Source organism: Rhinatrema bivittatum, chromosome 8, assembly GCF_901001135.1.
Source record: "Rhinatrema bivittatum chromosome 8, aRhiBiv1.1, whole genome shotgun sequence".
NCBI classification, from domain to species: domain Eukaryota; kingdom Metazoa; phylum Chordata; class Amphibia; order Gymnophiona; family Rhinatrematidae; genus Rhinatrema; species Rhinatrema bivittatum.
The window spans coordinates 64,187,782-64,331,960 of record NC_042622.1 but is presented as its reverse complement, the minus strand read 5'-3'; the positions used below and the strand labels follow the sequence as shown (position 1 = coordinate 64,331,960).

The window sequence follows — 144,179 nt, the reverse complement described above, 5'->3', positions numbered from 1 at the left end:
ACAACTGACACAACCCTGGGGCTGGCCAATGGTCCACTTCGCTGGCAGTGAGCTCATCTGGGCACAGGCTAGGGTAAATGGGAAACAGGAACTGTCAGCCATCAATGCAATGCTGGTCTTTGGGGCAGCCCTCCGGCCACTCTGAAAGCCCTTTCAGACTGCAGCTTGAAAGCATTTCATGCATCAGGACAGTTGAAGGCTGAGGACTCAAGATGACTATGGGAACAAAAATATAATGCTGAAGATATGAACATGACCAAGACTCAGGACTTGGAACGTGACAAATACTCAGGACTTGGAACACAGCGAAGACTAAGGACTTGGAACTAGACTTTACAGAGGTCGAGGCTTGACAAGGAATCTAACATAGACTGAAGACAGGAATTCAGGTGAGGGCTGAAGACAAGATTCAAGCAGGAATTAGGAACAAGGAGGACTGCTGGCTGGACAAGCTCCCTGAGATTGGAACAAGGATTCAAGAACTCAGAATTTGGAACTCAGAAATTGGAACAAGACTTTAAAATCAAGGAAGGACTCAGAAGAGTTGAACCAGTGAAGATGGGCTTGACGACAAGACTCATGTCGTGGGCACCCTGCACAAACCATGGGCTGGCCTTGGACTATACTGCCAGTAGGCTTGGGGAACTTGGAACTGGACTCGGCTGAAGACTCAGGACACTGGATTGAAGATGAGGAATAGGAGACCTAGAACCCTTAAACTCAGAGTGAAGATTTGAACTTGAACTTAGAAGATGAAGACCTGAACTGAACTCTGAAGATGAAGATTTGAACTGGACCTCTGGAGATGAAGACTTAAACATGACTTGGAAGACACAGGAACCAGGAGCACGATGAGAAACCAGGAACAAAGATGTGGATTTCAGAACAAGATGAGGACTTGGACACCAGGAACAAGAGGATGAGACCACAGGAACTAGGAGAACAGGAACAAGGAACAGGAAATATAGAGGTGCTAGCAGACCTGAACACTTTGCAAAGGTAATAGGAAACAGTCAGAAAAGTTCTTTTATAGGGCTGGCTGGAGATGACATCTTCGAAAGGTGCCACAGGATGTCCTGTCATGGGCCCTTTAAATTATAAACAGAGCGGGGGCACACACCTAAGGAGGCATCACATAGGAAAGAGTATGTTGGAGCAGAAAGGAAGATAGTAGCCCATAGGCCTCGAAGATCATGGCAGCATTGGCAGCATTCCTGAGCTGTGAAGATGGTAGCAGTGGCAGCTCACAGCCGCAATATAAGTGGAAGGCAGGCAGGGTCCAGGGACAGTGGCACCCAGGAAGGTGAGCAGAGCCACTAGTGGGCCTGTTCTGTGAGTGAGTGCAACAGTGCCCCCTCCTCAAGCCTCCTTCGGCTTTGGAGGAGATGACGGTATACCCATACCAACAGGGTGGTTGAGGATCCATACAGAGGATCCGGAGATATTTGATTATGATACTGAATCGAAGAACCATTCAGGATATACTGAACAAAGATATGGCTGTGGGCTTGAATAATTCTTCATGTTCTCACTTGATTGTTATGGGAATGAGGATCAATTTAGGATTATTGTCCTCAACCTCTCTGGAAAAGGCAATGATTGATTTAGGAGAGAATCATTATTGCATTTTTTCTACAAGCAACTACAAGCAAGTTGGCTCCTAGATGACTGAAGACACTGGAGAGCTTAAGTGCACAGCTATAAACCTTGATACTTCCTGAAGTAGAATACCTCCAAGAGCTGCTGAAATCCAGTTGACTGTAACCCAATTCACAATGTATTAGACATTAGTAAATGGTGCAAGATAATATAACTTGGGACTTGTGATGGAACAGATGAAATCACAAAGTTCTTCTGCTAATAAGATGAGAAGCCAGCCGCAAGGCATTAACCAGGATCAGGAGGCATCAGGATCGGCTGGGTGTATTGTGGCTTAGAAAGAGGATTTACTCTTAGGTTCTGAGGTCCATAAGTTGAAGATGTTTCAGGAGCACTAGAGAACGGTCCCAATTCCGGGGAGATTTATTGTGCCCTTAGGCCATGGCATGACCCCAGAGAACTCAGAAGAAGCACCGAGGCTTGGAAAAACGTGTCCAAGAACAGGCGGACATGCTGAAGACCAGGAACTCTGACCTCTGCCGAACCTGAATGCACCAGAAGAGACCCAGCAACGCAATGCTGGTCCTCTGAGGTAGCCCTCTGGCCACTCGATAGCCCTTTTGGACCTGCTGCTTGGGAATGGCAGATGCAACGGGACAGTCAAAGGTTGAAGACAGGCGATGGTACTGGAACAGGAAGAAGACGTAGGTACTTGGAGACTTGGACGAGACGAGGATACATAGAACTCAGACAAGGATTCAGAATGTTCAGATGTGGATGAAGATTCAGGATGCTCAGAAGTGGATTGAGATACAGGATGCTCAGATGTGGATTGAGATACAGGATGCTCAGACGAGGACTCAGGATACTCGGATGAGGACAAAGGCTCAGGAAACTCAGACGAAGACAAAGGCTCAGGATCTAGGGCAAGGACAGAAGCAGGCACTAGGTACTCCGAAGACTGGGAAGAGGATACAAGACTCAGGATTCAAAACTCGGAACTTGGAACTCGGAACATTAAAAGCAAGGATCTTCCAGAGGCTTGCTCTGCCGACGAGGAGGACATCAGGATCAGAACTTGGAACTCGGATACATCAGGGTCAGGACTGGAACATAGGACATCAGGAACATCAGGACACCGGTACTTCTGGACACCAGGGCATCTGGACATTAGGACATCTAGGACATCAGGGACCTCAGGAGACGAGGACATCAGGGATGTCTGGAACACTAAGCATGGAACATCAGGTACTTCTGGACCGGGGACATCAGGACTAAGAACATCCGAAGACTGGAGCGTCTGAAGAAGGAACATCTTGAAGACAGGATAGACAAGGCCACAGGAACCTATGAGAGACCAGGACATGGAACGAAGATGAAGACGAAGGATCAGGAACCACAGATGAAGACAAGGGAATTCCCATAAAGAACAGAGTGCCTAGAAGAAGCAGAGATGGACTACGGAGCCTCCAGGAATGAAGAGCTGGAACAGCAGAGATTCCAGGAATAGGCTAGCTCCTTGCAAAGGCAACTATAGACTGAAGAGAATCCCTTCTTATAGGGCTGAAGAGGAGATGCCTTGAAGCCATTGTCAGGAGGAGCCACAGGACCCTGCCCACCACGGGCCCTTTAAATGCAGAGGAGAGGTGCAGCCGCGCACTTAGGAAGAGGCAGGAACATGGAAAGTGACGACATCCATGCCATGAAGCAGGTCCCGATGTCGGTGGCTCCCTGCCACGAGAAGTGAGAAGATGATGGTGGCTCCCTGCCGCAAGAAGAGGAGCTCCAGAGTGGCCTCTGGGTCGCAGAAGAGGATCTGGTTGGCAGCAGCCTCCAGGCTGCAGAAGATGAGCAGCAGCGGTGGCCTCCGGGCCATGGAGATAGCAGCAATGACAGCGGTCTCTAGGCCATGTTGGAAGACAGATGGCGGCAGCTCCACCGCCGCATGGATGGTGGCGATGTCGGTGGCGATGTCGGTGGCCTCCAGGCTGCAGGGAGAAGCAGTGGCAGTGGCCTAGCAGCAAAGAGCCCAATGGGGCAGTGCCAGGCCGTGAGGACCTGGTCAGCAGATGCTTCCAGCTGTGGACAGTGGTGGCAGCAGCAGTGCCGGTGGTAAGATGATGCTTGTGGGCCTATCCCACAAGCAGCATTGCAACAGTACTCCCTTCTCAAAGATCCCCTGCACAGGCCTCCTCTTGCCAGTGGAAGTGGTCGAAGAACTGAAGCTGGAATTTCTTGGTGGAGGACTGAGGCGATGAAGTACTTGAAGCTGAAGACATGACGTAAAAGGTCGAAGATTCAGAGAAGACGTAGACAAACACTGAAGACGCAGATCAAGCAAGATCAGAGAATTACAGGACAGCAAGGCTGCACCTCAGGTTCTTGACATCAAGTTGTAAAAGACTGAAGACAGGGAGTCCAGGTTGAACAGGAAGCACAGATGAGTGGTCACATCTTGGAGTATCGTCCGAAACTAGGTTCTTAATAGTCAAGACGGAAGTGGGAAGCCACAAGCATCATCTTCCTGCTGAAGGCAATGATGAAGGCAGATTGGACATCAAGCAGGATTTCAGATGTGAGGGTGGTGCAACTGGAGCGTGAGTAGGTGAACGTGCAGGTCACCACATGCTCTTGGGTTGCATTGATACAAGGAACGCCCGGTGGAACAAGGAAATCCAATAAACATTGCGCCAAAGATGGAAAGCTGATCGTGGAGGCATGGATATTCCTTTCGATGATGGTTGGCACATAACTGAGATAGGCAAGAGGAAGGAAGCTCAGGGTTACTGCTTCCAGGCTTTGCAAAGCCAGATGATAAGAGAAGTTCCTTTAACTCGGTCAAGAAGAAGATTATTTCTAAGGAAAATCTGTATGTTAACTCAGGCTTCCAATGGTGGTGAAGCTATTCCCAAGAGGAGCTTGGTAGTCAATAGACAACACAGTGATACTTTATGCAAGGTATGAATTTGTTGTAAGGGATTTCCCAGATAGATGTATAGATGTAGTTTCACTCAGGTTTGAATCAGCTGAGCTGCTTAAGGTAGATGGTAAGACTCAAGGATAGCAGAGGAGACAAGGCTTGAGGATAGCAGAGGATTCCAATAGGTACATAAAAACATATCTTCACTGATAGGCGGTTGGAATTATAGCTGATGACGAACATCCCAGCAGAGGCAGCTTGCTGGTGTATGACACTGAGAAGCTGGCAAGTACTTTTAGTTATCTTGTAGAGCCATTAAAAAAAAGCTCACTGAAGTGATGGACAACATGGCCCCAATGCTTATTTTGTCATAATTTTAACTTTAAAAAGAGCTCTGGGACCCCCCCCCCCCCCCCAAATTGATTTTGGCAAAATTCATAAATCCAAGGTGGGAGGTCAAACAGGCTTTCCCCACCTAGATTCTGTATTTTGTTTTTAATTTTTTCGTTGCTCAGATCCAGTTTTATAAACTTTTAAAAGTTCTTCTGATCTCTGTAAAACCAGGAAGTACTTCCTCCAGGTCACTTCCCAGTTGATGACTCACATGTCAATTCTCCTGCAACTTTATTACACACACACTGCCTGCTGCTCTGCTCCCAATACAGGATCAATTAGCTGATGGCTATCCCTGAGCTACAGCTATTGGGTAAACACCTCTTGTAGCTACTTATCTTTATTGTCTATCTCTCAGTCTCTCTCATTTATTACAGCACCATGAAAAAAAACCAAAAAACTACTGTTTTGTTACTGCACTGGCCTCAACAATCTCAGTGTCAGCATTTTCTCCAGTATTTTCAGTAAATGTTCCAAGGACAATGACAGCCTCAATGAATATGCAGAATTCATAGCATTTAGATAGAACTATAACAGCTCTCTTTGACAGATTTCTAGCAGCTCTTTCTCCTTGTAGGAACTCAGGATACAGTCATGAGAGCCATAAAAACACTCCCAGTCATCAGATTCTCAGCAGCACAGGAGGAGAGCAGGAGCTCTTACAGCTGCCTGCATAACCTCCCTATTTAGTAACATACCCAGTGAGAGAACTGGAAACAAAAACATGCCACATGTCAGCAATGCTTTCTTAGAGCCCAGGTTTCAGGTCAGTAAGAAAAAATTCTTTACCCCATTATTTCTATATTTTAACTTCTGGTTACAATTATAGGCAGGAATTGGTCATCAAGGGCAATCATTTCCCCAGTGCACCTCATTATTACTTTTGATGTTGCCTCTTGCCCCGGGACAGTGATACAGAACACCATCCCATTTCCTCTATGATGGGCTGCTACTGTAGACAGGAAGCTGCTGGCTTATTACCTGACTGATAGACGAGACCGTGGGATCAACCTGAGATTTTCAGGCTAGTACACTGTTCTGTAGGTACTGAGAAATACTAACAAACATGCTGTACTTTATTTGTTTGATTGATTTATGCTGCTAAGAAACTCTCCCGTCTCCCAGGTGTGATTCTCTTTCCCTACACATTCTGCCGACCTGCTGCTGGCCCACCTGAAATCTCAAACCCCACCCCCCACCCCATGTTGTCACCCAATGTTGCCATGGAGTTGGATATAAGGGGAGGCCCATATGCACTTTGTGGGACCATGAGTGGAGCCACTGCTGGTTTGAAGGTTTTTTGGGCAGTTTGTTTTATATTTTAAGTGTTTGTTTAGTTTTTAGAATTCCTGCAGTTACTTCACAGTGTATTTCTTTTATTTTGGGCCAGGGCAGTATGTAAGCTTTTGTTCTGTTAAGAAAAAGGAGAAAGAGATTACAAATTTATTGCTGCAGTTTGATATCAATGTATTGTTTATTACTGATTCATGCTTATCAGAAATAGATATTGTTTATATTAATTTCTTATGCCTTTTAGGTTACTCTTATGTGGGGGCAGGCTGAACTGAAAGAAAGGGAGGGGAGTATTAGTGGTTTTTAAGAAAGGGATAGAAGTTTATTTTATTTATTTATTTATTTAGGGTTTTTCTATACCGGCATTCGTGGTTAGAAACCACATCATGCCGGTTTACATATAACATAGGGGGTGTGAACGAAATAACAGAACATAAACAAGTGCAGAGATAACTTGAAGTTACAATATAACAGGGCTCCTGCAGTCGATCTCCTGCCGGCGCCATTTTCCGTACGGAAAACGATTCGCGGCAGGAAATCGCTCCCAGACCCCCGCTGGACCCCCAGGAACTTTTGGCCAGCTTGGGGGGACCTCCTGACCCCCACAAGACTTGCCAACAGTCCAGTGGGGGTCTGGAACGACCTCCTGCAGTCGAATCGTGTTGGTCTATGGCCGCCGCCATTTTGCGGCGGCCATTTTGCAAAATGGCGCCGGCTGAAGACAACACGATTCAATAGCAGGAGGCCGTTTCGGACCGCCGCTCTACCCAGGGTAATTTAAGGCATTGGGGGGGGGGGGTTTGGGAGGGTGGGGGATTTAATTTAAAGGGTCGGGGGTGGGTTTTAGGGGGTTTTAGTGTGCCGGTTTTCCTGCCCTCCCCCTTCCCCCGATTTAGCTACGGACCGCCGCTGGACCCCAGGGTAATTTAAGGCATTTGGGGGGGGGGTTCGGGAGGGTGGGGGATTTAATTAAAAGGTCGGGGGTGGGTTTTAGGGGGTTTTAGTGTGCCGGTTTTCCTGCCCTCCCCCTTCCCCCGATTTACGATTTTTTGACAATAAATCGGGGGAATTGGTATTGTATCGTGGCCCTAACAGTTTTTGACGATTTAAAATATATCGGACGATATTTTAAATCGTCAAAAAACGATTCACATCCCTAGTATCTGTTATTTAGGATTCATTCAGATATGTGTCTAAGAAGAGTCTTCTGAATACTATGGCCAAGCTTAAGAACAGTCATTGTAGTTTAGATCCTTGTTCATTTGGCCTTATTTGGGAGACCATAGAAAGTTTTGCTGAACAAATAATTCAGATTATTATGTCTTTAGATCATGGAGTCGTGCCTACTTCTCTGAAATGTGCAGTGGTAAGGCCTATATAAAAAGACCTTGCTATCTTGTCAGCTTTGCTAATTACCATCCCACTTCTAACCTTCTGGAGAAGAGGATACTTGTGCAATTGGATGTTTCTAGATGATAATATTTTAGTCAAGCATCAATATAATTTTTGGAAACAACATGGTATTAAGACTTTTTTAGTGTTGTTGTGGGCAAGGACAGACATGAGTGTGAACCCCTGCGATGCGACTGACACAACCCGGGGCTGGCTGTGGTCCATGCCACTAGCGGGCGAGCGCATCCGTGCATGGGATGGCTGAAACAGGGCCACTTGAGAACTTGGAGCAGGAACACTTGGACATCCAACATGCATCAGGAACTGAGAACCAGCAGTCTATGCTGGTCTCTGGGTGAGCCCTCTGGCCACTCTGTAAGCCCTTTCGGACTGCTGCTTAATAGCAGTTTGAGCATGAGGACAGATGGAGGCAGAGGACTTGAAGGTGACTCTGGAGATGTGGACAAGACACTGGATACTTGGATGTAACACTGAAGACTTGGACTTGACAAAAGCTGAAGACTCGGACATGATGTAGGCAAAGCATAGCTTGAAACCTGAAGCGTGGCATGAAGACTGAAGCATGGCTTGAAACAGGAATATGGCATGAAGATGGACACAAGGCTTGGGACAGGAACAAGGCTAGACAGAGATCCAGGCTTGGCAAGGAATCATACACAGACCTGAGACAGGGATCCATGTGAGGACAAAGAATAGGTAGAAGACTGGAACAAGAACTCCGGAGACCAGGGAAAAGACTCAGGAACTTGGACTCATGAACTTGGAACTCAGACTCAGACTCAGGAACTTGTACTCAGGAATTTGGAACTTGGACTCAGGACTTGAAACTCAGACTCAGGAACTCAGAAATCTAAAACCAAAGATGAGGACTCTGAAGACTTGAACCAACTGAGCAAGGCAAAGATAGGACCACAAAAGAGGAACCGAAACTGAAGACTCTGAAGACTCTAGAGACTGGAACAGGACTCAGGAACTGGAACTGGAGCAACATGATGAAACCAACAGGAAACAGGAGACCCTGAAGACCTGGAGACCCCTTGTGAAGGCCTGGAGCAAAGGGAGAAGTGGACTTTTAAAAGCCCGAGGCAATGACATCATCAGAAGTAGCTGCGGGACTTTTCCTGCCACGGTCCCTTTAAATCACAGGCAGGGGTTTGCATGCGTGCCTAGGAAGACAGCGGAGCAGATTGCTATTCGGTGTCAAGCTGGAGTAGCAGTGCTTCAGAGCCGTTAACACCATGGAGGCGGCATCCAGCTGAAGGGAAGACCGGCGGCATCTCTTCCGCCATGGGTAATGGGAACCTGGCTCAGGCATTGTCGTGGATTGTCAGTATTTCAGGGCTGCTCAGGAACCAGAAGTAGCATTGGGGTGAGTGAGGCCGCTCGCGGGCCCTTCCGCAAGCGGCATCGCAACAGTGTCTCTCTTAGATGATTTATATATTGAAATCGTGATCATTGTAAGATGGTAATACTGGTGCAAACTGATATATTGTCTGCTTTTGATACAATTTCACATCATTTGTTAGTTAATAAGCTGCGAGCTTTGGGTATAGCTGGGACAGTGCTGAACTGGTTTGAGTCATTTCTTCACGACAGGTAGCATGAGGTAAGTTGGAATGGGATGACATCTGATTGGGTTCCAAATGATTGTGGAGTCTCACAGGCCTGTGCATTGTTAGCAACCCTCTTTAATATTTATCTCCAGCCCTGGGTCTTTTGTTTGAATCTATGAATTTCATATTCAAAATGTACATAGTTTCATATCCCTTTCGGTAGTGAAGGAGAATTTTTCTATAATGCATTTATTCAATACTTTGAAGTTGTTTAGGAGTGGCTAGTCTGGTACTGAACCCTGAAAAACTTCTATTCTTTTGTTGGGTCATAGTGCTTTTTCTCAGAACACTAGTTCATGTTTGGATGGAAACTTGATTTCTAATATTACCGATGAGGCTCGCAATCTTGGTGTCATTTTTTACTCCATGTGGTCTCTGAAAACTTAGGTTAAATAAGTAGTGAAGATAGCCTTTTATAAACTGAAGTTGGTTCATCTCCTTAGGACAATTGTATCACCATTAGATTTTATGTTGGTGATACAAGCCATGGTACTTAGCACCATTGACTACTGTAACTCCCTTTGCATCAGATTACCTAGTATTTGATTAGGGTTTTACAGTTAGTGCAGACCACTTCTGTGAAGGTTATTTATGGGTTTTATTGGAGGGACATTGTTACATGAAAGAGTTGCACAGGTTACTTATGGTCCCTGCGTTCATTATTTAAGTATTTTTCTTTATTACTTAAGACAGATATCAAGATTCATTTTTTCTTAGTGACAAACTCATCCATTATGAGCCACAAAATGTATTGCTGTCCTCTTCTCAAGAATTGTTATGTGTTCCTAGAACTGCGGCATGTAAGCTATAAGCAAATTAGTTTAAGGAATTTTCTATTGTAGGTCGTATACGATGAAATGAGCTGTCCTATGAGTTAAAGAGTGAGAAAAACTATTTGAAATTTTAGAAAATAGTTAAGGCCTTTTTGTTTTGGATGCTTATTCTGAACATGGACATGGCAATAATATAATTGGTTGATTGTATGTGTAAGTATGACATTTTATTTTCCTTTTTATTTTAATTTACTTGATGTGGTTTTTAATTGTTTTTACTATTGATTGTACTCTATGTTGGATAAGGAGGAAGCAGGACCTGCCCTACAGTTGCACATGCTGCACTGCACCCTACACCATAGCCAGCAGAAACTTTGCCTAACTGTCTATCCCTGCCCTGCCCTGAGAACCTTTATTGCCCACTAGGGCTAGTCCTGAGGCCCCATTTTGGGAGGGGTTCATCTACAGCTGAATTGAATAAGTCCACATAAGAGTGAGTCAGTGTCTGCTCCACTCTCAGACCCAACCTCCCATATGGAAGCCGAGAGGGAACAGGGCTATGAAGGGGCTTGAGAATGAAGTAGACGCAGAGTCTCACCACTAGCTCATTAATATTCAGCTTGACCTTGAGAGTAGTCCAACTGGAAAATAAGGTCCATGGGCAGTGGTATTGACTGTTGTAGTGATGCTGATTGGAAGGAGGGAGGGAGGGAGAGAAAGGAAGTGATTTATTACCTTTTGTTTTTTAAAGATGAGCTGGTGTTTGACTGGTAAGGAAAGGAAAAAGAAAGGGCTGTTTTTATTTTTATTTTTTAATGACCAACTGGTAGCTAACAAGATGAGGGAGAGAAAGAGAGATGGAGGGATTTTTCCCCCTAGAAATCAGCCTGATGGCTTTCCAGGAGGAGGAGATATTGTTTTTCTTATCTGAGGATAATCCTGTCAGCTGGCTGGGAGAGGGAAGGGGGAGTTAGAGGGGGCTTTTTTTTTTTCTTTTTAATAAGAGCCACTTGTTTTTAGAAAACTATTTTCTTAAACTGGCTAGATATCTTCTTAAATTGGCTTGATACCTTCTTAAATCAACAGCTATAGGGCTTACCCATGCCCTCCCCCATTATTTAATTCCTGGGACATCTTCCACACCTTGCAGCACTACTAGTCCACGTAGTTTAAGGAAGGTAATTAGCCAAGCCCTAGCATACAGAAGGTTGAGATACATTGTGCTAAATCACAGACTATCTATGTATTTATTTATTTATGACTAGACAGTTCTTGTGAGGTGAATAAATCAGCATCATGGTGAGCCTCTCTGAGCTTCTCTATGATGTCTGAATGGTTTTTGTGGTCATTAGTCAGACTCCAGTGCAATGACAGAAATTTTCATCGTTGTATGCCAGCTAAAACCCATCATGCAACCAGCAGCAGACCCCCAACTCCTATTAATGGAGACAGCCCATTAACAGATAAGGGTCAGCTGGTTGATGTAAGCTATTTAGATTTTAAGAAGGCAATTGACAAGGTCCCCCCTGAGAGATTCCTCAGGAAATTAAAAAGTCATGGGATAGGAAGCAATGTCCTGTTGTGGACTGGTAATTGGCTAAAAGACAGGAAACAAGGTAGGACTAAATGGTCTGCTTTCTTAATGGAGAAGGCCATTCGTGGCATTCTGTAGGGATCCATACTGGGACCAGTACTGTTTAATATATTCATAAATGATCTAGAAAAAGGAACAATGAGTAAGTTGATCAAATTTGCAGATGGCAGGAAATTATTCAAAGATGATAAAACCAGTAGATTATGAATAAACTACAGAAGGAACTTACTAGACTTGGAGACAAGGCATCTGAATGGCAGATTATATTTAATGTGGAAAAGTGCAAAGTGATGCATGAGGGGAAAAATAATACCAACTATATGTACAAAATACTGAATTGCATATTAGGACTCACCACTCAAGAGAAGGACCTTGTAGTCCTTGTGAACATGAACAATACACTGAAATCCTCATCTTAGTGGGTGTCGGTGGTGAAAAAAGCAAATAGAATGTTAGGATTGATCCAAAAAGAAATAGAAAATAAAATGGAAAATATCATATTGCCTCTATATTGATCCATGGTGCAACCACACCTTGAGTACTGTGTGCAGTTCTAGTTGCCTCAGCTCAAAGAAGATAGAGTGGAACTAGAAAAGGTGCAGGGGAGGGCAATAAAAAAGATAAAGGTGATAGAACAGTTCTCCTATGAAAAGTGGCTTCACAGGTTAGGGTTCTTCAGTTTGGAAAAGAACTGAGAAGCAACATGACTGAGATTTATAAAATCATAAGTGTGTAAAACAAGTAAATAAACAGGTAGATTACCCTTTCAAATAATATTCTTACAATGGGACACTCCATGAAACTAACAACCAGCAGACTTAAAACAAATTGTAGAAAATACTTTCTACTCAAAGCACAATCAAGCTGGGGATCTGTTGTCATAAGCAACTAGCACAACAGAGTTTAAAAGAGATTTGGACAATTTTCTGGAGCAGACGTCCACAAAATATTATTAGCCAGGTAGACTAGGAAAAGCCACTGCTATTTCTGGGAATGAGCAACAAGAAAGTGATCTACATTTTGGGATCTACCAGGTACTTGTGACCCGAACTGGCCACTGTTATAGATAGGATGCTGGCTGGGCTTGATGGACTTAGATCTGACCCAAAATGGCATACCTTATGTTCTTATGGCAGTTCTGGCACCATCCTGACAACTATCCCTGCATGACGCAAAAACAGAAATTGTAATCTTGATCAGCTGGAGTCCACGCATTTTGTTATTGCTTTAAGAAGCAAAACCACATCATGTATATTTTTGTACAATTAAGAAGCCTTGCTACCTACCAGCCCACCATGTGTCACACTGTCAGAAGACACTTGCAGAACGGCATGGGCCTGCGTTGAGTTATTATTAATGTCCATACAATGAGTCTGTTTGGCTTAAACATTACTTTTTGTACTGAATGAAGATCAGGATTGGGGTTAATCAGATTACCAAAGTGCTTGCAGTGCACAGTCCATTTACAGTGGCTGTTTAAAAGCAGCACAGTACTAAAAATTACATTTCCAAGGATAATATTAATGAGTTGCAGATCTCATTTCTCATATGCAAATATACTGCATTTTTACTTTCATACTGTAAAAAGTAATTATGCAACCATAATGAATTACAAGTAATATGGTACATTGCACTATAGCCGCCTGTAGTCTCCATAGCTACAGGCTGAGCATAGCTAATGCAGCCAATATTTCCTCCTAACTTGTATCTGGCACGCAATCGTACCCACTGAGAAGAAGCAGTCAATGGGGTCTATTTACTACACTGCTTTAAAGCCTGTGGATTTTAATTCTGTTTAGTTTACTCAATATTCATTAAACTGTGGTAATGAGTCCTGCAGATTAGGGAATGCCAAGGTAATGTTCCCACAGCCATAACATCTGTGTGCTCCTGGCCAAGGAAAGACTATCATATGTTTCCAAGCCCCCCTCAAAGGGGCCTAAAGCCCTGAAATGCCCTTCTCTCCCACAGCAGCAAAATGTCTTTCCAGCAATGAAATCCTTCCCCATTATAACGATGCAGTTTGACAAAAAGGGGCAGATTTTCAAAGACGTATGCGCGCCAGGCCTATTTTCAAAAGGCCTGGCGGCACGCGTAAAGCCCCAGGATGCGCATATGTCCCGGGGCTTTTCTGAATGGGGGGGCAAGGAGCGGGGCAGATGGTCCGGGGGCGTGGCTGGGTGGTCCGGGGGCGGTCCGGGAGGTATGGCCGAGGACTCCGGCAAAGGGAGGGGAAGGGAACAGGGAAAGTCAGCGGGGCTCTCCGAGGGCTCAGCGTGCGCAATTTGCACTAGTGTGCACTCCTTGCATGTGCCGACCCCTGATTTTATAACAAATGTACGCCTGCGTGTATGTTTTAAAATCTGCCCCAAAATGTCTCCCTTCTGCAGGGACCCTCCACCCACCCCTCTAGAAATTACATAATTGAAGCCTTACCCTCTATGAAGGTAATCCAGGCCTTTGGCCAAAGTGATACTCTTTAAGCCATCTGCTCCTCCACCATTAGAAAATCTCAAAAGCTCTTCCTCCCAGTGGTGCCCTCAATTCTCAAATCCCTTGAAATCTCTTTTACACCTAGAAATTCTTAGGAGTCTCTAGGTGTAAAAGGGGCAGTTGCTCCTGTTACTGTCCTTCAAAATGGGCAAAGAGGAACTTTGGCTCAGCCGGCACTATTTTGAAAAATGTTGCTGGAGGGGCACGAATGACTGAGGATTGCTCCAGCTTCTTTTACATCCAGAATTTCTGAAGGGTAAGGGAGTTACAGGAGCCACTAAGGGATGAGTATATTTGGAATTTTTTGGTGAGAAGGGAGCAAGGTTTTAAAGTCTTGTATGTTTATAAAATGGGCAAAGTATGCATTTTTGTGCATTGGAAGTATTCACACATATTAAAATATACACGCATACTTTTGAAGCAGACATATATGGTATTTTATGCGAAGGGACCCTCAAATTGGGTTATGTCTGGAGGTTTGGTAATTGAAGAGACTTTGGATGAGTGAGCCCTATGGGGTCTCTGTTGACAGATTTGGAAGAAGAAAATAGTATTGGGCTGCAGTACCAGTGAACCGCCATTAGCATAAGAAACAATGTTGACCTATGTTATATATTGGTTAATGAGAATTTTCTCGATACAACTGTTAAGGATTTCTAGTATAGGTTTCTCTTTAAGAGAGCCAGAAAGATGAGAGGGGAGAGGCCAAGGCCTGAGATGGAAGTGGTGTATCCCCCTCCCCCCGCCCTCACCAAGAGGAAATGGCTGGGGACCAGGAGTGGAGAGAGTAGAAGAGAAGAAGGAGGTTTTAGAAGCAGGAGGAATGCTTCAAAGGAGTACCAGAGTGTAGAGGATGCTGGAGAAGTCCTAAAACATTGCTGGATTCAAGGACATGGAATATGGAGGGAAACAGTACCGGGTGGTGTATGGTATATGAGTATCTTGGTTAGAGGGACTCAGAAGAGATTTTGAGAAGATAAAGATGTGAGAGTAATTCAGGAATGAGAGTCACACATTTCTATTGGAAGTGGTTGAAGGAGTAAATGGGAAGTAACTAGAAAATTGGGAAGATAGTAGGAGATGGTATTCTAATTTACTGAACACTGTTTATTTGAGTTGTTGATTGTATCTTAGTTGAGAATCCTGTTGAACCCTGAATTATTTAGCAGTCTTGTTTTGCCCTATATTCTATTGTTTATAGTTGTTGGCTGGAAACCCCAGAAAACAGAAGTTATCTATTTGAATTATATCTTGATGTGGATTGGGATTTGGGGGTCACCATGTCTACCCATAATCCAGGCAGAGATATTGAAGGACAGGGTTCATAGAACGATCTCCCTATCCAGATCAAGAAGAGCAACCTACGCCTCTGCCTCTAGCCCAGGTCCACTTCAACAGCTACATGCCCCAAATTACTAAATCCTGAAAACCTGACAGCCTGACACTTAGCAGTCTTAACAGTGTCAGAGCCTCTCAAAATGTTATATGCCCCATCAGAGAAGGGCGACCAAAATGATAAGGGGCATGGAATGGCTCCCCTATGAGGAAAGGCTAAAGAGGTTAGGGCTGCTCAGCTTGGAGAAGAGATGGCTGAGGGGGGATATGATAGAGGTCTACAAAATCATGAAAGGACTTGAACAGGTTAATGTAAATTGGAGTAGGACTAGGGGGCACTCCATAAAGTTAGTAAGTAGTAGGGATGTGAATCGTTTTAGGACGATTAAAATTATTGTCCGATAATTTTAATATCGTCTTAAACCGTTATGGAACACAATACAATAGAGATTCTAACGATTTATCGTTATAAATCGTTAGAATCGTGAGCCGGCACACTAAAACCCCCTAAAACCCACCCCCGACCCTTTAAATTAAATCCCCCACCCTCCCGAACCCCCCCCCCCCAATGACTTAAATAACCTGCGGGTCCAGCAGCGGTCCGGAACGGGCTCCTGCTACTGAATCTTGTTGTCTTCAGCCGGCGCCATTTTCCAAAATGGCGCCGAAAAATGGCGGCGGCCATAGACGAACACGATTGGACGGCAGGAGGTCCTTCCGGACCCCCGCTGGACTTTTGGCAAGTCTTGTGGGGGTCAGGAGGCCCCCCCCAAGCTGGCCAAAAGTTCCTGGAGGTCCAGCGGGGGTCAGGGAGCGATTTCCCGCCGCGAATCGTTTTCGTACGGAAAATGGCGCCGGCAGGAGATCGACTGCAGGAGGTCGTTCAGCGAGGGTTCCGGTGCCTCGCTGAACGACCTCCTGCAGTCGATCTCCTGCCGGCGCCATTTTCCGTACGAAAACAATTCGCGGCGGGAAATCGCTCCCTGACCCCCGCTGGACCTCCAGGAACTTTTGGCCAGCTTGGGGGGGGCCTCCTGACCCCCACAAGACTTGCCAAAAGTCCAGCGGGGGTCCGGAAGGACCTCCTGCCGTCCAATCGTGTTCGTCTATGGCTGCCGCCATTTTTCGGCGCCATTTTGGAAAATGGCGCCGGCTGAAGACAACAAGATTCAGTAGCAGGAGCCCGTTCCGGACCGCTGCCGTTCCGGACCGCCGCTGGACCCGCAGGTTATTTAAGTCATTTGGGGGGGGTTCGGGAGGGTGGGGGATTTAATTTAAAGGGTCGGGGGTGGGTTTTAGGGGGTTTTAATGTGCCGGTTTTGCGATTTTACGTTTTTTTGATTTTTCACGATTTTTCACAATATTTTACCCCCCCAAACGGCAACAATACGATTCCCTCCCCCTCCCAGCCGAAATCGATCGTTAAGACGATCGAGGACACGATTCACATCCCTAGTAAGTAGCTAATTTAAAACAAATGCATAATTAAGCACTGGAATTCATTGCCAGATGACGTGGTTATGGCAGTTAGGGTAACTGGGTTTAAAAAAAAAGGTTTGGATAAGTTCCTAGAGGAGAAGTCCATAAACTGCTATTAATCAATAAATAGTAGCTTGGGATCTGTTTAATATTTGGGTACTTGCCAGGTACTTGTGACTTGGATTGGCCAATCTTGGACACAGGATGCTGGACTTGATGGACCCTTGGTCTGATCCAGTATGGCATATCTTCTGTTCTTATGAGTTACTTTTATAAACTGTACATCTACCTACTCCTTGATACTCTGTCCTCACTTGGATTTTGGGACTCTGCCCTGTCCTGGATCTCTTCTTACCTTTTTCATTGTACTTTTAGTGTTTCCTCTGGCAGATTCTCCTCTTCTGCCATCTCATTATTAATTGGAGTGCCTCAGAGTTCTATCCTGGGCTCTCTCCTCTTCTCCCTATATACTAATTCCCTTGGTACTCTGATGATTCCCAGATTTACCTCTCCACAGCTGAAGTGTAATCAGAAATCTAGCCCCAGATCTCAGCTTGTATATCTGACATTGCTGTCTGGACGTCCCAACCGCCACCTTAAACTCAACATGGCCACTCATTATCTTTCTCCCGAAGCCCACTTCCCCTCTTCCTCCATTTTCTATTTCTGTAGATAACACAGTCATACTTTTAGTCCCCTCAGCCCATAACCTAGGAATTATCTTTGACTCCTCTCTCGCCTTCTCTATACATATCCAAAACTATATTAAAACTTGCCATTTCTTTCTCTATAACATTGTCAAAATATGTCCCTTCCTTTCTAAACACACTATCAGAACTCTTATACACTCTCTCACCTCCTCCTGTTTAGACTATTGCAACCTGTTCCTCATTGGTTTCCCAGCGAGCCTTCTCTTTCTATTGCAATCTATGCAGGGCAGGTGCAAGATTTTTTGCTGCCCTGTGCGAAAAATTACTGTGCTGATCCCCCCCCCCCCCCCCCCCCCCCCCCCCCCCCCCCCCCCGGATTCATTCAGTGCCTGTCCCGGGCCTATCAAATAAAGCCCAGCTCTGTCCTGAAATCGATATTTTTAAAAACTGACAAGCCCCCCCCCCACCCAGAACCCATGGATAAAGAAGTGTATTAGGTACCCTAGGCAAACCTTAAAGCCTTGCACACACACCACCCCATCCTCCCACACACACACTCCCACACTCTTTACAGACACACACAATTAAATTATGCATTTATAACAAATTTTACATGAAAAAGAACATTCAGGAGTATAGTCTTCTGAGGCAAAAATATCACTTATAACATGCATATTATATTTACATGCACTCCTGTGGTGTCAACCAGAAAACTCTGCAAAAAAAGACACTTGGAGCGCCTATGGAATTAGACTTTTTGTAATGTGTATTGGATGTGAGCTTGGATCTCAGAAAGCCATGAACGAACAGAATTACCATTACAACATAGTAAACCTCCTCCCACACCACAAAAACTCTAACAGCCTTATCTATGAAAAGGCAACACTGCACATATTACACCAGGCCTTAGAGCACCAATTAAACCTCTTATTAGGAAATCAGGCTGCTATAGATTCCTGCTCAGAAATTACATGCTAGCAAAATACCTCACCTCGGTCACATATGCAGAACACAGTGAGACCCTGACCAAATACAGAATAAAGAGATCAGAAAGTATAAATAGAAACGTACTGAGAAGAACTGAACTGGAACCCACAGCAAGCTAGTCTCTATATGTGCAGAGCAACAATGGAAAAATAGAAACATAACCATTCTTCATAAAACATTAAATAAAAACAAGAAATGTAAAACAATCATAATAGTAAAATCATATTCATAAAAAGAATATTTCAAACCAGTTAATGAATAGAATATCGAAAATTTCCCAAACACCAAAAAAAATTTAAAAAATTTGATGAATAAAAAAATCCAATTAAAAATGTTCTATTCCCCCCATCAAAAAAATAAATATTTCAAAAGAGCAGAATCATCAAATCACACCCATTAATTAAAACTAATAAGGATTTAAAAATCTGCTTTCCATACCTGGGATCTGATTTCCAGTCACCTTAAGATTGTCAAGGATTGAGGGAGGTAGGGCCGCACAAATTTTATCTTTTTTCTCACACACATGCACAATAACACTTTCATTCTCTCACACACACTCTCTCTCTCTAACATACACAGGCTGCCTCTCCCTCACCCTCACATACATTATGTGTGTATGTGTGTGTGTGACACATAGGCTCTCACAGGCACACAAATATACACAAGCACACAAGCTCTCACACAGACACTTTCACAGGCACACAGAAGTTCTCACACAGACTCTCACATAGACACACACAGGCTCTCACATAGACACACACACACTGACACACACATAGGATCTCACACATGCACACACACACATGCACACACAAACAGGATCTCAGACACACACAGGCGGTCACTCATTCACACAGACATACAAGCTCACTCACACGCATGGTCTCCTGTTATCATTGGGCCATGGTAGGATGAGCTCCACCATGGTCCTGTGGGCCTCCTGTGCTGTCTTCGAGCTGTGGCGGGATGAGCTCCACCATGGCACCACAGGCCTCCTGCTATTTTTGGACCATATGGCTCACCGATCTTCCTGCTTGGGGGGATTGCGAAGGGAGTAGAAGCTGTGCGCTGGTGTGCATGTGCATACCCAGAAGTTGGGCCTCTCCTTCTGTCACCGTCGCTCTCTTCAGCCGCCGGCTGGTAGGCTCCACTGGTAGACCGCAGCCTCTCCTCCTGTTGCTGGCCTGCCACCTCCCTGGATGTGCCACTGCGTGCAAATAGAAGGTATGCATACCTGGTCGTGCCGGGCCTGAATCTATGCTAAAATCAGCTGTGTGACTTATCTTTCGCTAAAGTCACTACACCCATATAACCCCTCTTCTGAAGACACTGCATTGACAGCCTATCTGTTCCCATATATAGTTCAAGGTCTTCTTAGTCACTTTCAAGTGCCTTTTCTCTACAGCTTCTCACTACCTCTCCTCTCTTATCGCTCTCTACACCCCGTCTCATGCACTCCGCTCATCAGACAAGTCACTTCTATCTATGCCCTTCTCTACCACCAATTCCCGACTCCATGCTTTCCACTTGGCTCCATATGCTTGGAATAGACTTCCTGAACCGTACATCATGCTTCCTCTCTCCCCTTGTTTAAATCCCATCTAACCTACTTTTTTGAGGCTGCTTTTAAATCTTATGCCTAATTGCTTTAAGCCTTATTAATAACTAATTTTTTTTTAATTCTTTATTTATTCAATTTTATCTTTTACAAATTAAGAAAACATGATTTAACAATATAAGAATTTTAAGCAATTGCACTGTAGAAATTTTAACATAAATCATTTAAAATGAAGCCATACCATCAAATTATCATTATTCAATTTGCATTTGAACAAGAGCCATTTTATAAAGAAACTTGAGAACCTAGAGGCAAGTGAAATTCTTTAAGGAGATTTACCGAACACCCCCCCCCCCCCCCGAAATTTACTATCAAAAGGGCTGTAACATAGATTAACGCCAGCTTTCTTAATTTTTAAACCCTCTCCCCATTAGGAGTAATTGGGGAAGAAGTAGTGGGCTGACGGGACTCCACAAATTTTCGAAATTGCTCAAACTGAAAAAATATAAATACCTCTGCGCCTCTTTTTATAATACATTTACACGGGTAACGTAATGCAAAAGAAAAACCTAAGGCAAAGCCTTATTAATAACTAATTTTAACCATTGTCTTATTATATGAAACTCCCCAAGTCTTTTTTGCCCTGTATATCTATCTTGATTAGATTGTAAGCTCTATTGAGCAGGTACTGTCTTATTTGTTGTTTGTATGTATAGCATTGCATACATCGAATAACACCATAGAAAGGTTAAGTAGTAGTAGCAGCTCTTGCCACATAGTTTATAAAATACTAGCATTAATCTCTGCAAGTCCACCTATGTCTTGGATTAACTTTGGAAAGATGCTAAAGAAAGTTGCTAAAATAAAATAAATAAACGCTGAACCACAGATAGGTTTAAAAGTTAGGCTTATACGTTCATATATATTCATATTTGTGCTTATATTTGTAATGCAGGAAAATTTATAAAGGTATGTGCACATATTTTACAGAAATATTTTACAGAAATTCAGGCCGATTTAATAAAAGTGCTGAGCTGCTCCCACTTTCCTAACGCGTGCCCAGCCCCTCTCCTGGGCGTGCGATCGAATATTGAAATGATGGGTTGCGCTGCCAAGGAGGCACTAGGGTCAAATGTGCACCCCTAGCGCCTCCTCGACAGTGGGCACCCAGGAGAGGTCAGCCGTCAGCGGGCTTTTGTTCCTCCAACTTAATATCGCCACAAAATTAAGTCAGAGGAAGTACAGAAAAGTGGTATTTTCTGTTTTTCTGTACAATTTTTTGGGCAGGCGTTAATTTCTGAGGGTAAAAATGTGAAGATCGGGCACACATTATTTTTTTGGATTGAGGGAGAATAGCTAATAGTCTCATCAACATGCATTTGCATGTGATGAGCGCTATTAGTTTCGTGGGGGGTTGGACGCGTGTTTTGGAAGCGCTAATCCCCTTAAGGAATAAGGGGTTGTGGACACGTGTCCAAAATCCACATCCAACCGTGGGTTAAACAGTGCACTTGGCTGAGCGCACTGTATTGGATCAGCCTGATTATAATCAAAACATGCATGTAATAACCCAGAATTATATGCAGAGGCATGCATTTTATCAAGAATGCACTGCTTATGAAAATATTTGTGCACGTACTTGCAAACACCAGTTTGCTGCCACCTTCACCAGTTCACTGAGACCCTCTACCCAGTCCTTTCAGCGCTTTACCCCTACCAATCAAAAGTTATGGACAAAAGACAAGTGAAATTTCACTTCAGTGACTTAGGGGGTCATTTTTTAAAGCTAGCGCATGCGAAAAGGGACGTTTCGCAAGCGAAAAGTCCCTTTTCGCGTGCGTTAGCTAAAAAGGGGCAGAGTCGGGGGCGGTGTCTGCCTCGGAAGAGGAGGAGTTGGGGCGGATGCTGCGAAGACAGTGTGGACGGCGAAAAGGTAAGGAGCCTTTTTGCTGCCCATTTCGCGCCCAGTAGCACCACCTTTTATGATGGCGCTATTGGGTGCGAAAGCCGGCAGCGATCGCCCCGCAGAGGTGCGATCGCTGCCGCTTCACCACCCCCCCTTCCCGCCCCCTGCAACGCGCGATTCACGCCGCCGCGGTGTTTTAGAAAATATAGGCCTTAATTAGCAGGTGTAGATGGGTACCCAGAAATTGGGTAATGTATGTATGAATACCGCTTGTGCACGCACTTCCAAATCCTGCCTCAAAATGCCCTTAAGCCACCTCTTTTTCCCATAACTTTTATGCACATGCATGCCAGGTTTCCAAAATTGCATAATATGCATGTACATGCTACTTATAGTACTTACATGTGTATATGCCGATTTTCTGTGTGGAAATCTTTTGAAAATTAACTCCTAAGTGATTTTAATAGCCCTGTAGAATAAAGCTCAGTTTTTCATCGTGAAACCGAAGGCTCTGCTAAGGTTATTTTAGTCACTTAAAAAATGTCAATACTGCTGAACAGAAGAAAATTAAAGCATTAATTCTGAAACTGGAGCTTCAGCACAAGCATGATTGCTCTAAAAAAAAATGTAAGAAGTATTTGCAGGCTAGAGATAAATTGAAAGTAGCGCAGGAATAGGCTTATTTATCTATTTTATCAAATGTCTTTATTGCCTTTTATGTTTGTGTATCTTTTATTTAGCAAAAGGTAACCCAAGGCGATTTACAAAGAATATAGGACTTATGAGACGATGCCACTAAGAGCATAGCAACAAGATAGGATCCTTGCTAAACAGAGCAGTGTGGAAAAAGGCTACAAATGCTCGAATAGACTAAATGTAAAATAAGAGAGGTACCCACAGAAAGAAAATAAATGGGGGGGGGGGGGGACGGGGGACCTGGGAGGGAACCTTCCTATGCCTAACCCTACCCTTTCTACCTCTTCCCCTCTCCTCTCCTCTCCTCTCCTCTCCTCCACGACCCCTAACCCTTACCTAACTCTTACATTTTTTTATTTTTTACCTCTGGAGCAGCAGTAGATTCCACGCGCTGGCCGGCTGCCGGCGCGCACTTCCCCAGGACAGCATCGAATGTTGCTGTCCTGGCCCATTCCCCGCCCAGGCCCCACCCCCTGCCCATCCCTTCTGAGAGGCCCGGCACTCGTGTGTGTGTATCGGTGGTTACGTGTGCGGCCAGGCCCTTTATAAAATGCACGCAGGGCTCGGCCACGTGCGGAACTGCCGGTATTTGCGCACGTGGCCCTTTGAAAATCAACCTGTTATCCAGGCAGTGGACAAGTTATCCGGCTAATACCAGATAACTTGTCCTGTGTATTCAGCTGGATAAACGTCCTGCCGAATATACTTGCTTAAAGTCACACGTTGCCGGATAACTTAAAAAAAAAAACTAACCGGCTAATCTTCAAAAGATATCAGGTTAAATAAGTAACGCTTTGAAATTTTAAACAAAGAAGAACTAAAAGGGCCCTATGGCCTGATTTCCTTCTTACCTCCCACCCCCCGCTAAATTGTACAGATGCCATCTCAGGCCTTGTACCCTCCAGCCCACATCCACTTCTAAATATAAAAGATGTCCTACAGTCTGCAGCTGGGCCTCCTCCCCTCACAAGCCCCTTCCTTGGATTATAATGTATTGCTGCCACCAGGCCCTCCTAACCCCATCCTCCCACAATCTAAATCTGCTCCCTCTGCATCTTTTTGAGCCCTAAAACTGTGGACAACTTACGCTTCCAGCACAGCTTACGACAGAGGCTGCACTGCACCTCGCCGGGAGTGAGTAAGTTCAAACCCTGCCCCTAGTGGGGATTTTTAACTTTTGGGGAATGGGAGAAGGGTCCGGGGGGGGGGGGGGGGGGATGAGGGGGTGCTGGAGAGCAAATTTAGATTGTGGGGGGAAGAGTTGGTGCTCATTCTTCACCACCAGCCTGGGCATGTCCCTGGTGGTATAATTTAAGTTGTCTTGCTGGTGGAGGCAGGGGGGGGGAGGGATCTTGGAATGAGCCCGCCCCACCAAAACCAGAAGTACACATGTGAAAAAGTACAGGTGTACTAAATTTTCTGAGTACTTCCAAAATTGCGCATGAACTGAAAAGTATGCCATACTTTGGTGGGGGTGTGGATATGCGTATTTTAGAATCTGTGCATATGGATCTGCATATATGAAATAAAATTTGTGCGGATCCATATACTGTATATGTGTATATGGGCCTATGCAGAGTTGTTTGAAAGTTATCCTTCCTGGTTAAGGAAGCCAAGCCTGAAGACAAGCATGTATTATCATAAATTTAATTTGAGAATAATACATAGATTATTCCTGCAACTTTATTTGTTAGTTTTAGCTTGGACCCTGATAGGCATTGGGTTTTGAGATTTTCCTTTAAAGATAAGGTGTGTTGTCAGAAAATATGAAAATGTGTGTTTTTCCAAGAAAATATGGAAGTGTGTGTTTTTTCAGATTGACTCTTTTTCTTCTGTGTACAGAAGAAAAACTAATAGGATTCCTGTCCTCCCTTGGAAATCCATACTGCCAGACAAGATTGTGTACTCCCTTATGTCTGTGCCATGTTTACTATGAGTCTATTCACAGGTCTTCCATATTCTTCTCTTGCCATCCACTGGACCTGTTCTTGCTCTTCTGGGTGCAGTTTTACCATCTGTTCTAGTGGAGCAGTTCCTGGTTTCTTTGGCCCATTGCCTGGGCTCCCTGTAGTGTCTTCCTTAGGCCACTCTCTGGGATAATCCTGGTTGGCCTTGGTCATTACAGGCTCCACTGGTGCTTTGCCAGGCTTCCTTGTAATGCTGTCTTCAGGCCATTCTTTGGAATAATCCTGGTCAGCCTTGGCCAAGCTGACCATCTCTTCTTTTTTTATGTCCCAGTCCTTGTGCTACAGGAAGGTAAAACCCAATCAAATGTCTCACAGGGTTGCTGTGCTTCCTCCGCTTCCAGGCATCCCAAGCCCTTCTCTGGTAGTGGCTCTAGCATAACGAAGGTTTTTCTGGTGCACTCTGTCACATCATCAAACTGGTGACAGATTGACGTCACATAGCACTGATCTGAAGGCCAGCCGGCATTATTGCTAAAAGGATTAGTAGTGGGCCTGGAGTGAATGGACATTGCTCCTACTCCTTATTTCATCATATACCCTACAGAAGTGGTAAGTGGGTGCTGGGGAGATCCCAAGTCCCAGCACATTTCTCTGAGGTAGAAGGAAGGGTCAGAGGGATCCAAAATTAGGGATGTGAATCGTTTTTCAACGATTAAAATTATCGTCCGATAATGTTTATATCGTCTTAAATCGTTATAGAACACGATACAATAGAAATTCTAACGATTTATCGTTAAAAATCGTTAAATCGTGTTAGTGCGCACTAACTCGAGTTAGTGCGCACTAACTCCCCGTTAGTGCGCACTAACTCGATTTAGTGCGCACTAACTGAAAATGATACAAATAAACACTTTCCAGGTCACTGAAGGTCAGTTAGGAATGAATATGTGTTCCTATTGGCTGGCTGCCCTCTTATCTATTGATGTTACCAAGGTTACCACTGAGGTGATGGTTGGGGGGATGGGAAATGGAACTGGAAACTAACGAACACCAACAGAAAATGAAACAAAGTGTTCACACTTCCCAGGTCAGTAAAGGTCACTTAGGAATGAATATGTATGTATGTATTCCTATTGGCTGGCTGTGCTCTTATCTATTGATGTTACCAATATGGTTGGGGGGATGTGAAATGGAAACAGTTGGAAGCTTGACAAAAAAAGTAATGTAATGATCAGCACTCACGTGACTAGAACTTGTTTGTTTATTATTTTTGTTAGCAGGCACCTGAAATGCTAGTGCATGTTGAATTTGCCAATCACTGTGCATTTTAGAAAGGTGGTCCTGGCTGGAACTGTACACAGTTCAAATATATGTAATTGATTGTTGGTAAGTGTATTTTTTAAGTAGCCACACTGGCACCAGTATGTTTACTTTTCCTCCTACTTAACTCACTAGCTCAGCTTTGTAAGAAGGGCTTCTCTGCTTGTGTGTTGTTTTTGTTTGGTGTGAGGAGAGCAGAAACATCAGATCTTTATTCAATCTACTACAGTCATCTCTTACAGTGCCCTATCCCTATTAATACCAGGAGTGTTGTGCTCTTCCTGCACACAGTGCCCTAACCCTGATACCAGTCTGAGACAGCTCCCTCCCTGCATTACTAGTGAGAGGCTGGCTTCACAGACAGGGGGGAGCTGCCTGACCCTCACTCCTGACTTCCCCCATGTCCCAGCTAGTGAATGGTGTGTGGGTGGGGGGGGGGGGAGGATGGTGAAGTCTGAGACAGCTCCCTCCCTGCATTACTAGTGAGAGGCTGGCTTCACAGACAGGGGGGAGCTGCCTGACCCTCACTCCTGACTTCCCCCATGTCCCAGCTAGTGAATGGGGTGTGGGTGAGGGGGGGGGGGTGGATGGTGAAGTCTGAGACAGCTCCCTCCCTGCATTACTAGTGAGAGGCTGGCTTCACAGACAGGGGGGAGCTGCCTGATCCTCACTCCTGACTTCCCCCATGTCCCAGCTAGTGAATGGTGTGTGGGTGAGGGGGGGGGGGAGGATGGTGAAGTCTGAGACAGCTCCCTCCCTGCATTACTAGTGAGAGGCTGGCTTCACAGACAGGGGGGAGCTGCCTGACCCTCACTCCTGACTTCCCCCATGTCCCAGCTAGTGAATGGTGTGTGGGTGAGGGGGGGGGTGGATGGTGAAGTCTGAGACAGCTCCCTCCCTGCATTACTAGTGAGAGGCTGGCTTCACAGACAGGGGGGAGCTGCCTGACCCTCACTCCTGACTTCCCCCATGTCCCAGCTAGTGAATGGTGTGTGGGTGAGGGGGGGGGGGGAGGATGGTGAAGTCTGAGACAGCTCCCTCCCTGCATTACTAGTGAGAGGCTGGCTTCACAGACAGGGGGGAGCTGCCTGACCCTCACTCCTGACTTCCCCCATGTCCCAGCTAGTGAATGGTGTGTGGGTGAGGGGGGGGGGGGAGGATGGTGAAGTCTGAGACAGCTCCCTCCCTGCATTACTAGTGAGAGGCTGGCTTCACAGACAGGGGGGAGCTGCCTGACCCTCACTCCTGACTTCCCCCATGTCCCAGCTAGTGAATGGTGTGTGGGTGAGGGGGGGGGGAGGATGGTGAAGTCTGAGACAGCTCCCTCCCTGCATTACTAGTGAGAGGCTGGCTTCACAGACAGGGGGGAGCTGCCTGTCCCTCACTCCTGACTTCCCCCATGTCCCAGCTAGTGAATGGTGTGTGGGTGAGGGGGGGGGGGTGGATGGTGAAGTCTGAGACAGCTCCCTCCCTGCATTACTAGTGAGAGGCTGGCTTCACAGACAGGGGGAAGCTGCCTGACCCTCACTCCTGACTTCCCCCATGTCCCAGCTAGTGAATGGTGTGTGGGTAAGGGGGGGGGGGAGGATGGTGAAGTCTGAGACAGCTCCCTCCCTGCATTACTAGTGAGAGGCTGGCTTCACAGACAGGGGGGAGCTGCCTGACCCTCCCTCCTCCGGGGTATTGTGATCTTCCTGCACACAGTGCCCTATCCCTGATACCAGGGGTGTTGTGATCTTCCTGCATGCAGTGCCCTATCCCTATTAATACCAGGAGTGTTGTGATCTTCCTGCATGCAGTGCCCTATCCCTATTAATACCAGGAGTGTTGTGATCTTCCTGCATGCAGTGCCCTATCCCTGATATCGGGATGTGTGCAAGAAGATCACAACACCCCCGGTATCAGGAATAGGGCACTGTGTGCAGGAAGATCACAACACCCCTGGTATTAGGGATAGGGCACTGTGTGCAGGAAGATCACAACACTCCTGGTATTAATAGGGATAGGGCACTGTGTGCAGGAAGATCACAATACCCCTGGTATCAGGGTTAGGGCACAAGTTCTAGTCACATTGACTGATCACATTACTTGTTTTGTCAAGCTACCAACTGTTTCCATTTCCCATCCCCCATATACTGTCAGTAGGAAACTTGGTAACATGAATAAATAAGAGGGCAGCCAATAGGAATACATATTCATTCCTAAACTGACCTTAACTGACCTGAAAAGTGTCAAATTGTATCATTTTCAGTTAGTGCGCACTAACTCCCAGTTAGTGCGCACTAACTCCCGTTAGTGCGCACTAACTCGAGTTAGTGCGCACTAATCGGAAAAAAACGATTTTTAACGATTTTTTAACTAAAAAATCGTGCCTAAGACGATTTTCTTGCCCTGCCACACGATTTCTATCGTTAAGACGATATGGAAAACGATTCACATCCCTATCCAAAATGGCCCAAGCTGGTCTTGGCTTAGACCATTTGGGTAGGTTCATACCCTGTGGCTTTCTTTGGATGGTAGGAGGGGGTTCAGCGTGGTCTGGTAAGCCTCAGAAAGCAGTGGGTGTGTGTGTGTGGGGGGGGGGGGGAGGAGCTCAGGGAAGCCAATTTTTATTTAACAAACCAAAAATACTCAAAAAGTCTTGAGTATTTCTGAGCAAGGCTATTTTTGGTTTTGATGTACTATTTGTTTAAAACATAAGAGCATAAGATTTTCCATACTGGGTTTTAAGATTTATTATAGGTCCATCTTGTTTCCAACAGTGGCAAATCCAGGTCACAAGTAGTTGGCAGGGTAGACAGATTCCATGCTGCTTATTCTAGAGATAAGCAGTAGACTTCTGCATCTCCACCTTAATAATGGTTTAATTTATTTATTTAACAGCTTTTCTATACCGATATTAGTGGGCACATCATATCGGTTTACATCAAACAATAGGTGGAAAGTACAATGAACAGGGAGCGGAGCGTGGGACAACAAAAGTCCATAATGGTTTATGGACTTTTCCTCCAGCAACTTGTCCAAACATTTAAAACACAGCTACACCAACAGCTTTCACCACATTTTCTGGCCACAAATTCCAGAGCTTAATTATATGTTGAGTAAAAAAATATTTTCTCTTAGTTTTAAAGGTATAACTTAGTAACTTCATTGTGTGACCCCTGTCTTTGTACTTCTTGAAAGAGTAAACAACCAATTCATGTTTACTCATTCCACTCCACTCATTATTTTATAGATCTCTATCACACTTCACTCAGCTATCTCTTCTCCAAGCTTTAGCCTTTCCTCATAGGGGAATTGTTCCATCCCCGTTATCATTTTCTTTGCCCTTAAACATAGAAACATATAGAAACATAGAAATGACGGCAGAAGAAGACCAAACGGTCCATCCAGTCTGCCCAGCAAGCTTTCACTCCCCCCCCCCCCCCATACTTATCTGTTACTCTTGTCCCTTGTAAGTGACTTTTTTTTGTTCTCTTTCCCTTCAACCCCCGCCATCAATGTAGTTAGCAGTGCTGGAGCTGCATCTAAGTGAAGTATCTAGCTAATTGTTTAGGGTTAGTGACCACTGTCATAGCAAGCTACTCCCACGCATGTTTATCCAGCCTGTGCAACTCAGTCCTTGTTGGTTGTTGTCTGAATATAAATCATCTTTTCATCATTCCCCCTGCTGTTGAGGCAGAGAACTATGCTGGATATCTCTGTACCTTTTCTAATTTTGCTATACTTTTTTGAGATGCAGTGACCAAGATGAGGTCACACCATGGAGTGACACAGAGGCATTATGATATTATCTGTTTATTCTCCATTCCTTTCCTAATAATACCTAGCATACTATTCGCTTTTGTGGCTGCTTCTGCACACTGAGCAAGAGATCTCAACATATTAACAAGGATGTCACCTAGATCCTTTTCCTGAATGGTGACTCCTAATGTGGAACTTTGCATTGTGTAACTATAATTTGGATTACTCTTTCTAAGTCCACATTAAATTTCTTTTGCTATTTGCATGCCCAATATCCCAGTATTTAAAAGTCCTCTTGCAATTTCTCACAATCCTCTTGTGATTTCAACTTTGAATAATTTTGTGTCATCAACATATTTGATCAACTCACTTATTGTTCCCATTTCCAGATGGTGAGCTGGTAGACCCTTGGATTGAGGGAGAGTTGATGCTACCTTTGGGGAGAAGCCCCACAGGTCCCCACCGTTGGTAGGTGAGGCTAGTGGAAAGTAGAGACCCAGTGGGAGCTTTACTACTAGCAGCCCATGCTCCCCTTAGGTTGAGCCCTCAGGTGCTGGGGACGGCTGGACTTAGATGGGGCCTCTGCAGCGATGGAAGTCCGGGTGAAGAAATGAAGCCAGTGCACAGGTCAGAGGCAGGAGCAGGCAGTAGCTCAGGGTCATAGGTCAGTCAACGGTCAAGGCAGGTGGCGTAGCTCTTGGTCAAGATCCAGGCAAGGTTCATGGCAGGTGATATGGCTCGTGGTCAAGGTCCAGTCTGAAGTCAAATCCAAAATCAGTCCGTGGAATGAAGAAGGAGGATAATGAACACAGGAGGCAGGAAGGCAGGAATATTGGATGCAGGAACTCAGGCATGAAAGAATTCAGGAATATAGGAATACAAGAATGCAGGAATGGCAATCCACTACTCTGAGCGATGAGACCTATTGCCAAGGCACTGGAGGGTTGCCTAGGAAGACCTTGTATACTGCAAGGCTGATGATGTCATTGAGGAGGGCTACGGAGCATTTTCCACCGTGAGCCCTTTAAATCTGGAAGAGAGGTGCGTGCGCACGCCTAGAGAGTCTAATGCAGGAGCTGACTGACTCTTGATCACAAGCTTGTTAACCCTTTCAAAATATCTTATATGTCTGTGATGCAAACTTCCTTTTGCTAAATCCATATTGGTTCTGTGACTATCCAGATCATCAGTAATTTTGTTCTTCAGAATAGCTTCCACCATTTTTCCCAGCACTAAATATGGGCATTATATTGGCCACTCTCCCGTCCTGAGGTATTCTGCTTACAAGTACACTCCGCCTCTCCATTCAGCACAATAGCCCACTAATTATCAGTTTTAGATGTGTTATAGAGCAGGGGTCCCAAAACCTCAGCCCACAGGTCAGATTCATCCCGCGATGCTCATTTGGCAGCCCTTTCATGCTTTTTCTTTGTGTTGCCAGATTTGGCTCATGAAGGAATTTTTTTTACCTATCCTGGCAGCAGAAAGGTTGGTGGGGAAAAGATGCACCAAAATTTGCCACAGTGAAGGACGCCACTGCATGTGCATACTTTTGCATAGAAAGACTGGCAAATTTTAAAATGAGCATTTATGAGCATAATGTTGGATTCGTGGACCCTTGAGCCGGCTGGGACAGAAGAAGACTCACCATGGGAAGGCCCACGGTGGATGTCGAAGCTGGGAGGTGGCACTGAGCAGGAGACCAGAGGGATCTTCACTACTGGAAGCGCAAGGTCCCCCCAGGAGGAGCCCATGAGGACCTGAGCCGCTTGGACTTACATGCGGTCTCCTGTGGGCCGATATCTGAAGAGGAGTTCCAGACGATCGAGAAGAGTAGAGCTGAAGCCAGGAGGCCAACTGGAACTTCACCACTGGAAGTCTGTGGTCCCCCCGAGAGGAGCTCGTGAAGACCCGAGCCGCTTGGACTTAGGAGAGGCCTCCTGGAAGAAAGCCAGAGTCAGGAGCCAGTAGTCGGAAGCCAAAGTCGGAAGCCGGCATTAGAAGCCAGTAGCCAGAGAGTGAACCTCGTTGCAAGGCAAAGTATAGGCCTAGCTACAGGGTTTAAATACCCCGGCAGTGTCTGACGTCATCTGAGGGCTGTCCTGGTTCTTCCCGCGCTGGCCCCTTTAAATCTTGAGCCCTCGCACATGCCTGTGCCTATGGGGTGGAGCCAGGCACATCGGATCGGTGGCAGAGGCCAGGATCGGGCCTTGTCGAGCGGAGAGGCGCTTCAGTGGCCCGGGCCGGCCCAAGGTGAGTTGAGGGACCGGGGCATGGCCCAGGACCGTAACACATAACAGTGTTGTGTGTATATAAACGCTCTTGAAAATTATCTCTAGGGAGCCTATCTTTCAAACCTATACATAGTACTGCATTTTCGTGTGTAAGTGGACATGCACTGTTTATAAAATACCAAGTTGTTCTCTGAAAGTAGGCAAATATTTCCAATGCAAGAAAGTGCTTACTTTACTTATTTTATGAACATATACATGCATATAATTTAGGCACAAAATAAAATAGCATGTACGCATAATAACCATGATTTATACGCAGATGCATGTATTTTATAAAGTATATTTGTATACTGTTTTGAAAATATATACTCGAATGCGTACTTGAAATCACCAGTTCACCGCTACCTCTATCAGTTCATTCAGTCCATCTCCAGTTCAACTACGCCTTCTAGCACTTCCAACCTAAAAATTGTAAACAGCAGACAAATCTGATTTTATTTGTGCTAGTCAATTAGCAGGTGTAAAATTATATAAATAAACTGAATTATTTATAAACAAATATCTATTATAAGATAGCAACTACTGGATGTATTTCTTGACTCCCAGACCACCCCAGACCACCCCAGAATGCCCCAGACCACCCCTTTTTTGTAGCAGTGAAATGTGCAAACAAAACCCAAATCATGAGCTTACTTTCTATGTTTATAGAATAGCAAGTATGTGAATACATGCTGCTTATGTGCATATATACTATCTTTCCACGTGGAACCCCTTTGAAAATTTACTCTTAAGGGTTTAACAAGTGGATTATTTTCAGTTGGGCATCAGAGGGAGGACTTCCCTTCAAGGTAAAAACCTACAGAGTTCCTATTAAAAACAACTATCAACAGAGACTCATCTGAAGTTTCTCAGGGAGAATTTAAATTTTCCTACTGAATGAGATCCGTGCCATAGGTGCCAATAAGGGGGAAAAAAACAGGCAGGGCCCATCTCCAAAGAATACCTCTGGTGGGTGGGTTGGTAGAAGAAACCCTAAGGGGCGGATTTTAAAAGGCCCGCGCACATAAATCCTTCCGGATTTATGCGCGCAGGGCCCTCGCGCGCCTATTTTGCATAGGCTGCCGGCGCGCATAAAGCCCCAGGACGCGCGTAAGTCCCGGGGCTTTCGAAAAGGGGCGGGAGGGGCGTGTCCGGGGGCGTTCCCGAAATGACGCAGTGTTTCGGGGGCATGCCCCGGCGTTTTGGGGGCGGACCAGCCCCCGGGACCGGAGGACGGAGCGGGGCTGCCGGCGACGCGCACAAAGTTACGCCTGCTGAAAGCAGGCGTAACTTTGCCGACAAAGGTAAGGGGGGGGGGTTAGATAGGGCCGGGGGGGTGGGTTAGGTAGGGGAAGGGAGGGGAAGGTGGGGGGAGGGTGAAGAAAAACGAAATCGGAGCGGCCTTGGAGGGAACAGGCAGGCTGCGCTGGGCTCGGCGCGTGCAGGTTGCACAAATGTGCACCCCCTTGCGTGCGCTGACCCTGGATTTTATAAGATACGCGTGGCTACGTGCGCATCTTATAAAATCCAGCGTACTTTTGTTCGCGTATTTTTAAAAAATCTGCCCCTAAGTGTTTGCAGTATTTGCATTTAACTGCAAGATTTAGACTGTATCCAATTTTTGTTTTCTGCATGGCTTGCACCCAAATTAAATGCACAGTACACCAAATAATTTACTTGCATCTAAAATTGCCCAATAAAAATAATTTATTTTTCAAAAACCCCAAACTGATGTATTGTGAGATTTTTTTTTTATATTGGGACTTTGTAAAAAGACCTCCTAAGCCTAAGGACATTGAAAGACTTTTGTTCCCTCCCCCCATTGGAAAGAACCCAAAGGAGCATAGGTCACAATTTGGTCCTAGCGGTCCCAAGTGAGCCCCTGTGTGACACTGGTTGGCAAAACAGGGGCTGCACACAAGGTGTATAATAAGGATGAATCTGTCAACATAGGTCTAAAATAGAGCTAATTTGGCTAAGAATAAGAAAAAGCAAGGCTACAAACCCTTGCATGCAGTGGGATAAAACCAGAACTAGATAAGTCCAAGCTGAAAAATTGATCCAATTGGTAACACTAAAGAAACAATGCTGTTATTAATTATTATCCAATTACAGCTGCAAGGACAAAGAAACATGAAGATAAATAGACTTGCCTATGATATTGTAGAAGGAAAAGATAGAACAGTATTTAAGCTTATGACACCCACGATTTCTCTTGGCACTAACCCCCTAAACATATGCACAAAAAGGCCAGCAACTAAATGATAAACTATTATCATAATGTATATGCCTGGAATGATTTGCCTTTCAAATTAAAAAAGGTTTGTGTGCAGTACTGAAGCTCCTAGAACCACTATCAAGCTGAAATCAATAAGCACTTCAAAAGTGATTAGTTAACTGAAACAAAGCAGGCATGACTAGTGTTCAATATCTTTATAAGTAGGAAGAGATACAGGATAATAAAATAATAACCAAAGTCAGATAACACAATGATACTGTCACACTGTGTAGGAGCAGGGAATAGTCAATGTGTTATATGTTATCCCTTACATTTTGTCCTCCTAATGTGTTTGTGATGAGTTCAATATTCATACCACATGGTGAGCAGAAAATGTATCTAGGGAAAGTTACATATGTAACTTGGTCTGGATATTTAGCAGGATGTGCATGCACAAGCCTACTGAATATCCATTGCTAAAGTTACACACTTTATCTGGACAGCGCTGAGCATGCGTGCTCACTGGGTAAAGTTAAGCCCTGTCCCCAGAATGCCTCATTTGTCTCCAGAATGCCTCCATTGATGCCCCTTTTTATGCAGATAAAAAACTGTGCACCAAAAATGTATGTGTTTAGCAGATGAAAATATCCAAAGCTTGGTTTTTGAGTGTGTAAATCAAAATAGTGCTTGCACAGAGGCTTTTAATATTAACTTTGATGTCTTTTAAGAATAAATTATTGCTAAGGTTGAATAAGCAAATTAAAGTTAAATCCAAGAACCCCTTCCAGGCTCTCCCAGCAGCAGCAGAGACACACGTACATGGGGGATAGATAACAGAAACACCATTTATTCCAGAATTGGGGCCTTTGGATTTTGTTTGAACCCCAGTTACTTAAACCATCATGTCATTCTTCATAGCAGAATATACATTTTCATCATGTGGCCTTTTGATTACTGCACTGGGCACTCAGAAACCGCTTTCTGTCCTGCTTACTGCCAGGATGTGAGGGAGGGCACATGGTGGTAGCAGGAGCCTTGATTAACAGTTGGCCAAGTATTTGAAATCCCTACCACCTGTCTTTAGAAAAGAAACATCACAGTGGCAGTCTTCCGGCAGAAGGACACAGACCAGGACGTCTTTCAAACCTCTGTACAACTATATTCTTTGACTAGCTACCAAGAGTTAATTTTTTTTATCACATGTATGACTTGGTGGAATTTAATTTGTAAACCTTGTTGAATGAATTGGATTGCGCGAAATAAAAGATGAAATAAATGAATTAAGAGTCATTGGCATTTGTTGGCATTTAAGAGGCTGTGAATATTTCTTCTAAAGAGGTAACTAGCCCAGACAACCCATGGAGCAGATACTGAATCAAAGTCGCCTTTTCTCTCCAGGACTGCAGAGAGCAATAATAGTACTCCCACAAAATTAAACTGGTGATAAAGCAAAAACATTTCCTTTCACTTCCAAATAAGGGTCTTGGGGGTAATTTTCAAACACGTTTCCATATGTAAAACACTGTTTACGCACAAAATGGAATTTTATAAAATTGCCTACCTAATACGTGAGTAAGCGTACATGCATATATCCTGTTCGCATGTAAGTTTACCCAAACTGTGTGGGGGCATTCCTTGGGCAGAGCGGGGCGGAGGCAGCATTTTCAGTATACATTTTGATTTTAGAAAGAATGCACAGGGAATGTGCTGAGGGTATGGCAGAATTATAAAATTAAATGTTTCGTTTCTGTACCATTTGGTGTATGTAAGGGACAAATGTTCACCAATGGAATATTTGACAATTTTATTATGATTTGTTAATAAAAAGTTTAAAATATAAAAAGTGTGCACAAAAATATACATAGGAAATGTACACACTCCAGAGAACAGATATGACATTTGGTGGGATCATTTTCAAAATGAATGCACGTGACTACGTTCCATCTGAAAACTGGTATAACTTACGCACATATTTGCTGCATAACTTGCCCACGATGTTACAAAATTACCCTCCCTTAGATTAAATGAGATTCAATTCAAATCTGGGCTTTGATCCACTGGCAAAAAAAGACAAAATAGCAGTCTTAATTAATATATACTAGGTCTGTGTGCCATAGAAAATCACAAGGTCATTCCTGCATAAGAAACCATAACCATAAAGAGAAGAATGACCTTATTCACTTAACCACCTGATTTCACCCAAATACACATATTGAATTATGTAAATGGTATAAAATCAAAGTAGATTATAAAAAAATATAATAATGTATTACATTTTGGAATGAAAAAGGCTTAATTATTTAAAAAGTGTGTTCCAGCTGCAAGTAAAAGCATTTCACATTGTAATCATATTGAGCCAGAAAAAAAACACTCCACAATAAATTTAAACAAAATTGCTGTAGAAAACCTCAAACCTGTATGAAATGCCATGTTCAGATTTACATTGCTTTCTAAGCTTCAGCATTTATTATTTTATTAATCTTCCAGATAGATAAATGTAGACAATTTTTTGTCTACATGCTATACTCATCCCATATCTTATTGATATATCCAACATTTCAGAGTGTTTACTATTTCCATCTCCTAAAATGAAGGGGTTATTACCCCAAAGAAGGGACCTTTGATTCACCACACTATGGCTTTCTCAAGGAGATTATTCACATCTTTCTTTATCGTGCCCCAGCAGAGCATTCAATCATTCAACAGTGGGCAAGTATTCAAATTTCTTAATGAAAATGCTTAATATTTATCTGGCAAAGATTTCATCCATTTATATATGATGTCTCATTTCAGCTGCAGATGGCCTTTTGTTAACAGACATTCATATAGGCAACTTCACAAAAAACTTTATTCCTCTTGTGTGCTGCTCACGCCACTGCTTTAAACAAGGCACTCATTCATTTGGATTCAACGAGCCATGTCAGTGTTGGGTGAAGACATTCGGTTACAAATCAGATTTTCTTTGGGTTAAGCTTACCTCTAAAGTTGGTGATGTGTCAGGTGGAAGTGAAAGACAATATTTTTACTTTAATGTCAATTTAATTTTCTGAACAAAGATCAGAAGTGGCAAAGTAATGTGAGAAGACAGTGCATTCTTAAAAGTTCTGGATGTGAGGCAAGAGGGTGATTAGCTCTCTCCAGTAGACATGTGTGCAGAAACATTTTCAGTTTGATTCATTAATAGAGTTTGTTTGGCTCAGTGATTAATTTAATTCGGTTCATATCCCAAAATTTCATTTGATTATGTCATTCATTTATTCATTAATTTTCTATTAAAGTCAATAGGAGAAGCAATGCATCCTACTGTGAGCTCGAACATTGAGGTTTTCTGTCCAAGTTTAATGAAACTTGAAAGCAGGCATCAGCTTCAGGAGGAAAAGCACTCCAAGACACCAAAAATGGGGCAAAATGACATCAAGAGTGACATGAAAAGCCCAAGCCACAGTGACAGGGCAAAGCCAAAACAACAGTTGCATGAATAGGTCAAGGCTCTGTGAGAGCCTTGACCTATTCAAGCCTCAAAAACAGTGACAAGTACACTCATATGCACCTTAAAAGAGGCAAAACAGCACCAAGAGTGTCAGGAACACCCCATGGCACCAGAAGAGGAGGAAAGGGCATGAACCCTTTCAGGCACTGTGAGCAGTACCAACAACAGCAGAAGCACCAAAAGTGGAATAAAGAGCTCAAGGTTCCATTAGAGGGACAAAGCAGCACTAACAATAGCATGAACAGACCAAGGTACCATGCTAGGAGCAAGACACAACCAACAATGGCAGGCACTCCCCAAGACTCCAAAAGATGGATAAAGGGCACCAACAGGAGTGCCTTGAATATCCCAAGGAACCATGAGAGGGAAAAGCGGCATTAATAGTGGCAAGAACACCCCAAGGAACCACAAGAGGTACAAAGCAGTACTAACACTGACTGATAATCCAAAGCAATCATTTCTTTGATGAACCATGGAGGCGAGAATACCAGAAGGGATCATGAGAGTTGCAGAGCATCATGAACAGTGAGGAAAAGCCAGAAAGAACTCTAGATCAGGTCTGTAACAGCCACGGATTTTCTTTGGCATCAGTGGGGGAAGGGTCAGGTTTGGAGGATGACTTTCCCTTTGCTGTGCCTGTACTGAGGTAAAAATACCCCAATGCAACATGACAGTCCAGCAAGGAAATGTGGCACACAGAAGGCTGCCTCCTCAATGCCAGTCAGGTACCCAAGTCCTTCAGATTGATGCTGAGACCTTGGATGGAATTAGGCAAAAAGTGGCCCATTGCCCACTAAGATTTTAGTTAGTTCGCTTGGGAATGCAGTTTAAAATGGGTAGTATAATCCATTGAAGACTAAATGTTGGACAAGACCAAGGGGTAGATTTTCAAAGGGGTATGCGCGTACCCCCCGAAAGCCTACCCCAAACCCCCCCTGCGCGCGCCGAGCCCTGGGACGCACGTAAGTCCCGGGGCTTGCATGGAGGGGCATGTCGGGGGCGGGCCGCGAGTGACGCGGTGTTTTGGGGGCGGGCCCAGGGGCATGGTCGAGGCCTCCAGACTAGCCCCTGGGTCGGGTGATGGCGAGCCAGCAGCCCGCTGGCGCGTGCAGATTTACACCTGCTTTCCGCAGGCGTAAATTTGCCAACAAAGGTAGGGGGGGTTTAGATAGGGCCGGGGGGGTGGGTTAGGTAGGGGAAGGGAGGGGAAGGTGAGGGGAGGCGGAGGCAACAGGCAGCGCGCGCTGGGCTCAGCGCGCACAGGTTGCACAAATGTGCACCCCCTTGCGCGCGCCAACCCCAGATTTTTTAAGATACGTGCGGCTACATGCGTATCTTATAAAATCCAGCATACTTTTGTTCGCGCCTGGTGCATGAACAAAAGTACGCCCGCGCGTACATTTATAAAATCTACCCCCAATAGTAAGTACTATGAGAGAATTTGATAAGAACTTTAAAGAGTCTAACAGGGCATGAAACCATTATAGGTAAATGGGCAAGGTCCATGCAGTATGCCTGTAGGATTTAAACTCATGGTACAGTTGATCGGATCAGGATGGCAATCACCTGTGTCATATGTAACCAATCCTGACACCCAAGACATTGAGTAAAAGCCAAAGCAGTAGGAAAAGAGATAAAAAGAATTGCAGTGCACAAAGGGAGGATAAAGCAGCAGGAACACTGGTGTTAAAACCCTAAAGAATAGGTGCAGAGCAAGGCAGCAAAAAGAGTGACATCAAAACCCCACAGCGGAGTGCAGAGTGAACCAGCAAGCACAGTGGCATGAAGATCTCAATAGATCATCAGAGCCACAGCAAGTGCGTAAAACATTGGATCAGCTTGATAATAGCATTGGTATGATTGTCATTACATGTACTATGTTTGGTCAAGCCAAAATTCACTGTAGGAGTTCAGAGGCTTGATTCTGAATGACTTTAATGGGTACAGCACCTATATCTCAGAAAAAAATAACCAATAGTAAGTACCATAAAATAATTTTAAAAGAAATTTGAAGACAGCAGGAGTAGATTCATAGAGGTCACCGGTAGTTCTAAACAGGCATGTATGAATCCATTGTTCCATCAATTATCTTAGCTGCGGGTTCCAATAAGAGCAAAATTTTAAGTTATGGTATAATCTTTTCAGCTCTGAAAGGTACAGACCCTTTCTAGCTATTGAATAAATTTCAGCAGTATATTTCCATCTCAGGGCCAGCTTGATTCACTATACAAATGGAGTCTGGCCACACAGAAAGGAAGTTGATGGTTTGATAGCCTGTGTAGTTAAGTGCCATTTGTTCCTCTCTTGACAGTGGGTGGTGGGAGGGAGGAAGCAAGAAAGAAGAGCATCAGAGGAGCTGGATGATGTACAGCAGCAGCCCTGAGGTAGGCAGGAGGGGAGCAAGGAGTAGTAGAAGAGTTGGAGGTGCCATTAGAATTGGCCTGTATGGTCCGAAGGATGCAGTCCCCACTTAGCAGAAGCACTGGCACCTCTAAATCAGCTGTGCTACTCACTCCCCTCTATACTTCTGCCTCCCTCCCTTGGTTCTTTGGCCCTACAGGGCCTATAAGCAGACCCCAGCTGTTCCTTCTGCTGCCTGACCATTCCTCTTCCTTCTGCTCACTACCTGGGTGGTTGTTTGTGCTCAGCGGGCAAGAGGAAAAAAAGAGGCATGAACACTAGCAGCAATAGGAATAGCTGGTATCTGGTTAGAGGCCCTGCAGGACCTGGGAACCAAGTGGGAAGGAAGCAGGACCAGAAAGTATATTTGCAGTTTCTTGGGAAGAGGGTTGGGGAGAGGAGAAGAGGAGAGGAGGGAGAGAGAGAGGGAGAGGGAGAGAGAGAGAGAGAGGCAAAGACCTCTGGGTATTGGAATTTGATGGAAAGTGGAGTCTTTGAGATTGGTGGAATGGAGAAGACTGGGAACCTGGGTATTGGGTGAGAGAGCAGGAGTACATGGGGAATGGGAGGTTGCTGGAAAAGGGAGAGACCAGGGACTCAAATTTGGAGGGGTGAAGGTCAATGGGGATTTGGCAGAGAGTTGAGACATAGGAGAGCTGGGATTTCAAGACTGGTGGATGGAGGAAAGCTGGGACTCTAAGATTGGGAAGGAGAGTGGGAATTGAAAATAGAGTGGGCAGGGGTAACGATTTTGAGATCCACAGTCAGTGCCATTTGGCCTTCAGGGAATTCTGGATGCTCAAAATGGATTAACATCAGGAGATGACTGTAACAGTTAAAACTATGTTTGAGGTATGGTCCTTGGGACCTGCAAGGAGATACCAGCCTGAGGGTTACACAGTACACACTGAATATCTAGAACAAGTTACCTGGATAACTGTACCTGGATAACTTGTCCACTCATCGGCTTACTGAATATGGACCTCTAGAATCCTAAAAGTTAGGCTCCAAAATTTAGGACTGCTATTCATTTGCATAGATTTAGGATCCCAAATTAGATGCCTAATTCTAAAAATGAATGTTTAGCTTCTAACATTGTCTCCCCGCCCTAACTCTGCCCCTGTAGTCATCCACTTTTAAGGACTTATTGAGCTAAATGGAGGCTGCTGGATATTCGGTTGCAATCAGCAATCACCACTTAGCCAGATAAGTACTTATTCAGTGGGAAGTTTATCCAGCTGAATATACATGACAAGGTATCTGGCTAACTTTAGCCAGATAACTTGGGCACTATCTGGCTTACTGAATATGACCCCAACATTATCCATCTGGGGACCAATAACCTCATTAGAAATGGCATCCAAGCAGTACAGAGAAATTTCCAGGCTCTGGGGAAGCAGTTTTGGCAAGTGGCAAAGACCATCGTCTCTTCAGGAGCGTTACCTGTTCATAGATAGGGAAGGGAAAGGCTAAGCCACACAGACAGCTTCAATACCTGGCTCAAAATCTGGTGTAAAGAAGGATTTGGATTTATTGAGGCTGAGGACGTGTATGGAATAATAAAAGGCTCTGCAATAAAGATGGCCTACATCTGTCTGTGACAGGAAAAAGGATCCTAAGTGAGAAACAAAGAACATATGTTATCAGGTATTTAAACTAGAGGACGGAGTGGCAGAAGGAAGTCAATGGAACTGGAATTTTAATCCCAGCAAATTCAGAAAGTAAATGGAGAAAAGAACAAAATTGGTCCAATCTGAAGCATAATCAAAGAAAAGGTGCCGAGGATTAGCAGCAAACCAAGGGAAATAAAATGGAAAGCAATGTACCCAAATGCTCATGCCCAATAGTCTCAGCTACAAAGTTTCAGATCTGCAAGCCCTAATGGTGGAGACAGATATTGTTACTATTACAGAGACATGATTCAGTGACTCTCATGATGAAAAGGATATGGCCATCGCAGGAAGGATAGAGAGGACCGAAAAGGGAGAGGAGTAGCACTTTAAAAAAAGCACCTGAAATGCAGAGCGTGTGAGGGAAGGAGGAAGCAATGTGGACCGTCTTAGAAAAAAAGATGATGGGACTTTGATTTACACTGATGTGATCCATAGGCTTCCGAATCAGACAGAAGAACTGAACAGGGATCTGGTTGAAGACACCCAAAAGGCAGGAGGGAAGGGGGAAGTGTTGCTTGTTTGGAAATGTTAATCTGCCGAATGTGGACTGGAGTATTCCTGCTGCAGAATCTGTAAGAAGTGGAGAGATTGGAGATGCTTTTTAAGGTGTTCTGCTTAGACAAATGGAGATGAAACCCGTGAGGGCAGGAGCAAAACTGGACCTGATGCTCTCAAATGTGCTGGCAGGTGCCCACCTGAGCAGCAGTGATGATCAGACGGTTTGGTTTCATTTAGCACTCAAGTCAGAGTAAAGTCCCACAAAGATCAAAGCCTTGGAATAAAAAAATCCAGATTTGGTTAAAATGGGGAGGGGGGGGGGGATACTTTGAGGAGGAAGTAGAAATCTGGATGAAACTGGGTGAAGTGGGACAACAGTGGGCCAAATTAAATGGAGCTATTATTAAGACAACAAATCTTTATGTAAAAAGGTTAAATAAAATAAGAGGACAAGGAAACCGATATGGCTCTCCAAAGGTGTGGCTGAAAAAATGAAGGCAAGAACATCAGCATTTAAAAAGTACAAAGGAATTCAAAAAGAGGAAGACAGGGAAGAATATCTGGTGAAACTCAAAGGGACAAGGATAGAAATTAGGATAGCAAAGGTATGAGTGGAAAAAAGGATCACCAAAGAGGTAAACTGAGGTGAAAAATATTTTTCCAGATTTATCAGGGAAAGAAGGAAGGCCAGAGGTGGTATTGTAAAATTACACAAGGGTCATTTTATGAAATGATGAAGAAAAAGCAGAAATATTAAACAAATGCTTCAGTTTGGTGTTCACTAAAGAAGACTCTGGAAGATGATTGTTGCTGATTGGCAAGCATGCGAAAACAGTAGGGTAGGTATCACCTCATTCCAACATCTGGAATAAAATGCCCGCAGACCTGCGCCTGGAGCCTTGTCACAAGAAATTCAAACAAAACTTAAAAACTTGGCTCTTCAGAGAAGCGTATACGTAATGCCCTCCGACTCCTCAAACAGCCATCCCACCTAAACAGCCTCCCTCTCCTACCCCTCTATCAGCCATCCCACCTCAAACAGCCTCCCTCTCCCCCTCTCCCCCTCCCCTTTCACCTCTTTCTGCCACTTCCTCTGCCTGAATGTACTTAATTATACATAGATTGTATATTATTATTTGTACATAATACACCTAATTTTATATTGTTGGTAATTATACATAGTTTCTCCTATGAGATTAGATGGGACTCAATTGTACCATATGTTGACTCATTGCCTTGTTTATTGATATATGCTTGTTCTTTCTGAATTGATTGTAAAGCCTGTTGCTAAATTATTGTTCATTGTAAACCGAGGTGATGTTTGAAACTTTCCGCGGTATATAAAAAACCTTTAAATAAATAAATAAATAAATAAATAAATAAATAAATAAATTTACAGGCTAGAGTGTTTGGGAGAAATTAGTAAACTGAGAGCAGACAAGGCCATGGGGCCTAATGAGTTACATCCCAGGATACTAAAGGAGCTTAGAGAAGTGCTGATAGGTCCACCGAAAGGCTTATTCAGTAGATCTCTAGAAATTGTCACAAGATTGGAGGTAGGGGGGATGATGGTCCCACTTCACAAAAGTGGGAGCAGAAAAGAAGCTGAAAACTACAGGCTGGTTAGCGGTACCTTGCTGGTGTGAAAATTAATGGAGATGTTGCTGAAGTGAAGGATAGTCAAATATTTACAATCCATTGGGTTACAGAACCTGAGGCAACACAGTTTTACCAGAGGAATGTCATGTCAAATAAACCTGATTGACCTTTTTTGATTGGGCAACTAGAGAATTAGATCAAGGACAAGCACTTGATGCAATTTATCTGGATTTCAGCAAAGCTTTTGGCACTATCCTCCATAGGAAACTTATGAATGAAATGAGAAGCCTGGGATTGGGCCACAAGGTGGTAAAATAGATTACAAATTGGTTGACTGAGAGATGAAAGCGTGTGGTAGTAAAGGGAACCTACCCTGAGGAGAGAAGAGTGATAAGTGGAATGCCTAAGGATTGGTTCTGTTCAATATCTTTGTAAGCAACATAGTGGAGGTCTAGAAGAAAAGCCTATCTTTTGCAGAAAGCACTAAGATCTGTAGAAGGGTATACACTCTACTGAAGGAGTAGAGAAAATGGAAATTGATCTAAGAAAACTAGAGAAGTGGTCAAAGGTTTGGCAGCTGGGATTCATTGCCAATAAGTGCAGAGTCATGCATTTGAGGTTCAGAAATTCAAAGGAGCTCCATGTGATGAGGGTAAAAGACTGAAGTGCATGGACCTGGAAAGAGACCTCAGGGTTAATAGTGTCTGACGATCTGAAGGAGGTGAAGTAGTGTGACAAGGTGATGGCTAAGGCTAGAGGGATGGTGGGCTGTATAGAGAGAGGTATAACCGGTAGGCAAAAGGAGGTAGTAATGCCCCCGTACAGGTCCCTGGTGAGACCTCACCCAGAATATCGTGAGAATTCTGCACCCAAAAATGTATGAGATGATTCTGAAGGAACCAAATATGTAAACCTGGAGTATATGAGGGAGGTGGGAGATATAATACAGACTTTTACATTCCTGAAGGGTATTATTGATGCATGGGAATCAGGTCTTTTTTAGTGGAAAGAAAGCTGTAGAACGAAGGAGCATAACACACACATGCACAAATAGAAAATTACTCAGACACATCATCAACCACATAAGGCGTAAGGCATAAAGATTACCTAAACCCCCTGAAAATAGAAAATAATTGTAACTTATTTCTATGACTGTATGGCCGTTGCCTGCACAGCACACGTTGAGAGACGTTTTTTTCATTGATTTTTTCTATGTATATCTTTGCCAATCTTAACGATAAACAGACAGGACCTGAGCTGCTTCTGATGTTGTGTTTCATTGTAAAATGCGCTTTGTTCTGGCAATTAATGATTTTGATCAGCTTTAGGCGGCGGCACTTGTGACCTGTAACTCTTTCCCTGCTAGCCTCTCTCAAGCTTCCATCATCCCGTCTGTATAATCATCTTTCAATTTCTTTTCAGCAGCCTGTCAGGATCTGATAAATCACACCCGGGACCCATTAGCTGTTAGTGTGTGTGTTAGTTTTGCCCTAAGCAATGAGTGCAGCCAGCAGCCAGGAAAGGAAGCGGGAGGCTGAAGGAGGAACTTAGCTGAACATATCCGACCTGTTATTGGTAAGGTATATTTAGAAGAAGCCGCTTTGGATATTTTTACATTTTCTTTTCCATTTATGGCATTGAAATGTATTAAAAACTATTTCAGTCTGTGCTGATTTGTCTCCCTTTCTCTATATTGATACTGCTCTTTCCTTTTTTCCCCTTGCCTTTGTCTCTTTTTCGCCTTTCTCCTTTGCTCCTACTTTTTTTGCTCTCTCTCTCTCATTCCCTTTCCTTCTCTTTCTGCCTCTCACTCTCCCACTCATCTAACCTGTCTTCTTCCTTTTCATTTTCTTTTCTGTCTTTTTCTACCTCTCAGTTTCATTTTCCTCTAAACAGCAGCTGCAGAATTCCTATTATTTCCTTGATAGGGGAATCTCTTTATTCAAGTGCTACTGCTGCTGTTTCTTAAGCAGCAGATGTTGCATTCCATGCAGTCTAATGAGGTCGAAGGGTGCTTGCAACCACTTTCTTATTCTCTTATTCTTCCATGGTGTGCTGCTTATTGTAGCTCACAGCACAGAGGCCCCTGTATTGACAGTACAATGAGGCTAATTGCTCTCCCACTATGATCAAAGCTTTTCTTTAGCAAATCTTGAAGCTGCTTCAATTGATCTACTAGATAAAGGGGTGGTATGATGCCTCTTCATAGACCAACACAACCCAACCCTGGGGAGCACAACTTTGTTGGAAGCTGGTCTGCAGCTAATGGATGAAAGTTGAATCTGGATAAATCAGAGATTCTGATTATTGGTGACTTTGCTGATCAATATAGTGCTAACAGAATTGAGGTTAAATGGTATTCCTCTTCCAGAAGAAAGTGCAGAATCTAACTTTTAACCTTCATTTTCATATCCCCACAGTGTCTTTTATCAACTTAGGCTTATTAGGAAATTGAAACTGTTTTTTGACCGCCCAGGGTTAGTTACTCTTCCCTATATGCTATTACATCATGATTAGACTCCTTCCGCACTTTAAGCATAGGGTTACCCTTTAAGCATAGGGTTATTATGAAGCTTTGCAGTTGGTTTAAAATGCCGCTGCACAGGTATTGATGGGTTGCAGCATGAGGGAACAATTTTTCCCCATACCTTAAAAAGTTGTATTGGCTGCCTATGGTCAGGAGAGTTTAATTCAAAATAGGTTGTTTGATCTTTAAAGCTTGGCTATAAGTCCTGTATACTTGAGAAAGCAAACTCTGTTTTCACATGCCAGTATGGTCATTGAAATGTCAAGAGACAACCCTGTTGGAGCTTCCATCAGTGAAGCTGAAATCAGGCAGTCTCTTCTTTAGCTCCCAGATTTTGGAATGGGCTTCTGTAATATTAGGTTTGCCACAGAATATACGGCTTTCTGAAAGCTTTTAAAGACATGGGCCCAAGGGCGGATTGCAGGCAAATAGCCTGGGGGATTTTTTCCAGAACCGGCCCATGGGGTATCTGTGACTCACCTGTGTGCTGTGTGGCATGTACTTTAACAGCTCCCAAAAGCACACTGAGCTAATCATTGAAAGGTACATCAAGTGTCCTGGAGCCTGGCAGAATTGAGAAAAAAATCTCCAACATAAATTTCACATTTTTCCGAATAAATAGGCAGCCCAGTGCAATAAGATGTGCCCAGCCTAGCACATGAGTTTACTCACTGTTGTGTGTGTGTGTGTGTGTGTGTTATAAAATAGCCTGATTGAGTGCACATGTGCGCCCAGTTTTAAGTGGCCACGCGCCTATGCGCGTAAATCCTGCTTCTACCACATAAGTTGGGGAATTTTAAAAGGGGTGCACATCCATGCCATTGCCAGTTTCACCAGTTAGTCCACCAGTTCACCCAGTTAACAGCTTGTCCTCCAAACCCCCCTGGTTGAATATCTTAGTCCTCCCAGTTACCCCAGACCCTTAAAACCCCTCAACTATGGCTAGTTTTGTATTTGTTTAAATTTACACCTCGTCCCTAGAAGAAGTAAACTCAGAGCCAGTGCGAGGGGATTAGGCACCCTAGGCACCTTCTGCCTTGTGCCACCCCCCACCCGGTCGTGCCTACACCCCTCTGCCCTGCCACGCCCCTGGTCAAAGCCCCGACTCCTATCTCCAGGGGCAGGGACCACATGCCACCACTCCCCCACCCCTTCACCGCTCCCCCCAAATTTAAATAAAATAACCTCTCCACCCTCCTGACCCCCCCCCCCCCCAAGACTCATTTAAACCCCTGGTAACCCTTACCATGTGGCAGGGGCTACCAGTGCCATTGGATGGCCCCTGGCACATGGTAGGGACAATGGGTGACTGGCACCATTTTGGTTAGTGGTGCAGGCTGTCCATTGCCCTTACCATGTGACAGGAGCTGGCTAATGGCACCAGAAGGCCCTGTCACATGGTAGGAGCTAAAGGCTACCGGCACCATTTTGGCTAGTGGCAGCAGACAGCCCGGGAGCGGCAGATCGCTCCCAGGCCCCTCATTGGACCACCAGAGGCTTTTGTGAGTCTTTGGGGGAGGGGGGGGGGGTCAGGAGGGTGGCGTGATGAGGGGAGGGGTTAGGCAGAGTGAAGCGGGGACTGGGAAGAATTTTTAAGGGGCACTTTTTTGCTGCTTCAAAATGCGGCCACCTCACCCTCCCTCATTGGTTCGCGAGCGGCGTCAGCATCCCCTAATGGTTGGAGCCCTAGGTCCAGGCCTAGCTCGCCTAGTGCTTCCGCTGGCCCTGAGTAAAGTTACATGGCAAGGGATCTGGGTGCGCGCACAGTTTCTATGCTTTAGTAGTGTCTGTGAGCTAGAAAAGTTTAAGTCCATGACAGAAATAGCATGTATGCTCTAAACTGAGCATGCACAGTTCTCTTTGACTCATAACGCATCCCTTTTGCTGGAAACTCAAATAAAAATAAGCCTGGAACATGGGATTGGTTGTCAGTGCTGTGGACAGAAAGTGGGAGGACATTTGGACCCCAGGAAAGTAGGTGAAAAGAGCAGAGACTTTCAGAAGAGGGAAAACCAGAACAAAAGCATGCACCTTTGATGTCTGACAAGGAAAAGGACTGTTCCCCTTTGAAAATTAGCTCGCAGATCCACAGGTACTTTGCACATTATCTGTACTACAGTAGTGTTTAAAAATTGCCCTCAGTTTAGGGAAAGTTTTGCATAGCCCGCGGTGCTTGGAGACCTGTCCAGGGTTTCCCTTTGAAAAAGTCCAACCAGCTGAGGCAAAAGGGCACCATGCTCAGCTCGTACATTTGCACCTGAGTAGAAGTGGCAAAATATAACGACCCACATGGGGCTTTTGAAGTGAAAGTGCCACCTGTACTTTTCTTCCCCAATCTAACCTTGCCCCTTCACTGCCTCTTTTCAGATGTGGGTAAAAGTTCCCACTCTGTGACCACCATGGGTACTTTTGCTTACAGGGTGAGCTTAGCAATTTTTGGCAGGGCTTTTCCTGCAGATAAATAGCTGTATACTGCAGTGGAAAGCTTTGAAAATTGCCCTCTATATACAAGCATTCTTTTTTAATATAATTAGAGTTAGGGAGTTTTAGGATTCTCTCTAGATTAAAGGAAATGGGTTCCCCATTAGGTGAAATCTGTCACTTGTGAGTGTTTTCTAAAGTGTGCTTCTAACTACAGTGGCCTGGTTGGTGGGGGGAGGTTTGTAACATTATTTTGGTAGTGCGTGTTTCCATTTCCAAAACAAATGGAAACAAAAATTTCAGGGGGCTTTTTAAAAATGTTCTAATGAAATGAACATTTTCAGGGGGCTTTTTAAAAATGTTCTAATGAAATGAACATTTTCAATGCCTGAAAAAGAAGCAGAGGAGAAGGTCATGAAAAGGCAACACTACAAATATTACACCAAGACCTAAAAAACATCAAGACTCCTCTTAAAAGGAAAACACAAGCCAAGCTAATATATTACATCCCTACACAGAATACCTCACCTCAGTCTGACACAGGCAGAACACAGACAAATACAGAATAACTATTCCATAAAAGTATACATATACACAAAAATGAACTGGAAACCACAACAAGCCAAACATTATATGAAAAACAGTCATAACTATTCTTCATAAAACATCAAACAATAAAACCAAGAAATATAAAGCATAATAGTAAAACCATACTAAACAAAAGAACAAATACTTACAAATAGAATATTCAATAAGTTAAAACTCATACAATTTTTTAAAAAGTTTTGAAATTTTTTTTTTTGTGTTTGGGAGACACATCAAATACACCCAATAATTAAAATAGTAAGGATTTTAAAAAAATCCCCTGATCTCCATACCTGGGAATGTTTATTTCCAGTCATCCTAAAATTGTCATTGATTAGCTGGAGAATGGGGGATGACAAATTTTCACCTTCCTCCCAATCTCACTGGCACACACAAACTCCTCTCACAAAGACAAGTAGGCTGCCTCTCTCACACATTCACATACATATTACATACACACACAAGCTGGCTGGCTGTCTCTCCACCCATCCACAACTATACACACACACACACACACAAAAGCTGGCTGCCCCCCCACACACATATATAAGCTGGCTTCTACCACACACACAAACACAAGCTGGCTGCATTACTGCTCCCCAAGCAAACTGCCACACACACTCAAATTGTTCTTTTTTTTTTTTTTTTATTGTGTTCTTCAGCCACTGCCGGCTTGGGATCTGGCAGCAGCCTGCAACCTCTTTTTTTTTTTTTTTTTAATTTCTTTGTGGCCTCCAGCCTGGGCTGCAGCCTCCTCTCCCTTTCTTTGGCTTTCACGGCCTGGGCTCTGGTGGCAGCACGTGGTCTTTTTTTTTTTTCTTTATATGCTACTTCCGGCCGGGGCTCCAGCGGCAGCCTGCAGCCTCCTTTTTGTTTCTTTTTCCACTGCTGGGCAGGTTATTGCCTCTCTTCTTTTTCTTTGGCTGCAGCCAGCTTGGGCTCCAGGGGCAGCATGAGGACTTTTTTTTTTTTTTTTCTCCACCAACAGCTTTTTCCTTTCTCTGCACCACCAACCTGAGCTCTGGTGGCGGTGGCCTCCTTTCTCGTTTGTTGGCCGCCATTGGCCTAGGCTCTGGCAGCAGCTTTTCTTTTTTTACCCTTGGCTGCACTTGCGCCCTTTTAATTTCCTGTCTACTGGAAGCCTGTGATCTGGCGGCAGCCCACTGCCTCTTTTTTTTTCTTCTTCTTTTCTTTTCCCACTGCTGCCAGTCTGGGATACCTTTATTTGGTGGCTACCAGTGGCCTTTTTTCTCTTTCTTTTGGCCACCACCATCCTGGGCTCTGGAGGCGGCCCACGGCCTCTCTTCTCTTTTTTTTTTTTTTGTCTGCTGGTGGCCTGCGACCTCTCCTCTTTCTTAGGCTACCTATGGGATGAGCTCTGGTGGAGACTACTCCTCCTTCCTTATATGTTTAACTGGAGCGCAGGGGACACTGCAAACAGAGGTCATGTGGCCAATTTGACTGGCCCACTGGGGCATGCCCTGATAAGCCAATCCACCCCTGCATGGGCCTCAGTATTCAAAGCCAGCTGTCTAAGTAAGTTAGCCAGATAAGACTTCTAACTTGCATGGGATATTCAGCAGTACAGCTATGCTGCTGAATATTCCATAAGGGATCACTACTTAGCCAGATAAGATAAATCCAGTTAAGTTAGATCTGCTCTATGGCAGGTCTACCTTATCTGGTTAACTTAATTGGATAAGTCTGAATATTGGCCCAGCCCTGATCTGCTCATTGCCTACCCCCAAGATATCTGGCTATCTACTTAGCTGGATATTCAGTGGCTGCCACTTAGCCAGATAAGTCACTCTAAATATCAGCCTCATGGCTAATTAGTCAGGTATTCAGCATGTGGGAAGTTTGGGATTTGCAATTGCTTATTGTTTATATTTTTAGTTAATCATTTAAAGATTTGTTGAGTGATTTGTTTGTTTTTTATAAGTTATTTTGGAATTGGCCTGATTCCTTCTTAATTGTCTATTAATCAGGTCAACTAAGCATACTGTGACTTGTAAATATTTTTATCTTGATTTGTTTTGATTTTGATCTGTTTTTTTTGGTTTTATAATTTATGGGGGTAATTTTCAAAAGGTATCAGCACAAATAATTGGAAGTAATGCATATAAGTAGCACATATGCATGCAAATAGTATTATGTAAAAGACTGAAGTATGTGCATAATTTAGGGGTGTTCCAGGTTGGGGTTTAGTTGTTTATGCACAAATTAGTATTTTGTAAGTGGTATATGCACATATATTACCAAACAAACACAGAATTTATCACCTGCTAATTGAGTTATAGAAATCAAATCACACTTGTCTTTTGTCTGCAGTTTATAGATGGGAGGTCTGGGTTAAGTGCCCTGGGAGTCAGGTGATGGGTCTACTTGAGCTGGTTGAGGTGTTAGCAAATCAGTGATTGCAAGTACGTACATAAGTAAGTATTTTCAGAGTATACACATATTTTATAAAATGCCTACCCCCATGCACAGATTAAGGTAAGTACTTGTACATGTTACAATTCTTTCATGCATTAAATATCTGCATGTACTTTTATAAAATAGAAATTGAAAGCATGTGTGTTCCTGCATTAAAAAAAAAAAAATGTACGCGTACTGAAACATATGCATGGAGACAGAGATGCATGGTATTTTATAAACTCTGCAGCTCCCATCACAGAGTTGATAAATAAAGGTACAACTTTGTGTGCACATACTTGTATGTACAAGTGCTGAATTAGATACACTGTTGATAATTACCTTCTATATTGTTTTAAGGTAATTCATTTCTGCTAACATATTTGGCAGTTTTTTGAAAATATGATTAATTTTAAATTGATGCTTTTCTGTGCTGTATCTCACTTTGGGCATTTAGTGTGAAGTAAAATGTATCCAAAATAAAAATAAATGAATTAAAAAAAAAACCTCACTGCTGCCACTACACAGCAAGAAGGAATGGTGCAGTTAGTGCCCTGTGTTGCCTCACAGCTGAAATGCTGATCCTGTGAAAAATCCTTCTGCACCACTGGTGCCTGACAGTGATGATAACTGAATATAGTGGGCCAGTAGCACAGCACCACAATGCTCTTTGGTAGTGGCACTTATTGCAAGGCCATGTTGGCCAACGTTTCAAAAATGCCTGCAGATTCTGATATCTTACAATGTATTAAGGATGGTGATATTTTCTGAGGAATAGAATACAGTAGATATCGTACAGCACTGACTTTCAATTCTAGTCTTCAAAACCCACATAAGTCTGAAACTTAGGGTAATCGACATTTTCAAATTGTAGCACTACCTTAGCTTAATCTTCAGTCTGGATTGCGGTAATGGCATACCATGATCCGTACCCAATGCAGACATTACTCTGGAAGCCTGCACTTCCATCTAGGCTGCTTAGTGATGGCAGAAGCACAGGAACCAGATTACAATTGGCTGCTATTCCAAAATTAAGGTACTGGGCGAGTGAGAGGATAAGGTCTAGGATGGGGAAAGGAAGGGGGACCTGGAGATTTAAAATTTTAATAACTCATATTGGGGAGGAGAGGAGCCAAGACTAACACTAATATTGACTGGTATATTTAAAAAAAAAAAAAAAAAAAACAAACCCCAAAAAACTTGGTTTTAGGGAGCAGATTGCAGGTTGAGCCTTTAGAGTGAAGGTTGAAGGAAGGATGGGGGCTGTGTTTGGGCTAATAGGTCCGTAATCTTCTTCTTCTTTTTTCTTTTTAATACCTAGCACTTCACCATTTAACTGACTATATATTCTTTTGAATATAGCCAGTTAAGTCTAAAGTTATCTGGCTTATCATAGCCGGATAAACTTATACCTAACCAGCAATATACAAAAGAATATTCAGTTATGTTTAAAGTTATCTGGCTAAGGTTAACTGAATAACTTTAATCGAAGATATTCAGTGGGACGTTTATTCCACTGTATATTCAAGACAAGTTATCCCGCTAACTGTAGCGGGATAACTTGTCTGCTCACTGCATTACCCCTCCTTATGTTTTGTGGACATTTTTAAAGCAAAAATCAAGACAGAAGAGAGCTCTACAATAAACAGTTCAAGTGGTGACCTTTTCTTTCCTAAACCAAGCGCTATTGATTAACATATCGACTGGTCATACTTCTCAGTCTACCAACTCACTGTTTATTGAGGGTGATCCGGGTTCATTGGATAGCTGCAGCAATAATGGATAAGATAAACCATGGATCATAGCAAAGTAGATGAAGCCATTCAAGCCTCCAGAGGCAAATAATATATGAAAGAAGGTGGTTTCCTTAAGGAAACTCCTGTGAATTTCTTTTGACTAATGACATTGCTGTAAATGAAGTGCCATAATCACTTGCCATAGGAAGCTGTGCTTTTTGGAATCCATGTCTGTTTAAAAATCAGTCCTTCTGTTTTGTTTTAGGTTTTGGTTTGTTTTTGGGTTTTTGTTTTTTTAAATCATTTTAACATGGTGCTTCTAACTAGCACCACTTCCAGCAGTGCTATGACAATGGGTCTCAGACTTTGGGAAGAGAGATAAATCTATGGAATTGCAGTAATAGCCCTACAGGAGTTTCATGCCTGCAGTAACTTTGAAAACCAGCAAGTACTCACTATTGCAATGCACGTAAAACATCCAGAATGGAGGGGCTGACTTGAAGACAGTGTAATAGCAGCACAGTAATTATTGCCTAACAGTTCATTAAGCAATTCACAAAGCTCAGGGAAATGGGCGCCCCCCTCCAGCATAGACGTGCGTGTGCTGCGAATAGCCGGGCGGCCACCCCCGCCGCACTAATGGCTTACCTCCGGTTGGAGGAGGGAAGGGTCCGACCTTTTTCTCCTCCGCGTGGTGCTGGGAATGGTGCCAGCATCATATTGCTGGTGCTGTGGGGTGCAGTGGGCGCTACCTATGATGTCGTGCCTGGCTAATTGGCTCGGCGTCAGGAGCGGTGATGTCATCAGGACACGCCCCGAAGCCAGGGCACCCATTTGGCCGGGGAAGGGTGGCTGGCGGGTGCTTTAAATCCTGCTGGCTCCCCATGGTCCGGCCTCCTCCTCTTCGGCCCCGACTGGAGCTGTTTCTTCCTCCTTTGCACGGTGATCGCTGTTTCTTCTTCCTTCATGCGGCAATCGCATCAGCTCCATCCCAGTGGGCCGAGAGTTTGAGTTGCTGAAAAGTGCTGAATCAGCACTCCCACTCCTTTTATTTTTAATTTAAATAAATAAATACATTTAAATAAATTCCTTTCCCGTTGGGGGATATTAAAGCCCTAAACTTTACCCCAGCTTCCACTTAGCCATTTCTTGCTTGAGCCGTTTATTCAGCTCATTCCTCTCTTCGGCTCCAATCCCGTCTGCAAGGGTCAGTCACTTGACCCAAGATGAGGGTAAGGTTAGGGGCTGGGGGACTGCAGGGGTTGCTAGGTGATTCGCACTTAGGGAGATAAAGGGAGAAAACCAAGTGACTTGCCCTCGCTTCCCTTTCCTGCTGGCCATGGAATAAGGTAAGCTGCATTCAGGTACTCGCTGCCCCCCCCCCGCCCCCACCTTTCTGTCTTCTCTCCTAGTCATAAATTCCCCATTCGTCCCCCTCTGAGACTCCCTTGGAGTCCCCCTTTGAAAAAGATGAATGAGATCCTCGTGGCCTTTACAACTTGCATATGGTTAAGGCATTGCCACTTACTTGATGGCATCTAACCAAGTTTCATCACTTCCAGATCTCCGACCCCCGTGGCACCCTGCAGGCATCCCAAGCCTCCCCTACAATATGCCTCTGGCAAGCCCACAGCATCTCTCCCTTCTGCCTCTGCTTGCTCAGACTCAACCTCAGCTCTTGGCTCTGCTACTGGAGCTGCAAGTGTGCTTATAGCCCATCCAGCTCTACCCCTCAGACCCAGCTTTTCATGGGTCCTTGTGCTACCCAATTGCAAGGGTGGAATTTGTAAGAAGCAAGGTTACAGCTTTAGAAGGAGGGATACAGCTTTGCAGTGCTGTGGGCAGCTGCCAGAGACAGAAGCATAAAGCCTGATTGCATCAGTCTGTAGGGGCGGTGCCACCAATCAGTTGGGCCACTGAGTTGGGGAGGTGGGGGGGGGAAGGTGAGCAATATTTAGAATTACCCCTCATGGTCCTAAGGAGCATGACACCACATTCTCCCCATACCTTATGCCCCTGTTTTGACCCCCGTGTCTGGGTAGGGCAAGAGGCAAGCAGGTTCAGCAGTGGCATCCGTTTAGCAACATAGGCCCTATTATCTGAGCAAGCCACCTTGGATGGCTGATCAGGGGTGGGAAACCATCATGTCCCATAGTTAAGATGTGGACACCAGGATAGGGATTACACCCCCCCCCCCCCCATGTAAGGGTCAAGTAGTATAGGATATCTAGCCAGGTGGGAGGCTCTTCTATTTATTCCCCAGATGATCCCTGCCCCAGCGCAGTGAAGGCGCTGTAAACATATCAAGGAAGAGGCAGGAAGTGTGCCTCTTATGCCATCACAGAAGGAAGCACTTGGTCAGGCGGCAGCTGGTGAATGAGATGCGGTGTGGCAATGATAGAAGCATGAGGGCTTGTGTGTGCCGGCTCATGGTTCCTTTTATAGATGTACTATATCTGCAAGCAGTGCAGGGTTTGTTGTTCAAATGCATCTGGTGATACAGGGTACAGTTTGATATTTTTCCCTGCATAAGGTAGGAGGAGCATGCTATATGACCCGGCAGCCTTTCTTTTAGTTCCACCTTGTAATTGTGCATCAGGGGAAGGAAATAGCACCCTCATAGAGCATCTGCATTCGCAACTACAACAAAGCAAAGCTGTTTCTCATTGCTAAACGCTGGTCCTTGATTACCTACATATTGCATGCCATATAGCAGGATTGCCCGGGAATATGGTTCATTCACACCTAGTGGCTAGTTTTCTTGAAGCGAGAAAAGTGCTGCACGGATCAGTACTGTTAAAGAGGAAATGACATTCTGAGCCCAGAAAGTTGTTATTGGCGGTGGAAAATTAGTGTTTCTAGGTATCCAGATCAGTTCCCTCCTAAATTGGTGCTGCAGTAGCTGTCTGGTACAGTAGAGGAAAACTAATACAGAACATTTCTGTTCATTCATTTTAACATTGCTTGGTCATGAGCGGGAAATGTTACAGAACTTGTTTTGTGGTCAGGGGGTGCTGAGAAAGCCATAGAAAGTTTTCTGATACATAATTCAATATGTTCAGGTGAGGCACTTAAGGAAATCATAATTCCCCAACTCTTTTTATTTGCACCTAAGAATACAATGTTTGCTTCTTATGGAACAGTGGCCTATGCAAGATAGAACTCTTCAGAATGGATTTAATGCTGCCGGCATCAAATTGCAAGGTGAAAGTGCTCATACAAACATATTTGTAAGGTCGTAAGTTCGCATTTCAGATTTCTTTGATTCGGGCAACGCGGGGCAGTACTTCGCCATATAAAGGGGTAATGCTCTGTGGGGACAGGGGGTCCCCTTGCCTTAGCATGATGTACAAAGGCCTCTGACTTATGTCTTTGGCACGTCTTGCCCCATTAGCAATAGGTGAGCTTGAGACTATGCTCTTCCAGCTTGCATTTGAGGCATTCTTTGGAGCCTGGCGTGTCTACAGCATTATATGTAATGCATCACAGCTATGTGGCTTAATGGGGGAGTACCTTATATCTATCATGAACACCCCAGCTCAAGACCGGTCAACCCTACACCCAAAGGGGTCAGTCTGTTTTGCTTTACCATGATAAATCCCCTTTAAGCCGTTACCAGTTTTTGAGAAACCCTCATGGAAGAAGGGCTTCAGAGCAAATGTTGCTGAGCTCACTCATACCGCATTGAGCTTTTCCAGTGCTGCCACTACCGGTATTCCCATCAGCTGTTATACAGCAGCTGTCAATGGAGGTCAGGAGTTTATGCATAGTATATTGGTCACGACGGGTAACTTGTCGGGTGCATGGTAAGATCTAAATTCTCCTTTGATGTACCAAAGCTTTCCTAACTGGGATGGGACCATGAGAATCCCACTCGAATCACACTTTCCCCAAAACCCCTGGCTTCTGGGGGCCTGAACATCAAAAGGATAATGTCTGGCACAAGTGTGTAAAGACTTCCAAGTAGCCACCCTACAAATCTCTTTTGGTGTCGCTAGCTGATATTCGGCCCAGAAGGTCACTTGGGAAAGAGTAGAATGAGCCCTTAAGCCCACCGGGCCCTGATGCCTCTGACAGATATACACCGAGTCAATGGCCTCCTTCATCCTGTGTGCAGTAGTGGCCTTTGACACCTTATGCCCCTGTTTTGCACCACTCCACAGCACAAAAAGGTGATCCGGCAAGCGAAAGCTGTTTGTAACTTTCAGATATCGCAATAAAGCGTGCTAGACATCCAAAAGTCGCAATTCCCTCACATGACACTGAACCCTCCAAAATTGGAAAAGCCAGGAGCTCCTCCAACTGAAAAGCCACCACTTTTGGCAAAAAGGCTGGGACTGTCCACAAAGAAACCCCTGGATCCATAATTTGCAAGAAAGGATCTCTATATGATAAAGCGTAAAGCTCCAAAATCCTCCTAGTGGAACAAATCGCCACCAAAAAAAATGACCTTCATCGTAAGATCCTTTATGGTAGCCTGCTTCAGAAGCTCAAATGGCACTGCACATATGCCTTTCAGAACTAAGTTAAGGCTCCTGGAGGGACACAGTTTCTGAATTGAAGGATGCAAATGTTTCGCCCCACAGAGAAAATGCACCATATCTGGATGCACAACCAGAGTTGTCCCATGCTCCTTGCTCCAGAGACAACCCAAGGCTGACACTTGAACTCTAACGGAATTAAAGGACAAACCCTTCACCAAACTTCCTTGCAAGAAAGTAAGGATATCTTCTACAGAAGCTTGCACAGGAACAAAACCTTGCTCCGTGTACCAATCTTCAAACACCTTCCAGACCCTCACATAGGCTAAGGAGATGGAGAACTTCCTAGCTTGCAAGAGTAGAAATAACATCTTCCGAGTAACCTTTGTCTCTTAAGTGCTTCCTCTCAAAAGCCAAGCTGCAAGACAGAAGCAAGCTGCCTGATCCGAAAATATGGAACCTTGACGCAGAAGGTTCGGCAGATGAAAGAGACTCAACAGGCTGTGTATCACTAGATTGACCAGATTGGCAAACCAAGGTCTTTGAGGCCACTCCTGCACCATCAAAATTACATCTCCCAGGTGGACATCCATGCTCCATAATATCTTGCCCACTAGTGACCACGGTGGAAACACATACAGCAGAACGTCCCTCGGCCAAGGAAGAGTCAAGGCGTCTACTCCCTCTGCTCTGCGCTCTCTTCTGCAACTGAAGAAGCGGACCCCCTTGTCATTTCACTGAGTTTCCATTAAGTCCATGCGGGATTTGCCCCGTCTGGCACTAATGAGAGCCATTGCCTTCTCCGACAGCTCTCATTCCCTGGGATCCAGTTTCTGATGGCTGAGGAAATCCGCCTGCACATTGTTGGCCCTGGCTATGTGAGAAACCACTTACAATGCCAGATGTTGCTCTGCCCAGTGGATCAGCTCCAGAGCTTTCTGAGCCACTGCCCGACTCTTGGTACCACCCTTCTGGTTGATATAAGCCACTGTTGTCTCATTGTTGGGCAAGATTCTGACCAGATAGCCAAGCACGAGGCGGAGAAAAGCCCTCCGCACCAAACGTACTGCTCTCATCTCTAGGTGATTGATAGACCATGACGCCTCCTCCGCCAACCACTGGCCTTGCACTGACTGATCTTGACAGACCACTCCCCAACCAGAGAGACTGGCATCTGTGGTGACCACCATCACTCTGGGATTTCCAAGTCCACCCATTGACACAACTGGTGCCGACCAAGCCACCATGAAAGATTGGACCTGGCTACTTGCGTAAGTGACAGAGGAAGCTGAAATTGCTCTGACAACAGATCCCACCAGGAAAGCAGCGCTGCCTGCAGAGGTCTCATATGTGCAAACACCCAAGGCACAAGCTTGAATGTGGATGCCATGGAACAAAGAACTCCCTAAACATCTGTGCACTTGCGACTGCAACTTGACTCTGTGCTCCTCCATCAGTAAAACCTTCCCTAGTTTGGTATTGAAGTGCACTCCAGGAACTCCAACTCCTGAGACAAGATGAGATGACTCTTGGTCCAATTCACTATCCAGCCAAGGGACTGCAAGCACTGCAGCACCAGATCCATCGCTTTCCTGCATTGGGTCTCCGACTTCGCCCGACTAAGCCAGTCGTCTAGATACGGATGAACTAGCGTTCCCTTCTTCCTAAGGGTTGCTACCGCCACCATCACCTTGGTGAAAGTCCTTGGGGCCATTGCCAGCCTGAACAGCAGGGTGCAAAATTGAAAATGCATGCCGAGGATGTTGAACCTCTGTTTTGGCCAGATGCCTATGTGCAAGTAGGCCTCGGACATATTCAGGGATGCCAAAGAACTCCCCCTTGCAGACTGCCGCAATGATGAAGCGGAGAGTCTCCATGCGAAAAAGAGGAGCCTCGTTTACTTTCTTTAAATCCAGAATGGGACGAAAAGTCCCTTCCTGCTTTGGAGCACGGGAATTCTTTCCCGTGCTCCTCCACAGGTACTAGGACAATGGGTCCTAGGCTCCATAGCTGGTCCAGAGTCTGCTGAATGACTCTTCTTTTCCACAGAGGTACAAGGGGAGACCATGAACAGATCTTGAAGTGGATGAGCAAATACTAAAGCATAACCTTGTCTTATCATGCATAAGACCCACTGGTCCATACTGATTGTAGTCCACTCCTTGTTAAATAGTCAACCGATCCCCTATAAGCAGGATGGAGGAGTGGACTGGCCTTGCTTCATTGTGCTGACTTGACTCCAGAGCCATCCTGGCTGGAGTCATCCCTGTTGGGCTTTCACCCATGAGAGGACTGGTTCCAGGACTGCTGCCTCCTGAGGCCTGTCTCTGAACACCTGCTGAGGACCTTCCTTGATGAAAAAGCCTGTTCCCTCGGAAGCAAACACACCCAGAAGAGGACTTCCTCGCCCCTCTAGGCTTATCTTTAAGAAACTTGTGAATCTTATTGTCCCTGAGATGTTTTATCAGGTCCTCCAAATGTTCATTAAAAAGCAGCTTCCCCTTGAAAGACAGTGCTCCTAGTTGAGACTTGAATGAAACATCAGCCAAGCAGTACCTTAACTACAGCAGTCTCCTTGCAGAGACCGCCAACATCATAGTCTAGAGGACAACTTGATGAGGTCATACAGTGCAACCGCGTCATAGGCTACCACAGCTTCCAGCTATTCAGCTTGTTTCACCTCCTGAGAGGACATCGACCTGTCAGACTGCAACTGTTGTACCCAATACAGCCTCGCTCAAAGCATGAAACTGCTGCATACCGCAGCCCGAATGCCAAGCACTGACATCTCAAAGATCATCGCCATCCACAGGCCGACCTTCCCCCTGCCCCTTTTTGGAATCCTGCTCTCCCAGGGAAGTATCTGTCTGAGGAGGACCAGAACCCGCCAGAATGCCAATATCGGAATCCTCTGAAAGATCATCCCTCACAGCACACGACGTGGGCTCCCCAAGGGACAGCCAAACCCTGGTAGCCCCTGGCCTCCCTGTGGTACTAGATCTCTTCCTGAGCCGAGACCTAGAAGAAGCTTCCTGCTTGGGCCCCTGCCGCCCTGTGGATCTCCAGGCCAGATAAGCCTTGCACAATAAAAGCAGAAAATCCATCAGAAAAAGAGGCTGAACTATCTGAGTCCTCTCCCAGGAGGTCATCTACCACCCATACCTGGCCCCCTCCCAGACCTGCACGAGGCTCAAATTCACTGGAAACAGTGAAGCATGGAAATCCCCCTCTCCCCTGCAGCTTCAATAGCAGCTCCACAAATGTGGCTAAGATGGCCATTGTTCCCGCGCTGACTAGAAATGGGTCCGAGGCTTCCCATGGTATCTGCACAAGTCCTCATGACTCGCGTTGCCGCTCGGACCCCTCGCTGTCAAGCCCAAAATGCCCTCTCCCTCCAGGAGACAGCGGGAGCAGTGACTGTTTTATGCAAGTCTCATGCACAAATCTCTACAGCCAGCACATTTCGAGCCACATGGCATGCTTCAAAAATGGCTGCCTGCGGGATACCAACACTGGAGGAAAGGAGCACAGGGCAGAGCCTCCTAATGCTGAGCACTGCTCAGTGTGAGCAGCATGCTAACGACAAGAAGCAGCACCTCTCAGTCTCTGGAAAGCCTTTCTTCTCTCTTCTTTTTTTTTTTTAACTTTAACAAGGAAAAAGAAATACAAGAGGCACACTTCCCTATTCTGAAAACTGGCAGCAGCTCGTTTCATCCTCCTGGGGCAGAGGAAGCTGGATCCACAAGCTTTCAACCCCCTGTGACTAAGGACCGAGCAAGCTAAGGGTCCCCAACCCCCTGCTCGTCCATCTCAAGACCAGGAGGGATAGCCCCACCAAGGATTGCCAACCTCCTGGAAAGAATCACAAACTCTTTTTTTTTTTTTTTTAAACCTAAGTCCAGACTGCTGGTTTTGCATATCCACCATCTGCTGGTAACAGAGAAATACTGAGGGACTACAGGTGGCACACTAAGTTATATGCCAGTGTCAGTAAATCTTTGTCTCCATCTGCTGGAAGGGAAGCAAAACCCAGGAGTCTGGACTGATCTGGGTACATACAGGGAAACGTTAGTGCATAGGCCCCTTTATGTACAATTGGAAAAGGGTGCATTTCTTTGCAAGGTGCCATGCTGTACTTCAAAATATTGTTCTTTTATTTTAGTGACATGCCATCCACTAGAAGGATTTCCTGTCCTGTAAGCTTTTCTTTTAAAGGAAGGTTACTAGTCCTATTTCCTCTGTCTCAAGCAGGCCCTATCACATCTTAGAACTAATGGCCAAATCTAGCTTTGCTTCATAATCATCCGCTAATAATAATAAAGTATAGTATTTCAAATCATCCTAGTTTCCTTAGAAAGATGGACTTTAAAAGATGATATTTTCAAATCTCTGAACTCTCTCTTCATTTAGTAACTCCTGATTATTTATTTGTCTTTGTGTTGCACTTCTGCTCTGCAACATCCAAACATATTGATCAGTGTGGATCACAGTAAACACTCAAAATTCAATAACATATAAAACATGCAAACATATATCATTAGAAGAATATTTCACCTTCTTGCCCATTTCATTTAACTCTAGAGGCTTCAATATTGCTATTCTTTATTAATATATGGTCAAACCTTCAGTTTATCAATCATGGAGAAATCAATAATAAGGCAACTGAGTCAGAGAATGGAATGATGGGTTTAGTACCAGTCCTACAGTGCAATCATCTCCATGTAAGTAGTTTGTGTACTATAGTGAATATTAGTTCTTCCTATGCTTTTCTCCCCTCTCCTTCACATACAGACATACACATATTTTCCTGCAGATTTTTCTGTGGGAGGGAGATTGTTAGTCACTGTTGTAAGTGCAGGAAGCCTGAGACATGCTTAAAACATTGGAAAAAAAAATTGGTTCTGGGCTATATACTAGCTGTTAATGACTCACCTGTTAAAACTATCAGGTACTTTTTAAAACCATTATTGCAACTGGGAATATTACAGCAAGAACATTTTCCTCACTAAGAACTGTACCTTTCAGTAGAATAGTGGACAAATATTCCCTCTTCAAGGATTTTAGCGTACTACAATCTTCACAAGGGAGTCTACGATAGTATTTCCCTCATCTCATTCTAGGGTGCACAAAGGCAGGAGCTTGCTATGTAGATACAAGTATTCCCATTTATAGTTGTATATTTACATTTATTTACATTTGTGAATCGCTTAACAATAAAAAGGTCTAGGACCATCCCATATTGGATGGTCCATATATTCAATGCAGAAAACCATTAACCCTTACCAACCTCTCAAGACAGATTTTTCTTCTCTCCATAATAAGATACATTTAATAAACGACATGCGGAAGGCAACTTCCAAAGACATTTTCAAAATGAAGGCCCTGTCTTCCCAACTTCACTCTTTCCTGTCTCTGCCTCGTTTTTTGGGTAGGTGAAAGTGCATGTGCTGTGAACAATGCATGTTAAGTTTACCCACTGAAAGGATTTTTCCTATTTAGTTGTCAAAATACCTTTGAATACTCTTCTTCCTGTATGCATTTTTTATATTAGCTACCTGGCTAGTTTCTCTCTTAAAAATTTGCTGCAAAGTATGTGCAGCCAACATACCTGTATACTTTGCAACTGTATGAGCTATCTGAAAATTGCCCCCATTATTAGTAATTAAAATTTGCATTTAGTAGTGTCTCCTTCTCTGGAAACCAGGTATCACTGCATTTTGGAAGCACTGCCCATTATAAAATTATATACAGTATATCCATGTCTGAGATGGACAGCTTGCAGCTTTTTTCAGTAAAGATTGGTCAGTCAACTCGACTTTTTAAAATTCTTTATTTATAAAATTTTAAATTACAAAGTTTAATTGCTTGTTACAGAAACACATGGATTTCTACAATAGAAATCAAAATATAAAGAAAAATACAATTAAAAATTATGATGGTTATTATATACTAGGGATGTGAATCGTGTCCTCGATCGTCTTAACGATCGATTTCGGCTGGGAGGGGGAGGGAATCGTATTGTTGCCGTTTGGGGGGGTAAAATATCGTGAAAAATCGTTAAAAATCGTTAAAAATCGAAAAAATCGAAAAACCGGCACATTAAAACCCCCTAAAACCCACCCCCGACCCTTTAAATTAAATCCCCCACCCTCCCGAACCCCATCCCTCGCCGGAACATCGTTAAAAATCGAAAAATCGAAAAAACCGGCACACTAAAACCCCCTAAAACCCACCCCCGACCCTTTAAATTAAATCCCCCACCCTCCCGAACCCCCCCCCAAATAACTTAAATAACCTGCGGGTCCAGCGGCGGTCCGGAACGGGCTCCTGCTCCTCAATCTTGTCGTCTTCAGCCGGCGCCATTTTCCAAAATGGCGCCGAAAAATGGCGGCGGCCATAGACGAAAAAGATTGGACGGCAGGAGGTCCTTCCGGACCCCCGCTGGACTTTTGGCAAGTCTCGTGGGGGTCAGGAGGCCCCCCACAAGCTGGCCAAAAGTTCCTGGAGGTCCAGCGGGGGTCAGGGAGCGATTTCCCGCCGCGAATCGTTTTCGTACGGAAAATGGCGCCGGCAGGAGATCGACTGCAGGAGGTCGTTCAGCGAGGCGCCGGAACCCTCGCTGAACGACCTCCTGCAGTCGATCTCCTGCCGGCGCCATTTTCCGTACGAAAACGATTCGCGGCGGGAAATCGCTCCCTGACCCCCGCTGGACCTCCAGGAACTTTTGGCCAGCTTGTGGGGGGCCTCCTGACCCCCACGAGACTTGCCAAAAGTCCAGCGGGGGTCCGGAAGGACCTCCTGCCGTCCAATCTTTTTCGTCTATGGCCGCCGCCATTTTTCGGCGCCATTTTGGAAAATGGCGCCGGCTGAAGACGACAAGATTCAGGAGCAGGAGCCCGTTCCGGACCGCTGCCGTTCCGGACCGCCGCTGGACCCGCAGGTTATTTAAGTTATTTGGGGGGGGGTTCGGGAGGGTGGGGGATTTAATTTAAAGGGTCGGGGGTGGGTTTTAGGATGTTTTAGTGTGCCGGCTCACGATTCTAACGATTTATAACGATAAATCGTTAGAATCTGTATTGTATTGGGTTCCATAACGGTTTTAAGACGATATTAAAATTATCGGACGATAATTTTAATCGTCCTAAAACGATTCACATCCCTATTATATACCCCACGGGAGGCTGAGGCAGGAAACCTGGATAGAATTCTCAAAACCCAGGTTAGGGGACGAGATCTTTCTCTGAGAGACACTGGGGGAGGATGAGGACTGATGAACAGAGAGGGAGGAACTGCACAGCTTGCACCTCAGCAAGAGGGCAGGGACACCCAGGTGAACTGGGAGGAGCTGGGGAGGTGACCTGGTGAGGAGGCTGGACAGGAACAGGAAGAAAGAGTCCTAAAGGCAGAGAGAGACATGTTGGAGACTCTAGAACCAGGGCCTATACTGATGGAGGTGGGAGAGGACTGCTGGAAACCCCCTCAAGGAGACCTGGATTGCTAAACCGGTTAGAATCTAAAGAGGAAACTGCCAGTGGGTGGATGTAGCTGTAGTTGGGCAAGGTGCAATATTTAAGTGTCCCTCTACAAGCTACAGTGGGTGGTGGCAGTAAGGGCTTGGTTTCCCTCAAACCAAGCTCATAGGCACTTGATTCGTTGTCTGAACCTTGAACTGTGCCTAGAGAAGCAAGGTTTAAACCTGGAGTTAGAAGCCATGGACTGATCACTTGGAGGCTTGCTTTATGGACTACAGCTTGGCTGGTATAGAAAAGGTCAGGCCTAATTTCAGAAGGACCTGTCAGGGACAGACAAGTGGCGGGGAAGCAAGGTACTTACTCCTGGTTGTTGAGCTCTCTGCAGGATTAAAAGCACCAGCTCAAGCAGTGACTGAGTTCTGAAGTGGTGACGCTACATAGAGTTCTGCAGAGGGGAATTAACCTATGAAGCATTGGCTGTGTTGGAACACAGGGGAGACAGGTGACGACACCATAGTGTTAGGTGACTTTAATCTACACATGGACATCCAACCCCTTTCTAACACATGCCAGACACGAATGGATGCCATGACGCACTAGGGTTTTCACTAATAACCGATAAACCAACACACAGAGCCGGACACTCACTTGATCTAACATTAATAAATAGCAACTATTTAGAACACTTAGCTACAAGCTACACACAAATTCTTTGGTCTGACCACCTCCTTATTCAGTCCAATATGAATATTCTCAATCCTCAGACCATACAAACTCATAATCCCATAGAATTTAAATATCGACCACCCTATAACAATGATGAACTAAAGGACAAATTAGAAGAAGAACTAAAAGACATAACTCTCAATGATTGTAACTTAGCTATGGAACTTTGGTTAGACTCAGTTAAAAAGATAGCCGATGAAATAAACCCCACCAAAACAATAACTATAAAAGAAACAAAACAAAATAACCACTGGCATAATGCAAAAATAAAAGATGCAAAAAGAAAGCTCAGAAAATTTGAAAAAACTGGAGAAAACACAAGACAACTGAAAACCTAACCAAATTCAGGAAACATCTAGCTTTCTACAAACAACTGATCCTTAATACTAAAAAAGAATACTATTCCAATAAAATAGAAAAGTTTGCCAATAACCCAAGAACCCTATTCTCCATAGTAATGAATCTCACAAATGACAAACAAGAATCACCTCAAAGTCTTCCTGAATCAAAATGCAATGAATTAGCCACATTTTTTAGTGACAAAATATTAAACCTAAGAAACAAACTCCCAAAAAACAGCAAACAAGCAATCGTAATGCAAAAATGAGATGTTAACCTATGGTCCTCATTTATAGAAATATCAGAACAAGAAGTTGAATCAATGATAAAAAAAAAATATAAACCCTGCTCCACACAAAATTGATACAATACCAACAACTGAGATAAAAAAAAAAGCTTACCAATGTAGTATCCCCAACACTATCTAATATCATAAACCTATTCCTAACTGAAGGATTAATGCCAGATAAACTGAAAGGGGCAATCATAAAACCAATCAGCAAAAAGAAAAACAGTGACCCACTAATCCTCAATAACTACCGCCCAGTCTCAAACCGCCCTTTATTAGCTAAATTAATTGAGAAAACAGTACAGAAACAGCTAGCCGAACAACTAGACGACAATAGCATACTGTACCCCTCACAACACGGCTTCCGAAAACACTACAGCACCGAGACATTACTTCTCTCTCTAACAGACAACATACTAAGAGGTTTTGATAACAGTAAACATTACATTCTTATAATGCTCGACTTATCTGCAGCCTATGATACAGTAAACCACAAAATACTACTAAAAAGACTTGAAGAAATTGGATTAAGTGACAAAACAATAAACTGGTTCAGATCCTACCTAAACAATAGGTTCTTTCAAGTCCAGATAAAAGACACATTATCAAAAAAATTTAAACTTGAAACAGGAGTACCCCAGGGTTCAGCGCTGTCTGCTACCCTCTTTAACATATATATGCTACCCTTATGTCATCTGCTGGCAGGCCTAGGGATAATACACTACATTTACGCAGACGACATTTAATTAATTCTACCAATAGACGACACAATTGAAAAAAACATTGTCTAGCTAACATGTACCTAGACATAATTAAACAACTACTAAACCAAATGGAACTGGTTACCAACATTGACAAAACTGAATTCCTTCACCTTGAGAGAAAACATACAGAAATCATTCAAACACTGATAACTCTAAGAAATAACCAGACAATTGAGCTAGCCGAAAAAGTAAGGAATCTGGGAGTAATAATGGACCCAGAAATCAACCTGAAGCAACATATATCTATAAAAGTAAGAGAAGGCTATGCAAAACTTATGATCCTCAGATTTAAACCATTACTCACACCTGCCCACTTCAGAACAGTATTAAAAACACTTATCTTTTCCAGCACTGACTACTGCAATGCACTCTTACTAGGACTCCTAAGCACATCAATAAGACCACTCCAGATACTTCAAAATACTGCAGCCAGAATACTGACGGGAAAAAAGAGGAGAGACCATATAACTGAAACTCTAGCAGACTTACATTGGTTGCCCATCGAATACATGATAAAATTCAAGGCTTTATGTACCATACACAAACTAATATATGATAAAGAAGCAGACTGGCTAAACACAGCCTTACGAGTACACGTTCCACAAAGAAACCTCCGCTCAGCAAACAAAGCACTACTAACAATCCCTTCAGTAAAGTCAGCAAAATTAAGCCAAGTGAGAGAAAGGGCTTTATCATTGGCTGGGCCCATACTATGGAACACGATGCCCCCTGAACTCAGATTACAGAATTATCTCAAAACTTTTAAGAAAAATTTAAAAACATGGCTCTTTAAAAAAGCCTTCACTAAAGAGTCTGGAGGGTAGAGAATGAAAGTACACGGAAACGCAGATGAGAATGATTTTATTCAATCTACATTTAAGAAGTAATATCTCAAAGAGATAGTAACTCAATAATATACCTGGACTAGACCAACCTTGCTCAAATATTGATTTTATTTATGAAAATGTAACCGAACTTTATTGGCACCTGTTAGAATGTACGATAACCTACATTACATACCTTAGTCTATGTGCCTATTTGTAAACCGTTGCGATGGTATATAACTTAGCGACGGTATAGAAAAGTTTTTAAATAAATAGTTATCCACATCAAAGCAGTAAATACCAGCAAAGAGGAAGGAAATAACAAAAGGGAGTATACGGAAGGTAACCATAATCAAAGAAATGGCAATAACATAGCAATAACCAGTGGTATGATACTAATTAGAGATGTGATTTGGCCGAACCTTTTGGTTCAGCCTTCGTTATTGGCATGCCGCAGGAAATTTCATTTTCCCGCGGTTCGGGCCAATTTTTTCATCTGCCCCACCCCCAACCCTTCAGATTAAAAAAAAAAAAAAACCCCCAAAAACCCCCAACCCTTCAAATTTAATTAATTGCAACTCCCCAAGACTTACCGAAAGTCCCTGGTGGTCCAGCGGGGTCCCGATGGCCCCATTTTGATTAGTGGCAGCCGACTGCCCGAGAGGACCACCAGGGACTTTCGGTAAGTCTTGGGGGGGGGGGGGGTTGCAATTAATTACATTTGAAGGGTTGGGGTGGGTTTGGGTTTTTTTTTTTTGGGGGGGGGGGTTGTTTTTGTTTTTTTAATGTGCACTTTCTCCCCTCTCCAAAAACAATAAGAAAACCACAGGAAATTTCATGGGTTTTTGCTGAAATGCGACGAAATACGAAATATCATCTCTGTTTCCTATTTCGTCACAAACGAATGCACATCCCTAATACTAATAGCTCTAAGATACTTTGGGGTAGATTTTAAAACCCCTGCACGCATAAATCCTCCTGGATTTACGCACACAGGGCACTCGCGCGCCGGCGCGCCTATTTTGAATAGGCCGCCGGCGCGCGCAAAGCCCCGGGACGCGCATAAGTCCCAGGGCTTCGTAAAAGGGGCGGGAGGGGCGTGTCCAGGGTGGGTCCAGAGCGGGTCCAGGGGCGTGGTGACGGTTCAGGGGTGGACCAGGAGGGTGGTCCTGAGTCCCCCAGCACTGCGGCCTGTGCCGGGGGATGCCGGGGCGACGCGCGCAGGTTACGCCTGCTTGAAGCAGGCATAACTTGCCCAACAAAGATGTGGAGGGGGGATTTAGGTAGGGCTGGGCGGTGGGGTAGATAGGGGAAGGTGGGGGGGACGCGGAGGGAATGGAGGCAGGCTGCGCGGCTCGGCGCGCGCAGGCTGCCGATTTTGCGCAGCCTTGCGCGCGCTGACCCCGGATTTTATAAGATACGCATGCGGCTACGCGCCAGTGGCGCGAACAAAAGTATGTGCGTGCGTATGTTTTGAAGATCTACCTCTAAGTGTACAGGGGATGTAGTAAGTGGCCTTCAGCCTCTATAAAGGATTGCAAGTGTTCAGGCAGGAAGAAAATAAAACATCACCTCTTTTAATGACACATTTACATGGGTAACGGAGTACAAAAGAAAACCCAAAGCAAATAATTTCCTGCTGAAAAGATAGAAAACCTTTCCTCTTGCTTAAGCAAGATCTGGAAAAATCCTCACCGACTGATCATGAAACAAAGCAGGAAACTTCCTAAAATTACACTATTTAAATCCAAAGTTGAGATAAAAGAAACTAACAAGGTACTCCTCTCTAACTTCTCCAATGTGGAGTTTTCAAGAAAATTAGACAAATTATCCTGAAATTTAGCATTTACAATCAACCCAGGAGTCTCTTTCTTTTAGAAAGAAAATAACTTAAATTTACAATGGCATATTTTCAGGCATGAAACCTAAAACTTCATGAAAAAACCTCTTCAACATTAAAAAAGGAATTACCCCAACAACTCTGGGGAAATTCAGAAAATGCAAATTGAGATGTTTCATATTATTTTCTAAGAATTCGATATGCCTAGAAAGTGCAATATGGTCTTTCACAGTGGCAACATTAAACTCCTGGATAGTTTTAATCCTGACTTCAACTTTAGAAATGGTAGAATTTAATTTGCTTTTGCAAATCTAACACCTTTTGATGGCATTTTGAAGAGAAAATGTCCATCTTTGAATTAAGCAACTTTAGGGAATTCCCAAAGCCAACTACCAAGTCCCACAAAGCCTCAAGAATCACTGCCTCAGGACGAGGTGGAACAGCAAAGGACTCACCGCCTTCAGCGACCACAGCTTCCTTAGATAAACAAGACAGGGAAGGTCCCAATACTGGCCCCAGACTCGATAATCTCATCACCGGTATGGCTCTGGTGGCCAGTTTGGTGAAATCACCACCACTCCACTGTGAGTGCAATCAGCGCGTGAGAACTCTCCTTGGAGTCTCGATGCGCTGGAGGTGGGAGAAGATCTGGGCTAAGGAACGCCTCTTCTGCAGGTGATCGTGGCTCTCCCTCACCACACCACACCTCAAGATCCTCTGCTCCCACTGCCACTGGCAAAGTCATGAAGTGAGTGACTATGTCATCCAGATGGAGGAAAAGGGTCTGGAGGGAAGACCCTCATCTGCCCCTTGTGCTTAGAAGGCATCTCAGCAGGAAAACAGGTAAGGAAAAAAACAGCTGGAACAACAAAAGCTGCACAGCTTCACTATGCCGCCATGTTGCATCTCCCTAGGTTCAGTCAGCTTGACTTTATTCAGTAAAGATTTGTGATCAACGCTTGCCTTGGTCCCTTATTGCTTTATACAATTGGATACCCACTAAAATAATACAATGTCACAAATATATTATTTATTTGAAAATTTTTATATACCGACATTAGTAGAGGAACATCATATTGGTTTCCATATAATCGTAAATTTAGCAAACAGGCTTTACAAAAAACTCTGAACTGGATTAATAATAGCTTAAAATAGGGTAAAGGAAGGGGAGGGTTGTCAGGAAGAACATTGGTAATAAATAACTGCTTATATTATAACAAAAGCATGAAACTAAGATAAACAAAAGGATCAGGGAATATGAACATAAGGGCAGGAAAAATATACAGGGAATAATATCTAGTAATAAGTATTATTGAGGGATAAAGAGGCTATTGAAAAATCAAGGCCTGAAAAGTCTATATAGTGTAGCATGGTATAATGTGGTATAGTAATTAGAATCAGATTGCTGTGAAAGGCAAAATTTACAATCAGGGGGAGGGGGGGGGGGGGGTGGGGAAAGGTGTAGGGGATGGTGAGATAGAGGGAAAGGGACCATTCTAATACTTTTGTCATCCTCATCATCAGCTTTTATTATTTATAAATCACCTTTCTACACATATAAGATTAAAAGTAAAATATAATAAAAGAGCATAACAAAGCACCAAAATATTAGTCAAAATATAAATCATAAAACACAAAAATTATGTCAATGTAAATAAACAGCAAACATTCACAAACAAGTAAATTTTCAAGAGTTACATGCATAAAAATAGCATATATCAGAGCAATTTTCAAAAGCCAATTTATGCACGTAAAACCTTTTCAAAATTGGGCACTACAGATGGATGTGAATTTTCAAAGGAGTTACAGGCATAAAGCCCATTTACACATGTAAAATCCATTTATACGCATAAAATAGTTTGAAAATTACTTCCATAGAGAACATTCAACAAAGACCAAGTTAATATAAAGCCAGGTGTTGAGGGATATGCTAAACAATAAGGGATCTCTCAAAAGCCAGTCCTCTTTGGCCATCTGTTTCTAAGGTAATGAACTAATGTACAGAAAGATGCTTTTTCTAGTTCTAGTTAATTTGACTTCCAAAAATGATGGAAGTTTTAGAAGGAAGTCATCAGTTGATCACAGAACACATGTTACGTGTGCCACCCACTGCTCAGTCCCCTCACCTTTCTGCAGTGACTCCAGCCTCTGGTTCCTCCTCACTGGCGGCGATGGGCCTTCAGTTCCGTCCTCGGGCTTCCCCTGGTGCCTCCGGCTCTGCCACAGTCCCCGGCATTCCCAGTCCTGCTTCCACTTCTCGTCGGGCCTCTCCACATGGCCCACGGAGAGACGCTGCTACTGGCACCACGCCCCTCGCTAGGCACGAGCGCACCATTGATTCTTAAGTAGGGACGGTGGCGGGAACCTAGCTGTGGCCCCAGATGACATCAACCTAACTACAGTATTTAAGCTCAGGCTTCACTCCCTAGCATTGCCTTTGCAACAGGTCTCCTTGCTGTTGAATACTCATTGCCTCCTAGAGATTCATCTCATCCCTGAGTTCCTGTTCCTCGTTGTTCCTGGTTCCTTTCTCTTCATTCCTACCCTGTTTTATGCTTCAGATTAATTACACGGACTTTGACTTTGCCATTGATCATCTCCAGACCCAGACCTCTGCTTTGTCCGACTACGCTTTTGACCTTCTCTGTGATCAGACCTCTACCTTGCTTGCCACTGCCTTTGGATTGCTGCCAGCCCTGACTCAAGCCTGCCCTTGGACACCTCTCCAGTTTACTCCCTGGACATGGTTTCTTCAGGCTATGGCCTGCTTTTGCTTGAGTGCCCGCTGTTTGCTTTTTTTCCATTGGTGCCCAAGTTTCCAGGACATTTATCCAGTCTGGAGTAAGTCTGTACCATTTCTCACCTGCTGTCTCTGGGCTGAACCAACTCCTACTGCAACTATATATAGAGGCCCACCTAAGTCCTGCCAGCCCTGGCACTCAAAGGCTCAACCTGTGGGGAATGAGGGCTGGTATAGGTGAAGCTCCAGTGACCTCTGTCTATATCAGCCCACTCCGTCTGCAGACGGTGAGGACCCGTAGGTCCTTACCTATGGTTTGCGTCAACCCCACCTCGGCCCAAGGGTCCACCTCTGATGCAACAGGTTGCAAAGGCCATGGACTTGGTGGAGCAGTGTGCCCTCCAGGCCATTCCAGGTCTGGCATCCAAGGTACAAGAACAGCAGCAGTTTCTTGAGGCATTGGCCTCCTCCATTGACAAACTCCTTGCTCTGCTTGATGCCTTTACCAGTAATCTGGTTTCTATGCCAGCTCCTCCTCATCCACAGCCATCATCATCGATGCCTCGAGCCTTGCTGGCCCTACCAGTGCCTCCACGCTTAAACGGTGACTCCAGACTCTGCAGAGGTTTATCAACCAATGCTATATGCAATTCTCTCTGCAGCCCTCAGTCTTCCAGGTCGAAGTGACCAAAGTTACCTTTATCCTATCTCGTCTTGAAGGGAAGGCACTGGCTTGGGCTTCCCCCCTTTGGGAATGCTCTGACTCCCTCCTAAGGGAGTTATCTCAGTTCATGGCTGTTTTTTGATGGACCTTTGATCCTGGGTGGCATGCCATGGCAAGCACCAGCTTATTACATCTTTGTCAAGGTCAAAGAAGTCTCTTCGACTATACCATCAAGTTTCAAACTTTGGCTTCCGAGCTTGCCTGGCAGGAGGACTGTCTATGAGCTATCTACCTGGATGGACTTTCCTCACAACTGTAGGATGAGCTGACTGCAATGGAGCTCCCTTCCTCTCTCGAGGACCTTATAGACCTGACAGGCCAAATCGACCACAGTCTCCAAGAGTGTCACTGGGACAGTCAGATGCCCAAGAAGACCTCTCGGGTTCGATCCCATTCGCCACTGACTATCAGCCCTGCCCCAAGCAGGGTCACTACTGTGGCTAAGACGGAAGAGCCCATGCAGTTGGGTCATGGGCAGCTGACACTGGAAGAGTGCCTCCAATGGAGACAAACTGGTCTGTCTGTATTGTGGAGCACCTGGCCACCATCTACAGACCTGTCCTGTCCATCCGAGAAACTTCCCGGCCTAAGTTCAGTAGGGGTCCTGAACTTGGGCACAATTTCTCTGGCCCCTCAATTGTCTGTACTGGTCACCGTGATCTGGGACTCCTGGTCCTTTCCAGTTCTTGCTCTGGTGGATTCTGGAGCAGGACGAAACTTCATTCTCAAGGGTCTAGTCCAGCTCTGGGTATAAAGATCTGTTCGCTTGAGACCTCCTTGGTTATAGTATCTATTTATGGATAACTGTTACCCGGTTGAATCTTCCTTACCACGGAACCAGTCCAGCTGAGCACTGGCGCCCTGCATACAGAAGAACTTGAACTGTTAGTATTGGAGAAATCCATTCATCCGGTAGTCTGGCTTCAAAGGCACTCTCCCCAATTTTAACTGGGGTTCATTGCAACTGGTAGAATGGGGTCCCGCCTGCTACTAGACCTGTCTTCAGAAAGTGGTACCGCCATCCGTGGTTCCTCTGGCTGCCACCTCTTCAGGTATACCAGCTCCTTACACAGATTTCGAAGATGTGTTTTCCAAGCAAAAAGCAGACCTCCTTCCGCCTCTTCGGAGGTTCGATTGTCCCATTGACCTTCTCCCTGGGACCACGCCTCCCTGAGCATGCACCTTACCCTCTGTTTCTGCCAGAGACAAAGGCTATGACAGAGTACATCCAAGAAAACCTTGCGAAGTGATTCATCCACCCCTCAACTTCTCCTGCTAGGGCAGGATTCTTTTTTGTGACCAAGAAAGATGGGTCGCTCAGGCAGTGTATTGACTACCGTGGCCTAAACTCCATCACCTGCAAAGACAAATATCCTCTGCCACTGATCTCAGAATTATTCGATCGCTTGCAGGGAGCATCTATATTCAAAAAACTGGATTTACGCAGAGCGTATAATTTGGTACATTTGGAAGACTGCCTTTAACACCCGGGACGGGCATTACGAATATCTGTTGATGCCTTTCGGCTTCTGTAACGCGCCCGCAGTTTTCCAATGAATGATGAACGAAATTTTCGGAGATTTGCTGTATACCAAGGTTGTGGCATATCTAGACGATATCCTTGTCTTTTCTAAGGATCTAGCGACACACCGCACTCATGTCCGTACCATCCTCCAGTGCCTACGTGAGAAATCACTTACTTGCAAAATTGGACAAATGCTTATTCGAGAAATCCAGTCTGCCTTTCCTCGGATATATTATCTCCCAACGAGGATTTTCTGTTGACCCTGCCAAGTTGAAATAAATCTGGGATTGGCCGCAACCTGTGGGTCTTAAAGCCCTCCAGTGCTTCCTGGGATTTCTAAACTACTATCACTATTTCATTCCACACTATTCCACTTTGGCTGCTCCTTTGACAGCATTAACTCGTAAGGGCCAAGATACTCGAAATTGGACTCCGGAAGCCGTCACATCCTTCCACCGCCTTAAAGAAGCCTTCCAGGTGGGGTCTTGTCTACATCACTCAGACCCGAACCATCCTTTTCAAGTGGAAGTGGACGCCTCTGCTATTGGAGCTGTGGTGGTCCTGAGTCAATGCACTGCGTCTGGTGCTACAGTCCCCTGCTTATTCTACTCCTGCAAGTCCTCATCTGTGGAACAGAACTACAGTATTGGAGTTGGTGAGTTAGTTGCCATTATATTAGCCCTTGAAGAATGGCGCCCATGGTTAGAGGGTGTGCAACATAAATTCATTGTGTTCACCAACCGTAAAAACCTGTGTCTTTCTAGCCTGAAGACACTCCGGAAGAACCCAGCCATATAATAGACCCAGCTTGTATCTGTCTGTCTGCTACTCACCCAGTCCCTGCTGGGAAGACTGTCGTGCCCCGACAACTCCAAGAAAGAGTCCTCCACTGGGTGCATGATTCTAAGCTTGCTGATCACCCAGGGCAAGCACAAACCTTGGCACTGCTCCAGCGGTTCTTCTGGTGGCCTACTATGATCTCTGCTGCTAAAGCATACGTCGAATCCTATAACACTTGTGCACAGCAAAAGCCCCTGGTCGGTCAACCTTGGGGTCTCCTGCAACTACTTCCAGCTCCCAAGGAACCGTGGACCCATCTGTCTATGGATTTCATCGTGGATTTGCCTCCATATAAGGGTCATACCGTGATATGGGTAACCTTAGACCGATTTTAAAAAATGGCCCATTTTGTCCCTCTACTGGGCCCACTATCTGCTCCAGAAATAGCACACCTATTTTTCTATATGTGGTTCATGTTACCCCGTCTATTTAAATGTGTAAAGGACTATGACAGAAAATCATATGAAGCAACCAAAATTGCCAAAAGTGCCTGTCAAACACCTGAGTTACAGACACTTACTTAAAGACCATCATAATAGGCTTCATCGAACAGTGATAACTTTATATCTCTTCCTTATTTTTAATCATAGGTCTAGTAGTCATCTATTTTTCATATGCTGTGCAAAAGTTCTACTTATCTTTGGTGTGTAATGCTGTCTTTTCAACTTCTACAAAGCCTTGCTTAACTTGCCCAACATGGGTCCATGTTTCGAACAGCCAGTTCTTTATCAAGGGCTCAATAACAGCATTGTGAGTTCAGTGATTGTATAGCATAGCGTTTCTGTATTTCTTTTCCTCTATTTTTCTGCCTATTTTTCTGCCACATCTTCAGACTGCATGGCCTACCCAAGGATATTGTCTCTGATAGAGGTCCACAGTTTGTTGCTAGATATTGGTGCACTCTTTGCCAAAAATTCGGTATTAATCAGTTTAACAATTGCTTCTTATCTCCAAGCCAGTGGACAAGCCGAGTGAATGAATCACTCCTTGAAGGCCTTCCTGCACACTTACATCAATGACTGCCAAGATAATTGGTCTGAACTTCTCCCTTGGGTGGAGTTTTCTCATAACTCCCACATTGCCACTGCTATAAGCATGTCACCATTCTCCATCATCTATGGAAAGCAACCTCGACCATCGCTGCCATACCTTTGTCAGTACCATCCCCTGTGGTGCAGGCTACTGCAGATGCCCTTCAGACTTTATGGGAACAAACGAATCTTCACTTACGTCAAGCCGCTTCCCGAGCCAATAGAACTGCTGACAGACACAGACGCTCGGCTCCTGAATTCCTTTCTGGCCAGAAAGTCTGGTTAAGTACTCTGTATATCCAACTCAGAATACCTTCTCAAAAGGTTCTCTTCAAGGTACATTGGACCTTTTATGGTGACCTGACACATTGGACCAGTTACATACCAGCTTCGGCTGCCTCCTATGCTGAGAATACATAATACGTTTCACATATCTCTTTTAAAACTTGTAGTCTTATTCTGGCCTTCCTGAAAGGCTTCTGAACCACATCCAATTGTGGCTGAAACTGATACTAATGTACAAGGTACATGAAGTCCTCAACGTCTGCCATAGGAGCCGCCGGTGGGAATACCTCCTTTCTTGGGAGGGCTAAGGACCCGAAGAAAGTTCTTGGGAACCAGCTCAGAACATCCTGGACAAAACCCTCCTCCTGAACTTTCATCATGCCCATCCAGGCAATCTCAGACCTCCAAGAGGGGGGTGAATAGAGGGGGTACTGTTACACGTGCCATCTGCGGCAGACCTGCGGCACGGCCCCCTCACCTTTCTATAGTGACTCCAGCCTCTGGTTTCTCCTCGCTGGTGGTAGAGAGCAGTCAGCTTCGTCCTCTGGCCTCCCCCGGTGCCTCCAGCTCTGCCACAGTCCCGGCGTTCCCGGTCCTGCTTCCACTTCTTGCCGGGCCTCTCTGCATGGCCTGTGGAGAGACACTGCTACTCGCGCCGTGCCTCTCCCTAGGCATGCACGCACCATTGATTCTTAAGTAGGGACCACAGTGGGAACCTAGCCACAGCCCTGGATGATGACATCAACCTAACTACAGTATTTAAGCTCAGGCTCCGCTTCCTAGCATTGCCTTTGCAGCAGGTCTCCTCACTGGTCGAATACTCGTTGCCTCCTAGAGATTCGTCTTATCCCTGCATTCCTGTTCCTTGTTGTTCCTGTCTCTTCGTTTCTACCGTTTTATGCTTCGGATTGATTACACGGACTTTGACGTTGCTTTGCCTGACTTTGCCATTGATCATCTCCAGACCCAGACCTCTGCTTCATCCGACTACGCTTTTGACCTTCTCTGTGATCAGACCTCTTGCTTGCCTTGCTTGCCACTGCCTTCGGATTGCCGCCTGCCCTTAGATGCCTCTCCAGCTTACTCCCTGGACGTGGTTTCTTCAGGCTATGGCCTGCGTTTGCTCAAGCACCCCCTGTCTGCCTTCATTCCATTGGTCCCCGAGTTTCCAGGACATTATCCAGTGCAGAGTAAGACTGTACCATCTCTCACCTGCTGTCTCTGGGCTGAACCAACTCCTACTGAAACTGCATACAGAGGCCCACCTATGTCCTGCCGGCCCCGGCACCCAAAGGCTCAACCTGCGGGGAACGAGGGCTGGTATAAGTGAAGCTCCAGCAGCCTCTATCAGCCCAGTCCGCCAACTGACTGTGGGGACCCATAGGTCTGAGTAAAAAAATATAATGGTCTAGAGGTCAATAATGCCTTAAAAGTTAACAGAATCCGAATTGTCTTACCTTGTAACCCAAAGTAGGAGGAGGTATAGCAGTCACAACAAATTAGTACAAAAGCATAAAAGAGAGGCAAAAGCATCAGAATCCAATATTGGGCAAATATATTTAATCCTACACATGATTTTACCAAGATAATGATTTGCTACTCCATAGACAGAGATAAATCTAAAATCACCCCAACATTTCGGACCTGCTGGCTAAATAATTAATAAAGCAACTCCATCCAGAAAGACCTCAGAATGAGCATTTTCTGGGGGCGTTTTTGTGATACAAATAACTGTTGTAGTAGAATTCAGTAACAGTTAGTTACTGCTAGTTAATGACTTCCAATAAAGAAGGAAACTATACACAGAAGTCATCAACTGATCGTAAAACATGTGTAGACATCTATCTAGTCAGTTGGATAAAAAGATACAATGAGTTAGAGGTCAATAACACCTTGCAAGTTACAAAACAAATATACATAGATGGCTTGTTATGCTGTTTTGTTACATTTCACCTTTGGTCTTATTTGAGTGGAAAGGTGATTTATAAATAATAAATGATGCTGCTGATGATGATGACAAGTTTGACAACATATAAAAGAATTAGAAAAGACCAAACAGAGAAGTCACATGAAGATCAAAATCTTGGATTTCATAAATATGGACTTTTGTAAATTAGGAATGTAAAGGACTAAAAGGCTAGGTAAAAGTGGATCAGTGGACCAAATTGAAAGGAACTTTAATAACGGCAACAAATCTTTATGTAAGAAAAGGGGACAAATGTGGTTCTTCAAAGGGTTGGCTGAACAAATAAGACAAAAAGATCAGCATTTAAAAGACCAAACAAACCAACTCAAAAAGAGGAACACAGGGAAGAATATCTAGAGAAGCTGATAGAGACAAGGAAAGAAATCAGGATAGCAAAATCTCAACTGGAAGGGAGAGTCACCAATGTAGTAAAGCAAGGAGACCAGACATTTTTCTGATATATCAGAGAGAGGAGAAAGGCCAGAGGTAGTGTTATAAGACTGAAAGGAGATATGGAACAAGAGGCGAAAAAAATGAAGAAATAGCAAAACTATTAAAGAAATATTTCAGCTCATTGTTTACTAAAGAAGACCTTGGAGAAGGACCGTTGCCAGTTGGCAAAAGTATTAATAGGGGTGGGTGGAGTAGATACTGTCCCATTTATAAAGAAGAGTGTTTGGGTGGAACTAGCAAAACTGAAAGTGGCCACAGATATGGGGCCAGATATGTTGCATCACAGGAATTTAAGGAGCTCAGAGATGTTCTGAAGGACCTGTTTGATAGATGCTTGAAGACAGGCGTGATGCCATAAGATTGGAGAAGAGCAGTTGTGGTCCTATGTCATAAAAGTGGTAGCAGAGAGGAGACTGGAAAATTATTGGCTAGTTAGCCTTACTTTGGTGGTGAGAAAATTAATGAAGACTTTGCTGAAGAAAAAGATAGTGGACTATCTATAATCTATTAGGTTGCTGGATCCAAGGTAACATGGTTTTACCAAAGGAAGGTTATATTAAAAAAAAATCTGATTTTTTTTTTGTTTTGTTTATTTGGGTGATTAGAGAATTAGATCAAGGATGAGCACTTGATGTGATTTACCCAGATTTTGGTAAAACTTTTGATGCTGTCCCACATAGGAAGCTCATGATTAACATGAAAAGCCTGGGAGTGAGTTGCAAAGTGTTGGAAATGATTACAAATTGGTTGACAGACAAGAAAGTAGTGGTAAATGAAACCTACTCTGTGGAGAGAAGAGTGATAAGTGTGCCTCAAGGATCAGTTCTGGGGCTAATTCTGTTCAATATCTTTGTGAGAGATATTGCAGAAAGGTTAGAAGGAAAGGTTTGTCTTTTTGCAGATGACACTAAATTCTGCAACAATGTGGATACACCTGAAGGAGTATAGAGCGTAAGAAGCAATCTAAGAAAGCTTGAGCAGTAGTCAAAGGTTTGGCAACTGGTATTGAATGACAAGAAGTACAGAGTCATGCGTTTAGGATGCAGAAATCCAAATGAGGTGTGTGTGTGGGGGGGGGGGGGGGGGGAGACTGATATACTTGAATTGGGAAAGAGACCTTGGGGTGATAGGTTCTGATGATCTGAAGACAGCAATGCAGTGTGACATGGTGGTGGCTTCAGACAGAGGGATACTGGGCTGTTCAGAGAGGCATAATGAGCAAGAAAAAGATGAGATGTTAATGCCCTTGTATAGGTCTTTGGTGAGACCTCTCCTGGGGTACTATGTTCAGTTCTGGAGACCATATCTCAAAAAGGGTAGAGACAGGATGAAAGCGGTCCAGAGAAAGGCAACCAAAATGGTCAGGGGATCTGTATCAAAAGCCATAGGAGATGAGACAGAAGGACCTGTAGAAGAGAGGAGACAGGAGAGATATGATACAGACTTTTAAAAATCTTAAAGGTATTAATGATGCAGAAGAATCAAACCTTTTCAAATGGCATGAAAGCTGTAGCTCTAGGGGGTCATTATCTGAAACTCCAAGGGAGTAAACTCAGGAATGAAGTCAGGAAATATTTCTTTGCTGAAAGGGTATTGGATGCATGGAATGCCTTCCTGGAAGAAGTAGTGAAGGCAAGAATGATAATAGAATTCAAAAGGGCATAGGATAAATACAGATAATTCCTAGTTAGTGGCTAAAGGATGGAAATAAAGAAAAGGGATATCCTGTGTGAAATGGGGTAACTTGCACAGAGTGACATTTTCTACCCTTAACAAAAGTCATGGAGATCATTTGCACGGAGTAGCAGTTATTACCCTAAAAAAACCAAAACAAAAATAACTTGCTGGACAGACTGGATGGACTACTTGGGTCTTTTTCTGCTGAGTTACCAATCCACCACTTTCTCCAGAGATTACAATTTGTAATTGCAACTTCAGGGTCTCACCTAAATTAACGTAGAGCAGGATATCCTCAGCAAAAAATGTAATAAGTGATGCTAGTCCTGCAATAATGTTTTAATCCGTATTTTTTTACTACCTGGCACTGGCTGGTCATGAAACCATTGTCATTTTTCAAGTGGAGCTGATGGGACAGGAGCGACAGCTTTCATCATCAAGGACCCATCAAATGGAGCAAGAGGGACTGAGGGGGGGCTGCTGGATGAGGAACATTTTTTTTTATGTGGGGGGGGGGGAAGAGTCATTTAATGTTTGTTTTGGTTAGGCATATGAACTTAAATAAACATTAAACAAACCAAATTCTGAACAATTTCCTCCCCCCTGAAATGAAATAATGTCCTAAAACAAATGTTTCCTCTGTACATCCCGGAAAAATGGAGCAATTCTATAGGCATTCCTGAGGCAAGCTTATGACTGTTAATTTAGCGCTGATTTTCAGCACTAACCAGCCAATTTTTGCAGCTCATCTCCAATCACACAAATAGCTGTCCCAATCTAACCATTCAAATTTGGAGTGGCTAGATCTAGGAGAATTTTTCAGCCCAAAACTAAACAGAGCCAGTTACTTTCTGCACAACATTTGTCTAAAAGTAACAGTTAAAATGAACCAGTTATTTTTGCCACCCAGCAGCTTTTTGAAACTTGACCCGTGGAGTTTGACTGTGATGGTCACTGGAAATTGATGAAGTCTTTGTTAGTGAGTAGACTGTGACTGAGATTCCCATGGAGGGACCCATTGTGTTAGCAATGTGACAAGCAGCCTCTTCTGTCTCTCAATTTTCAGGTTATTGTAGTTCTGAAATTCATAAAACCTTTCTGCATTCACTTTATCAGACATCATCTGAATTGACAGCAAGACTCTGAATATTCCCATTACCAGGGGTAGTAAGTATGCCAACGAGATCCATAGCAAATATGTTGAAATCAAAGTTGGGTCCTAGTTTTAATTCATCCTTTTTTTAGTCGTTGATGACGGATGTCCAGGTTTACTCTCTCAGTAGAGCTCCCATTTTTGCATTTAAATGGATAAATTCAAATAGAATTGAAGCTTCAATCTCATCTGTATTTGTTTATTTTTAGCTAGGGTAGAAAAACTGAAAAGATAATGGAGAGAAGGAGAGGGACAGAATCAGCAAGAGGCCGCAAGTTAGACTGATTTAAAATTCCAGCATGGGCTCCAGTCCACTTCTACAAAAATTAGGTCTCCAGAGGGAATTATTTAAATATTAAAGGCAACACTAGCCTTCACTTCATCTTTTATTCAAGTCAATTGATCCTTCTACCTTCTACCAAGATCATATAATGGATGAGTGATGAAGATATAGTTATAATATCTAAAGGACTTAGATGGGAATAAGGGTATAAAAAGAGGGGTAGGAACAAGTGAGGTTGGGTAAGATAAAGAAAGGGGATGAAGGGGGATGGGTTATCCAACTTTTAGAATTATATTTTAAAGTGTTTTTAAAAGTGTTTTTAAAAGTGTTTTAACTTTTTATACTGAAGTATTATGTATTTTAGACTAATATATTAGCGAAATAATGTAAAATTATAGTGACAAGTTTGTTATATGTATTTTTGAATTTTGCTACTGCAAATTCCATGAATGTAAACCGCCTTGATATCTATGTGAAAGTTGGTATATAAAGTTGAATAAATAAATAAATAAATCTCATCTTGGAGCTTTTAAATTTTGCAAATTGTGCAAAAACCTTCAAAAATAAGAGAACTGCATTCACTTGACAATTCATAGTTTTTCCAATTCACAACATTTTCTCTGAAAAAAATTCAAAGGAATCATTTCACAGCTACTGGCAGATGCCTTAACTAGGGCGGGATGAGAGGCTAAATCAGTGAAACTACTCACAATCAGGAGCATTTCTTTTGTGCGGTTCCTAGAGAAAGAGAATTATTTGAAGAGAATTATTCATCTTTTTTTTTTTTTTTTTTTTTTTTTTTACCATTTGCCACCAATTTGTCAAATAATAGAAGAAAAGATCAAGTCTTGACTGGGATTTTGTGCATTGCTTTTCAGGATGGTATTTCTCATGCTTTAATTGGCACAGATCTTCAGAGAACCAAGACACAGTAATTTCATCCTCTCTAACTGTGCATCATTTTATCCACACAGTCAAATCAATTGATCTAGCCAATTCAAAGTTTCAGGAACTGACAAATTCTTCACCTGAGAGTTCATCTTGATCCTGCAGGGAAATATTTAGGGCTTCTAAAAATGTTTGTGGATCAATCATACATAGAAACACAGAAGTGACGGCAGAAAAAAAAAAGACCTAATGACCCATCCAGTCTGCCCAGCAAGCTCCCATAAGTTATCAGTTTTCCATACTTATCAGTTATTCAGACCGCCAAGGTCAGGGCTCTTGTTGGTTACTGTTTGAGTCAAATTTCTTTTCACCCCCTGCCATTGAAGCAGAGAGCAATGTTGGAGTTGCATCAGAAGTGTAGTATCAGGCTTTTTAGTTAAGGGTAGTAATTGATCGCCACATCAAGCAAGTTACCCCCATGCTTATATGTTTTCCCAGACTGAATAGTTCAATGTCCTTGTTAGCTGTTGTCTGAATCCAATTCCTCGCAGTTGAAGCAGCAAGCAAGCAATGATGGAGTTGCATCAACAGAATGAAAGCTCTTCCGTTGTATTATATTCCTTTTGCCAAATCCTTGTGCCCCTGGCATTTTTCCATTTAATCATAATGGGTCAACTTTTTAAATCTCGTACAAGGCTTGATTCTACCCGGGAAACTGCAAACTCATTTTCAAAGGGAAACCCTGCGCAGGTGTAGTGGTTATTGGGCACTTCCCATTGTGGGATGCTGGATAACCACCACACCCCCCTTTATTATACCATGCTCATCTTTGAAGACACTGGTACAATTAGAAACAGATATTTATGGGACATCCTTACATTTGTAAATAATGGCAAACTCCTACCTCTTTTATCTAGTCTGTAGCACATATACATTCCCTCCCCCCCCCCAAAGTAATACAATCTTCAAATAAGTATCCAAATTCAATATAATCACAACAAATGCAGAATATATTTTTATTACAAACATAAAAATACAAAATATGTTCATCTCTAATCATTTTCATAATATATAGAATACATTATAATAAATTCAAATAAAAAATACAACAGATATAATGTATTACTCCTTGTATAATTTCAAAGCCACCAGAAAAAGACAAAAAATACACAAAAATGAGTGAACAAAAGAGCAAGTGACAATAGTAATAAATAAGATACTACAAAGGGTCCCTAGACAAAACATAAAATCCATACATGCATACCATACATACACACATGGGGTAGATTTTCAGACCTACGCAGGGCGTACGTGTGTGCACGCTACCCGATGTGCATACATGTATGCCCAATTTTATAACATGCGCGCGCAGGCGTGTGCATGTTATAAAATCGGGGGTCAGTGCGCACAAGGGGGTGCACAATTGTGCACCTTGCATGCGCTGCCTTCCCCCCTACCTTTTTTCTTTTGTGCTCTTTTATTTCAAAACTTACTGGGGCTAAAGTAAGTTGCACGCGATCCCCAGCACAGCAAATGGCTGCTGTGCCAGGAGCCTCTGACCCCGCCTCCGGACCGCCCCTTTAATAAAACCCCGGGACTTAAGACACGTCCTGGGGCTTTACGTGCGTCGTTGGGCCTTTTGAAAATAGGCCAGGCGCGCGTAAAGCTTTGAAAATCCGGCCCATACACAGCATACACATATATAGACTTAAAAATCATATATCATATAACTCCATAAAAATCCAAACAGATCACTGGCACATAGAACATTTTTTGGCAATTGATCAGTTTGTCAGCCCAAAAAGCAAGCAAATTCTATCCAATAATGCAATTACTACATAGGATGGACATAAGAGAAGAGAGATGATTATTCTTCACAGCTGTTTAAAGGATTTTTAACAAGTGCATTACTCCTTAACTGTTGATTGAAACTAGCTTCCATATATCCATTAAAGGCACATTGATCGTTTTGATGTTTGATTCATGCCACTTTCCCTCACCTACATCCCCACCCCCCTCACACAAATGGGGGAGAGGGGAAGTGGAAAGTGCAAGGTGGAAAGAGTGTGCATACATGCACCCCCACACCCTGCCTATACTACTCCCACCCTCTCCTAAATTATATGTTTCTAATTATTGGATGTTCTATATGGCAGCTGTTTTGAAATATTCTTTTTATTTGTATGGTTTTATTATTATTATTTTCTATTTCTTGATTGCATTGTTCATTTTATGAGGAATGGCGATGTTTCTATTTTTCCTTTGATGCAATGCTTACAGGGTCTGTCTTTGTGAGGTTTCCAGTTCAGTATTCTCTGCATGTTTGTATTTATATTTTTGGTCTGTTTACTCTATATTTGGTGAGAGTCTGTCTGTGTTCTGCATGTGTGACTTAGGTGAGGTATTCTACTAGCATGTCATTTCTGTATCTTTACCTTTAATAAAATTTCTTAATCACCTAAAAAAATACTGGGATCTATAGTAGCATGACTTGTTCTAGTTTCCTAATAAGAGGTGTATTGGTGTTTTAGGGTCAGTTGTAATATTTGTATGTTGACTTTTCATAGGTAAGTTTGTTACTGTTTGAGTCTGTTTGTTAGGGTGCTATGATATGGCAAGTTTCTTATAGATTCCAAGTGTTCTGTTTTTTTCAGGATTTCGTATTGTACAATGTTCCTGGGAGTGGAGGGAATCTGTGTTGCTGTTACTGAGGCGACATCAGAATTTGAATTTTTTTTTTATTTTTTATGGTTCTGCTCTAACCCTTTGGGGGAGTTTGTGACCTCAGGGTATTGTAGAACTTGAGGTGCAGGTTTTATATTGGGATTCTGTCTCACTCCTATTTAGAATTTTTGATTGATGCTCTTGAAAAAAATTATTAGTAGTTTTAATTGATGGTTGAAACTTGTCAGGGGATTCTTTGTTACTTCAAAGGTTCTAGAGATGCAACTGACATGCATGTTCATTACCTTCCAATAATGGTGCAAAATGTTTGAAGCAGTGCCTCCTGCTTTGAGCAGAGTGTCCTGTTTCTGCACATATGGAATTTGGTAACAGGCAGGAGTGGAGAGAGAGCCACTGGACCCCACCAAGATCGAACAGGGTCATTTCCCTGACAAGAGTGATTTTCTTTAAAATAATAATATTGTGATTGGGAAGGAAATATGTGCATCAGGCCTCTCTCCACATCACCCCTTTTAGTGAGTGTAGCTGGGTTCAAAAAAGGTTTGGATAAATTCTTGGAGGAGAAGTCCACTAACAGCTATTAATCAAGTTTACTTAGGGAATAGGCTAGCCACTGCTATTAATTGCATCAGTAGCATGGGATCTTCTTAGTGTTTGGGTAATTGCCAGGTTCTTGTGGCCTGGTTTGGCCTCTGTTGGAAACAGGATGCTGGGCTTGATGGACCCTTGGTCTGACCCAGCATGGCAATTTCTTATGTTCTTATGTCTCAAACATCCTTCCTTTCCCCTTCCCCACCAGTCTCTGTCTCTGCTCCACAGTCCAACCCACATAGTCCCCTCTCTCCGTCCACCAGTCCATCTCCGCAAGTCTCTCTCACGTTCCATCAGTCCAACATGCCACTTTCTCTCCTACCACCTCCTACCACCTGTTCATCCCTACCAGTCACTTTCTTCTGCACTAGGCACATCAGGGTGGGGTTACATATGCTTAAGTTAAGATGCATTTTAGTTACAGAAGGTACGTTTCTGCCCAAAGAGAAGGCTTACAATTTAAATGGTACCTTGGGTAAAAGAGGGCAAAGTGACTTATCCATGGTCATAAGGATCATCAGCAGGATGAGGATTTGAACCTTGATTTTCCAGGTTCTTCTCCGCTCCATAACTGCCTTGCTCGTGCAGCTATGCTGTTTCTGTTGGGTTTGTGGCATATTGTGGACTCTTGGTCGAAATGGCAATGACTCCTCCCATAGGGAAGGGCCCCATGGAGAACCACAACGATAGGCTAGACTCAATAGCTAGCGGACACAGAGGAAAGGAAGCTTTATTATACTGCTGTGATGAAGATGATCCTTGTCCGAGGAACAGACAGTGCTGTAGTCCAGCGATATCACAGTAAGGCTCCAGATAGTCTCAGTAGTAATGTAGTTGATCTCACCCAGATGTAGCGAAGGTCCGATAGTGTTCCGCAGTGCGGGATAGGTCATGAACCTGAAGGGTGGAGCGAGGAGAGCTTGGAGTGTAGTAGTACTCACTGGGTAGCAGCAATGATAGCTTCCTTCAGTAGTCGAGTGAAGAGAAGGACCCATGGTCCAAGGTGCAGGATAGGCCCTCGAGGAGCGAGTACCTAGGAGAAGCAAGGGTACCTGTTATGATATCGAGGTGTTTGGTGGATTCTCAGGGGCAACAGTGATGTTATCTCCTATGGGGAGGAGCCCCGTAGGGAGACTGATGCACCAGGCTAGACTCAATAGCACAAACACACAGAGAGTTTCTTTTATTGTACAGCTAGGATCACCACCAGAGGTGGTAGTAGAGAGCAGGTTATCTGGTCGCAGTCTGTAATCCTTGGCGAAGGAGACCCATCCCACAATGGTGGTGTAAGGCCCCAATGCAGATGTCCAGTAAGGCACTGTAGGAGAGACAGACTGGCAGATGTTAAACACACTCCCGTAGCTGAGTAGAGCGACTCCCAATGAGCAGTAGAGAGGATAGGTGTTAGCAGTCCATGGTCCTCTGCAGAGGAGACCCGTTACACAATGGTGGTGTAGGGTCTGATGGAGAGAGGTAGTGAGGAACTGATGAGAGACAGCAGTGTAGCTTCAGACGAGGCATACCGATCCTTGCTAACTAGACGAGAGTCAGCAAATGGGCAACCTTAACTATGCGGAAGCAGTGACGTCACTCGAGGGGGACACCCCTGAGGTTCGCGCCAACACTGCTACAAAGCTAGGGACGCGCATGCGCGTGTGCCCTAGGAGGCCTCGGGTCACGATGGCTGAATGCCATGCCGGAGGGTGCAGTAGGGGGATGCCATACTCCCAAGGCTGGTGGAGAAAGATGAGTCATGTTGGGCGAAGTCGTCTGAGCCTGACAGACGCAACAGTACCTGAAATAAAGCAGACAAGACCCCTGAGGGGCGGGTGTACTTAAGGTTAGACTGAATAACCCTGGAGTAGAAGCGAGGGGCCCCCAAGGAGCGGGTACCCAGAGCTTCAGTAGGTAGCGAAATACCCCGGAGGGTAGTGAGGAATCCAAGCGAGCAGCTTAGAAGTGGTCAGAGTAGCAAAACTGAAGTCCTTGCTAACTTGTTGTATTGGAGTGGAGCGGAGGTTTAAATACCCGGAGGTACTGACATCATGTGATGGGGCCGCCCCCGAGGTTCCCGCCATAACGTGTTTAAGAATGTGGGCAGCATGTGCTCACGCGCGTCCTAGGAGGCCTCAGGAGGAAGCATGGCGGACGGGGATGCCCATACTGGCTTGGAGATGATGAGGGGTTCGGCAAACAGCAGCGGAGGCAGCCATCCTTGTGAAAGAGGAGGAGAAAGGTAAAAGAGAGGTGAGGCAGAGCGGTCGCAGCAGTCTGCGACTGGATGCAACAGTTTCCTTCTCTGTTGATGTCTCTTCTGACCTCATCCAAATGCTTCTGTCCTTGTCTGGGTGCTCAATCATTTTCTGGCTACTTCTGAATCCTAAAAGACCTTCATCAAGACAAAAGTGCAGTCTATTGACTAAGAGCTGATATGCTGCATAATAGTATGGAAAGCAAAACCACATTCAGCTTCAGATATTGCATCTTCTAATTTGCTGCAAGTTTCTACACAAAAGTTCTATTAATTTTGAAGATGAGCTGTCTCCCTAAACAGACTTCTTACGTTTATCGGAGTCCATGTGAACTTATAAATCACCAGCACCTTTATTTGTCACAGAGATATAAGTGCCAGATTTGTAAACTAAGCATGCAGCTTCCAAGTCATCTTAGCCCTTCTGAAAGCATGGAAATGTTGTCCTTATTTCCTCAGTGAAGAGACACTACTAGCATTTTGGTATTTTATTCTATTGTCCAGTAGGTAACAGATTATTATGATATCTCCTCTTTCCTCTCAATTTCTTTCTTGAATTAATGAAAACATTACCTTTTCAACAAAAGTGAACCTTATATGTCTGTCACTTCCTCTTTAACCTAGGTCCTCTTTCTTTCTTTTAATCAAGAAAGCAATGGAATGGACCTGGATGGAGAGATCCTACTACTACAGCTCTCTAATGTAAAACTAACACTAAACACAACAAAAAAACTGAACTCATCTGGTTAAGGAGAAATTCCTCCACAGTTAATCCTCCATCCATAACCTTGGTAATTTTAATATCACACCCTCAGATCAAGTCTGGGATCTAGGAATCCAGATAGACTAAAATGTTACTATGAAAAGACACATAAATTTATCACAACAGGATACGCAAAAGTGTGCATCCTCCATAGATTGAAACTGTTACTAGCTATTGAGGACTTCCGTATGGTTCTACAATCCCTAATTTTCTCAAATGTAGATTACTGTAACTCCTTACTACTAGGTCTCTCAACCAGCCTATTAAAAAAAAAACAAAACTACAACTACTACAAAATGCAGCAGCAAGACTTTTAATTGGAATCAGGAAATTTGATAGCTCTGCACCAGCTACCGATACTTTGAAATAGATTCGGTATTATATTAACTTTTAATTTTAAAAATCATACACAACGATAACCCAGAACTAATAGGTGTGACGTTTCAACCATGCGCGCATTACAATGAACCCTAAGCTCCCAAAACAAAGGACTAATAACTGAACCTTCAATCCGACATACTCACCTGAAGCAAATAAGTGATCACATGTTCTCCATAGCAGGCTTCAAACTGTGGAGCTCACTACAAACAAAAAGACTAATCCCAGAAAGAAAAACTTTCAAGCGCGAATTAAAAACTTGGCTATTTAAAATCAGTTATAACCTAGCTTAAATGCTAACAGAATGCAGAGTTAACAAAAATACCAAGGTAACGAGAGAATAAAGTAGCTCTTGACAATTCCCCTAAGACTATATAAATTACTAAACAGAATCCCAATCCTACTAATATCTGCCACATCCTCAGTTGAAAAGCTAAAGAACATAACCATAGATTCATATTACCAACTTGTGTGATGCAAGTAGCAGGCCCTATATTATGGAATTTAATATCAAATTCGATCCGACTCTTATCGAATGCAAAAGATTTCAAAAAGGCTGTAAAAACTAACTTGTGTTCCTTTAGGCATGATGGTTTTCTTTTTGTCTTCATATTTTAAGTTGTATTTTGTCAATTTGTTCTTCTGACTTTTTTTTTATTTTTTATCCTCTTATTTTATCTGAAATTATTTTTAAGATATTATTTTCATATTTTTTCAGATTACTTAATATGTATGTTACCTTATGTAAACCGCTTAGATCTAAATAATTATCAAACTACAATATGTATCTTGCCAAAGTAAATTTACTATCAAAATGTATACTACCTAAGTATGTTATTCCAAAATATGTTGTACCAAAGTATGTATTATACCAATATATGTTACACCAAAGTATGAAATGAACTAAAAAAAAAATATTTTTGTATCAGTTATGCCAAAGCATTTAATGACCGAAAATGATGAATGTTATCTTTGTAAACCATTGTGATCTTCACTTGGAACAACTGTATATAAAATAACCAAATAAATAAATGTGCAGTGGCCATACAGAGGACAGCAAGTGAACCAAATATTCCAAAGAGAAACAAAGAGGTCAGCTATGCAGAGTAAGACCCATGCCTCTCTCTCACTTTAGCACCACCATGTGCCCAGACTAACTAATCAACAGGAGAAGGTTTTTCTCATCTGTGGCAAGTTATATTGGTAATTGGCACATAAAAAGTTTCCTACCTCATGAAAAAGACAAAATGTTTCTAAAAATCAAAAAACCCAGAGGTCACACCTGAAGATGCCCAAAAAAAGACATGTCTTCTGAAAAAAGGATTGATGGTAACCCAGTCCTGCAGCCTACAAGAAAGGTAAATAAAGGCAACATGGAAAAGAGAGCCTGGAGCTGGACTAATGAGCACTGGGAAACTAAGAAAGCAAGTAGTAATGCATGTCCAGGGCCTGAAGACTCAGGAGAAACCTCAAGCTAGTAAGAGGGATACACCTCTGGGTGTGAGAAGTACTGAAGGAAAGGAAGACCAGGCCTAAGGCAAAGGGTCCCTTTCAGGACTCAAATCAAGGTAACAAGAGAAAAAAGAGAGGCAGCCTGAAGTCCAGATGCATTCTCCAAAATGGCAGAATAAGAGATAAAATGGGGCCCTGTTAGGAGGTCTGAAAAAGAGTATGTATGCAACTCATCTCCTCATTATAACCCAAAAAAATGATTTTTTTTTTTTTTTTAAAAGAGAACCAACAAACTAGTTAGATAGAAATGTAACCCTTTGATGGTAACTTCTGAGACCACTAAGGTTCCTTCTTCAGGCAATGGATGTTATTTCAGTTCAGATTATTAAAAATATATTTTAAAAGCTCATATATTAACTGGTCAGTATGTCTGAACCATGGTCTGGATTAGAGATGTGCTGTATTTTATGTTGTTCACAGAAACATGATGCCCTGTCATGTCCAAAAGCTTCACATTCTACAGGTTTTCTTTTTGTCCTAGGTCTCCACAGGATATCACGCCTTGTGCAGAAGGATGGAAGGCTGCCAAGATGTGCAGCCCTGACAAAATGATGTTATGTCGTGTTCCCATTCCCATAGGAAGGGTTTTTCAGAAACAGAAAATGACTGTGACTAAAGTATAAGACCACAGAGAGAGGGAGAAAGAGAGCGAGCATGAACCCTGTCTCTTTGAAACAGCTCTTTTTGCTTGTAGGCAACTTTGAACCATTTCTTCTTCACTCTGCAAAGGATCCAAGCACTCTTGGCCGAGAGAAGGCAGAAGCCTGAGTTGGAAGCTGCCAGCTGCTGCAGGTTAGCTCTCCTTGTTATTTCCTGATCTGACCCTGGGTGCTAAGAACCAGGGGATCAGATACAGCTGGCACGCCTGGTGTGCCAAGTCAAATGATTCAGCTAAATGAGTAGTTACAAGATGATAGCTTGGATGCTCTTGATGTAAGCCTGCTTTATGTGTCTTCTTTATTCTTCGGAAGTCAAAGTTAAATTAACCTTATAAATGAACACATTTCTTGACAGCTTCCAGGAGTGAATCACTTTAGATTTTCTTTCTGGCATGCTTGTAATTATAGCTGAGCTACGATATTTGACAATTATCAGGCACAGAGGATGGCAAAATCCTTTCCAGTTCACTATTTTAATCAGAAGTTTGAAATCACAAATTAGTGGCTTAGTAGTTTCAGGAGATAAGAACCCAATAATAGAATCTTTCTACCTAGCTGTCCATACCTACTGTGCGATCTTATTGTGAACCCTACTCAATGACTGGTCATCTCCCTCTTTTGCCATCAACATTGTTCTCTGTATCTGTCCCAAACATCCATTTGTCATTGTTTTGGCTATTTTCATCTCTAGTGATAGATTATTCCAGGAATCAACTACTCTTAATAAATAAATATTCTATATCATAGCCCCTTTATCCTGGAATTTCTTTTCATATGGTTCCATCACTGTAGCTATGACCACAGACCTCCTGCCGCTCACATGATAATTCATGGAAACCAGCAAATGGAGGTTTATTTTAAGGAAGATCAACTTTTTCATCTGTGGACTCACAATGCCCCCTTGTCATTAAGAATACCAATTCACTAGGCACACTGATTAGTGAGGAGGAAAGGAAATGCTGGACCATCTTGGTTAGGTCTGGCCAGACAGCTGCCTTGTGTATCTTGTATGCCAATGAGTCTGTGGCAATGCCCTTGATGGGCTCTACCAGATACTGCATGACTGAAATTTGTGCAGGGGTCTCCTGTGGTGGAAAGGAGGGATACTGAACTCTGCTGTCAAATGTTGTGACAGAAGAGCCCATTCTGTGATAGCCACTTGGGAGAGGGGGCAGATAAAGATGGGGGGAGTAAGTGGTAGTTGATAAAGTCATGCAGACAAAAAATGTTTGTTTATTTCATTTCAGTTGGGGGTATTAATTTTTCAGTTTATTTTAATGTTTATTTCAAATTAGGGTGAGGGCTTGGCAAATGAACCAAACAAAATGGCCTCTCTGGCCCACATTGCTGCTTCCTCAGGTCCCAGGGCCTCCAGGGGCTCCTCCTCATCCCCCCCCCCCACACACACACACACACCACACACATCACCACTACCACAAGTCTGTCAATAATCTGGGCCAAGGGCCTGCCTAGCTGGAGTGAGCCAAGTCCAGCCAGGGTATCCCCAGGCCCCTCTGACACCCCTTTCACCCCCTACTAGTCATCCCGTGCCAGGAACCTTCTGAATCTCCACTTATCCCTTCCATTTAGTTCTTCCACAACAAAAGGGGCAAAACAAATTTCATGAAGACATGACCTGAAGTGTGGCAGTGGCACATCACTTGGGTGTACAGAAGAGCCAACCTATGTCCTGCTGATCTAGTCCCGCTAGAGCTGCTGCCTGCCTCTTCATTTAACTGCCACAAATGTGTTGTCAGGAAAAGGTTGACATCCATATCCATCTGGCTGGTCCAAATGTCATTGGTGAAATGAATGCTGCTGTTACTTCCCTCCACCGTGGCCAGCTACACTTGCATCTGAATATGGCATTGATTGTACAGGGTGTGGATAACCTGTCTATTGAATGTTGTCCTAAGGGTACTTTGTAATTGGGGGCTAAGAGATGTAACAGCCATTTAAATCACATGTTTTTAAACATATTTATTTAAATGTGATGTACCACACATCCATAATTAGTAAATATATAGGTGGTTTATAATTTAAAAAAATACATTATCTCCACCACCTGCAGGGGCTGGTCAACTAGGGTAATTATTTCCATGATGCACCATGTCACCACCTTTGATGCTGCCTGCCTTTTACCCCAGGACAGTGAGCAGAACACCACCCCATTTGCTTCATTTCCTCGAATGTTACCTGTAAGGGCCCTGCCCAAAAGTTATTTGTTCTGATGTAAACCGATGCGATGTGTCAACGGCTATCAGTATAGAAGAAACTTTAAATAAATAAAATAAATGTGGCTTGCTGTTGATGGGGGTGTGAGGGATGCTTTCCTGCCACTTTACTGAGGGAAGGGGCTGGGGGATCAGCTTGTGAGATAGACTTCCCCTTTTCTATAGCTTTCCTGCTGCTGCTGTAGCTGCTTTGAGTAGAAGATAGGGTCCCCAGATTAGTACTGGTGGCCTCCACTGGAAACAATGCTAATGGGTGTTGCTTTTGTGAATGATAGAACCTACCATTGTTTGAAAGATGACCCAGTACTTTCCCTCTGCTGATGACCTTCTGAAAGTGAATGCATTCTGCTATGTTTGTCCTCCCCAACTCTGATATTTTGCAGGATCCTCTCTGTCTCTGGATCCTTAGGTGGTGCTGAATGAAAAGAAAAATGTCAGGTACTTTCAGAGGCATCGTCCATTCATTTTCAAAACACAATTTAAGATCTTCACAGAGAAGTTGACTGGACATTCTGGGAACACTGAGAGGAGAGGATCACCTTGCTGGTGGCTGAAAGGAATCAGTAAGTTTTTGCTTGGGACATTGTCTTTTTTAAAAGTATTGGGGCAAAGTTAACTATTTGGGAATATTATTTAGTGTTAGTGCTTTTAATAGTCAGGCAATGAATAAACAAGTTAGACTGTTTGTATTTTTAATTAGTCAGTCAATAAGGTAGCTAGTAAGCAGCAGGTAGTGTGTTGATTTTTAAAAGTCTGCAGAACTGAGTGTTCTGCAGACTTTTAAAGAACTGAGTGTTTGTATTTAATACAAACAGAGTGTTTGTATTAACAAAAAACCCCCCAAAAAAACAAACCCCAAAAAGTAGCCAGAAGCTAGAAATAAGCTAGGAGCAGTGTATACCTAAGTAAAAAGGTTGAATAGTTCAGCTCAGTTACTCACCTTGGAAAGGTGTTGAGGTAGGTGTGATTGGGTTTGAATAGGTTCCAACATTTGTTAATCAAGAGAGCAGTGAGTCACTCTGGCTGACTAACTGAAGTTAGACTGTTTGTATTTCCCAATCCTCCCACCCCTCGCCCACCCATCCCTAGCTCATCCCTTAATTTATAGGCAGGTGCCACTTTCACAAAAAAAAAAAAAAGCAAAACATCAACAAAAACTTTATTGAGAATTTGATCAGACCCCGGTTCTGAAGGAACTAAAAAATGAAATTTCAGACCTATTAGTAAAAATTTGTAACCTATCATTAGAATCATCCATTGTACCTAAAGACTGGAGGATAGCAAATGTAACCCCAATATTTAAAAATGGCTCCAGGGGTGATCCGCGAAACTACAGACCGGTTAGCCTGACTTCAGTGCCAGGAAAAATAGTGGAAAGTGTTCTATTTATTTATTTTATTTATTTATTTTATGTCTCTTCTATACCGATGTCCGTTCGCACATCGCATTGGTTCACAAAAAACAAGAACTTTTTGGGCGAAGCCCTTACAAAGAACAGATATATACAGTTAACTTAGGGGCATAGCCCTTAACAAAACCAGGGAAGCAATAAACTGGGAGGGGTAAGGTAGGGTCATGAAAGCAATATCATTGATTTACAGACTATAAACTATATATATATATATATATATATATATATATATATATATATATATAAATATAAATAACTATAAACATAAAATTATGACAGTTCAAAGTTCTAAACATCAAAATCATAGAACATATAGAAAGACATGGTTTAATGGAACAAAGTCAGCATGGCTTTACCCAAGGCAAGTCTTGCCTCACAAATCTGCTTCACTTTTTTGAAGGAGTTAAACATGTGGATAAAGGTGAACCGGTAGATGTAGTATACTTGGATTTTCAGAAGGCGTTTGACAAAGTTCCTCATGAGAGGCTTTTAGGAAAAGTAAAAAGTCATGGGATAGGTGGTGATGTCCTTTCGTGGATTGCAAACTGGCTAAAAGACAGGAAACAGAGAGTAGGATTAAATGGACAATTTTCTCAGTGGAAGGGAGTGGACAGTGGAGTGCCTCAGGGATCTGTATTGGGACCCTTACTTTTCAATAGATTTATAAATGATCTGGAAAGAAATACGATGAGTGAGATATTCAAATTTGCGGATGACACAAAATTGTTCAGAGTAGTTAAATCACAAGCAGATTGTGATAAATTGCAGGAAGACCTTGTGAGACTGGAAAATTGGGCATCTAAATGGCAGATGAAATTTAATGTGGATAAGTGCAAGGTGATGCATATAGGGAAAAATAACCCATGCTATAATTACACAATGTTAGGTTCCATATTAGGTGCTACAACCCAAGAAAGAGATCTAGGCGTCATAGTGGATAACACATTGAAATTGTCGGTTCAGTGTGCTGCGGCAGTCAAAAAAGCAAACAGAATGTTCGGAATTATTAGAAAGGGAATGGTGAATAAAACAGAAAATGTCATAATGCCTCTGTATCGCTCCATGGTGAGACCGCACCTTGAATACTGTGTACAATTCTGGTCGCCACATCTCAAAAAAGATATAATTGTGATGGAGAAGGTACAGAGAAGGGCTACCGTCTGAACTTAAAGAAATCCATTAACAACACAACTAAGGACTGCTTTTACAAACTACAAGTTCTAAAAAGGCTCAAACCCTTCCTCCATTTCCATGATTTTAGGACAGTCCTCCAGACCATGCTCTATGCCAAGATTGTCTACTGTAATGCCCTGCTCCTGGGGCTTCCCATCTCCACCACAAAACCACTACTGATGCTCCAGAACGCGGCAGCCAGATTCTTGACCAACACTAATCGCGGAGACCACTTCACTCCCGTCCTCCGGAACCTGCATTGGCTACCAATAAACTATAGAATCTTACACAAGTCCCTCCCTGTAATCCACAAAACTATCCACAAACAACTCCAGCTTGACCTTCAGATCCCACTCAGACTCCACACCTCCACTAGACCCATCAGGGAAATGTACGAAGGATCTCTGCATGCCCCCTCAACCAAAGCCACACGTGACACAGCCACCAAAGAACGGGCATTCTCGATAGCAGGACCTACCATTTGGAATACTATTCCATCGGACCTCAGACTGGAAACCTGCCTACAAACATTTCGGAAAAAACTCAAGACTTGGCTATTCCGCCAAGCTTTCCCATAATCATTCCGAATTATGGACCTCTCCATTTAACCTCACCTCGCTATATATGTAGCTAAACTCAGTCTATCCATATCTGTTTTTCTCTCTTCCTCTTTCCTTGATTCCTTTTTCAGATTCCAAGTTTGCGCCACCTTGTTAAATGTAACTTTGCCTCTTGTGAATGACCTCTTGTTAATTGGTTGTTAATGAATGTTAACCCCCAGGTTCCTTGTAAACCGATTTGATATGATCCATATCATGAAGGTCGGTATATAAAAGAATTAAATAAATAAATAAAATGTGAGAGATATCTGATTCCTGTTTAGAAGCTGAGCCTCAGTCTCTCAGTAGGGTTCACAAATAGATTAGAATGTTCAAGAAGATGGTATAGAGGATTGGGCCCAGAGGCAGGATCTCTTTTCACTAAACTGAAAGAGAAACCCTCACACAAACTCATTTCCCCTCTGGGACCTGATTGCTTCCCCCTCCCTTCCTCCTGAGTACCAGCATTTGGACAGAAAATCCTCATCTTGAAATAAAGTAGGGTTTCCTTATTCTTTTGTTGTTAAAGATACTAGAAGATATCTTTAACAACAGCTAGAGTTTACAAAAGTATTAAAGGTCACTGATTGAATTGGGGATCACAGCTGCAATATTAGAAATAACACTTAACCACATTCAACAAAAATGGTTTTCTGTCAAATATGAACTAATCTTTCTTTTAGAGAAATACTCATAGGTACTCTTCACCCTCCACCTCTTTATAGAACATGTCACTCACATTTCTATCAGTGTTCACCTTATTTCTATTACATCAGTATTCACCTCTTGAAATCAGTATTACTTCTCTCATCACGTCAGTCACTCCTATTCCCTTTCCAACAGACTCCATAATTCTCCTTGAGGTAGTAGCAAGGGATTTCCCTGTATCACAAGCTCACCCCCTCCAAACTTCCTCACTTGCCAGGTCTTCAACTGATGGTGGAACCTATTAGGGGTGTGCATTTGTTTGCAACATATGGTAATCCACAACATATATGCCATATTCATTGTATTCATGAGGGTCACGAAACGTATGGCAAACCCCCACCCTCCTGACCCCCCAAGACTTGCCAAAAGTCCCTGGTGGTCCAGCGGGGGTCCTGGAGTGATCTCCTGCACTCGGGCTGCCAGTATTCAAAATGGCGCCGATAGCCTTTGCCCTTGCTATGTCACAGGGGCTATCGGTGTCATTGGTCAGCCCCTGTCACATGGTAGGAGCACAAGATGGTGCCGGCCGTCCATTCCTCCTACCATGTGACAGGGGCTGACCAATGACACCGGTAGCCCCTGTGGCATAGTAAAGGCAAAGGCTATTGACCTAGTAAGGGCAAAGGCTATCCGGTGCCATTTTGAATACCGGCAGCCGACAGCACGAGTGCAGATCGCTCCAGGATCTCACTGGACCACCAGGGACTTTTGGCAAGTCTTGGGGGGGGGGGGTTCAGGAGGGTGGGAAGTTGTAGTAAATTAAATTTAAAGGGTTGAGATGGGGTTTTTTGGGGGAAATGAATACATATGTAACTAATGAACGGATCGGGGTCCCCCGAGAACGGATGCAATGGATTTGGGTCCCGACGAATACCGAAGGAGACAAATCCGTCCCTGCTGCACATCCCTAGAACCTATGATCTCCTCTTGACCTTCAAGATCCAGGTCAGGTCCCACAACTGTTTCTTCTTGAAGAGCAACAGCGCTCCAAGCTCAGGCCTTTCCTCTTGATGGATAAAGCCTCTGCAGACCTCTTTCCTTGATGAGAGGTACTCTAGGCACCCCCAACCTTCCAGAGGGTACCTCTAATCTCCCCCCACCTATCTTTGAATACAGCATTATATACACTGAAGAACATTCCCTCTAGAGGATCCTTTTTCCCAACATCTTAAAGGAAACATACTGTAGAAACTCAATAAATATTCCATCCAGGATCTTCCCACTGGTTAATATATACTGTGTTCTTTTATTATACACATTGGTCAGTATAATTCTTATCAGTACTTTTTCCAAGACAATGCTAATAGTCGTTCTACAATTCCTCCCCTTTCATTTCCAAGTTATTCGTCCATGTTTTTTGTAACTTTCTCACATCCAAAATATTGTTTTAATTTTTGTTAAGTTTCATACTATATTTGTTGTTGTATTGGGAAATGTTCTCTACTTTGTTACTCTCTGCCTTTACCCACATTGTTAATTGTAAACCGGGTTGATGTGATTCCTATCATGAAACTCGGTATATCAAAAATAATAAATAAATAAATAAATAAACAATATTCAGTAACATTGTCAATCATTTGTAACATCCTAGAAAAGAGGTCTCCCTCAGACTCCTCCAAGGACATACTCAAGTAATATATGGCCAGTTTGGAGGCCTATCACATACTTTCATAGGCCATTTGACATGTTTAGGATTGTTCTGTTTTTGGTATTTTTCAAAATCCTGGATCTCTAACCCAGAAAATCCATAGAAGAAGGTAAGAGGATTAACCAGAAGGGTTGTCAACCTGACAATCATGCCAATGGAAGATTTGGAACGATACCCCATCAGCATTTCTCCAGAAAGAAGAGTGGGGGGACAGAGAGAGAGCATGAATCTGTCTCTTTGAAACAGCTCTTCTTGTTTTGTGGGCAACTTTCAACCATTTCTTTTTCACTCATTGTCCAGCCAAGGATCCAAGCACACTCGACTGAGAGGGAGAAGAAGCATGAGTTGGAAGGCTGCTGGCTGTTACAGTAGAAGTGTGTTTTGTATCTTTTAAAGAGTCTATGCTATGTCTCGGTACCAGAATGCAATCCTCTTTGAAGTGCTGAAATAAATAAGTAAATAAATAGATAATTTGCCTATGGTTTTATTCTGTGGATACATCTTAGTATTCTTTTGTAGAAATGTATGCCTTATGATGCCTAATAGAGATGTGAATCGGAACCGGAATCGGTTCGGATTCCGGTTCAGATTCACATGTGGGTTTCTTCCCATCAGGCCCAATCGCGTTTTGTTTATCGGCTGCCCAGCCGATAAACAAAAAACCCACCCCGACTCTTTAAAAGTAACCCCCCCCCAAAAAAACCTTTTTACAGGTACCTGGTGGCCCAGTGGGGGTCCCGGGAGCGATCTCCCGCTGAAGTAGATTGCGAGGTTATCACATTTGGCTTGGATGTCTTCATCAGGCAAGGGGAAGTGGCAGTTTTGGTAAGTTCAGCAATGTATATGAAGAGGGCTTTAGCATTGTATTGTAGGTCATGGATTCTACTGGCGTAGAAGTCTTTTTTAGTATTAAGGATATTTGTGCAATATAGGTGTAAGGCGGATTTGTAGCTTGCCAATTGGGATGGGGAGGGGTCATGGCACCATTTCTTTTCCTGGCATCTCAGGGAGTGTTTAAGTTTTTTAAAATTCTGGTGAGATTTTGCTTTAAGGGTTGGTAGAATGGACTTTTAGGGATGTGCATTTGTTTGAAATGAGTAGGTAATTGTACTGGAATTAGGGAAAAAGTAAATGGAGGGTGAGGTTGCCCCTATGTAAAATGGATCACTGTGGATCACTGCCAAGGACCACACCCACACATATACTACTGCTCACTTATATTCAATGAAATGTTTTTGCTAACTAGGGGTGGACATTCATTTGCAACAAAATAGGAAATATTGTCTTTATTTCCTATTTTGTTGCAGTTCAGATTAAAAAAAAAAACGATAGGCTTTGTATTGTTTTTTCTATTGTCTTTTTGGGGGAGTTAAAAAAAAAAAAAGCAATATTAAAATAAAATAACAACCAAACCTGCCTCAACCTTTTCTATTTATTAAAATATTGAGCCCCCCACCAGCAGGCCCCCTGCTCACCTCCCAACCCCTCCCCCTGGACTCAACAAAAATCCCTGGTGGTCTAGTGCGGGGCCTAAGAGCAATCTCCTGCTGCCAGGCCAGTGGCTGCCATTAGTCAAAATGGCACCAGCCTCCCTTTGCCCCTACCATGTGACAGGGGCTACCGGTACCATTGGGCAGCCCTGCCACCTGCTAGGGTGAAAGAGAGGTTGGAGCAATTTTGACTAATGGCAGCTGCCAGCCTGGGAACAGGAGGTAACTCCTGGACCCCTTGCTAGACGACCAGGAGTTTTTTGAGAGTCCTGGGGGAGGGGGGGCATTGGGAGGTTGGGCTAAGGTGAGCATCAGGGGGCTCTGCTGGTGGTGGTGGTGGGGGGGGGGGGGGGGCTCCATATTTTAACAAATGGGAAGGGTTGGGGCAGATTCTGGATTTTGTTTTGAATTAAAAAAAGAAACCTGCAGGATTTATGGTTTTCTATGCAAGGCAAGTCACTCACGCTAAACTAAATGGAGCTGAGATGGAAAGGTGTAAGGAAGGAGCAGGACCAATCAAGGTCAATCATTTTATTAACCAGCCTATCCTAGCTGACACCCAAATGGATTGACAATGAGCTCATTTTTTTTTTCAACCTGAAACTGAAAGCAAATTACAACTTTGAGCAGTCAGCATTTTGTTCTAAGTCATTTATGTATTGGATTTCAGAAAGAGAGGTTGTGCTTCTTTCTCAAAGCCAAAGAAAAAGTTGAAAAAATATTTAGAAAGGAGGGAAGAAGAAACTTAAAGCAAGGTGGGCTGTGCTATTTCCTACTATCATACAGTGTCACTGCATTTTTTTTCTGTTTGTTCGCAGTTACTATATCATTGATCAGGCAGGAGTAAGTGTGTGTTTCTCTCTGTGTGTATTTGAAGTGCAGATAGAGGGCATCTGTTTTTATTTTCACAGCTGCAGTGTCTCTGACCAGTGACTGCTAAACTGACCATGTAGAACAGAAGCCTTTCTTTTCTTTGTTATCTCTGACTGACTGCAGATGGAAAAAGTCAGTAAGTATACAGTGTGTGTGTGTGTGTGTGTGTGTGTGTGTGTGTGTGTGTGTGTGTGTGAGACTCTCTTTCCACAAGATCTGTCATTTCCTAGTAGAAATCTATATAGTCATAGTCGGCAAGCAGTTCAGTCTGTGGCATGCTTTTTAACAAGAAAGACTGTGTGTGTGCTAGCTGTTGTGTTGCCCCTCTTTTGATGCATTGGGGTCTTCATGCTACTGAGGTTGTTGCATTTGCCCCTCTTTTGGAGCCTTCGGTTGTTCTTGCCATGGTTGGGGCTACTTTGTTCTTGAGCTATTCACACCACTCATAGTGCAACTTTTGTCCAGCTCCTGGTGTCTTGGAGTGCTCTTCCCCCTGCTGCCGATATCTGCCTACAGGTTTCACTAAACTTGAACAGAAAACCCTAAATTTTAGCACAAAATACCATATATTGCTTCACCTATTTACTTTAAGGGGAAATTGCTGAATGAATTGCATGAAATATGAAAACAATTTTTGGCCTTAAACTGAATGATATGAATCATTGAGGCAAACAAATGAACCAAACTAAACATTTTCCCATGCACACCCATGTGGATTTTTGATTGGAGTCAAGAGTATGAATTGCCAGACTGGGAGATCTGTTTTCAAGAGTTGCTGCTTAGAAGAAGTCCGTAGAAGCTCATCTGTTCAGCCGAGTCTTCCAGATAAACTATTAGACTACCAGGACCTCCACGCATTGAGCAGGTACCAAAAAGGGGAGAACCTTGGAAGGGTTCCACTCCACTCTTCTTAGGGTAGCTCAGTGATAGTGGGTTGGAGGAAAGGAAGAAAATCCCCAGTGGGTGAAGGTTTGCAGTGACTGAGATTTCTGAACTATTTTGTTCTGGACTGTGTACTTTCTTTTATTTCTGCTGTATGGATTGCATGTTCTTCAGTCTGCACGCTGCTGATTTTATTCATCTGCATCAGTTATTCCAGTAAAGGATTTGTTAATAAATAGCACCAAACTGTGTGCGTGACAGTCTGTTATTTTTGCTGGAAGATGTCAGGATACCACCAAACAGCCTAAATGCCTTGCAAGATTAGCTTCTCCTCACCCAAGGGAGCATGGAGTGTCTAATTGCTCCACCAATCTCAACTGTGTCCTAAATCCTACCAGCCAGTGAGACAGGGGCTATACACTGAATGAGGAAAAGTTAATTTTTTAATAAAGCTGTTTTTGCTGGGCTTATGTGTTCTTTCTTTTTTCTTCAGAACTTTAATGTTTTTCTTTTTCTCATATTATTAGCCTTTGGGAATTGCAGAAATTGTGTGGCTTATTATTTGAGCATGAAAATAATAAACCAAATGTTTACAAAGGAAAATAAAAAGTTTCAAGACGAAAAGTTGCAGAACCTGGGATTATTTATTTTTATTTCTTCATCAATTATTCTTCATGCACAAGTCAGCAAAGCATCAGCTTATGACAGCTAATGAAGGAAGAGCACAGCAAGGAGTCCTAGATTTATGCAGTCTTGGAGATTTCTGTCAGCTCTTCAGATGTTGTTGTGACAAATACTGTGGCATTCAGGGTAATCCTCTTACAAATCATACTGTAAGTGGGACTTACACAGCAAGGCTAGAGTTGCCAACTGGCTCCATTATTTATTTATTTTCAGGAGAGGCTGATCCAGTCCTAGTTTTACTTTCCCTCCATACTCCCACTCTGCCAGCATAACTACAAGTCCCTGCATGCATCAGGGTAAAATAAGATCTAGATCAGCCTCTCCTGAAAACATGGAACCAGATGGCAACCCTAGGCAATAGAAGCCTTAGCCAGGCTTCCAGTGTTGTACATTGTTGGCAGCAGCATGCCCAGCCATGTCTGATTCAATTTCTTTTTCAGAGATATTTACTGTATACTTTGGCTTTGAACTGTACAGTAGCCAAATGTGTTGGATTGTTAATTTACTGATTCGCAGAGCAATAGTGTTATCACACCACTTATATATTTGAACAGCAGGAGGTTGCACTACCACTAAAGGGACAATTTAAAAAAACTCAGAGAGCTTGCAGCACTGTGGGTACTTTGTGCCTGTGGACTTGCAAACTCTGGAGTCCTCTTTTGGGGTATCTGGGGACTGTGGATACTTTTGTACTCATGGGCTTTGAATTTTAAGTGTGCGTAGGGATTTGGAAAAAGTACATATTCTTGGATTTAATTACTTGTCTTTTCCAAATATGAGCTACTGTTCAGGTACTGTAGTTATTTTTCTGCGCAAGATGGCTTATTATTTAAAATGGAGGGCAACTCATGTTACTCATTGCTTGTTGAAAGAGAAATTTCATCAGATCTTTCTTGCCAGTATATTAACAAAAAAAGTTTCACTCTGTTGATCATTATTAATTGCATTTCGAATGGGGATCCACAGCTGAAGTCTTTTTTTTTTTTAATTTATTAACTTATTTAAAAACATCCTAACTTTCACAGTGACCATTCTAAGTGAGATCAGAACAATGCATGTCAGTAAATCAGAATGTGCAAATCCTAGCCATTATTCTAGGCCAGTCCCTTCTCATATAGTTCATAATCTAGCAAATTTATATACAGTAAATAGAATTTGCCATCTTAACTAATGTCATATTCAAAAGGGCTATTGTGAGTGTTGCTTATGTCTGACATCAGCACTTTGCTGATCGGAGCACAACTGATGAGAATTAAAGCAGATAACATTGTTCCAAGATACAGTAAGAAGTATCAGTAACTGTGCAAATGTGATTGCCAGGAATGGACTGGATGGTTCGATAGAATAGCATCTTGTGTGTCTATAGTAGGTCACTGGAGTGAATACAGCCTAAGCCAGAAGTGATCGAAAGTTATTACTACCTGACAGCAGGTCAGCGACCTATGGGAAATGAATTGGTGATTTCTGTCCATTTTCACTTCACTCTTCAAGTGAATTTCCTAGTTACTTTATTTCATAGGCTTCTCCTCTAGTCTTCATCCCCACCTTCCTAGACAGGTTAATTCAAAAGCAATCCTTTTCCCGTTGATAATTAAATTTCCCAATGACTGTTTTTAAGAACTAAAATCTCTGCTCAAGGATAACAAACATGATGTTAAATTAGATGTTAAATTGTAAATGATAAGTTTAAGAATTCTTGTTTATAAGACATCCAGCCCTTTTTCATCAAAGCAGGATGTGAGTGAATATCAGATTTACTTTTGCTAGATTTTTTTTTTTTAAGGTGATGCAGTTCTGAATATTTATGAAAGATTGTGTAAATGAACAATAGCTAAGGCTGAAGCCTTGATAATTGCCACCATTGCTAGTTCAACCCAGTTGTAAGTGTCACATATTACCTGACCACTACCCTAACCACCCATTCAGGATTACTTCCTTGGTCACTTGGATGGCTCCTGCAAGCACTGCACATAAGAGGGTTCGCTGGTAACTTGATTGCCAATAGGGATTCTACTTGCCTCTAAGCAAGTACTCTTCCTCCCTGATCATATTATAGGGATATAGCGACCACACAAAACCCAGGGGTCATGCGGTTCTCAGAAATTGCACCGATAGATAAAAATTACTGGGATCACCCAACAATGTACTTCTTTGGGTCATTGATCAATCACAGATACAGGGCTAAAAAATTAACTGGGAGATTTGTCAAGCCATAATATTGTATGATGGGAGGAGCGAAATATTATGGAGGGGAAGGGTTATCCCCACAATATTGCGCCTCCCCCTGAGAAAATATCATGGCAGTATAATTTATTTTCATGCAAAAACTCCACGAAAAAAAACTAACATGATGGGACCACAAAAAACATGTGATGACAGCCCACTTCACATAGGGTCATATCATTTTAAAGGGCCCTGAGGCCCTAAACTATATCCCCCACAAAGTGTTAAATACAATTATCCCAGGGGGAAGTTTATGTGAAATCTTTTCTATGCTGCCTATACAATTTTGGTAGGTCTCTCAAGACCCTAAAAGTTAAAAATAATACCTTTATAGGCAGGTGGCGATGTCATGCCCCATTCCAAACTCTTCCCCTTTTGTCTAACTCCCCATTACATCCCAATCTCCCCTTTCAAATGCCCTCCTGCACTAGCTTACACCCCAGCCCCCCCCCCCCCCCCCCCCCCCGGTTACTCCCTTCCCAAAATAGCGTAGAATCTCTGATGCCTAGTGTGCACTTTTCCCTCCCCTTATATAAAAAAATGACCTAGTGATCTAGAGGGGCCCCTGGCCCCCCCCCATCTACCTCCTCAAAGAGTCATTGGTGGCTTAGCAGGGTCTGGAGCATCACCTAGCTCCTGGCCAGTCAATGCCATCTTTCAAAATTGCCCCAGACTTTGCGCCTATCACGTGATGGGGTTTGGGAGGTGGGCAGGGGTCTCTGGGGAATTTTTAACTAGAGGAAGTGTAATTTGGGGCCTCCGGGCCATCTAAATTTTGCCACAGGAGCATCAGGACCTGCAATAGCTTCCCAATATTCCTGTGGTAAAATATCTACACCTCCTTCAAATGTGATAGAAAAAAATCAGACCTGATATTTTAAGTCACTGCATTATTTTATTAGCATAGAATTAGGTTTGCATTAGATGTTTTATATGGATTTGCAAAATTCACACATGCAAATTGCATGCAAAGCAGCTAATTGTAATAACATGTTTGGGGCCTAAATACAGTGTGGTTTTGCAAATATTGCAAGATATGGCTATATTGTGCGATAAACAGCTTTAATTGTATGATAAATGATATTTAATGCATGCTATAGCCTTATTGTGACTTAGTAAATCGAGGCCTATGTAGTTTATTAAGAAAAAGGAGGAAGAAATGAAGAACATAAGAACATAAGAAATTGCCATGCTGGGTCAGACCAAGGGTCCATCAAGCCCAGCATCCTGTTTCCAACAGAGGCCAAAACCAGGCCACAAGAACCTGGCAATTACCCAAACACTAAGAAGATCCCATGCTACTGATGCAATTAATAGCAGTGGCTATTCCCTAAGTAAACTTGATTAATAGCCATTAATGGACTTCTCCTCCAAGAACTTATCCAAACCTTTTTGAACCCAGCTACACTAACTGCACTAACCACATCCTCTGGCAACAAATTCCAGAGCTTTATTGTGCGTTGAGTGAAAAAGAATTTTCTCCGATTAGTCTTAAATGTGCTACCTGCTAACTTCATGGAATGCCCCCTAGTCCTTCTATTATTCGAAAGTGAAAATAACCGAGTCACATCTACTCGTTCAAGACCTCTCATGATCTTAAAGACCTCTATCATATCCCCCCTCAGCCATCTCTTCTCCAAGCTGAAGAGCCGTCTCTTCTCCAAGCTGAAGAGATTCATATTCAGAAGCATTTAGATGGATAATTCAGAAATTATCCAGCAGTGCGATGGAGTCTATAGGAAACTCCCTCAGACTACCTTAAAGGATCAGGCACAGCTGTCTCACCCAGTCCTCCTTAAGATCCAGACCCACAAGAAATCCTGGGTTAAGGGAGGAGCTCATAACCAGAGTATAAGAACTCAGGCCCTAGAAGGGTTAGACAGGCCACAGGGAGCAGGCAGGAACCCATTCTATGCAAAGACCTGCTATGTTTGCTACAATCTAGGTGCCTTGTAGTTATTTTTAGAGATGTGAATCGGAACCGGAATTTGTTCTGATTCCGGTTCCGAGTCACATCGTGTGTTGTTTTTTCGTCCGGCCCCATCGCGGTTTTGTTTATCGGCTGCACCCGAGCCGATAAACAAAAACCCCACTCCGACCCTTTAAAACTAAACCCTTAGCTTCCCCCCCCCCAAAAAAAAAACCTTTTTACAGGTACGTGGGGGTCCCGGGAGCGATCTCCCGCTCTCGGGCCGTCGGCTGCCACTAATAAAAATGGCGCCGATGGCCTTTGCCCTTACCATGTGATAGGGTATCCGTGCCATTGGCCGGCCCCTGTCACATGGTAGGAGCACTGGATGGCCCGCGCCATTTTTAAAGATGTGCCCGGGTCCCCTACCGTGTAACTTTACTTCTGCTATGAATAGCATATAAGTTTTAAAATAAAAAAATCAGGGCTAGTCAGCAGGGTTTAAGGGGTTAGGGCTAATAGGGTAAAAAGGAGACTATCTAGAAGGGGTAGGAAGTCCTATGCTTTACCGGCACAAACTGGGAACTAACTGGGGAAATGGGCATTTGCATTGTTGTGTGTGCCTAGCAAAATCCCCCCACTTGCATGGTAGAAATGGATTTTGCATGCATATTCGTGCATCCATATAAAATTGCAGTACATGTTACGCATGTAACGTATGCGCATATATTATAAAATGGATGTGTCCGTTTGCACGAGCTGGCATACACGCATATATTAACACCCACGTGGCTGTTTAAAAGTTACTGTCCCTGAGTACTGGGGCAGATTTTCAAAGACCTATGTGCGTCGGGCCTATTTTTAAAAGGCCCAGCGGCTGGCATAAAGCCCCGGGACACGCATATGTCCCGGGGCTTTTCTGAATGCAGGGGGTGGGATGGAGGTAGGGCAGATGGTCCAGAGTCATGTCTGGGTGGTCCGGGGTGGTCCGGGAGGCATGGGCGAGGACTCCGGCACAGGGGCATTGCGCACTAGCAGTCGGCTGGCACACGCAAGTTACGCCTGCCTCTGGCAGGCATAATTTCCAAAACAAAGGTATTAGGGGGGGGGGTTCTTTAGGGCTGTGGGGCGGGACAGGGAGGGAAGGTGGGGGGGGGGGGGGGGAGGGCTCGGTGCAAGCCAGCAGGGCTCCCTGAGGGCTCGGTGCACGCAATTTGCACTAGTGTGCACCCCCTTGCTTGCGCCGACCCCTGACTTCAGAACATGCGTGTGGCTGCGCGCACATGTTATAAAATCGGGCTTACATTTGTGCGCGCTGGGTTGTGGGTACAAATGTACGCCCATGCGTATTTTTTAAAATCTGCCCCATTTTGTATAGTTCTAGCCAATCCCTTTCAAAAAAGATATAATAGAACAAGAAAAGGTAAGGAGAAGGGCAACCAAAATGATGGAGAGGACGGAATGGCACCCTTATGAAGAAAGATTAAAGCGATTAGGGCTCTTCAGCTTGGAGAAAAGATGACTGAAAGTGAATATGATAGAGATTTATAAAATCATGAATGGTGTGGAACAGGTAAATATGAAAAGGCTACTTACCCATTTAAATTGTAATAGGACTAGGAGACACTTCATAAAACTAGCAGACAGCAGCTTTAAAACAAATCTGAGACAGTACGGTTGCCCTTGACTCCCTCTTTGCATAGATATCAAGGCTCTTTAGGTTTCTGATTGGCCATCATGCACTATGTATTACTCTTAGGGTTCTTTCACAGGAAGGGGATTTACTCTTCAGGATCCAAGGTGTTAGAATGGAATTTGGTCCTGCACAACAGGATGGGTGTTCCAAAAGTAAAGTCTTTTACTATAGAAAATTGCTTTTGCAGTAATTCAATGGTGCCTTGGTGTGTTGATGTCACCTATTCTACTTTGTTCCCTCTTCATGGTGCCAATTTGCCTCTCGTGCTGCTTTTGAGAGTTCATGTCACTCTTGTTTGATATCCTTCCTACCCTTGCTGCTTCTTTGCTTCTCTCATGGTACCTTGGAGAACTGCTGCCACTGCCTGGTTTGGCCTCTGTTGGACACAGGATGCTGGGCTTGATGGACCCTTGGTCTGACCCAGCATGGAAATTTCTGATGTTCTTAGGGCCGGATTTTAAAAGGGTTACACGCACCGGACCTATTTTAAAAAGGCCTGACAGTGCGCATAAAGCCCCGGGACGCGTGTAAGTCCCGGGGCTTTACAAAAGAGGCGGTCTGGGACGGGGTCAGAAGATCACGTGCCGGCACGTGGAAGACAAAGGACAGGGGAGGGGGGTTTAAGTAGGGCTAGGGGGGTGAAGGTCAGGCTAGGGGGAAGGGAAGTTCCCTTTCAGGCCGCTCGGAATTTGGAGCGGCCTGGGCGGGAATAGGGGAAGGCAGCGCGGCTTGGAACATAATTGTGCACCCCCTTGCGCACGCCGACCCCGGATTTTATAACATGCGCGCGCCTGCACGCCGGGTAGCGCGCGCACATGTAGGCTGCGCTTGTTTCTTTTAAAATCTACCCCTTACGTTCTTATGCTGATACCCCTTCACCACTGTTTGGTGCCTTAGGCTATTCATGTCACTTTTGGTGCCACTTTGCTACAATCTAGGTGCCTTGTAGTTATTTTTCCCTTTTGATAACATCTTTTCATGAGTTTCATTAGAAGTGATGAAAAAAACCCCAATTTTGGAGCCCAAAATATGTTGCTATGCTACCCTCTTCGACTTTAATGGTAAACAAATGAATGAATAAAATGAATAAACAAAAACTTTTTTTATTTATAAAGAACCAAAGAAATAGAGATGACTATGAAACAAATTAAGAAACCAAAACAATTTTGCCTCTGCACATCCCTACTGGATAATTTGTGTGTTATCTGGCTAAATATCTTAGAATATTGGCCTTAGAAATTAAAAAAAATAAAACAAAAAGATGCTTCCCTATACAGGCCTCCCACTACCTCCTTACTTCTTCCATAGCAAACCAAGGCTTAAAGAGCAAGAACAATCCCAAGTAATTTCTGTCCCATCAGCTCATGTTAAAAAAAAAATGGTGCTACTTCTAAAGGCTGGCTGACATTATGTTGTTTTATATCCATAAAAGTAATACAGCCATTAAGCAATAAGGCAGTAAAATAAGTCATAATATGGTTCTGAGAGCTAGCACTATTTTCTAATGACATGGTGAGATTCGTTCCTGCCCCTTTCAGCATCAGAGAGCCGTGGAAGGGTTAAGAAGACATTTAGGGACAACAGGGAGGGTTCTTGCCAAAACAAAACAACTGGAAATGTGGAGGTTTTTTTGGCTGCATCACTATTTTTTTTTTTAAACAAAATGGATCAAACCAAAAATGGACTCTTTTTTTTGGTTTGGATTTCACTTTCATTTCCAATGAATGCACATCCCTACATACCAATTGATAGTGAAACAATAGTAGAAGAGGATACACCAGAGCATACATTAGAACGCTAACTTTCAAACGAGTGCACAGGTGCACATCTGCCCAGGTATGTCGGCATGCGTCCAGAGACATGGCAATTTTATAGCCTGTGCGCAGATAAGCGCACATGTTGTAAACTAGCATAGGTGCACATATATGCGTGCCTAATTTTAAGCTTGTGCTCGCCCAGCAGCGTAAGTGAAGTTTGAGCTGCGTAAGTGAGGACATTTTAAAGTAGGAGTATGTCCACGCTATTACCAGTTTCATCAATTCACCCAGTTTAAAGCTAAGTCTCCAAACCACCCTTCCTTGGTTCTTTAGCCTGCACTCCCTGCAGTTACCCAGTCTCCTTAAACCCCTCACATGTCTGGAAAAATATTTAATAAGACTTGCACCTCCTCCATTACAGAAGTTATGGAGAACCTGCAGAGAAGGGTAACCAAAATGATAAGGGGCATGGAACGGCTGCCCTTTGAGGAAAAGCTAAGGAAGTTAGGGCTGTTCAGTTTGGAGAAGAGATGACTGATAGAGGTCTACAAAATTAGGGATGTGAATCATTTTTTGACGATTTAAAATATCATCCGATATTTTTTAAATCATCAAAAATTGTTAAAGAGTGCGATACAATAGAAATTCCCCTGATTTATCGTGAAAAAATCGTTAATCGGGATAGTGTCCACTAAAGGGAGTTATTTAGGGGGAGGGTGGGAAAACCGGCACACCAAAACAACCCCCAAACCCACCCCGATCCTTTAAAACTAATCCCTTACCTTCCCCCACCCTCCCAAACCCCCCCAAAACTTTTTACATGTACCTGGTGGTCCAGTGGAAGCCCCAGGACCGATCGCGCCAGCCATCCAGTGTTCCTACCATGTGACAGGGGCCGGCCAATGGCACGGATACCCTGTCACATGGTAAGGGCAAAGGGCTATCGGCGCCATTTTTAATAGTGGCGGCCGATGGCCCGAGAATGGGAGATCGCTCCTGGGACCACCACTGGACCACCAGGTAATTTTAAAATGTTTTGGGGGGATCGGGAGGTGGGGGAAGCTAAGGGGGCACTTTTAAAGGGTCGGCCGGCCCTTGTCACATGATAGGAGTAATGGATGGCCCGCGCCATTTTTTAAGATGGTGCAGTCCATCCATTGCTCCTACCATGTGACAGAGGCTGGCCAATGGCACCGATAGCCCCTGTCACATGGTAAGGGCAAAGGGCCACTGGCGCCATTTTGTTTACTGGCAGCCAACGGCCCGAGAGTGGAGATTGCTCCCAGGACCCCACTGGTCCACCAGGGACTTTAGGCAAGTTTTGGGGGGGAGTCGGGAATGTGGGGGATTATAATTAATTAAATCTCAAGGGTTGGGGTGGGGTTTTTGTTTTTTTTGTTTTGGTTTTTTTCATGAAATAGCATGATAAAAGTTTTCCGATCCAGAGAGTGGACCGAAATGGCCCTCCCCAGACCCGATAATGAAACTGGGATGAAAAAAAATTATATGCACACCCCTAGTGCTAGGTCCCTTGATTCCCTCTAGGACCCCTGATATACCTGTCCTCCAAAAATGCTTGAATCAATTTTGAACTGTTGTTGTACCTGTGGATGGTGCACAGATCCTTGGAAAAGTCTTCTAACTCATGATATCTATCTCTCATGGACCACTGTATCTTTTTTTTCTCCTTGAACCCCCACTCTTCAGACACTTCCAATCTCCACTGGAAGAGCTATGAACAAATCTTCCATGTACAGGCAGAGAGAGACTACACAGCTCCTTTGCTTCCAGATTCAGGAGGGAGCCAGCAAATTTGCTGCCTCTCCCAGCTCTTCTCCATGACTCCTCCTTACGACTTAAAGAGTCACATTTAATAACTTAGAAGGATAGAACCCACCCTATAGGGATAAACCAGGACATTACTCTCCAAAACGTTGCTCCCTTTGTTAAATCATCTATTAGAACCTTCCATAAAATAAGACATGGTGAAAACCTGGTGGGATTACAGAATTTTTTTCAGTCAATTCACAATTAACTGTGCAATTTGTTGCCAGAGGAGGTGGACAAAGCAAATAGTATAGCTGGATTCCAAAACAGTTTGGACAAGTTTCTGGAGGACAGGCTCATTAACACTTATTAGTTAGACAGGTACAAAGATAATCACCTCCTACATCTGAGAATGAACAATAGGAAGGTTATTATCAATGTTATATACATCAAGTAGCACTACTAGAAATGTTAAGTAGAAGTAGTAGTAGGATTAGCTACTGTAGGAGAAAGGATGGTTGGCTCAGTGGACCATTGGTCTGACCCATAATGGCATTTCTGATGTTCATTATTCAACTTGCAAACAAAGCAGGTAAAAAAAAATGTTCAGGTCAGTTCGTTATTTCTGTTTCCTTGCCTCCATGATTAACATTACTCATTTCAAAATATTTTTCCCCATGTATTTATTTATTTATGTCATTTGTTTATTTGTTTTCCATTAAAGTTAATGGGGCAAGAAATGCATCTTATTTTGGGCTTTAACAATAGGGTTATCTATTCAGTTTTCATGAAACTTGAAGTTGCAGGTAGCCATCAGCAGCTGAGAAACAGCAATTCAAGAAACCAAGAGTAGAGCAAAGTAGCACTAAGAGTGGCATGAATAGCCCAAGATACCATCACATGGGACAAAGCAAAATGAATAGTGTCATGAAAATACTATTGCTCTGTGAGATAGGCAAAGGCACAATAACAGTGACAACAATATCCTAAGGCACAAAAAGAGAAGTAAAGTGGTACCAATGGTGGTATAAATACCCAAAGACAAAGAATGAGAGGTAGGACAGTATACACAGTGAAATAAAAACCACAAGGCATCATGAGAGGGGAAAAGGACATCAATAACAAGGCTTTGAGTGAGGGGTAAAACAGCAAGCACAGCAGTATCAAAACTCTGAGGCATAAAGTGAGGACTAAGGCAACAAGCACAGTGGCATCAAACTCCCAAGGCATTGTAAGAGGGGCAAATTTCACTAACAACAGTGGCATAAGCATCCTAAGGCATAGCGTGAATGTAAGGCAGCAGGCATACTGGCATAAACACTCCAAAACATATAGAGAGGGGTAAGACAGCAAGCACTGTGGCATAAAAACACCAAGGCAGACAGTGAGGGGTAAAGCAGCAAACACAGTGCCATCAAAACCCTAAGGCATAAGTGGTATCAAAACTCCTAAATGTTAAGTTTCTGCTTCTTTTCCTTTCTAAATCTTTTTGTCAACTTGTTATTTGGCTCTGGGAAAAAATTTCAGCAGCACAACTTTCTGTTTGAAACCCAACTGAGAAATGACTGAATACAGTTTGGTGACTGCTCAAAGTTGTATGTTGAAGTTTAAAAAAAGGAATATATTATTAATCCATGCAAGTTCCAGGGAAAGGCTTCTTGAAAAAATGCTTGACCTTGATCGGTCCTTCTCCTTCCCTTTTCCTTCTCATCCTGGCTCCATTCTGTCTGGCTTCACCTTCTTGCCTTAAGCAGAAAGAAATCCCTGCGGTTTTGCTTGCCCCATAGACTTGAATGGGACCTGAAAAAAAATTGCAAACAAAAATGTTCGTTATTTTCAGTGGCACTGTCCATTCATTTTGTTATATACAAAACAAAATGAAAACACTCTATCATTTCGGATTACCCATTGGTTTCCAAAACATCCCTCGTCTGAGTTTGCCAGCAGGTTCCAGATTTGCCCAACATGGTTAATCCAGTCCTGGTTTTATTCCATTGTATGCAGGAATTTATGGTCTTACTTTTCTTTGGGAATCAGAACTACAAGTCCCTGCAAGCAGTTGGAACCAGTTGGCAACCCTGGACCAGTCTGAGCATAGATTGTGGTGTAGAGCTATATCTCATTTTGAGTTAAGGTTTCAGTCCTAGCTGACACAAAGTAAGGATCCCAGTTCTGACTGCCAGTAACTGCAGTACACTGCAGGAGTCAAGATTTCACCTGCATGTTAATTTAAGAATTTGTAAGGGGGGAATGTTTTTACTGGGGAAGACAAAGATCCCAGGACAAACAAGGGCTAGCAACAGACATTTTTCACAACTGTTATGTCTTTTAGCATGTGTCCAATATTCCTCTGTCCATTTCAAAAATGTTAATCTATCTTTGTGCTCAATATAGGAGAAAAAATAAGGGGATTTCCTCCAATGTTTCAATGTGGATTTGGGTTAGGAAGAAGAGCACAAGATGTTACAGAAATAGAGAGAACACCTCTAACAGTGCAGAGCAGTGAGCAGAAACAAGGGGAACTCTGCAAATACTTCAGCTCATGTATCAGGGAGCACCAGCATCTTACATAGATCAAGGGGAGCTCCACTTATTCTGTAGGTCAGGGAGTACATCCCAGCAGATTATAGAAACAGAGGGGAACTCCACTAGCACTGCAGTTTAAGGAGTGCATCCCAGCAACTTAGAGAGACAGAGGGAAACACTTTAAAATTTATTTTGATTTTTATACTCACAATCTCAATCCAAATGGGTCACCTAATGTGGTTTAAATTTTATGACTGTTTAAACTATCAAATAAAAAGACATAAGATTAAAATATATCAAAAAATTGTAAACCGGCATGATGCGATATCCATCGCGAATGCCGGTATAGAAAAACTTAAAATAAATAAATAAATAAATAATTTAAAGCAAAATAAAGTTAAAATAAACTAAAGTAAGAGACTAAATTTTGGTTATTTGTATTCCTCGAGTTACAGAATTTCAGTGAGTTCTGTTTATGAACCTGCAGAAACTCTCACCTGCCCGACACTGTGCCGCTGCCTTCTCATGGCCTAGGCCGTTCTGCCACTGACTCCACCCCTCTTCGCAGCTGGGAAGCCACCGCCGATGTCCTTTCAGCTTCCTGGGCCTCTAGGCACACATGCACACCTCATTACAATATTTAAAGGGCCAGCGGTGGGAAAAGCCCGCAGGCCCACTGGATGACCTCATCAGTCATCTGCTTCACCAGCCTTCGAATTGGATCTCCCTGGTTGTCTATGTGTCTCTTCTCCGGTCAAGGTCCTCAATGGTCTTCTTGTGTCTAGATGGCTTTTTGTTTGATGTGGTAATCACAAAATGAGAGAGTATGGACCCCCTACTTGTTATATCACAACATACATATATAGGGAACCCTATAGATTCTTTATCCACATTCATATATTACTATACCACTGTAACAGTTTATTGTTATCACTATTCCTTAATTATACCAACTGTTTATCCACTACATACAAATCATTTTTTATCATTTTTGATTACATCCATTGATATTTATAATGACAAAACAGTTAATACAAAAAATGTGCAACCTAATGTACATAAACTACATATATAGCAGCAGTATACATCTAAAAACATACCCCAATACAATCACTCATCGACACACACTCCCCACCCATTTAAAAAAAACCCTATTTTTTCTTTTTTTATTTTTATCACAAATCATCAAAATTCAAATTCTTTTCATTAGCTGTTATTTGACCCAAAAGAATTCCTTCCACGGGAGCAGTTCACAACGTCCCAACAGGGATCCCCGTTTCACCGCAGCTTCCTCAGGGGACAATTCACTCCCACCTCACCCGGGGACAGCGAGGCCTTCCAGCCTTCCACCCTCCGGAATATTGCACCCTCACAAAAATTAATAACAGATGTTACCTTTAATTCCCACACAATCCTAACATCATCCACTACCCGCTACTATATATCTCCCAAGACTCACTTCTTCCACGAGTTCAATCACCAATACAGCTGCACACCCTTCGAACAATATCACCACCTATCACACGAGCAAAGCAATATAATAATTATTCTCAACTGATATAGCCTACCTAAACACTGTTAAAAATTAATATTACCAACCTTAAAAACATCTTCAACGTTTACAAATTCACCACGCTGTTTACATCGTCAATCTGCTTTGTGTGCCTATAAAAAGGGGCACACAATATAACCAAACCATACACAGTTCCAACGCTCAAGCTGACCCAACTGCTTCACTTCCACCTTACCTCAAATTCTGCAAGTGCCGAGGAAATTTTTCTTCTTATTTCTTTGAGACTCTTTAACACACCTGACCCGTTCCAATATCGTCCGTCTCACAAACACAACCGACCCATCCCGTCTCACAAACCAGCAACTCTTCCTCAAGGCACAGTGAACCACATTGGTTGACATGCCACCTATAAATCCCTATCGCTCAACCACACCCAAGTTTTTTCAGTATTGAGAGAAAGTTTATTTTTGAACATCCAGTTATTAATTATGGTCAGGCATTGTCACACTTGATCAAATGCCTCAGTGATAGATGACATCACTGGAAGAAAAAAATGAATGTCATCTGCATACAGTCTGTAGCCCACCCCTAAATTTGCTAGTATGCTACAGACTGGATCCAGATAAATATAAAATAGTAAAGCCGATAAGGCTAAACTTTGGGGCACATTTTGGGGCACACAAGTAAAAACAAATGCATATGTTTTCTGTCTTTTTAAATTATATATACATGTAATATTTACTTGCATAAATCCCACCCCTTTATATGTTGAAATACATGACATTTATATGAGTAAGCAGGTATAAAGCGTTTGCTCACAGTGTATGTCTCCTTACTTGCACCATGTCCAGAAGGAGTGGAACACTATTGAGGAAGTCTAATTTCCTACTTAGGGAGATAGACTTTCATGTCCGTGAGGTCAAGAAGATCCAGCATGACTTGTTTGACCCTGAGTGAGCTCATATCAGAAGGAGAAGATGTGAGAGAAGATCCACCACAGGCTCAATGCAATCTTTTCCAACAACTGCAGTGTGAACACCTGAGCCAATAGTGATGGAAACTCCGACATCTCATCAAGCAGAATCAGCCCAGGAAGAAAGCTGAGGGGCCTGCCAGTCAGATCACCTTCTCTGCAACAGAACTCTTGGTACCGAGCACCATTTCAGATACAGCTCTGGGAGGTACGGGATCATTGTTTACCTCACAAGCTGAAGGCCATTCAGGTGAGCATTTTCTACAAGATTGTCATATAAAGTTCTTGTATGTATGTATGGACTGGAACTAGTATTATACATTTATATATGTTCTCCATCAAGTGAAGGTCTAGGCATGTAGACACTCAGGGAAAGCCATTGGACCACTCAAAGTCTTATGGCCTCCTGGGGTTCCTGAACAGTGGGGAAAGCCAGAGTAATTAATATGCCACTATGCATTGTCATTACATAATTAATGTGCCAGACTAATTAATATACAAAAATACACAAATTTCTATATTGACCCACTTCCTAATTACTACACAACATTTGACGCAATTGAGCAATTATATTGTGACCGTCATACTAGGTATCATTGTGTGGTTTTTCATCCATGATCACTCCACCTTATATATAATCATCGGTCAGTCCATGTAAAACATCAATTTTTTAAGTATTTTCTTGTGTTGATTATACCCGTGCAAACAATTCTTTTCAATTTCTTCATAAATCTCAATATCAATTCCCAGAAATTTTATGTTCATACGTCTTCAAATACTAGTATTCAATTTTGTACTTATCTCATATTGACTAATTAATATGCCATTATGCATTGCCCTGCTTAGGAGGTGATCTCTCCATTAAAAAATTCTGTACACCTGTGCAATAGTAGAAAATTTAAAAACCTTTTTGAGCAATGGCTAGGAAATGAATGTCTAACCAGGAACTTTCTCTTTATATTGATGAGACAATATTTGTATTTACATAGAAACCATTACAACACACTTTCTTGTCACCTCCACACCCAGTGCACTGGTTAGGTCTTTTGGACAGGTATCACTTCCATCCTGGCCTCCTCCCTCCCCCAATAAATGAGAGCTGAAATATTGTACTCTTAGGTGATGTTCACTCTCCTTACCATGTAGGACAGCTTTTGGTAGACTCTATCTCAGATTCTGGTAAGTGTTCCCTGTACACTGGTCCTCAGTTTGTAGGAACCTCTTTCCTTCTTATGTCTTCTACATTTCCCATAAATAATTTTCAATAAATCTTATTATAAACTTTCCTCTGAGCCTCCTGTGTGAACATACGTCCCTATGCTGGCACTCAGTGAAGAAAGCCCACCATTGAATAATAACACTAAGCTAACATCTAGGTCTAGTGATAACTCTGTCATACTGAGAGCACTCTGATCAGCAAAAGCCACATATAGGTTGTAGGGAAGGAGATGAAACTTATTTAGAGGGCCACAAAATGGCTCCCCCTAACATAGTTATATGTTAATGGTTAGAGAAATGAAATGATACACAAGTCAGATAATGTGAGCACTGAATAGTAGGGTAGGCAAGTGGCTCTATAATTTAGGAAAGTTTCATCTAGTCTAGGTTTTATCACATTGCATGCAGGGACTAGTATTAAAGGATTTTTTAGGGGAATGCAATGCATAAGACTGAACTACAACTCCCAGAATATCTATGGATGCATTAAGGACTACATCAACTGGTTCTGAAATTCTGAAGCCAGTTGGCGATCATAATCATAAGCCACATCAATTAGTGAGTCATCTATGTGTCATTGTATGGTGGTGCTTTACAGTTTATCAAAGGTAGATGTAGGTACCATGGGAATGCTTTTTATACAAATAATGGTCTAGCTGGAGTGCTAATGTAGGGCCAATAGAGCTGTTTGATTAGGCAGAAAGAATGATCCAGTGATTGTGAAGAGAATAAGCTACATAGCACATATATTTACAGTATGTATACTCTTCATATTTTCAGAGGAGCAGCCAAGTGATGATCCTGATGCCCTGGGACCCAGTGGCCTCTGACGAGCAAGGTGCACTTTCAGATGCTGCTTGCCAGCCCAGAAGAGGACATAGAGAAGGAGGATGGAGCAGCAGATGAGTACCCACTGACATAGTGTGCATATTTGGAGGAGGAAGAGGAGATGGAGACCCAGCGTACCATGATTCTGTCACACTTGCTGGAGCTCTTGTGGCATGCTACTGGGCCAGAGGAGGACAGTTCCACTAAGAAGGACCTCGGCTTACAGAGGGATGAGGATGTGCAGCCATTCCAGCAGAGAGACATCTAATGAACCTAAATGCCTGAATAGTGGAGGAGATCAGTGGTCTCAGGCATGACCTGCAGGACCTGAGGGATGTGGTTAAAGAAGAGATACAGTAGGTGCTAAGGGGCATTTGTGAACAGATGGAGGCCCAGACAGCAGCTTTCTTTTATTTCACTGAAAGAAGTGTTCAAGAAAAAGGATGGACATCTATGCACCACCAATCATAGCACAGGCCTGTCTAGATCACGACTATCAACCAATAGGGAACATAGCAGCAGCATATTTAAAACTAGCACCATTTTTTACCATAGTTTTTATCCTGGTTTTCTACATGTCAGTTTTAACACTAGTTTTGGTGCACTTTTTGGACTTACCATGGATTTTTGTAGTTGGTTTTATTTGCATGCCATTAGTTTATTTCATTGAGCAGGGCTGAGTGCTTCTAATACATGTGGTATAGAAAATCAGAGCTAAACTTTTATGCCAGTTGTGGTGTGGGTTTTATTACAAACAGCTCCTATGTTATTATGGTAAAGTTTGAATTACACAAGGAAGGACATGGAGGGGATAAGAAAGGATCGATTATAAGGAACTGCGCAGTGAATGCACTTGTAGAAGAAGCTTGAACTGTATGTGGAATGGGGAGTCAATGTAGTGACCTGAGAAAAAGGATTACATGAGTATAATTGACACTGGAAGAAGAGATGTCATGCAGCTAATATTTTGAATGGGCTACAGGGGAGATAGAGTGTTCATTGGGAGACTTATGGGGAGCAGGTTGCAGTAATCTAAGATAGAGGTGGTGAGAGAATGAATAAGGATTATGGTATTGTGTTCAAAAAGGATGGAATAGATCTTTGTGATGTTATTTAGAAAGAAATGATGCATTTTAGAAGTGTTTGGGATGTGTGCAGAAAAGGCAAGAACAGAGTTGAAACTGACACCAAGATTATGTACTGAAGGGACTGGAAGAATTACATGTTCGTTTATTTAAAAGCTTATAGACTGTTTTGTTACCTGGTCCTTACTAAAGACAGAGAAAAGAATCAGGGAGAAGAAAAAGGGGAAGCAGGAAAGTGCGGGGCAGTTAGGAAGTCCTGGGCAATGAAAAGATTACTGGTGTGTTAAAGCAAAGAGAGCAAAAGCAAAGCAGTCCATGCTGTAACTTTTCTACACTCTCCCAATCCAAGGTGAACTTAACTTTGCTTGCTGAGCCATGGGAACTGTACAGAATAGGGATGTGCAGAAGGAATAAATTTGTTTCGATTTGTATTAATTTCACAAGGACCCAAATTCGTTGCATTCATTTCATGGGGGAAAAACCCAATTCATTTGATTCGTTTTATTCGTTGTCTGTTTTCCCATTAAAATCAATGGGGGAAGTATTTGCAGCCTATTTTTGGCTGCAGAATTGGGGTTTTCTTATCAATTCTGATGAAACTTTTGGGGAGTAATCATCAGAACAAGAAAAGCGCTCCAAGGTACTTAGACTGTGGCAAAGTGGCACCAAAGTGGCATGAATAGCCTAAGGCACTGTAAAGGGGCAAAGGGGTACCAGGAATGGATAGAGTGTTTTAACAAAGGTGCAAAGCAGCAGCGAGAGTGTCAAAAACACAGCACAGCTTCAAAAGAGAGCACTGATAACAGTTGCATGAACCCTCGAAGGCAGCACGACAGGCAAAGTGGCATCAACATCCTACAGCACAATGAAGGGGGAACATAGCAAGCAGAATGGGTGTAAGAAAAAACCAGAAGGTGCCGATAAAGGGACAAAGCAGCAGAAAGACTAGCATCAACACACTGAGGAACCATGACAGTGGCAAAAACACCACAAGGAGTAGAATCGTCTGGTGTATGGCAGCAAGGCAGAGTGGTAGAAAGTTGATAGGTGCAAGACAGGATGGCAGAGTGGAGGTAGTGTGGTCCCTGTGGTTTTGATAGGGGATAGACAGGCTGGCAGAGCTGAGGTAGTCAGGTCACTGTGGTTTTGATAGGGGCAACACAGGCTGGCAGAGCGGAGGTAGTCAGGTCGTTGTGGTGTTGATAGGGGAAAGACAAGGAGGCAAGACAAGACAAGGCTCAGCATGCAGCTCAACTGTCAACCTGGGCGTACTGTCCACCCGACCCGTCTTGAAACATGGACCAAGGAGTCTAACACGCGTGCTAGGACCTGAAACATGATGCCTGGGTGGGGTGCAGCATTGCTGCTGTGCACAGGGCCAGTGCAAGGGTATTAGGCACCCTAGGCAAACCTTACAGCCTGGTGCCCTACCCCCACCTCCCCATACACACTTTTAAATTATGCATTTAACACATATTTTACATGAAAAGTGACATTCTGAGGTAAAATTAATATATATGTTATTGTGATAATTTCATGCACTGCTGTGATGCCAACAAGAAAACTTTGCATCTTGGAATTCATATGGCATCATACCTATTGTGATATATTTCGGCATGGTCCTCCCGTATCAACACAGTATTATCTGCCAACACTCAAAGAATAACAACCCTACCTATGAAAAAGAATACCACAAATATTACACCAGAATCTAAAATATCAATACACCTCCTATCAGGAAAATAGAACAGGCCAAGCTAAAGCTACTACAGATCCCTACAGAGAAACCACATATTAAAAGAATGCTTCATCTCAGTCTTTGCATGCAGAACACAAACCCTCACCAAATGCAGAATAAAGCCACATAAAGTATAAATAGAAATGTGCAGACAACTACTGAACTGTAAAACACATCATGCCAGACTCTATACAGTGCAACAATGGAAAAACAAAAATTTCACCATTCCTCATGAAACAATCAATAAAATCAAGATATATAAATCATTAATAATAATAGTAAAATCATACTAATAAAATAATTTTAAAACAGCTGATGAATAGAATATCCAATAATTAAAGACTCATGCAAATTTTGAAAGCTTTACCAAACACCAATAAAATATTTCAAATAGCAGACACATCACATACTACCCAATAATTAAAATGGTAGTCAATCAAGAAAAATGAATTTAAAAAGCCACCTTTACTTACCCTCTCCAGCAGTTCTCCTACTCCTTTCCCTTGCAGGCCACACCAGAAGCAGCAGTAGCTGCTGAAGCTGTCCTCACTGTCCTCTTCCTTAGGGACCACAACCAGTCTCTTCTGTCTCTCTCTCTCTCTCTCACGCACACACACACACCAGTCACACCCTCAGGACCAGTTTCTGTCTCTCGCACACCAATCAACTCCCCAACCAGTCTCTCTCTCTCTCTCACACACACACCAGTCATCTCCCTGATCAGTCTTTCTCAAACATACACATGTCACCTCTCTGGCCAGTCTCTCTCAATCACACAATGCTCTCGCTCTCTCTTACTTACACACAGGCAGGAGATCGACTGCAGGTCGTTCAGCGGCGGTCCGGAACCCCCACTGAATGACCTCCTGCAGTCGATCTCCTGCCGGCGCCATTTTCAGTACGGAAAACGATTCGCGGCAAGAAATCGCTTCCTGAACCCCGCTGGACTCCCAGAAACTTTTGGCCAGCTTGGGGGGGCCTCCTGACCCCCACAAGACTTGCCAAAAGTCCAGCGGGGGTCCGGAACGACCTCCTGCGTCGAATCGTTTTTGTCTATGGCCGCCGCCATTTTGCGGCGGCCATTTTGCAAAATGGCGCTGGCTGAAGACAAAAGGATTCAATTGAGGGGGCCGTTCCGGACCGCCACCGTTCTGGACCACCGCTGGATCCCCAGGTAATTTAAAGCATTTGGGGGGGTTCGGGAGGGTGGGGGATTTAATTTAAAGGGTCGGGGGTGGGTTTTAGGGGGTTGGCTCACGATTTTAACGATTTTTCACGATATTTTTAAAACCCAAACGGCAACAATACGATTCCCTCCCCCTCCCAGCCGAAATCGATCGTTAAGACGATCGAGGACACGATTCACATCTCTATAATTCATTGCCTGAGGATTTAAAAGCCGGGACAGTAACTTTTAAACCGGTGGGCTGGTGTGCATGTGCATGCATTTGTCAGCCCACACCCAGGGGCACAGCCATTTTATAATATTTGCACATATATGCATGCATGTTATAAAATAGCCTGATCACGTGCAAAAGTGCACACAATTTTAAGTGGACACATGCTTATGTGCATAAATGCCATTTCTACCATGCAAGTGGGGGGATTTTAATATACATGCACTGCCATTACCATTTTTCCCAGTTCATTCCCAGTTTACCCAGATAAGGGATAGGACTTCCAAACCCCCTAGTTTAATAGCCTCCCTTATCTACTGTTAGCCCCAACCCTTAAAACCCCGCCGATCTGTCTCTTTGTCTTTATTTTATAACTTATATGTCATCCATAGCAGAAGTAAAGTTACACATAAGGTGACTCCAGTTCACCTGTGTGCGTAAGTATTTATGCACTAATTTGAAGTTGAAATCCAGGAACGCATATGCCCCACCCAGACCATGCCCATGCACCGCTCCTTTTTTGGAACTTTTCATTTGTGCGTGCAGCGGGAGATTCGTGTGTACTCAGGTGGCTTTTAAAATCCGCTCAGTGCATACCAACTCGACTTGTACACGTATCTCCTGGTTTTGGCGTGTACTGGGCTTTTAAAATTCACCTTTAAAAGTTCCCTTCCTATCTGTAGGAAGTGATTGAAGGCTTATCTTTTTGCACAGACCTTTAGTAATGTTAATTAAGAGCCACAGTTTGTAGCCTGTACTGTCTATACTAGTTAAACTCTAACATGTAGACCTGGGTTGGGTTAGTACTCTAAATGAATTCTGAAGGTGCAGCTGTTGGGGTATTTGTGAGTGCTGATCAACCTTTTTATTCTGTTAGTTGTGTTTGTCATTGTGACCCGCCTAGAACTATTGTGGGCTGAAAATATTTTAAATAAATAAATAAAAAGGGGAGCAAGCTCTCTGTAGAGCATTTGTAAGCTCCAGGGACACTATGCCAGCTGATCCAACTGGATTCCTCCTTAATTGGGCATCTATACCAACTCATTCCTGCAATGAGTACCATGGTTACATTAGTCTGTTAATGTTGAACCTCAACGAATGAGAGCGGAATGCTTGAGTTTGATGATGAATAGCACCAGAATTATTTTTACCATCTTACAGAACACTTACTGTGCATGATTTGATTCTTGGGACGACTTAGCTACCCCTTGCTGGCGAGATACTGTCATGCTGGGTTGTGTGTTCATGTCAAATAAACAGGTTGGTTGGACTCAGTTGAAGTGTTCCTGGTGTGCTTGAAATGCATGTGCCTGAGTGAGAAGTGCAGCAGAATGAGTGAGAGGGATGTAACCCCTTGTTGAGGTATATAAAATGATGGAAAAGATTTCCCTGTTGGGTACGGGTCATTTTCCCCAAATTTATTCAATGGGTTCTTAATTTATTTAGTGGGTTATTAGATTAAATCATGCAGATGGTGACGTGGACCTGTATAGAGACAGCTGGGGTGGCAGTTAACCACACTCTCCTCTCTAATTGGAAAAGGATATGAACTCTGGCCACATGCTGCCCACTAGTGCTGGCTAAAATAAAAAGTGGCAGACACTCCATTCAAACCTTAACTTTTAACTTTACTTCCGGGTTCTCGAGCCAGCATGTACATTGATTTGCATAGGGTAAAAATAAAATAAAATAAAGTGTCAGTACTGAATACATCAGAATTCATGGGAATCAATAGCCAGTATAGTGCCGTCTCCCCTCAGATATATTATATAGTACTCATGAAACATGATGGGACAGCCTCTCAGCCTTCATTGGAAAATCTTTGAGATCTTCCACCTATTAATTCTCCAGAATATAATGATTACATTTACCAAATACTCATTTCTTCTTCAGCATACCTACCCCATCCACCAAGGGTTAGGCTAATTGCTCAGATTCTTCTTCAGTGCTACCTCAGTTCCAAATTTTTCTCTATTTATTTATTTATTTAATTGTAAAAAATATCCAAGCAAAAATAAACTAATACAGAAACAGCACATAGAGAACCTCATATAATAGGAAACAGCATTATAGGTAATCAGAATCATAACAAGATTTCTCATATTCTGTCAGACCACAATAAAAGGGAAATCCAAAAGCAAGAAAGTATTGAGAAGAAATAGTTAATAATATAAACTAATAATACACTGAGCGAAGGGGAAAGAACCCTCAAATAATTATAGCACCAGTATCATAAGAGAACGTCTAACTTGTGACAGAGGGAGCAGGTCCCTGCGGGAGTCTATTAGGGATGTGAATCGTTTTAGGACGATTAAAATTATCGTCCGATAATTTTAATATCGTCTTAAACCGTTATGGAACACAATACAATAGAGATTCTAACGATTTATCGTTATAAATCATTAGAATCGTGAGCCGGCACACTAAAACCCCCTAAAACCCACCCCCGACCCTTTAAATTAAATCCCCCACCCTCCCGAACCCCCCCCAAATGAGTTAAATAACCTGCGGGTCCAGCGGCGGTCCGGAACGGCAGCGGTCCGGAACGGGCTCCTGCTCCTGAATCTTGTTGTCTTCAGCCGGCGCCATTTTCCAAAATGGCGCCGAAAAATGGCGGCGGCCATAGACGAACACGATTGGACGGCAGGAGGTCCTTCCGGACCCCCGCTGGACTTTTGGCAAGTCTCGTGGGGGTCAGGAGGCCCCCCACAAGCTGGCCAAAAGTTCCTGGAGGTCCAGCGGGGGTCAGGGAGCGATTTCCCGCCGCGAATCGTTTTCGTACGGAAAATGGCGCCGGCAGGAGATCGACTGCAGGAGGTTGTTCAGCGAGGCGCCGGAACCCTCGCTGAATGACCTCCTGCAGTCGATCTCCTGCCGGCGCCATTTTCCGTACGAAAACGATTCGCGGCTTGAAATCACTCCCTGACCCCCGCTGGACCTCCAGGAACTTTTGGCCAGCTTGTGGGGGGCCTCCTGACCCCCACGAGACTTGCCAAAAGTCCAGCGGGGGTCCGGAAGGACCTCCTGCCGTCCAATCGTGTTCGTCTATGGCCGCCGCCATTTTTCGGCGCCATTTTGGAAAATGGCGCCGGCTGAAGACAACAAGATTCAGGAGCAGGAGCCCGTTCCGGACCGCTGCCGTTCCGGACCGCCGCTGGACCCGCAGGTTATTTAACTCATTTGGGGGGGGGTTCGGGAGGGTGGGGGATTTAATTTAAAGGGTCGGGGTGGGTTTTAGGGGGTTTTAATGTGCCGGTTTTGCGATTTTTAGATTTTTAGATTTTTCACGATTTTTCACGATTTTTCACGATATTTTACCCCCCCAAACGGCAACAATACGATTCCCTCCCCCTCCCAGCCGAAATCGATCGTTAAGACGATCGAGGACACGATTCACATCCCTAGAGTCTATCATTAAGAAATTGATTCAGCTGGGAGGGTTCAAAAATACATATTTAACTCCTTTAAATTTAACTACACACTTACAGGAAAAATAAAGCCAAAACAAAGCCCCCAAACTAGTGACAGCTGGACACATCAACAAAAAGTGCTTTCTCTTAGATTGAGTTGCTTTAGCTGCATCAGGAAATATTCGAACTTTCAATCCTGAAAATAAGACATCTCTATTGCGAAAGAACAATTTCAAGTTAAAGTCGTGGTCTGGCTCAATAGCAAATGTTACTATTAGTGTAAAAGACTCAGTTCTTTCCTAAGAAGATTTTCAAGAAATGAAGATAAATGTGAAAGTTCTATTGAAAGTATAGAGCCCTTTTTCTCTTATGCTTTTTTATAGGCAAATAAAAAGCCTTCAAAAACTGGAGGGAGCAAATTTTCTGAAACTTTCAAGTTTACCATAAAGAATCAGAGCAGCATCTCCACAGGAGATACCAATTGTTTCTTGGGAAAATGTATTATCTTGATGTTTTGACGATGGATAACATTTTTCAGATTTTCTACTTTATTTTGCAGATACAAATGACCAGAAGAGATAACTCCCACCAAGTTTTTAGGGCTGTCTCTTTAGTTTCCAGTTGTTCCACTCTTAGCAAAATCCCAGCTTTGTGAGATTGTGAAGCATGAACTGTACTGGATAACTCCTGATGAAATGATGCAAATTGTGCCACTTGAAGAGAAAACTTCATTATGGCTTCGCAAATTAAATCAAGAGTAATGTTAGGGGGTTTAGTTAGAAGGGAAGGAAATACCTCTGTTTTAGTAGGTCCCTCCATATTGGGCAAAAGAGAAGAAAAACCAGCAGGTGACCCTGCTGCCTCCAAACAGCGAGAAGTTTCCCCAAGATTCTGCTCCTCAATTCAGGCATCTCCCAATGCCAGCCAGTGTTGCGATGTCATTGATTTGAGATGGAGCACTTCCATTCCTGTCAATACTGGTCACAGAGACCACAGGTTGGGGAGGCCCATGGCACTGCTCTGGAGTGAATGAAAGCTCTGAGTCAGGGGCAGCAGCAGATGAACCATCACCTGGCAAACTGTCCAGCGACTGCTCTACAGAGCCAAACTGAAGGTCCTGGCTCCAGAGGAGATGCTTATCCATCAGACCCTTCGGCGTTGAGGTAACTGACATATCTGGATACACTCGAGCCTTGCCCTTTCTTTTGCCCATGGAAAATCATGGAGGTAAAAGGTAAGAAAACCATATTTTATAGAGTAAGAGGGAGTCCTTTAGCGTGTGGCCATCTTGGAATCCACATCTTCTCAAATATTTATAAAGGAATAGAATTCACGCCTTTGAACTTTCCCAGATATCTCCTATCAAAATTCACATCCAAAGAGGAGACAGCGTGCAATTTCTGTTCTTAGAACTACTCACAACCTCTTGGTCTCTGACCTCCTACTTGTTTTCCACATCCCTCCATTCCAGTGCGTGTAGATTTTCCCCAGCTTCCTCAGACCTCTGAAGCATTTTTCCCAGTTCATCAGTTCCTTGGGAGGAGGAAGAAACTTCTCTACTTCATGGTCTTGGGCCTTTCCCCTTGAAGGGAAGAGCCCCTATAGGGCCCCACTTCCACTAGGAGACTACTCTATTCAGCTATATCCCTGGAGGCCTCACCCTGAGAAGGGTAGAAACAAAAAGGGCCCAATTTTTCAAAATCTTCCTACTTTTATACCTCCTGCTAAACCTTTATCACTAATCAGAGAAACCTATATTCTTAAGGGAACTTACACACCCCTTAACCCAAACCACATTGTCATATTGAACTGAAATGCTTAATGCTCTAAAATGCCATCTAGTGGTTATTTGCTAGTATTACAACTGCAAACATATTTCCCAAACAAGTCAAACATGATAATTGAAAGCTCTCCCCCAGCCAGAACATCTTGTGTGCTTAGAAACAAAATAAAGCCTCAATTTGGGAGACTTTCCACAGGTAGAACACCCAAGGTCCACCCCTAGAGAGCCTGCAACCTCCATGGAAGATGAAGGAATTGGTAGATTCCATAAACTTTTAGAGGTTAATTTTCAAAGCTATTTACCAGTGGGTAAACAGATATTTTCCCAGTTAAAATGACTAAGCTGAAAATTCCTCCCCCCCCCCCCCCCAATCCGGCCCAGGTAAAAAAAAAAAAAAGTATGCAAGGGCTTCCATAATGCACATAGGGCTGGATTTTAAGATTTAGGCGCAGGCATAAATTTGCGCACGCAACCCGGCACACACAAATCTACACCTGGCTTTAAAACATGCGCGCACAGCCATGCGCATGTTATAAAATCCAGGGTTGGCGCGTGCAAAGGGGTACACACTTGTGCACCTTGCATGCACTGAGCCACGCAGCCTTCCTCCGTTCCCTCTGCACTCCCCCACCTTCTCCTCCCTTCCCCTACCTAACCCACCCCCCAGCCCTACCTAAAACCCCTCCTTACCTTTAACTTAGAAGTTGCGCCTGCCTCCGGGCAGGTGTAGGTTGTGCGCGCCGACCAACGGCCAGCCAGCGATCCCAGGCACAGCAGCAAATGGCCGCTGTGCCTGGAGGCTCTGTCCCTGCCCCGCCCCCCCTTTTCAAGCCCCGGGACATACGCACGTCCCAGGGCTTGCGCGCATTGCCGGGCCTATGCAAAATATGCTTGGCACGCGCAGGAGAGGTTTTATAGGGTTACGCATGTATATTACGCGCGTAACCCTTTTAAAATCCACCCCATATTTTTTACTGGACTGTGAGGAGGCCTTCCCAGAAGCATTTTTAAGTCGGGGAGGAAAATAGCATACATTCGTGACTTTTTTACACATACACTACTCTAATCCTCAGTCACCTTTACAATAAAGCATGTGCAAAGTAGGTGGCTGATTTTAACACACATATGTTATGCTAATTTTAGTTCAAATCTTTTTTATAGATTTTGCCAAAAACATGTACAGATAGAAAACATATGGCAATGAGGGGTATTTTTCACACTGCCATATGAACAATCGTAAACTGCGAAACCATTAGCATATGATAGACATACACTTCAAATTTCTACAAACCCCATATAAAATCCTTCTATGCTCCCTCCATCCCCATTCCCTAACATATGTGTTTATCTCTAGAGAAGGACCTTAATTCTGCGATATCACATCATATATAACAGTGATTTAAACACCTAAGCTACATTATTTAATATAAAATGTCACACTCTGTGCAATATAAACTGTAAAAAACAACCCCAAATCTTCAAAAACTTTGTTTCCTGGGCACATCTATTTTCTCCACATATTTCTCCAACAGACAGTTGTGATATAAAACATTTCTCAATTGCAAAAAAAGTAGGGGGATCCGAAATTAACCATTTTGCAATATAGCTTTATTTGCTAGTAATTCTTTCCATACAGATAGTTTTGTGCATTTTTTTAAATTATAACCTTTCAAAACATCAAAAAGAAAAATTGAAATATCCATGGTTAATATTGCATTCATCATCTTATGGATATACTGTTGTACCTTCCTTCAGAATTCCTGCATAGAGGCACATGATCAAAACTGGTGGCCCAAAGATCCTTTGATATTTTATATAAGTTTTAGATTGGATAAGACTTAGAATTAGATTTTAAGAGCCGCATGTGGATGCACACGGACGCGACAATTTTAAACTTTGCACGTAAACACGCGTGTGTTTTGAAATCGTTTATTCACATATACATGTATGCACGACTTCATATTTACACGCGCATATGTGTGCAAATGCCGCTTTGCTCGCATAAGTGGGAAGGATTTTACTAGACACGCATGCCAACGCAATTACCTCTATTCCCAGTTAGTCCCCAGTTCATCCCAGTAAAGGAGAAGACTTCCTAACCCACCTAGATAACTAGCCTACCTTTTTCCCTATTAGGCTCGAGCTTAAAACCCCACTAACTACCCTATTTTTCTTTGTTTTTTAACATACAGGCTGTCCACAGCAGAAGTAAAGTTACGTGATCGGGGACCGTGGTGCGCACTTGTGCGTATAACAACTAACATGCAGACTTCATTGTGCAGTGCCGCCTGACCATGTCCCGCCCACGCCCTGCCCAGACCATGTCCATACCCCACTCCTTTTGGCAAAAATAATTTTTGTGTGCATACCAGGAGATATGTGCGTACCCGCACGAGTTTTAAAATCCGCACGGTGTGCGCAGCGCTGAGTTACACTCATATCTCCCAGCTTCGGCGCATGTAGGGCTTTTAAAATCAACCAGTTAGTGCGTAAGTACATTTTTGAGTGCAGTAAAGCCTAATCAGGAACTTAATTTGAATTATCACAGATCCCAGAGAAACATGAGCAGTCAACTCTATTCCCAAATCTTGTTTCCACCCCTCTAGTTTGTTATAAAGCTGAAAGGGTACTTGTCTTTCCCTTGAGTGTTTCATATAAGGAAGAGATTGTGTTTTCTACTGAGTCATCAAGATCAAAAAGGTCAATAAAGAATTCTCTATTTTTATGGCATAGTTCCTGCACATCCAAAGAAAGAATCACCGCACCATCCTCGTTAAATAATTGAAACACTGCTTGGTGACCCTTGTTCCACCACTCCACAAAAAGAAGAAAGTGAAGGCCAGGAAGGAAGTTTTTATTTCCTGTAGTAGACAGAAATCTATCCAGTTTTTTTTAATAATATTCCTGATTTAGGTAAACAAGGTCTGAAAATTTAATACCTGCATCTGGGATGTGTCTCTATGCAGATAAATACCCAAATATATGAATGAGTCTTTTGCCCATTGCACTGGAAAATCTGGACCTCATGTTTCAATCACAGAGTCCAAAATCAGTAGAACTATTGATTTATCTAGATTAAATCACAGGTCTGCTCAAGTAACATAAGCTGAGAACACTTCCAAAAAATTGGGGAGTGAGAATTGAGGGTCTACAAGGTGAATGAGAATGTCACCTGTGAATGCAGCCACTGTGAACATATGGACTGCCAATTTCTACATAGAAATCCCTTTAATATTAGCATTCTCCCAAACTCTTTTCAAGAAAGACTACGGGTAAGATAAAAAATAGGGAGGACAGAGGGTAACCCTTTGCAATTCCAAAATCCTCAGACTGCATCCCATTTACCAATATTGATGTAACAGGATTATTATTAAGAATACTTATGACCCTTAAAAAGTAATTTTCTATGACCATGACCTTAAGAGTCTTTAACATAAAAGACCAATCGACATGGTCAAATGCATTTTCAGGTTCAAAACTTATTAATGGAATCCACTGCATTCCATTGAAGCAACAATTCTACGAACATTCAGAAATGAACATCATCCTGTTGTGCGCTCCGTCTGTGGTCCCACCGTGGATGGCCCTGCTCACCTCGCTCGCGCTCCAACAGGCCCTGGTTCAGCTTCTCCCACAGCCGCAGCCAGTCGCTGCCGTCCCCGGCGCTTCTCGTCGCATCTCCTGCTCCGTCCGGGCCCTCGACCTCCCAGGCTGCCCTGCAGGCGTCTCGCAGGGCCTCGGCATCCTCCCTCGACGGGACCACTCCCCTAGGTGCACGCGCGCGGATCCCGTGGCCCTCACTCCGTGGCGCACGGGGATGATGTCACCTGAATCGACTACTTAAGGCGAGGCCCTTTCCCCAGTTCCTCGCCTTGGCAAATGGGTCGTCACCATTATGTGAGCTAGTTGCCATCCTCGTTCCTGTGTTCCTGTGCTTGTTCCAGTATTTCTGTGTTTCTGTGCTTGTTCCAGTGTTCCTGTGCTTGTTCCAGTGTTCCTGCATCCATTCCTGTGTTTCTGCATTTGCTCCTATGTTCCCATGGTCCTTCCTGTGTTCCAGCACCTGTTCCTGTGTTTTTTCATTCCTGAGTCTTGTTCCATGTGCCGCAACCCAGGTTGTTCCTTTCTTGGACTGATACCCGGTACTGACCTCGGCTTGCCTCTGACTACACTTGGACTGATACCCGGAACTGACCTTCGCTTGCCCTTTGACCACACTTGGACTGATACCTGGAATTGACCTTCGCTTGCCCCTGACCATGCTTGGACTGATACCTAGAACCGACCATTGCTTTGGCTGACCTTCCTCGGATGGATACACTGGTTTTGACCCTTGTGCACCATTCGGACCCTCTCTTTGCTTCTCCTGTGACCACCAGGTCTGCCTGCCTTGACGCTGCCCACGGCCTTCCTCGAGCTAGACCACTAGGCACTGCCTATTCTGCCCGGAGGACCTTCAGTTCATGCTTCGTACCCGTGGTCTCCGGTACTCTCTGTTCCGGTCTAGCTCGTCTGTTCACCGTCAGTTGTGCACCTCTACTCTTCGTGGGCATACCTCTCCATCATCTCTCCAGGAGACCCGCAGAGGCCCACCTAAGCCCAGGCAGTCTGGGAATCCAAGGGCTCAACCCGCGGAGCCCCCGGGCCAATATTGGTGAAGTTCCAGCTAGCCTCTGTCTCCTTGTGTGCTCTGCCTCCTGGCGGTAGGCGCCCTCTGGGTCCCCCCAGAGGGCCATACCAATCCTGCCCCAGGCCAAGGGTCCACCTCCAGCACAATACATCCCTATATAAAACCAACTTGGTCTTCCCCTATCAGTGAGGGTAATATTCTTGCCAACCTATTTTCTATGATCTTGGCTAACAGTTTCACATTGAAGTTCAGTATGGAGAACTCTCTGTACGAACCTGGAAGTTCAGGGTATCAACTAGGCTTCAGGGATTATGGCAATAAGGGGCTCATCAGGAGAGAGAGAGGAAAGTGTCCTTCTGCCATGGATGCCTCAAAGCTTTCCCCTAAGGGTAGCAAAATATTTTCAATAAAGGGTTTAGAAAATTCAGCTGAGGAACCTTTGGGACCTGGAGCCTTACTGTTAGGGTTTTGAGGTGTTTGGGTGGATTCTTAGGTACTGTGGCAGGTGACCACGCCCACGGGGAGGAGCCCCGTGGGGAGCCACAGTATTGGGCTAGACTCAGGATGCACAAACACTGAATTGTCTTTTATTAAACAGCAGATGTAAGCCACCAGAGGTGGCAGTAGTGAGTAGGTTCTGAAGTAGCAGTCCAGGGACCCTCGGCAGAGGGACCCTTCTCTCAAGTTGGTATAGGGAGGTTCCGGTGTAGGGTTCCCAGCTGTAGATGAGATAGACTGAGAATTAGATTACTCACTAGATGGTAGCTGTTATGTAAAAGGTTTCCACCAGGCAGAAGTAGATGGTTCCAGGCACCGAGGCAGGGAGAGCAGGCCCTCGAGGAAGGAGCATCTGATCCTAGTAAGGCACCTGAAAGAAGAAGAAGGGCCCCCAAGGAGCGGGTACCCAGGTTAGTAGTTACCCCGAAGGGTAAAGGGAAAGCTTCCAGTGGCTGCACGGAAGTGGCAGAGCATCGTAGATCGGAGGAGTCCAATCCGAAATCCAGTCCAGACCAGTCTTTGCTAACTCGATTAGCTAGCAAATGCAGGCAAGCTAAATACCTGGATGTTGTGATGTCACTCGAGGGGGACGCCCCCGAGGTTCATGCCAATGCTCGAATAAAGATGTGGGTAGCGTGCACACGCGAGCGAACCCTAGTAGGACCCTTGGGAGGAACATGGCAGGAGGCAACACTATAGCTGTTCCGGGGACGCTGGAAAGGGCGGCTTGCAGACGCGGCGGTAGCCATTTTCTTAAGGTAAGCGGGAGGAGCCGAGAACAAGGTGAGGCATAAGGGGTGAAGCTGTCTGAGATCGGACGCAACAGTACCCCCCTTCAAAGGGTGCCCTCCAGGCTTCCTACCTGGTCTTGGTTTCTGAGGATGCATTCTGTGGAATTGTTGAAGTATCTCTTTATCCATGATATTTGCTTGAGGTTCCTAAGAGTTATTTCGGGTCCATAAACTTCCCATGACAGAAGGTATTCCCATACTCTGCCTCATTTCCTGACATCAAAGATAGTGTCTACCTTATATTCGATGTCTTCTTCTGCATCAATAGGTGTTGGTTCAGGTGTCTTAGTTGAAAACTCACTAAGAATTAATGGTTTCAATAGTGAGACATGGAACACATTATGGATCTTTAATGCTGGTGGTAGTTTTAATCTATAGGTAAGAGTACCAAATCATCGGAGAATGGGGAAGGGTCCGACGAAGCGAGGAGCAAAACAAGCTGAAGGTAGCTTGAATCTTAGGTGTTTAGTAGACAGCCATGCTTTATCACCAGGCTGAAATTCTGGAACCTTGACGTGATGAATATCATAGCTTTTCTTTGCTATTTGTTCTGCTTTGTGAAGCATTTCTTGAGTTTTAGTCCAAAGTTGTTTAATATTTGTAGCAGTAGATTGAGCTGCCGGGGATGACACTGAAAGTGGAAGTGGTAAGGGTGGAGCTGGTAGTCGCCCGTAGACCACTTCAAATGGTGTTGATCCAGTAGATGTTGCTAGATGAGAGTTGATGGCGAATTCAGCCCAGGGCAACAGTTCAGCCCAATCATTTTGACATGAGACAACATAGGCCTGAATGAACTGTTTGAGGGTTCTATTCATCCTCTCTGTTTGCCCGTTTGACTGAGGATGGTATGCAGAGGTGAAGTTGAGAGAGATATCAAACTTCTTGCACAATGCCTTCCAGAACCTGACTGTGAATTGAGTTCCTCTGTCTGAGACGATGTGCTTAGGCATCCCGTGTAGGTGAAAGATGTGAGTTATAAAAAGTCTTGCTAATTCTATAGCTGAGGGCAAGCCAGGGAGAGCCACGAAGTGAGCCATCTTTGAGAAACGATTCACTGTTACCCAGATGGTATTGTTTCCTCCTGAAAGTGGTAAGTCTACCACAAAGTCTGTAGCAATGTGGGTCCAGGGCTCTTCTGGCACTGGCAGCGGTTGGAGAATGCACTAAGGATGGCTGTTGGCAGTTTCTGTCTAGCACAATTGGTACATGAGGCAACGTAGGAGAACGTGTCTTCCTTCATGTGGGCCACCAGTAGTACCTCTGTAATTTTGCTAGGGTTCTGCATTGACCAGGGTATCCAGCCAGTTTAGCATCATGAGTCCAAGCTAATAGCTTTTTCCTTAGATTTTTGGGTACAATGGTCTTACCCGTAGGTACAGGGTGAGTAGCTGATAAGATAACCTTCTTCGGGTCAATGATGTGTTGAGGTTCCTCTGGTACGTCCTCGGAGAGGAAAGAGCGAGATAGGGCATCTGCTCTGATGTTCTTATCTCCAGGGTGGTATTTCAGCACAAAGTCAAACCTGTTAAAGAACAGGGACCATCTAACTTGCCTATGGTTTAGGCGTTGAGCGTAGCGGAGGTACTCCAGATTCTTGTGATCCGTGAAGACTGTGATCTGATGTTGTGCACCTTCAAGCCAGGGTCGCCATTCTTCGAATGCCATCTTTATTGCCTGTAATTCTTTATACCCATGCCGTTGTTGCATCCGTCGGTCTCAGACAGCTTCATCACACATGCCTCACCCCAATATTCGCTTTCTCCACCAGCCTCGGGAAAATGGTGACTGCCGCGTCTGCTTGCCGCACACTCCGGCATCCCCGGAATGGCTATGGCAAGGCTTTCCACCATGATTCACCTGAGGGCATCGTAGTGTGCGCACTCACGTGCTACCCATGTCTTTATTCCAAACTTGGCGCAATCCTCGGGGGTGTCCCCCTCGAGTGACATCACTACATCCGGGTATTTAGGTTGCCCATTTTGCTGACTGACTTTGAGTTAGCAAGGATTGGATTCATCCAGTCTAAGCTACTCTGCTGCTTCTCGCTGCTGCTGGAAGCTCTCTTTACCCTCCGGGGTTTTACTAACTTGGGTACCCATTCCTCGGGGGCCCTAAGCTTCTTTCGTGGTGCCTATTCAATATCAAGGTACTCGCTCCTCGAGGGCCTGAGCTGTCTACCTTGGTGCCTGCTACTATTAGTTCTACCTGCTGGGAACTTCACCATTACACCTACAAGATTGTGAGTAATCTAACATCTACCAGTCTGTCTCACCTACAGCTCCTCATTGAAGATCTGCTTCGGAGCTCCCTATACCACCATTGTGGGACGGGTCTCCTCAGCCAAGGACCCCAGACTGCTGCTGCAGGAATCTACTCACTACTGCCACCTCTGGTGTGTTTGTGCATCTGAGTCTAGCCTGGTACTGCAGTTCCCCGTGGGGCTCCTCCCTGTGGGAGTGGCCATCACTGCAGCACCTAAGAATCCACCAAACACCTCAAAACCATAACACCGTAGTTCCTTTCCACTGGCGAGAAGCGACGGGAGAAAAATGAGCAAGGGTATAGAGTCTTGGAATCACCGGACTGGCTTAACATGGCCCCTACACCCACGTCAGAGGCATCGACCTCTATGATGAAGGGCCGGGTCGGATCCGGATGTCAGAGGCATGGCTTGCTTGAAAAGGCGTCTTTCAATTTCTGGGATGTTGTTACTGCCTCTGGATACCAATTGGTATCCAGAGGCAGTACCCTAAGAAATGTACCCTAAGAAATGTACCCTAAGAAAGGCACTGATTCCTTGTGGAATTCGCATTTTGACAGCTTGGCTTATAAGCGGTTCTTGCGGAGTCTTTGCAATACCCTTTTTACATCTTCCAGATGAGTGTTCATGTCTTGGGAAAAGATCAAGATGTCATCCAAGTATACAATGACACATTTATAGAGTAGATTGCGTAGGATGTCATTCATTAAGTTTTGGAAGACAGCCGGGGCGTTGCACAGTCCAAAGAGCATCACTAAATACTCAAAGTGCCCATCCCAGGTATTGAAGGCTGTCTTCCATTCATCGCTAGAGCGAATGTGAACTAGGTTGTAGGCTCCCTTGAGATCAAGCTTGGAGAATATCTTGGCTCCCTGTAGTCTGTCAAATAGCTCTGAGATGAGTGGTAAGGGATAGCGGTCTTTCACAGCGATCTCGTTTAGACCTCTGTAGTCAATGCATGGACGCAATGTTCCGTCCTTCTTCCCCACAAAGAAGAAACCTGCACCGGCAGGAGACTTGGAGGGTCGTATGAAACCTTTCTGGAGATTCTCCTGTATGTATTCAGACATAGCCTTTTTCTCTGCCACGGAGAGAGGGTAAACTCTTCCTTTGGGTGGTCCAGTGTTAGGCTTCAAATTGATGGCACAGGGGGGGCGTTTCAAGATGGCGATTTAGACGGACGTATGTGCTTCTGCTCCGAAAACGCTTTACCTAAAAAATTTAATCCGACTGGATCTTGGCTATCTATTCGGGAGATTTCTTCAAGAATGCCTCACAAGCGTAAAGCCAAAATCAGGGTATTCCCGGCAGACCCAGAATTTGCTACGGAGCAGCGTTTAATCACTCACTACACCGCCCCTGCACAGATTCAGCAGGCTTTAAGCCCCATTGGCGTTTCTGGAGGAGAAGGCCAGATATCACCCGGGGAAGTTACTCTAAGCCCGCCAGACCTCAGACAACGTGTGATTTCTTCCTCACCGAGTGTCTCCGTTCCTGCAGCGGTGGGGGATGAGGACTCCGCCCGACGACCCCTGCTTGCCGGGAGTAGCGGTGATGACCCGGAAGAGTTTCATTTTGCTGCTCTGTCGAGAGCCCCGACCCCCATGGGGGGAGAAGCGGTTGGAGGAGTGGCTGTCTCCGAGGGAGAGAGGAGAGCTCCGACAAGAGAAAGCGATTTAAACATCTTTGAAACCGAGGATTTAAACAAACCTGCAGTTGTCTCGATGGATTCCCTATGGGGAATGATGGCAGGTATGTCCAAGCTAATTAAGGAGCAAACGCTTCAAATTGTGGAATTGGGGAAGAAAATAGACTCTGTGTCTAAGGATAATCTCCTTGCACAGCAAGAGCAGGTGCAGGTCACAGAGTCTCTAAAATGTGATATGAAAAAATTGCAAGATACCTCAGCAGGTCTGGTCCGGGATACTCAAATTACTTCTAGGAGGCTTGAAGCGGTCGAAAATTATCTTAGACATTTGAACATTAGACTCTTAAATTTCCCAAGGATCATGGGTGAAATACCTATCATAACCTTTAAAAGATACCTTCAAGAGGTCTTAAAGTTCCCAGCAGATGAAATACCTGCGGTAAAAAAAATCAGTTTTTTGGTGCAAAGAACTGGAAATATACCTGCAACTGAAGGGAACAGGCCTGATTTCCTGAATTTAACCCAATACCTTGAAAATTCTGAGTTGGAAGTAATTGAGAGAGCGGTGTTATTTGTAACTTTATATTCGGAACAGGACTTTAGTTTAATTATGAAAGCGTACTTTAAAAATATTAATGTGTTATATCAAGGTCAAAGTGTCCGAATGTACCCTGATTTATCTAGACCGACTCAACAACGTCGTAAAATGTTTCTTTCTATGAGAACTGAGGCCCAGGCCTTGGGAGCAAATTTCCAACTTCGCTACCCATGCAGATGTGTCTTGAAATTTTCAAATAATACTTATATATTTTTCAACCCCGAGCATTTGAGGGAGTTCCTACTTAGCAAAAGACAACCTCCCACAAATGAAGGTCTATTGTAAAATGTAGTGCAGTGTATCGTCAAGTTACGTATTTCTTAGTTGGCTTAAGTATCCTTCTTCTTAATGTTTAAGTAAATACGCCCCCCCCCTCTCCCATATATTTCCGTTGTAAATTTCTGAGATATGATATGGATCCAGGACCATGTTAAGTGAATTCTGGAATTATGTAAAAATGTTTGTGATGTTGCCTGAGAATTCTTTTTTTCTTACTAATATCTCATGGAATGTATTTCATACAAAGTGTATTCTTTGTTAAATTTCAGTAAACTGATAAATAAAAAAAATAAAAATAAATAAATTGATGGCACAGTCGTAGGCTCTGTGTGGAGGAAGTATGTCTGCAGCTTCTTTGGAAAACACATCTTGAAAAGATGCATACTGAGGGGGCAACCCAGCCATCAGTGGGATAGTAGGCATGCTTGGAATAGGAGAGACCTCAATCAGACATCTACCCTGGCACTCTGGACCCCCATGCGAAAGCTCCAGAATAGCCCAATTGAATTGAGGCATATGTTGCTGCAGCCATGGTAGTCCCAGTACTATAGGGTGCATAGCCTTCTCTAGTACAAAGATTTGGTCAGCTGAGTTACTTCGCCCGGTAACGGCTCCCCATGCATTGAAGATAGGAGTAGTGGAGTTGTCATGGTGGTAGTGGAAATCCACAAGTGCTCCACTAATCATTTCAAAATGAAGTCGCCTCCTGCCCCTGAATCCACTAGGGCAAGAGTCTGGTATTCTAAAGGTCCGCAGATTAAGGATACAGGAAGAGCGAGTGGAGGAGAGGGTGCAGTTAGACCTAAGAAGAGTCCTCCCACAGGACTTAGGACTGCCAGTTTCCTGGACATATAGGGCATGTTTGTACAGCATGGCCAGCCTGGCCACAATACATGCATAGTCCCAACCTTTTCTGTGTTTTTCTCTCTTTTGACGTCAGACAATTGCGGTCTAGTTGCATTGGTTCTTCTTCGCTAGCGACTGGACCCGAGGAAACAGGCTTGGGAGTAGACTTTACTCGAGTCTCACTCTGAAGGACTCTTTTGGGGGGCTTGGCTTCTTGGTTGCCAACTTCTCCAGTTCAGCCAAGGTCTTGGGCATCTCACGAGCTGCCAGCTCGTCTTTCAAATGAGAGTTCAGTCCTTCAAAGAATAGGGTCTTCAGGCATTTAGGGTCCCAATGTAACTCAGACGCCAGTGTCTTGAATTCAATGGCGAAGTCCGATAAAGGTTTATTACCTTGCTTCAAGTGAACCAATGAAGATCCTGCAATAGTGTGCCGGGCAGGATCATCAAAAACTGATCTGAACAGTTCCAGTCATGTAGGATAGGGTCATCACGTTCCTACAGCCCAAGTCAACTCTCTTCCATCCAGTTAAGAGAAGATGTAGGTGGTCTTGGCATATGCTGTGGGAAAATGATTAGGTTGCAGAGAAAAGTGCATGCAACATTGGTTGATAAATCCTCTACATCTCCACACCTCCCCTGAGAAGCGAGTTGGAGCAGATAGGGGTACAATAGTCTTGACCGTAACTAGGGATGTGAATCGTTTTTTGACGATTTAAAAAAATCGTCGATATTTTTTAAATCATCAAAAATCGTTAGCGTGCGCAATACAATACAAATTCCCCCGATTTATCGTCAAAAATCGTTAAATCGGGCACGGGAATTATTTGGGGGGAGGGTGGGAAAACCGGCACACCAAAACAACCCCTAAACCCACCCCGACCCTTTAAAACCAATCCCTTACCCTCCCCCACCATCCCGAACCCCCCCAAAATGTTAAATTACCTGGTGGTCCAGTGGGGGGGGGGGGGGGGGGGATCCCGGCGCGATCTCCCACTCTTGGGCCATCAGCGCCATTTTGGCTGCCACTAATATAAATGGCGCCGATGGCCCAATTAAAAAAAAAACCCACCCGACCCTTTAAACCAACCCCCTTAGCCTCCCCCACCCTCCCGACCCCCCCCCTCAAACCTTTTAAAATTACCTGGTTGTCCGGGGGGGGGGGGGGCGTGGGGAGCAATCTCCTGCTCTCGGGCCATCGGCTGCCACTCATAAAGATGGCACCGATGGCCCTTTGCCCTTACCATGTGACAGGGTATCCGTGCCATTGGCTGGCCCATTTCACATGGTAGGAGCACTGGATGGCCGGTGCCTTCTTTAAAGATGGCGCCGGCCATCCAGTGCTCCTACCATGTGACAGGGACCGGCCAATGGCACGGATATCCTGTCACATGGTAAGGGCAAACGACCATCGGCGCCATTTTTTTGTAGCACAGCTGATGGCCTGGGAACGGGAGATCGCTCCCCGTGTCCCCCCTGGACCACCAGGTATGTGTAAATAGTTTTGGGGGGGTTGGGAGAGTGGGGGAGGCTAAGGGGGTAATTTTAAAGGGTCAGGGTGGGTTTTTTTTATTGGCGCAGGCCTCACTAAAAAAAATTAGTGATGTGAATTAGAATCGGAACCGATCCCAATTCACATCTCTAACGATCAGATTCCCCCCCCTCCCCCCAGCCGAACCCGATCGTTAAAATGATCGGGCACACGATTCACATCCCTAACCATAACCTCAGGAGGTATAACTTCTCTACCTGTGGTGGTAGATGAATTCATCTGTGCGTGTAGCTGATTGAATGCAGCAGTCAAACTCTCCAGCATGTCCTGTTGTTCAGAGATTCACTGGTCCAGGCCTGGAATGGCCTGCAATGAGGTGAGCTGAGCTGAATCCATGAATTAGCAATCTGTTAGGGTTTTGAGGTGTTTCGGTGGATTCTTAGGTACTGTGGCAGGTGACCACGCCCACAGAAGGAGCCGCGTGGGGAGTCACAGTACTGGGCTAGACTCAGGACGCACAAACACTGAATTGTCTTTTATTAAACAGAAGATGTAAGCCACCAGAGGTGGCAGTAGTGAGCAAGTTCTGAAGTAGCAGTCCAGGGACCCTCGGCAGAGGGACCCTTCTCCCAAGTTGGTATAGGGAGGTTCCGGAGCAGGGTTCCCAGCATGGCAAAGCTGTAGATGAGATAGAGTGAGAATTAAATTACTCACTAGATGGCAGCTGTTATGTAAAAGGTTTCCACCAGGCAGAAGTAGATGGTTCTAGGCACCGAGGCAGGGAGAGCAGGCCCTCGAGAAGCAAGTACCTGATCCCAGTAAGGCACCTGAAAGAAGAAGGGCCCCCGAGGAGCAGGTACCCAGGTTAGTAGTTAGCCCGAAGGGCAGAGGGAAAGCTTCCAGTGACTGCATGGAAGCGGCAGAGCAGTGTAGACCGGAGGAGTCCAATCCGAAATTCAGTCCAGT

The 144,179-nt window shown here is 43.8% G+C and overlaps 1 long non-coding RNA gene and 1 pseudogene across 1 annotated transcript; both read left to right on the top strand.

The window, feature by feature from the left end:
• The first annotated feature begins 45,308 nt into the window (after nucleotides 1–45,308).
• On the top strand, nucleotides 45,309–122,236 carry LOC115097883. Its single transcript, XR_003858356.1, has 3 exons — nucleotides 45,309–45,399; nucleotides 118,634–118,963; nucleotides 120,712–122,236. It is a non-coding gene; the product is annotated as an uncharacterized LOC115097883 (long non-coding RNA).
• LOC115098393 lies at nucleotides 54,964–55,062 on the top strand (annotated as a pseudogene).
• Nucleotides 122,237–144,179: the final 21,943 nt, after the last annotated feature.